Source organism: Manacus candei, unplaced genomic scaffold, assembly GCF_025592945.1.
Source record: "Manacus candei isolate 608988 ecotype Guabito, Panama unplaced genomic scaffold, ASM2559294v1 h1tg000028l, whole genome shotgun sequence".
Lineage (NCBI taxonomy): Eukaryota > Metazoa > Chordata > Aves > Passeriformes > Pipridae > Manacus > Manacus candei.
The window spans coordinates 27,303,296-27,413,176 of record NW_026138076.1 but is presented as its reverse complement, the minus strand read 5'-3'; the positions used below and the strand labels follow the sequence as shown (position 1 = coordinate 27,413,176).

Sequence of the window (109,881 nt, the reverse complement as noted above, 5' to 3'; positions counted from 1 at the left end):
GTCTCTAGCAAATGAGATGAACTGCTAGCTCTCTTAGCAGCCTGTAACTGGTATTCTGGACTGGTTTGTACCAAGGAACAGGACAAAGCAGAAAACCATATTTTTTTGTTAGGAGCAGGTGGCTTGGCTGGAAAGTGCTTAGACACTGGTGTGACAATGGCTATAGATGACAGGAGAGACAGAAGGTCTCAGGCCCCAGAAGGGTGCACTGCCTGGCATGGGGGTCCACAGTCACAGTAGATGGAGTGGTGAGAGGCAGGTAATCCTGCCTCCCTTCCTTATTCATCTTGATTTTCACTCCCCCTGGCAGTCTCTGTCTGGGTGTGCAGACCATGGGGCACACCTGATGCCCCCCAACAATGCCCTGTCCTCTGTCCCCACAACCCCACCACTGTCCACACACTCAGAAACACATGAGGGCTGACCAGGGGCTTCCACATATTGCCTGTCACTAGGTAGGAGCAATGGACAAGCTCAACACTAAACCCAACATTTTCAACCTTCTTGATATATGGGGTGGGCCTATCCAGGGCCAGGAACTGGACTTGGATCTAAACCATACTTGTCTTCAAGCAGGGAGGGTGGTTGGACCACAGGTTTGGTTTGCTCCACTGTACAAATAAGTTCTAGGTCTAAAACTCATCCTTCTGAGTCCAGTAGAGTCTGAGCTCCAGAGTTTACTGCATCACAGGTATGAGCCATTTTAAATACTTGCATAAAATTTCCCAGTAATAAACTAAGGAAGAAGGCATAAATGGTGCCTGTGCAGGAGCTTCATGGTACTTCCCCTAGACATCACTCTGTGTCTAAATCTGATTTCTGGTGAATTTGTTGAAGCTGGCATTGGTGAATCTTTCTGTTCAGATTGGTGGGAAGTGACCAATTGCTACTCTGTTTCTCCAGCTAATAATTTTTTTTAACACACTGATGCTTTCATAGGTCATCAGTTATAGTTTTCTTAGCTTGAGTAGCTGAGAAATTGGTCAGTGATTCATTTAATGACCTGTTTGTTGACAGATTTAAAACACTTGAATGAGTTTGTTAACTAACTAGTTGCTTAATATTGGCAATGTACGTTTATGCACTTCATAAAACAGTGTGGGAAAACAGCAAAGTTACAATACTGCAACTACAAGAAGATAAAGAGGAGCTCTGAGTTTTGAAGACACTGACTGACCAATTAAATTTTTCTAGGAGATATTATGTAATATGATGTCAGTCATACCTAATAACACTTACCAGACAGAAGTGTCAGAGGTGAGACTTGCCAACGCTTTTAAGATTTTTCTGTTAAAAAGGGACAGAAACTCCAAGGATTAATAATAATGACTAATTGAGATAGTTTGAATTATGAAAGTCAAGAAATTGAGGCTACCAAGCATCTCCTATGTGCTCATAGGATTTGTCCAGGTGCAATGGATTTGTCTAGCCTGCGATAGGAAAACTGGTAATGGGCCAGTGGCCAGCATGGGCAAAGCCTGTCTGTGTTTTCATGCGCCTAGACTCAGGTTCTAAAGCTGTTACTATTGGTCATCCTCAGCTTTTCTTGAACTTCAGACAATAGGAGACAAAATAATACTTTTTCACAGTATTTTTGCTGCTTTAATGTATAAAGGATGTGCTATACTCCTTTCCATTTTTTCCCCATCTCCTTCCCAGATTTGCCACTTTTGGTCTTTCTAATACCACACGGATTGCAAACATGCTTCCCTGATTTATCCTGCCCTGCATATTTGGCATATTTGCCCCATTCTGTAGACTTAGCCCAGCTCACTCATCCCTTACTAAAACATAAAACCTAGACAGAGAAACTGGAAAAGAGAAAAGGACTTCTGTTTGCTGCATTTTATCTCATATTTCTAGTGCAAAAGACTATATCTTTTCCTCTTTTCCCTTCTAGTCTTTCTACATAGCTTGTAGCATTTTCCGCACAGATTCCCATCAACTATTTTTGACTCACGTTTGGCTAACAACTTCTTGTTGCCCCTTGAGAACAAGATAGACACCCAGTGGTATGTACACCATTATTATTTCTAAGGCAAATATAAGTATGGGAAAGTGACTCTTGGCCACATTACATTTTAATTAAGACTTCAGAGTGATACAGAGGCAGTTTGGCACACATTTGACTATTTTAATTTTAAAAAAATGTAGAGAAAGAGGAATGAGGTATTTTGGATGCTGACAAATCAGACTGTCAAGCAAGGGCAGTTACCATGGTCCATCCCCAGTAGCATCAGAATCATGCTCCCCTGAAGCACTCCCAGCAGGCTCCCTTTTGCCTGCCTGGGAAGTAAGGTTGGCAGCCTTTGCCTTGGTTGCATTCCTCAGACTCATGCATCTCTCTTAATCACAGAAATGCAGAAACCAAAAACTGTAGTGACAGCCTTGCTGCAAAACTAACTATGTATTTGGAAACCTAGGTGGCTTCAGTCAGCTTATTTTGTAAGAGAGGTAGATTGTATCTGCTAATTTTATAGGCCTTAGTGCATTTACTAGGATTCAAAATGCACTTTAGCAAAAAGGAATGTCTTTTCACAGATCAAACAACTAAGTTTCCTGGGTGCTTTCAATGTGTATTACACAGCTGGAAACATTCTGTGCATGTTTGATGTTACTGTTTCATTGGTTTTTATATTATAAAGGGCATTTCTGAACACCTAGCTAGGCTCTTTGCTAATGTTCATCCCTAATCAGAGAAGGATTTGCATCACTGAGATTACAGGATGTCACTAGCTGGACATTTTCAGAAAAACAGAAATGTACTGTAATGCTGCAGCCACTTGACTCATGCTCTTCTCGTTCCTTTTTCCTATGAAAACAACAACAGCTAAACTTTTGCAACTCATGTGGCAAGTTTGGGGTTAGCTATAGGGCTTATATTACAAACCCCTGCTATTGCAGCTTGTCTGCTGTGGACGTTGGCAGCTAATCCACCTGCTCTGAAGTGCAGGCAAGGGCTAGAGCCAGCCAAGTTCTGCTAGTCCCTTAATGACTTATTTCTGCCTCTGACATACGTTGGGAAAGGACAGATAAATTTTTCCCACAAGTCACTGTGAAAGAATGGGAAATAGAACTGTATTGCAATTCACTGCAACATTAAAATAAATAAATAAACAAATAATCATCAAAGCGAAGGAGAATGTGCAAAGCCCACGGGGATCTGCTCAAGCCAGGCAGAGCCCTGGCTGCAGTGGTGCTTCTGTGGGATGCTGAGCTAAGTAAGATTTGCAGAATTGAGGCTAAAATCCACAACATTCTTGTGTAGAAACCTCATGTGGATTTGGAACCTCATCCATGGTTGTACTTGTTTCAGAGCAAGCATTGCCTGCATGAGTTGCAGAAGATAAAGCTCTCTTTCCAGCAAACTCTCTCAATTCTAGATTATTTGAAAAGACAAGTTACATTGTCTTTCAGCCACAGAGGTGCTTAAGAAAAAGGTTTATATCTCTCTGAAACCAATGCCACCAGTATAAATTAGAACAATGCTTAGAACAATAAGATATAGTCCCTAACTGGGTATCATAAAAATATCTAAAATGAGAGTGACAATAAAAGCATAAAAACAAGTACCTTCCAGCTTTAAGAACCTCTTTGCTTAACTGGACTTGTAATTATCTTCTTTTGCCTTTTTTTTTATTTTCCTCCTTCCACACAATACAGGCTGTTAAATCACGGCTGTAATATTTTGGATACTTCAGTAGGAACAGAAATAAAATACAAAACTATACTTGAAAATATCCAGATGTTTGTATCTAAGTTTCCTTTAACAAAATGAAAAATGGATTCCTAAGAGAGACTTCTAAAATCTCATCTGAAATTAAAAAGAATGCAGAGAGGGTGCTGGCAGACTTATATTGAAGTGCAGTTGGACACTTAATTTCTACTCATTTCTTGGAAAGTGGTATATGGATTATAAATTTTGCACATTGCAGAAGCTTCCTAAGTTATTTGTGACTTGCGTAAAATCCTAAAATAGGTGATGCCTTCATTCTACTGCAGTACTGGCAATGTTTTGAAATATGCCTCCTCCTTGGAGCTTAGCTTTCCTTCAGGCAAAATCCACAGCTGAAACGGCATTTCTGAAAGGATGATGTCTGGTCAGCAAAGTCATCATTTGACCACTGGAGAAACACAGCATTACTGGCTGATGTAGGTAGTCCCCTGCAGTGCCTCCCTCTAGCCTAGTGTGGGCTTTGCCCATAAAATCCTTCACCACAATCTTTCGAGACTCCTACCTTTGAAATTTAGGTGGGACTCCATGAGGTCTTTGTCTCAGTGCAGGCTTGCAATGTATCCCAAACTTGTATTAAGTGTACATTTGATAAAAACAGTCCGAGATAAACTAATTAAAGGAACAAGTGGGTCATCGGGGCACTTCAACGCTGTTGACAGGAGAGGGTCCCCTTCCACTCCCCGTTGGGGAAGACATCTGACCAGAACTGGGCTCCAAAAGCAGAGCTGTGTAATAATCTAGGAGGAATGAGATGCCTCCCAGTGGGACACGAGTGGGTTCAAATGCCTGTTCAGAACAGAAACAGACGGCAGTCTCCAGTATCAGGAATAAAGGTGTTTTGTACAGAAATGGCTGTGCAGGCACAGGAGGTAAGCAAATCTTACAATACGGTCAGATACGTGTCAGACAATACAATTGTAATGCTAAAAGGAGTATCTGTGCAATTTAGAAAAACACTTCAGAGAATGGAAATTCTCTGTGACTGCTCCTGGGAGTGAGAGAAGAAACATCACCTGGGCGTCTAGCACAAGGATCAGAGCCTTGATGGCCACAGGCTTTCATGTGCCAGCACACTTGAGAGACGCACAGTCAGCAACTGAAACAGGGAAAAAAGCTGTCAGCCAGTGAGTTATCTTTGCATGAAATGTCAGTGCTCTGTGTCTTATGTGGAGGTGCCTCCTCATTAGTTGTCACTTTCAAGTCAATGTTAGTTTAAGATCTGGCTTGAAAAAATCCACAGCGCTCTATAGAAATTGAAACATTTCTCTTAAAGAGATAACAAAAGTGAGACTGATGAAGTAAAGGACTGAAAACCAAACATGAATCTGGCTCATTTAGTGAAATGAAGAGTAGAGAAACAAGGTACTTGAGAGAAAGTAAGCTAGATTTTTTTAAACCCTTCTTATTTTTATTTCTAGGGTGCTTCAGCTAACTGTCTGAAGATATTTTCTCAGCTGTGAACAATTCATAAGAAGAGAACAAAATCTGAAAAGCACATTCCTTCAGTAATACTAGACCATAAAAAAACCCAGCAGTACATCCAAACTGTAATGTGAGTACTAAGATTTTTCCAGCCACACCTAAAGTATCTAAGATAATATTTGATGTCCTAAAATAATTCTGCTTAAATGTTGCTCGATACTTTTTTAGGCTGTGGCAGCTCTCATTTGATCCTCCCATCTAGATTCCTTTCTCTGTTCTTGAATTAAAATGTTTTCTTCCTTTTCCTTTGCATATTTTCACTGTAATTAGTGAACTTCACAAATAGTTAATATAGAGTCCAGACTCTAAAGAAACATTAAAGATGAGCTTTTTTAAAGCTACTTAGATACCTAAAGATGCAAATGAGCACTAACTACTTTTAAAATTATGGATATCTGATCTGGGCCAAATTTTGTTCCTAGATACTTTGAAAAAGTGTATTCTCTTAGTTTGTTATTTAAATATCTTTAAAGGACCTAACCCAAGTGGCCAGTTCTAGTCTAGCCTTATGAACCGATGTTTAAAATCATGGAAGCAGCCTCCAGTCCTATCTTAGTCCAGCTCTCCAGAAGAACCTGAGCACATACTTAAGCATGTAAATAGTCCCAGTAGAATCAAAGAAACAGCATCCAACTGAAAACCAGACAGATATTAAAGGAAAAAAGTGTGATAGTCTGTAGAGAGTCTGCATGTATAATGTGTATGCAAGCAAGAGGCTAAATTAAGGCTGTTGAGAGGCTTTCAGTCTGCATTTCGAGCATATGCCCTTTTAACTTCAGGCCCCCATATAGAAATGTGTTGGTGCTCTAGAAGGCACTTTGCCTGCTCCTCTATGCCAGTGGAAACTAGGACTGGAGCAATGAATGAAGCAATGGTGATTATCTGAAAATGGAACTACATAAAATTTTGAAACACATCTGTTTTAAAGAAATATTCAATTAAAGCATTTTTTATATGGCACTACATTATTACTACTGGTTTGACCATCACAGATGCTAATATGTGTTACATCCCTTTGTCAGTGTGATTGTATTAAACCCACATACTGCTTACTCAAAAAGTTTTCAACAGTCTTTGCAATGCCAAGGATGCTATTTCAGGAATTCATACACTTTTGTCTAGGATCTGAAATCATTCAGACACCATGTTGAAACCTGGAAAATCACATACCTGCACCTTCATTTTCATATAGCAATGTGAGTATGTCTTACCTACAGTTCTTATTTTTCTGAAAACAGTACCCTGCCCCAACATGTGGTGTATTTAATCACTGACTAGATCTTCATGCAAGTGATAATATTTTTTATGATACTCATCCAAAATGCCATTGGTCACAACCCAGAGAGGCATATGCTGAAAGAACTTGTGACAGAAAGCATGCCTTTTCAACACTCTGTGTTTAAATCTAACTTTCAGTTCGGTAAAGCTCACAGTAGTGCTCCAAGACTGCCTGAAAAAAAAAATCATAAATTTTGCCTTATGTCTTTTCTGCTACGTTGTTTTTGTTTCTCTTCCTCTGAGATATACTTTTCTCATTCCCTGTGAGAAACTATGCCAGTTTATTATATGGCTAAAGTAAGTTTATGTGTTCATTCACCTCATCTTGTCTGAATATATAGAATGGCTTCCTAGTTAAGTTACAATATAGCTGTCACTCAGTGAAACCTTAAGAATTTGATTAAGTTGTGCAAGTTGTGCTGACCTTACCAAAAGGTCACTGAGTAAAACCTCATAAATTTGTGTAAATTGTAGAAACATTGAGTTTGACAAAATACAAGCAGCCGTGTATGTCCTCTTCCTCCTGCTTGAGCCTGGTATGGGGAGAAATCCTTTCCAAAGAGCTGGGTTAGATATGCTGTAGCTCATTTTCAGGTGGATCCATATTTTGACCAATCTCTGTGATGGCAGTGCAAGATGGCATACCTTCACTATTTTTTTGGTTGCTGTAGAGATCTGTGACACATATTTCAGTATGGGCTAGCAGCCCCATTACATAACCTAATAGCAGTACACAGACTGATACCCCTTAACTCTTATGGCTCCTTTTCTATTTATCTATCCATGCCACAGTCACATCCCTGTGCCAAAGTGTGGGTGCACCATGTGGTCTGAAATGAGAAGATCATGGGCCTGACAGGCTGGTACATTGCCTATATCCTGCTATCTGAAACTTAATCTTCTGTCAGAAGGTAGTTTTTATACTTAGGTGTAGCCTAAGTACAGGGCAAGGAATACTAAAATTCTGTGAGAACTGGCATTTGTCCGGTTGCAGGCAGATGCATCAAGAGTAAAAGAGGTCAATGCTAACTAATGGTTAAAGAAACTCCTGATGGAAAGAATTGTAGATATGATCCCATAGGAAACAGAAGCCTCCTGGAAGTGAATGTATAATTCCACTTTTAATCCATTTTGATTTCGAGTACTTAATTGTGAAGTTTTATGTCTTCTACCATGTCTGCAAAGGTCAATTCACATAGCCTGAGTTTACAACCCCCTTGAATGTCAATAAGGGCAGATCTCCACATGCTTTAAATTCTTATCATTGTATCTCCACACAGAGATAAATGTGGTGTTCATTTGAGGTTCACAACTCATTCTTTTCCCAGTAGAAGTGGAAATGCTTTTAGAGAATGCAAGTATCTGATACTCAAAAAAAAAAAAAAAAAAGCCTGCCAAATATAGGAGCTATATTTAAAGCCTGTAAGTCAGACGGGTGGATGGCACAGAGCTATCCCAGGTTTCTGAACTGGGGGACCAATCAGATCAGGCAGGAGGCTGACAAAGAATTTTTAATCTCTGAGGAGATGGAATGGCAGACAGGAAGAAGAGTGCAGGATGAATGATTAAAAGCAAACCAGTACCTGCATTACTGCTTTTGGAAGATGTAATCTCACAAATATGTGCCTTGCCTGAGGAGTCAGCATCCTAGTAAGACACTGGCTCAGCCCACTTGGGAGGCAGAGCAGCAGTTAAACCTCCTGCTGGCTGGAGAGTGAGGGCTGTTTTCCACACACTGCAAGATTTCTTCCTAATTGTTGCAGACCAATATGCTGGTGAACACTAGCGGAGCTCCCTGCAAAGAACACTGTTCAAAATTATCACTTTTGTGAGGCTACACTAGTGCAAGCAACTGGGTTCTCCCCACTGTGAGATGAAGTGAGAGGATGAAGAAATCCAAAGGAAGTTTTAAGTTCATAAGGCTCCCTAATCCCGATTCTAAATAATCCCTTAGGAAGCTTACATTAATGTAAATTTCATATAATCTCATTGTCCAGGATGCTATCTGCCATCCCAGTATTAGTCCTCAACAGATCATCGCTGAGAATGCAGGCATTTCACAAGGAATTCATGTTGGAGTTGCACATGTGCATTATGGCTGGGTACAGATAATGGTGTGGATATCATTAGGGAATTATTGAGTTATTTTTAAAGGTATTTAACTATGAAATTGCAAAATGATTACTAACCATCCAAGCGTTAAGTTTGCCAAATGCTTTCTTGTTAGCTGTAGTGAGCAAGTTGCTGGCAACAAATTAGATTTTGACAAATCTTTTAAGATCTTGTATGATTTAGGGCACCTAACTCTACATGGGATGAGTGAAGACCAGGTGAGAATGGGACACAAAAAACTACTAGTTTTATTACACATTTACTTCAGCTTTGCCTTTTGTAGTATGGGTTTCTGCTGCCAACGTGTACATGCTACAAGAGTATGAAGCACAATATTGCCAACTCAGCAGGAAATTATCAAATCTTAAGTCTCTTTTGGTTCATAAGAGAATTTCTGTTGCTTTTTGAAAAAATTATGTTAGTAATGGGACATATAGGGAAAGCCCTTCTGATGAGGCATTGGATGGTTCTTCGTAGCCATTCAACAAACAGAGCCAAGAGCCTGTAGCTCTGTCTGCCTGTACTTGCATTTCTATCTTGCTGTTGCATGTCTACGGTATATGCCACATCTGCTCCTACTTCTCTGCAAACGCTCAACATATAATGCACTGAAGTCTGGTCACCCTCAGCTCTCACAGGGAACTGTCTCTACTAGAATTTGAATTGTTATGTTTGTTTGTGCCATATGTTGAATGTATGTGTAATGCTGATAGTAATTTTTTTCTCAGAGCAGTAAAATTTATATCCGTCCAGCTGGCTTTTCAAAAATAGTTCAAAAGTTGTTGGGAACAGCACACAAAAAGTATTTCTAATTCATATCCCAAATCTGTACTACAAAGTGTCTCTCAATTAATTTCTGAAAAGCCATGCCAATTTTTAAGCTCATCTGACTCCTACTGCAACTTCTAGACTCAACATTTCTTACATAGAAATGCTGTTTCAGCCTTGCCTTGTCTCTAGGCAAATGTCTGTTTGCTTACTGAACATTGGTGAGCCCTGAGCAGTGCAGTGACAGTTTACATAGATCATGTCTCATTTTGCTCTAGGAGAAAAAAAAACCAAAAAACTTGTGTCAATTAATGTTGAAGTGGAGCTGAATTATGGGTGGCCATTTCTTGCCATCTGAAATTCAGAGAACCTGTGGTGTTACCTCTTGTAACAATTTCTGAGGCTAATATGTGTATGAATATGGATTTACAAAGGACTCTGGATATTGATTTTGAATAATAAGTTCTGCTTAACCTGACTTACAAGTTCTCCCAGAGTTCCTGCAGGGGAATTTCAATAGACTTTGCTTTTTAACTTCTCCCTTTTTGTGATCTACCTGCCTTTCTCCATGATCTCAGGCCATATGGGCAGCCTACAAAGCTAAACAGGGCACAAACATCTCGAGTCTCACAAACAACTATTAAAATAGAAAAGCGTTGAAATAAACAACAGAAAATGTAAGTTCAAATAAAAGACCTTGATAGAAATTAGCTAATATCTGAGCTGGCTTTCAGTCTGACTTATTTTATGCAACACTGTAACACAGCTATGTAAACAAACAGCCCCAAACTCCATCTTTGTGCAGGTTTTGTTTGTGGGTTTGTTTTTTTACAAGCTTAAAAAAATGAATAAAATTCATGCTGGTGATCAGGAGTGTAAAAGTAAGGTTCAAACAAAGTAAAGACTTGAAATGACCAAGAATAAAGAATAAGAGAAAAAGTAAAATGCAAAGAGGTAAAATTAGGGGAAAACCCCATACTTTTAATCATTACATAATCTTTGATGTAAGGGTAACATGAAGACATGCTAAATCAAATGGAAAGTAAAAAACTGGGGTGTCTCCAGAAAGAGTTAAATATTTGTTTTTGGAGAAGAGAAGTGGACACCAAATCATGGAAAGGAGGAAAAGGGATTTTGAAATGTAGTTTAAATATTAGTTGGGGCCAGTAAAAGAGAAAGGAAGAAAGATCTAAAGAGCTAAGGGTAAGGGTATGATATTTAGAAATGTAAATGTAAAAGTGAACTGTGGCAAGGATGTTGTATGGGCTGATAGGGGTAAGAGATGAAAGAGAAAAAGGAAAGTTTTAAACAAAGATACTAAATGTCAAATTGAGAATCTCAAACAAACAAACAGGTCAGAAGTGACCACTGACAGAAAGAAAAAATGGAGACATCTGAAAGGAGAGAAAGATGCGTGTTTTGTTACTAGTTCTCTCAGACATCCTGGGAGACTGCAAGAAAAAGCACTGCTCATCCTCCTCTACAAAAGGAAGAGACAAAAAAAAGTAAGGACATACTCAATGTTCTTAGCTAAATGAAGCAAGGATTCGGGAAGGCCACTAAATACAGCAATGGAGAAATTAGGGCCTGAGATCACGAGGATGTGTACCAAGAGGGTGATACTGGCTGTCACATGAGATGATTCAAAAATACCACCTGCAAAGATAATATTAGAAATAGGGAGAGTAAGGAGGAAAGCAGCTTGCCAGAAGGTTGGGCCAACAATCCTAACATTAACACTAGAATTAGCAGGATATAAATGAATATCAAATGATAGAAGGCAATGGATAAAAAAGGGCGGAAGGGGAAAAAAATAGAATTCTGAATAGCAAAATATCATCTTGCATCATTTATACAGGTTAGAAGTTTGAGGCACCAATGTTGCCAGAAGCAGTGCTTTCAGTAGGTTGTCTCCTTCTATGGACGATACAGTGGCAGCCCCACACTACATCTCTCAAGAGAAGTGGATGACTTCAGATGAGAAATCCAGCACCTAGTTAACACACGTTGAAGTGATTCTTGATTAGCGAGTGTTTTGTAAGAACAGCTCCAGAGAGTAGAGCTCTTTGAGCTTCACTACTGAGCAGAGGCCAGGAGAGCTGAGACCACTTGCTGCCCTCCTCAGCAATCCCAGGTCTCACCGTTTTCAAAGAACAGATTATGGGTTATTTCATTTGGCATTTGGGGTGAGGTTGCACCATCCCATCAGACCACAACTTTCTCAGACAGGTGAGTCACTGCCCCAGTGATTATAACTAAGCCTTACACAGGCACACAAAGCAGCACAAGTGCAGAAGCAGAGGATGCAAACCAGCTCTGGAGCTCACCCCCACAATGATACAGCCAATGGATGACCAGTGTGCAGGCTGACAATTCACATGGATTGTAGCTACGTGTCTGCTAAAGTGTAAAAACTTGTTAAATAATTTCCTTTTACCATTAGAGGTGGGCAACCTTCCTTTCAGTAACAGTTTAAAAAGAAGATGTAGTTTTATAGATCTGAAAGGTATTCAGAACAGCAAACACAAAAAAATCACAGTGTAATATTTATTAAAATTTGCAAATAAAGATGTATTTTTGAAGAATATACTTAATTTTACATATTATTTGTCTCAAGAATGAATCTGAGGATGCTTTTGATTACATCAAACATACCTTCCAAATATTTTTTCTATTTTGGCCTTGTCTAGAAGTCAGTTATGTTTTTAAAACTTCCTATGTTCAGTTCATACTTCTAGAATTCACTTTGGGTTACTGAAAGCAACCTCACTGACTTGACGCTGAAGAGCATAATCACAGTCTAACCATGGCATAAGCAAAAAAGCTACAGAAAAAAGCATGCAGTTGTCCACACTAATACCTGAATTATTATAGCAAATGACAGCCTTAGTAACCTGCCTTTTGTAGAAAAGGTTCTTCTTTTAAAATATGGTGTAGTCTAGAGCAATATTCTTCCTCTAACTCCAAACGAAACCACTACAGACACAAAAAGCCAGTGTCCTGGTGGTTTACCCAGACAACGCAAAGAAATCTCTAGCTCAAACTGTGTACACTAAATTGATTAACATTTACATAGCTAAATTGATTAACATTTACATAGCACACCGCTTCCTTTTTTGCCGTTAGCATTTCAGATCTGAGTCCGCATTTCCCTGTGACAGACACCCAAAACAGCAACAAGCTTCAGAATGGTTTTCACGTTCTCTATCAGTGTGACCAAAATCCAAGTGAAGAAAAATATTTGGGCTCCTAAATAATTTTGAAAGCTATATAAAGTGTGTGACCTACAAAATCAGTTTCAGTGAGTGCATTTTAACTTAGTTTCTCAGAATGAACTAGGAGGCTAGGAAAAAGTCGTATATTCTCTAAAGATACAGGATTTTGATGGGTTGTATGTTTTTTAAAGCAAGTTCCACAACTCACTTTCAAAGTCCAGGTCAAACAGTAAATCCTTCCTGTTGTTTACGTGTCATGAGTATGACAGCACTCAGTAATTTACTTCCTTCATTACCAGCTAACAACATTATTTCCCATCTCCTGATTTCCTAAGCTGCTTCTTGTGAAGATTACACTTCCTGTAGGTTGAACTCTTGGTTAACCAAGATTTGCTGCTTATATACACAAGTCTTTCTCATTCAGATCCAACATTTTCACAGTCTTCACTCTCTCAGAAGGAAACAGAGGGTCTCTTTATCTGGGACTTGGGCCAATAAGGGCCACAGGGAGTCACATCGTAATAAATATACATACTTACTGTATGGATAATAGAAACTTTTTCCTAAACTTGCTTTTAGCTGGAGAAGCTGTTGCAAAGAAACATATTTTAAATCAAAGGATTACTATAGGAAAATTATCTGCAGGTCTCAAATAAGCTTAGACAAAATAGAAAGTACATTCACAAGTTTGTTCTGAAGTATTTAAGTAAGCAAAATGTCACACAGCTTTCTAATTTAAAAGACTTTGCATTTGTATTTGAAAAGAATAAAATAATAAATAGTTAAAAGAGCTAATTCAGAGGGATCTTTCACAGAATCTATAAATCTCCATGGAGGACTTTACTTATTGGGATTTCAACAGAAATTTCCTATTTAATCAGAATATCCTTTGGAAGGAATTCACATCAGATATTTCACAAAAAAACCCCAGAAGTTTGCGTGGGTTTTTTTGGTAGGGGTTCTAGTAAAACATTCATACAGTTTAGCCATATGCATTTTCTCACCAAACCACCCTGGTATTTTCACAGTCTTCCAACAATTTTCTCAAATGCTTTCACAAACTGATAAAATGTCCTACACCAGAAAAAAGGGTAAACAAAGCTTTAGCCAAACTATTTATTGAAAAGTGAAGAATCAAATAAGCATGAGATTTTTTTCCATGGTTTAATTATAGGCACCATAATATGATCGTTATTGCACAGCCTTCCTAAAGGGCTTCCATAAAATATTTTATTCTTCCTCTAAATTAGAACAATTATATCTAAGTTCTGAAAAAAAATTTAACTGATAGATACAGAAAAGATTTAAAACAGGTTTTGAAAAAAGCCACAAGCAGGGCATTTCATATAGACTCTGTTTTTTGGCTCTGCTATGATTACATTGCCTGAAACACATACTCAAAGACATGTAAATGTACAATAATTTACTCAACTTCATACTGCACTTGTGCAAACAGCACTCTTGTTAATGGGACTTAAAATGACAAACCACATTAGTGCATTGAATCCTACAGCAAAGTCTTCAAGTATTGTAAATAAAACGAGTTCAGTGAGGGTTTTAGTGCAGATGCTGCAAAAACTGATTCTTTTTTTCTGTATTTACTGTAGAAATACATGGAGTTGCAGAGGAAGACTTACATCAAATCCATGTACCGAAAAGGCTGAAAGGGAGAGAATGACCTTCCTTTTTGACCTCTTCACAGCCCAAGTAAAGCTTTGTTTGTCTTTTGACTCTTGGATAAATGATTATGCCATTCGTGTGTATCCACATGTGAACAGTTTTAAGAAAACAAAACAAAACAATACATCCAAAGCTGTGGTAACTTTCCACTCTTCATCACTTGCTGCAAGAATAAATGATGACCAGAATTCTTGACTAAGGACAAAAATGTTTTTTAAAAAATCCTTACTTCTCAGAATTTAGGCATGTATTTTCCGTGTTATCCAATTTCTTGTTTATGTATCAAAAGCACCGAGCTGATAAATATTTACTACTGCACCGTCAAAAAACCAAAGACACCAGTGGAATTATTAATGCATAGAAGTGCTAATCTCTTCCTGAAGAAAGAATTCCAAGCGGTCATGAGTTTATCCTGAGTGCACCAAACTTCTTTTTCCTCCACTATACTTACTACAGTTATCAGTTTCAGGATTTGGCTCACTCCAAATTTGTGTCATCTGTTCCTAATTTTGTGTAAAATTTCGGTTTCAGCCCTTTTCCATCATTTCAAATTTCTTTTGTTATGTACATCTAGTCACCTGAGCAAAACACACCAGAGAACATTTCAGCACTCCTTGTTATTAAACTGCCTTTGTTTACTTACATAATCTCATTTTTTTCTAATTACATGCTTTCCCACTTTGCTAAAATATTTATTTACTTGCTACATGTTGAATAAAATTCTCCAAGTCAACTAGGGAATCATAAAGACAATCATCCGTGTCTTGACTTCTGAGAAACTTCCGAAGGGTATCTAAAGCACTCAAAGCCTCATTTTTTGATGGTAAAACCTGTTCAGCTCCCTGAAATGGATCACCTTCATTCTCATCCTCATCTTCATCTTCATCACCGAAAAATGTCCCAGCTTTATCTGACACACTTTCTTTGGCACACATCATTCCATTATTTATGTGCACTTCATAAGTTAGCAAGTCATCATCTAGAGCTGCATATTCCTCCCAAGATAAGCCTTCTGGAAATTCCACTCCAGCTGCTTGTGCGTGAGCAATCAAATCAAGATCACTTTCAATCTCTTTGTTGTTACCACTTGTCTCAGTTTCTAATTTGAATTCCTCTCCATTATAACTTTTTACAATAGTCTGTGGTGTTACTTCCCTCCAGCACAGGTACAACATCTCAATTGCATCAAGAAGGGTCAGCATAAACTCTTTATTACCTTCTACACAATCAACAAATCTCTTGATAAGACAGTGCCTGTATTTAACCTTCAGACTTCTGATAACCCCTTGTTTCACAGCTATACATGAAGAGGAGTCTGAAGGAAAGAAAACTAATTTGACAGACTTCAGGTTCTTTACCTCTGTGTGAGCTGGGAGAGAATCAGCAAGAATAACCACTCGGCGCTGCTGTGCTTGAAATCTGCCGTCGAGTTTATGCATCCACTGTTCAAACACTTCTGGAGTCATCCATGCCCTGTCATTTGCTTCATAATCCACAGGAAGCGACTTCACATCTTTGAAAGACCGTGGACTTTTGTTTTTTCCTATAACAAGCAGTGGAAGTTTCTCGGAGCCATCCATATTTGTCCCCACCACTACAGTTATTCTCTCTTTGCTTAGTTTACCTACAGAACAAGTTTCCCCTTTAAATGCAAATGTGTTATGTGGTAACATCTGATACAACAATCCAGTCTCCTGTATATGAAACACATTTTTTGGCTGATAATCATTTAAATAATAAGGAAGCACGTTCTGGTACCAAAGGGTTGGAGCATCTGCTGTTGTAGTTGCAGCTGCTTCTACAGGCTGAGCTCTGAAAACTAAACCATATCTCGACTTGAAACGATCGAGCCAGCCATTGCTGCACCTAAAATCACTGTGTCCGAGCTTCTGGGCAAAATCATTCGCCTTGAGGCGCAGCATGGGACCGTTCACCGGCACCTTCAGGCACTGCGCGATCCTGTACCACTTCATCAGTGCCTCCTCCAGGTCGGCATAAAAAGCCGTCCTCAGCCTTTTCCTTTTGGGATCAAACCGCAAAGTTTCAAAGGCTTCCAAAACTTTTTCCTTATTCTTCATAATCGAAGACAGGGAGTTCTTCTTTATGCCATACTTGGCTGCAATGTCCGCCTTTTTCTTGCCACTCTCCACGGCGCTTATGATGTCGATTTTCTCCTCGATAGATATGCTTCTTTTCCTCCTCACTATGTGTTCGGGCAGCGCCTCTGCCATGGCACCGAGGTCCGCTCATCCACATCCACACGCGGGCACGCGCCCTCCTGCTCTGCCGGCTGGCTTTCCCGGACGGCGCTCGGATCCCAGGGGCACGGCACTTGGCGAGCCTGGAGCCGCCTCCCCGGCTGCGCTGCCCCCGGTTGCCATGGCCGCGACCATAGACACGGCAGCCCAGAGCGGCCGCCGCCCTCCTCCCCTTTCCGGCACGGCGCTTCCGGCTCCTGCTGCCACCGGAGAAGGAAGAAAATAAAGCCGGAGAGGGGCCGCCGGCGCCGTCCTGCCCGGCTGCTTCTTGCCCCCTCTCCCTGTCTCCGTCCCGCCCTGCCGTCCCCCGCAGCACGACGCCCCCGGGGCCGCCGCGGCGCCGCCGCAGGTGAGGGCCGGGCCGGGGCAGCCGCTGGGCCCCGCGTTCGGGGCGGGCGGGGAGGGCCGGGCCGCGCCTCCCGCTCCGGCCCGTCCGACGTGTCATCCCGCGGGGCTCCCCGGGAGGGGGGGGACGGGCGGGCAGGGGTCTGCCCATCTCGTACGGCCCTGCTCCGGGGGGCGCTGGGCGCCCGGACAGGGAGGGCAGAGCCTGAGCTTGGTTCGCGAGAGAGAGAGGGAAGCTGTGTGAATTTCGTGCCCCCGAGTCTTACTCCACACCCTGGCAATTACTGTTTTAAGTGTGCCAATTTGTCTTTTGCTTGCTGCTCTTCAAGCATGGGAACGCTGTGGTGTTGTGTGACAAGCAGGTGTTGTGTGTGGTGTTTGTTTACAAACTAGACGCAGTTTTTCCAGTGTTTCTTATAGTAAATCTCTAATATGCCATTTTTAACTGGCACCACCTCGTAGCCTTTCATCTCGTATGAAGAGCTCTAAGGGGGATCATCCTGAACGTCCAGTTCAGAATGTAGTTTCAGTGTCTAATGTGTGCTTTCTTATGCTTGGGGGCACCAGTAGCAAGGAGTTATCGCTTTGCAGTCGGTGGCTGTAAGTGTTGACTCTCTAGAAAAGATAACAGAAGGGTTCTTTTGCAGGGCTGGAAAAGGACATTACTTGATCAGTGCAGCACCAAAAATGTCTGAATCATGTATATGTTTATGTGTATATGTGTGTACACACACACAGTTAAAATGTAAAGATTAAGTAACACAGAAGAACAGATTAGAAGCATTAGGAAGCTGAGGCAGTATCTTGATTCACTGTTTCTTTCTGTTTTGGTAGAAGTTGAAATCATAATGGGAGCCCGTGGCTTACCTAATCTGGAGACGAGCAGAGCATTAAGGCATTCAGGGGCAGGTTGACCCATCATGGGGTTGTGGAAGTTAGTAGCAGCCTTGTTGTCCTGTCTTTATCTCCATCATGTCTTCTAACTCTCAGTCATAATTAGATCTTGTAAGTGGAGCAGCCAGGGAATTCAAGAGCATTAAGAAGAAACTATGGTGTGATTGCAGCAGAAACTGTTTAATGCAGTTCTTTACAGTCTTTTTAAAAAAGCAGTTGATCTTTATCTTGACAAGAATTAGTGAAAGTATTCTTAGTTAGAAATCAAAATTAAGAAAATATGTGTAAAATCATTATTTTTCCACTAGTGGATTTTCTACAGTGTTACAAAAACTTGTATTGCTTATCTATGCCTTGGAGTAGTAAGACAGCAATAAAAGTGTGTAGTAACTTAATTTGGACAGAAGCTATCTTGCTTTTGCCTTATTGGCAATTAATTAAAAAAAACAAGCAAAGGAGCCAGTGCATCCTGCTTAGAAAAGGAGATTTGGTTCTTGAGAATCCCATGGTTCTCATTTCTGAAACCAGAAGTCATTTACCTAAGTGATGTAACTATGTGAAGAATAAACTCCTTATTCAAAACTAATTTATTGTTGATGACATTTAATTCATATTTACATGAATAAGCAAATATGAATTTGCCTTTTTTATTAAAGGTTCATAAGTGTACTCTTCTAACCACTAATTGTAATTGGTTAAATGTCTCTGAAGTCTTTATCCTAGAGTAAGCTTATTATGTTGTTTATAAGTTTTTGCTTTGCTATGCTTTTTACTTTGCCAGATGAAGAAGTGATATATAAATCCCTAGGAATTAGAAATTGTATGGTTTTATTTACGGTGAGCAAAACTTAAAATGACTGAACCTGTAATCTAATATGCATTAAGGTAGCTTCACCATGGGGGGCTTGATTTTAGTCTATGTCCTCTCTTCTACTCTGGTGCAGTATTTGTGTGGATTTGCAGAACTGGTCTAGTGGGGGGAAAATGAAGATCCAGAAGGGCGGGAGTGATGCAGACAGGGTTTCAGGCTTAAATTCATGTCAGGATATGGATCAAGCATATTTTTCCCAAGTAGAACATCTCTGAGTTGTTGTAATTGCAACTAATAGTAGTAAATGTTCTAGTACACCAGTCAGTCACCTAACATGTTCCAAAGTTGGGGCTGCTTTAGTGGGAAAAAAACCCCAACAACTAGATAATGCAGAATTCATGCTGTCCAGAGGGTCAGCAACCTCTGATAAAGAACAGCACTTTGGCACCTGCAAGAACTATGGAGATGCAAAAGTCTGTAGGCATTTCTGTAATGGAACCTTAAATATAAATGATAAATGTATGTAGATGCCATCATTGCTGCAATTTCACATAAATGTCTTCACTTCTGAATCTTGGTGAAGATGTAGAAAGTTTTCATCCTTGCATACAGCATTCAGTGTTTATTTCCCTATTTTTTTGCTGTGCAAGCAGTCATCAGGAAATTCTGTAGTTAAATTAGAATGTGCAATTAAACTTTTTATGAAAGCCACCTTTAATCTACATTTTTTCCTCTTCTCATGTTTTAAAGGTGGTCAGTGTGGTCGTGCAGAGCTGGATCATAGAGCTGGCAAGTGTTGGCACTACTTGCAGGAAAAGAATATTGTACAACAAAATTGGTGAATTAACACAAATAGTGAATTAATTTGGATTTTAAAAAATGAATTGTCTTTATGCAGTATCTTCTCCATGGGTTTGTGAGATGGTTCATGCCTCTAGATTAGGTTATTAAAAGTTCTTAAGTCTATCAAAATTATTTTTACTGCTTATAGCACTTAATAGTTTTAAACAGCGTTACTGTGGTATGTAAGTTTGTATATGATATAAAAATATAACTCTAGGAACACAAACGTGGTAAAACTGAGGAACAGATTGCCTTAAGAAAGACTGCACTACAACATGGATTTAGCTTCTTGTTTAACCAGCAGAGTGTGGAAATCTCACGTATTCTTCTAATCCATAATGGACTTTTTTTAGCTACTCAGAAATAAGCTGTTAAGCACAGAGGTTGTTTTCAACCACAAGCATAGTTTGGACAGGACTGTGGGAAAACAGGACCTCTGCCATATGGTCTTTCATATACAAAAGAAATTTGAAAAATTAAGAAAAATATGTGAAGGAATTTTGTATTGATAGTAGAAAAATCCAACTTCATTCAGTGATATCTCTGAATGAATTGTTTTTCTGGAGAAAGTGTCTTATTTTACGTTTGATTTTTCAAAGTAAAGGTTATTCAATGTAATATGATCTGGATGATTTAGGTGATTCAGTTTCTCAGGCTTTGGTCATGTGAGCTGCTTACCTTATTAATTATTTGCTTTAATTAGAATTTTTTATAGCTTAGGCATTTGAAATACAATATAAATACAAATAGTGATCTCTTTATAATTTTTCTTAATCTGGTATTTGTCTGAACATGTATAAAATGGTGCAGTACTTAATGAACTGAAGTCATGCGTGATTATACTCAATACTGACAGACTGTTTAATTTTTAATGATGGGTTGTCTGCTCCTCTCAAACAGCTAGGTGAGTTGTGGTGTCACCTGTAAGTACCAGCTATTTGAAATTGAATTTAGATACTTTTCTTATTTAAGCTATATTAGGTGTGTAATTCATCTTCCATGATCACTACACTCACTGAGCTGATTTCTTGTGCATGTGCTCAGTGTCATTGCCTTTCTTTGCCTTTGTAGCTGAGATCTTTTTGAGACTAAAATGAAAGGGATTCTGTTTCTAGTAGGCTTAACAGACTGAGCAGCTTAGGTTTCAGTGGCTTAGCATCAATATAAACTTGCAATATTTGGATAAGTTTTGTGTAAACAAAGTAGTGATCTTTGCAATGGTAGTCAGTGTATTGTTGCAGGTGACAGTATACATCAGCTGAAGAACCTTGTTTGACTTCCTAGGTTTTATGTTGCAAGCTTAGTTGTCTGTGGGGGAAGGTTGCTTTGGCAGTGGAAACTTATAGAAGATTGTATTCCTAGTCTCTGTTAGATTTGTGGAGAGCTGAAGGCATCAAAGGGAGGAGGTTTCACTTTGGTTTAGCAGAACCTGTAAAAGAAGTGTTTTCTGAAAGCCTGCCTCAGTTTCTGTGAGGTTCAGCGCCCAGCTCCTTTCACATCAATTAATGCATGCCAAACCTATTTGGTTTTCAGGTATGTCAGAACACAGCAGCGAATCCACAACACTTGATGAGTCTCACCCTGCTGCAGAAGAGGTCCAGTCTGGCTCTGAGGTGATTGGGTGATAGTTATATTAGTGTAAAATCAACCAATCCTAACAACAGTTTCAGACTACCAAAAATTCTACGTAGCACAGCAGTATTAGTATGGGGCTACAAGCTCACACACAGCACCTTGAGTGGGTGGGTTGGTTTTGAGACACTATTAAGAACATTCTGATTAATTCATAGTGAAGGATTGCTTCAGCCAGTAGTCTGTTGCTGTGCTGTAGTATTTGTTTTGTAAGTTGAATAGATTTAGGCATGGATTCTGAAATGTGTAAGTACTGCAGGGAAAAGGATTGGTATCTGAAAGGCAACAATCTGTGTAATCTCACTACAACAAGGTATTCTATCTACTGCTGAAGTAGTGAATCTTTTTTTTTCTTGGGAGCAGAGACAGCTTGCTCCTTCTTTATGAAGAAGTCTGTGACATTTTGAAATTATGAACAAATTCCTAAGGTTCCTAGTATTATTTAGCTGATCAGAATGTGTTTGGGAGGCTGTTTCAGAAAAATAAACATTTTTGTGACTGTTCTAGAGTAAAAATGAAAAAGCTAATGCTGATTTTATCACTATTAGAGTTTCAATGCCAGTTAATTGTTTTTAAACTTTTAGAAAAACAGTATAGTGATTCCACAGCTATTTAGCATATCTCCAAATCTGATATTTGTAAACAGATATGTGCAAAGAAAATACTGATTGTTACTGAAGGATGATTCTATTTTTTTCTAAATAAAAAGTCCATCTGAAGCGTCATGTTTTTCTGTAATGCTTGTGTCATTCATGCTTAATACATCAATACAAATTTAGGAACTTATTAAGATTTACTTCAGGCTGTTTCTACATATGATAATTTTTCTTCTGAGGATTCAGTTTCTTTGTATGCTTAGTTTAAGCCAGCTGTGGGTTACACTTGCCAAAGGGGCACTTGATTCAGCAATCATACTCACTGTTTCAACAGAAGTACTGTTGTGGTTTGATGCTTTAGTTTTCTCTCAGATCAATAAGCTCACCATGATTGTGTGAGGTTACAGGAACACACATGCAGAGGTAAAGAGAAATGACTGCTTGTTTTTGGTAGTAGCCTACAGTTGAGTAAGTATTTTGAGGTATTGCACTGCTAAGGTAAGCTGATGCTGTGGCCAAGAGCAGTCCTTCATTCTCAATATATTCTTATTGCATTATTACCCCCTCAGTTTCATAGGTGCAAGTGTAGGACCCATGTGATGAACTGTTTTGGGGAACTGATATGAGTGGAAAAATTATCCATCCTCTTTTTGAGCACAGGTCACCTTCTTTTAACCTGCAGTGTTTCTGGAATCTTGTTTGCTGCACAAATACATAGCTCTGGCTCAGGGAAGAGGTGAAGGAATGGTGAAAGCTGATAGGAAGAAGAGTTGGGGAAAAGGGCAAGGACTTTTTTTGACAACAGTGTTAGCTTAAACTGTTGACTAAAATGCAGGCAATGGTTTCTTGTTATGTCTGAGTCAAATTAGCAGCTTATCCCACTTCCCCTTTTCAGCTGCTCATTTCATGTCTTTGGTACTTGTCTTACCTCACTGCAAACCGATTCAACTCGCTGACACTGGAAAATTAACCTGGTGAAAAGGTCCATTGCCAGGTTAGTGAGTTGTGTGTGGTGACTGCAGTCAGGTGAGTGGTTCAGAGGTGGGACACTGTGTGGCTCACAGTAGGGACTGGAAAAGTAGAGTGGTGAAATGTCCTCCTTTCAGCAAAGGAAAATTATATTACAGTTCAAACATAGTGTGAAACTGAAGTTAGCAAGTAATTTTTTGCTTTTTCTGAACTACATACATAGTTTGACTCAAGTAGGAATGCCCAAAAAAATAGGTGAATTGCTTCTAGGTTGTAGTGATTTCAAAAGTTGTCCAGAGAAGCTGATGAATTTGATTTTTTAATATATGTATTTGCTAGAGACGTGCGTATGCCTGAGTGTGTATATCTTTGAATAAATGTATAAAAATATATCAATGTCAATATTTGCAAGGTGATTTGAGACTCTTGATGAAAAGCACCGAAGCCAAGTATTTGTTTTGCCTTTAGTTAAATTTAGAGGTGCATTTTTGTTTGTGATCCCTGCCAAACAAAACGTATTCCCTGACAGTACAGGAGTTCCCCTTTGCACTGTGTTCTCTGATAATTTGCAGAAAGAAGACCAAAAGTATCTGTGTTAGCCTATGCCAATGTTTCCGTATTGTGCAGGTGGCTGTGACAGGCCAAGCATTTGAACAATACCACACTTGACCGTGTCAAGTAGAAGTGTGGTTCCTAGCAGTCTTACAGCTTAAACAGATGTGAGATTCAGAGCAAGCTTAAGAAGCTTGATCTGTTGGGCAGATTTCCTAAATCAAAATCTAATATGATACATAACTAGAACATTTGATCTGATGGTGTTGTGTGGCAATTCCCTGTGAAGAGTAGGGAGTTGGACTTGATGATCCTTACAGGTCCTTTCCAACTTGAGATATTCTGTATTTTATGAAATTAAACAAATTAGTGTTTTAGAAGTACTTATAAAGTAAGCATAGACCTTTTGGTGTGCTCCAGTATCTTCATTTACTTAAAGGCTACAAGGTTTGAGTTTATTCAGTTGTATTAAGAATGACCTAAAAAAAAAGTTCTGTGCTCCAGTTGTGGGTGAAGACTGGGCTGTGTGGAGAATTTGGTGTGCTAGGCCAATGTGAATATATGGCATAGGAGGTATTCCTTGCCAGTGCTGAAAGAAGATACTTCCTGGATCTTAAATGAGAGAGATTGATGGGATAAGTTAGTGTGTTATGAAGTCACCATTTCCTTGAATTTATAGCACACTTTTTCTTAAATGATTTGAAAATTCTTTTCTCTGTATTTAGAATTTTTTTTAACAAGCTGTGCCTAAATGTTTAGCTGCTTATTTTAGGGAAAGGTTTCATAAAGCACTATTTTTGAAAGGGTAGCATTCAATTCAGTTCTGCTAAGTTAGTTATAGAGAGTATTTATCCTCAAAGGGGGAAATGTATCACCTCAGGTGGTATTTTTTGGGTGTACTTAGACAACTTGTAATTGATATGCAGGGTTCTTAGAGTGGCTTGTCACAGAACCACAGAATCAACCAGGTTGGAAAAGACCTCTGAGATCATCTAGTCCAACCCATGACCCAACACGACCCTGTCAATTAGACCATGGCACTCAGTGCCACATCCAGTCTCTTCTTAAATACCTCCAGGGATGGTGACTCCACCAAGTCCCTGGGCAGCCCATTTCAATATCTGATCACTCTCTCTGTGCCCTCTTGACCTTCTTCTGGTTGCCTGGGAGAAGAGACCACTGCCCACCCTGCTCCAACCTTCATTCAGGTAGTTGTAGAGAATGATAAAGTCTTCCCTGAGCCTCCTCTTCTCCAGGCTGAGCAACCCCAGCTCCGTCAGCCTCTCATAGGACTTGTGCTCGAGTCCCGTCCACCCTCGTTGCCCTTCTTTGGACACTCTCCAGCCCCTCAGTGTCCTTCCTAAACTGAAGGACCCAGAACAAACACAGTACTCCAGGTGCGGCCTAACCAGTGCTGTGTACAGGGGCGGAATCACTGCCCTGGTCCTGCTGGCCACACTGTTCCTGATACAGGCCAGGATGCCATTGGCCTTCTTGGCCACCTGGGCACACTGCTGGCTCATGTTCAGCTTTCTGTTCATTAGAACCCCCAGGTCCCTCTCTGCCTGGTCGCTCTCCAGCCACTCTGTGCCAGCCTGTAGCACTGCAGAGGGTTGTTGCGGCCAAAGTGCAGGACCCGGCACTTGGTCTTGTTAAACATCGTACCACTGGATTTAGCCCATTTATCCAGCCTGTTCAGGTCCCTCTGCAGAGCCCTCCTACCCTCCAGCAGATTGACACTCTCCCCCAACTTGGTGTCATCTGCAGACTTGTTGATGGTGGACTCAATCCCCTTGTCCAGATCATCAGTAAAGATATTAAACAGGACTGGTCCAACACTGATCCCTGGGGGACACCACTAGTGACCGGCCACCAACTGGATGCAGCACCGTTCGCCACCACTCTCTGGGCCTGGCCCTCCAGCCAATTCTTAACTCAGCACAGAGTACACCTGGACTGCCAGCTTTTCCAGGAGTATGCTGTGGGAGACTGTGTCAAAAGCTTTGCTGAAGTCCAGGTAGACTATATCCCCAGCCTTCCCTTCATCCACCAGGTGGGTCACCTGATCATAAAAGGAGATCAGGTTGGTCAGACAGGACCTGCACTTCCTAAACCTGTGCTGGCTGGGTCTGATCCCCTGTCTGTCCTGTAGGTGCTGTGTGATCGCACTTACGATGATCTGTTCCATAACCTTGCCAGGCACCAAGGCCAGGCTGACAGGCCCAGGTCTTCCTTCTGGCCCTTCTTGTGGATGGGTGTCACATTAGCCACCTTCCAATCATCTGGGATCTCCCTGGTGAGCCAGGACTGATGATAAATGATAGAGAGCAGCTTGGTGAGCTCTTCCGCCAGTTCTTCATCACCCTAGGATGGATCCCATCTGATCCCATAGGCTTGTGAGAATCCAGGTGGCTCAGCAGGTCACTAACTTCTTCCTCCTGGATTACAGGGGGGCTATTCAGCTCCCAGTTGCTGTCTACCAGCCCAGGAAGCCAGTTGTCCTGAGGACAACCTGTCGTCTTGTTGAAAACTGAGGCAAAGAACGTGTTCAGTACCTCAGCCTTATCCTCATCTTTGCAACTATGTTCCCCTCCATGTCCAACAAAGAATGGAGGTTTTCCTTACCCCTCCTTTTCCTACCGATGTATTTAAAAAAACACTTTTTGTTGTCCTTAACCGAAGTGGCCAGATTAAGTTCAAATTGTGCTTTTACCTCTCAAATTTTCTTTCTACATGACCTAACTACATTCTTAAACACTACATGAGTTGCCTGCCCTTTTTTCCAAAGGCAATAGACTCTCTTTTTTTCCCTAATTTCCTGTAAAATCTCCCTGTTCAGGCAGGCCGATCTTCTCCACTGGCTCACCTTTCAGCACATAGGGCTGGCCTACTCCTGCGCCTTCAAGATTTCTTTTTTGAGGTGTGTCCATCCTTCCTGGTCCCCTTTGTTTTTAGGGCTGTTTCCCAAGGTACTCTCCTTGTTCTTTCTCTTCTCTGCATGGGTAAAAGGCAGTGTTCATTCAGAACTTGGTGGATGTTTTTATGCTGCCAATTGAAGAAGCTTATTACATGTTCAGATTTTGTCATAGATACCAAAGGAAGTTCGAGTTGTGACCTCTGCTTCAAAAGACCAGCTGAGGTGAAGTCTCAGTAATTTACATTTTTTGGAAGAAGTTATGGTAGCAAAGCTTTGAAAGCTATCTGGAGTTGGAGAAGCACGTTTATTGGAGCCCACAGACAGTGCCTAGTTAGAAAAAAGCTGAGAGGCCTCAAAACTTACTGAGGAAATCAATCTCACTAATGTAAATGAAGTGTTGATACATGAAAATGGAGGAAATATTAGCAATGGGATATGACCGAAGACGTTGCCAAATTAGAATGATGCAGGTGATGCTCAGTAAGTACCAGTAAAATCTTTGTGTTACATTGTTATCCTGTAAAGCTTCATGTGTGGTTGGAGAAGCTGCTGGTACTTCAGCCTTGTCTCAGGCTGGTTCTCTTCCTGACCCTTAGACTGAAAAGAACTAGTTTGGTTTGATGATTTAGGAGCTTTAAGGGAAGAAAGGTACCTATTCTCAAGTACCTGTTGACGGTATACCTTGTCTTGCCAGTCTTGCACAAGCGCATGGGCTGGTTTGAAGACTTCAGACAACTTTTATGTAAGTAATTGAACAAACACTGCTTTGGTTGTGTGTTGATTTTTCTACTGTTTACACTTTAGATGACTAATGAAGCTGCCTTGCAGAGGTAGGAGTAGCTTTTTGAAAGGGATGAAATTTTCAGTTTCTCTTCTTTTCGGAGAGTGTTAGGGTGCCATTCTCTCTTCAGGTGCTTGTAAATGATGTGTGGTTCTCCTGGGAATGTCTCTTCTAGGTTATACCTTAGGTCATTTTTGAAATCAGTAGTTTCACAGCTGCTGCTACTGTTCATGATGCAACTGCATTTGAAAGTAACTTTGATTCTTGAATTCTGTTGGTGCTTTTGAGTTCTTTCAGTGCTTCTGCATTTCACTTCCAAGTGTGCTGCTGTTGACTGCATAAGAGTTGCATACCAACACTTTAGTCAGAAGGTGGCACTATGTTATGGCTAAATAAGAAGCAACTTAAACTATTTTAAGGTTTGGAATCATAGCTTTTCTTGTAACACATGAACTCATTGCACTTTTCTAGTATTTATTGCTGTTTACAACTAGTACCATTTTTTTAGCTAAGCTCACCTTTTTTATAGTTTGAGACACAGAAACTAAGGCTCAAGTGTGCATAGAAAACATTTGTCTGGCCCCACGCCTCATTTGTGTCTTGCTCCCCCAATATCAATGGGCTAAATTTTAGTGTCTCTTTTCTCTTAGATCTTTAAGTTACTTCTGACTGAGCTGTACTAATGTGTAACTGTGATTTGGGGATGTGATTAAACAAATGTATGCAGACTGAGTATATCAGAATATTTCCAATAGGAGTTTGAAATAAAGTCAACTGTTTTCATAGGGATTACTCATTGGAAATTTAAGACAAATCACCTGTTTCTTCTTATACTGTAGGAAAGTGCAATGGCTCAGGAGTCTCCCAAAAATTCAGCAGCAGAAATTCCTGTGACTAGCAATGGACAGCTGGAAGATTCTCATGAGCACAGCTTTAACAGGGTAAGAATTTTCTTCGCTGTCTGCCGAAGTATCATTATCAGAAATGCTGAAGTTACAGTGCAGGGCATAGCAGACTTCACTTGAGGTTTTCTGGAGGTTTAATGGAAAAACTCCTTTGAAGCTCATAGATCATTGTTAAAGTTGACATAGCATAGTGTCATCACACATTGTAATAATCTTTTTTGTATAAAAGATATGTTAACCATGGCAAATTTTGATTCCTTCCCCTAACCTTGATTCATATGGCTCAGTTTCCCTTGCGTTCAGACATCCAGCAGAGAGCGCCATGGTACAGCTTATGGAATTTGGGGTTGGGTTTCTTTTCTTTTTATTTGATTTTCATTTGGAAATACGAAGACTAGTTAATTGTCCACGTTTATTTGACATCTGCTGAGACTTAGATTTTAAGGAAATCTCTGAGTTTTAACAGTCCCATGCTGACTTGCACTGCAGGATTATTTTTAAAATGAATGCTTAGAAGAACTTCAACATTTTATTCTGTCCTACTAAAATGCTGATTAGAGGGGAGAACCTTTATAAGTTCAAAAACAAATTACATATACATGCCGAATATTGATACAATAAGAATTTGCCTAATTTTGTCTTCTATTTTTACTTTAATGTAAAAAGTCCTTCAGAGATGATAAATTATTGTTAAAGTTGACTAAAAAAAAAACAAAGCACATACTGCACATTGCAGTGCAAGGTATATTAGTAATGATTTTTTTTTTCCTGAATGCTAAATGGTGTAAAGTACTGGGTACTCTGTAATATGCAATCAAGTGTAAGCATTTCTAATTATTGATTCTGAACCTTGAGAGTACTGATTTTTAATCCAGGAATTTTATTCATAAGACAGGAAAATGGCATTTAAATATATTTACTAAAATTATTGTTTAAAACATGTATAATTTTAATTATAAATATGCTATTTAAATGTGTATAAATGTGTATTTTAAGAAATAAAAAAAATAAAATATATCGTGAAAACAAGATCTGAGACCATTTGACTATGATTGTAGGGTAGCTGTATAGTGAGCATGGCTGTAAAAAAAAAGTGTAAAACTTCATGAGATGGAAATGCATTCATATTAAAAATACTGCACTTGTTACTGGGCATTTTTTCTGCTTCTGATGTATGGGGATTTTTTTTATGAATAGCACTGCAATGAGGGAAGGGTTAGGTTTCTTAAGATTTGTCATTCAACTAAGCTCTATCAGTAACACAATGTAAAAATTAGGACAGTATCTAATGAAATAAAGTTAAAACTACATTTCTATAAAGATGTACATATGCCTAAGTGGACAACATTAGGAAATGTATCTTGAGGTAGTAATGAATTTGGGTTCACCTCGAAGTAGAGAAACAGATTTACTATTTTTAAACTGCTGCTGCTGTGACTTGACTGCTGTAAAAGTTACCTTTTCCTTACATTATGGTTGCTTCTTCAGTGTAGTGCATGCAGTACTTATGTACAGCAAGTGGAACCTGCACTCCTGTTCAGTCGAAATGTAAAGGGGAAATTTTAAGGTAGTTTCTGTCTACGACCATATATATACATATATATATAAAACTTGGAATAGGTTTTTGCTCGCATGCTAATGATTTTGTTGGCTTGAAGTCAACTATATTTTGAAACTTCTACTTCCACAAAAGTGGGTCAAATATTTGGTCAAATTGCAGAAAACTTACACCATGCAAGCACAGTTGAACTTGTTGCTGTAATTATTTCTCAGTGCTTATTCTGAGATCAATGAAGAAGTGCACTTCAATTATTTTTTTGAACTGTCTTATACAAGTTAACACCCGCATGTGTGACCTAAACTCAGAATATGTGATAAACAGGGCTTCTTATAAACAAAACAAAGAAAACAAACTTCTTGGAATTAACATCTAGGTCTGTTTACTAATCTGGTAGTCTTGAATTCTGGTATTTAGTCTTCTATTCATCTTGATTCATGTTTGTTATTTCTAATGCTTAATGCCGTGCTTTCTCTTTTTTTCCTTGCCAGATAATTTTTTTTTTAACTTAAAGCAATATATGCATTGCACCACAAAATTTCTCTGCTGAGTTTTCAGGGGTCATTTTTCCTATCAACTTACAGAAATGACAAGCCAAGTACTGATTTTTATGAGATTGCTGAAGAAAGGGGCAGGAAACCACGACTATTTTAATTTGAATTGTTATCACAGTGCTTGGTAAGAGTATGTGACCACAGTAGAGTTTAGAGCACTCAAATTCCAATATACTGATTTTGATTGCACCTTCTTTAGGAGCTGGAGAACAAGGTTATTTTGGCTTCCTGCTTTTTTATTTTTATAATCAGGTACATGTTCATCTAGGTGTTTTACAATTCAGATGTAAACAATAAAATACTATTTATTCTGTATTTTTTTGTCTTCTACAGCTATTTTGCGATGAAGACTTGAGCAGCTTAGGTTGTATGTTTTTGATAGACTGAGTAAAGAGGTAGTTGTACAATGTTTTTCTTAGATTTCTTTAATGACAACACTACACTTTCCTCTAGACTCGTGTTCTGTTTAGCACTTCCAGCTGACCTCAGGCTGCTCAGGCTTGAAAATGCACATTTATTTTTCAGCAAATGCAGTATTAGTATGCACTCAAGCGTGAGAAGTATTTAATTTTGCAAGGCAGTGCAGTGTTGCTCCTCCTTTGAAGAAAAAACTCCTCCTTTAGTTTTGCAGAACATCAGACAGCATAGATTGTCATAATGTCATTTCAGAAGGAAGCATGTTAGTTCCAATCTTGTGGGAATGCGATATAGCACAAATTGATGCATCTTCTTGGTATAAAGCATACATACAAGGTAACTTAAATAGATGTTTTCCTACCTGTAAAATCTCATTCAGAAATATGCTGCTACATTCTAATTCTATAATAAAACATGCCCGTGGAATTCCAACAAGTTTTGTCCTGCCTGTATGATGGATGGAAACTCTTTAACTAAAAAAAGCTGTAGCTTCAATCATCATTGGATCAAATATCTAATGTTCTTTCATTAAGAAAAAGCTTGACCCAGTGCTTTCCAGCTCTCAGAGCTCTGTTGGAACTCACTTAAGCTTTAAGAACTTGGTGTATAGAACGGTTTGCGAATATTTGAGTATTGCTGGTTCATATAATTCACGTTTTTGTTTCACTTATCCCTGACTTCTAGTTTTCCTGCCATGCTATTATAATTATGTGATTAGCACAGTGGTGTTTTAATGTCACTGCGGGGATTGAGAGCTGAGATCTGTAGGAAGGAGTGAGGAAGTATATTATTTCTATTTTCTATTTCTATATTCAATAACATGCCATACAGTGTGAAAGCTGCATAGGATTAAATTTAATTTTTCAGAAAACTGTTTGGTCTGCCTGTAAAGATACTCAAGCAGCTTTAAGTGATTTGTTACCTTTAAACTATTGTACAAAATCTATATAACATTCATATCAGTTTGAGTCTCTGAATTGGTTGTTTCAATTGTTTCCTTTTAACTTCAGTATAGACTCTTTTTCATGGATCTTACTGTACTCTTATGGGAACAAAATCATTGTTAAACATGTATATAATACCAGTAATAAACTTCAGGCTGCAAAAGATAAATCAACTGTATTGTGTCTTCAATTTATCTTATTAGAATTATGAAATAAGCTCTGGAATCTGATGAATCTGAATGCCTGTGTTCAGTATCTTGTTCTGTAATTTTATTGCCAGACTGCACAAATAGACAAGGTCAATTCTTTTTTGTCTTTTCCCTTCTGAAAAAAAGACACCAGCCTTGTCACTCACATTCTGCCTGCAACATCTGAGTTCATCTCTTAGGTTTTACTATGTTCACTGACATGGTCGGATTTTGGTAATTATAGTTTAATTAATGTAGGCTGATTTAAAATTCATTTCTGTGTGTCAGTTCTAGAAAACTGTTTTCAGGAAATAAAACAAAAAAGTCAAGTGGTCTTCGTACAGTCTGAAAAACCAAAAATATGCAGGTTAATGATGAGAGTAGAAGGGAAACTAATTTAAAACTGGATTGCAGTGTTATGTTAGGTGAATCAAAAAGGATATGGTAGAAGGGGTCTTTTGAGTGAAGAGCAATGTATTGGAGAATACATGTATTTATGCTTGAATTTAAACTGATTGGAGGATCTAGTGACTTAATGGAAAATAGGAACTGAGTGATGTAATAGGGCAAAGAGAAGAAGAAAATGCTGAATATGTACAAGGAGCTGTACTTGTACATGACTTTGGATAAGAAGTTAAAGTTCAGAGCCCATCTATCTTACTGGATAGATGTTATGTGTATCTACACAACTTTCTGTATCATTGGACTTTAAACTGTGAACTTTACAATAAGATGGGTTGCAAAGTTTTCCTGAAGGCAACTGGAGTCATCCATCATTAAAAAATTTCCAAATCAAATTACATATAGTGGCCTGAGTTTAAAAAATAAACAAGGATATGATTGGTCCTGGTTTAGTTGCTCCACATATATTTATTGAATGAGCTAGTGATGTGGGGTTTTAAAAACAAGGTAGTAAAGGCAAGTAAAACCATATCTGTTAAACCTACTGCTGGTACTAAGGAGAAGATAATGCTTAGTCATGCATTAATAATGGACTGGCATAACTAAGAAATTAATGCAGTGATACCTCCTTAGTTGCTCCTTAGTTAAGTAAGTTTCTTCAAAATAAGCAAGTTTTGGCTAGGTTGGTTTCTACTGTTGGGGAAAATACAGTTCTGGTCTTTCCCTTCTTCGTTTTAGATTAATATGGATAGCATGGATGGGAAGTATTGTTTTGAAAATAGTCTTGTAATTCTGCCAACATTCCTTCATGAACATGCGTTCTGAGTGATTTCTTTGCTGTGTCTACTGTCTCAACAGGATTGCTATGTCAAAAATGCATACTGGTACCTCTAGATGATCTGTATAACACCTGTTAGAGTTGTGTAAATAAGGCTAACCTGACTAAAACATGTTTAGTTTAATGTGGTGATTTGAAGTAATTAAAATGGGATTTTAACAAATGGTTGAAGTGGCTTAAATGTTCTGTGTCGTGTAAGTTTGGACTGTCTTGAGCAGACCTAATTAAGTTAGTGCAGCTGTTCTGTGTCCTTGTATTTCATGCTTTTCTTCTTTGAGCCTTAAGCATGCTAAATGGCTGAGAGTGGGACAGGTAGTCCAGCATTTAACTCCTTGGGAAACTTCTGAGCTATGTTTTTTTATATCTCTAGCTCTGTGTCTCAGTGAAGTTACAATACTGAAATACTTTTTCTAGAAGATAATTGCATAAACAATGTCATAGAATTGAAAATTACGAAAGAAGCGTCTTTCTCTTTAGTTTTTGGTAATGGTGATCCATTAACAGATTTGTGGTTTTGCAATGTATCAACAAATTTTGATCAATTCTAGAGACTTGGACTTACCTTTTACAAAGAAAGGGAGAAATCTTACACTTAGCTAAAAGAGCAGTATGTTGTCAAAATATAATCACCTTACTGTAGGAGGGGAATCTGTCCTCCCTAAGTTATCCTTCTTTGTAATTTTTTGAAGGGATAAATTGCTGGATCAGTATGATTACAGGGTTTTTTGCTAGCTTTTTTGTTTATCTACACTTCTGTAAAAAAAAAAAAGGCAAGCACAATCAGTTGTAAGAATGACATGTCAAAAATTGAAGTTTACATGCAGCACTGTTTATCCACTGAACAGTAACTTGCATGTTTATAAGTAACAAAAAGGTATTGTTTTGATAGTCACTGACTTTGATGGCAGTTCTGGTCATGTATGCTATGATAGGTCTTTCTTTTAAATTCTTATGCAAGGATGGTGTTCTTCATCAGGATATATTTGAACTCGTTAATAAGTGTTTAAAAAGAGGTTTGAATGCAGTTCTTTAGACTGAACTTTGCCTTTTTGGCAGTGAAAAAAATTAGATCTCTTGGAACAAATACATGTGTGTGTACATACACATATGCATATATTTATGTAAAACACCCTGGTGTGCATATATATACACAGTTGGAGATCTTAATAATTTTCATAATCCAAATACCAAGTTTTTATTGAAGAGAAAGATATGTTGTCATATTCTGATTTATTTAGCATTACAGTTGGTCCAGCCTCTGTTTAGCTTCAAATTAGAACTACATTGAATGTACAGAGTAGTACAATTGCTTAAGTTTATGTCTAAACTTTTATCTTTACAAAGCAGATGTTCTGCATTTTAACATTAAATACAGATGATTGCTTAGATTCCTACTGCAAACATGCTTAAGCAGGTTAGCTGTCTACATTTGTTTGGCTACAGGTTTAGATATTTCTGAAAACTACAAGGAGCCAAGGTGCCTTGAGGAAAAAAATAATTCATGCCATGTCCTTTTTGTTAAATCAGTGCATCTTCTCTGCAATCTAGTTATCCTTTTTCAAGTCTCTCCAATTTTTCAGCCTCTGGTGACTTGCTACATTTTGAGTTAAATGGACTCTGTGCATTAGCTAAACTAAGTTGAAGCAAAGGCTTTCCATGGTGCCACCAACTGCGAGTACTTAAATGGAAGCATCAGTGTTAAGTCAGTTGAGAAGACTGAAAACAGTATGTATCCAATGTTGCAATATGCTTAATTTGTGAGATCAGGTTCTGCATGTGACTGCTATTTGTTGTTCATGCTGGATGATTTCTTTGGTTTGTGCTTGGGGTTTTTTTGTTTTGTTTTTGTATAATGCCTTAGATACACAAATATGGCATACTTTATTATTAGCCAGTTCATGTAAGTAAAAATATGACTGTAGGAATTGGTTACCCTGTTTGCAGTAACATCCTGGGTTTTTAACATTAGCAAGATTTCTCTGTCCATTCATATGTTTGTAGCTCTTCCTTTTTTTTCCTCTTCCCAGGAGTTTATCCTAAACTAAAGACACCTAACTAAATCTGTGGGGATGTGATCCTGTGATCCAAAGCCACTTATTGACAATCTGAGCCTCTAGGCAGTACCATTCTTATGCACTATCCCGCTTCTGGTTTGTGGATCAAGCAACTACAGTAATAGGTCAAACATGAATTGGATTTTAAAGGTTGTGTTTTCTTTGTAATTAGAAGCATTGCATATATCATAAACAGTTACTACACCTTAAAGCTATGTGTAGCTTTTCTGTGCAAATTTCACTAGTGCTCCTCTATACTTTTTCCACTTTTTTGCCTCTGTATGGAAGCAGAGGGGATGCAAAAAAGTACCTGACTCCAGACACTGACAGTTTTCCAATTTCTTCATGTTTTATTTTTGTAACTGTATTTTACTGTTTTCCTTTCACTTCCACAGTAGTTTTTCAGACACTTCTTACTTTTATGAATTAATGGTTTTAAATTGCTTTAGAACCTGAACTTATTTTAAAGCACTAAATATAATTCCATAACACCAGAGGCTTAAACCTCAGTCAGAAGGCTGGAAATATAGTCCAGGAAACCTTAGCGGGAGCTATTTGTAGAGCTGGGCAAGACAGCAAAAATGGGCAACGGGGATGACGTGGGAATTGTGGTGTATGGATTCATAGTTCATGGTGTATGGATTTATAGGCCTGCTTTGGGTTTCAGCGAAGACTTCAGTTGCTTGAAAGTTGGTTGTAGTAGTTAATCTAGTTCTCCAAAGTTAAACAAGGCGATCTTAAGCAATTTCCAATCAATGTTTCAAAAGCAAACAGAAGTAAATGGCAGCTTTGTGCTGTGAGCAGTTGTGATGTAGGCTCAAAAGGAAGCTGTTGAAGTGATGCCTTTCCAGATGTTTCTCCCGTGTCAAATATTAAAAAGATTTCATGTGCTATTTATAAAAAATAAGGATGCTATGATTTTTACAGCTATTTCTTGCTTAGAGTGATTTTTTTTTTTATCTTTAACATTATGATAATTGCTTCCACATTTTTGGTTTTTAAGATGTTGTCTGCTTGATAGTCCAGTTTTTAACTGGAAGCTTTATTAAACTGATATGCTTGCTTGGACCAGCTTCAGACCATATAACATGATGTTTCAGGCCACGGTTTTGGTAACTGCTGCTCTAAGAGATGGCATTCTAGTTGTTCATCAATATAACAAAAAAGTCTAGAATAAATACTCAGGCTATACTTACAGTGTTTCTCTTTCATTTATGTTTTATTTGTGTAGTAGTAGAATGCTGTGACAGCAACAAGGACATTCCAGGCTAAAGACTGAATTGCTTGTCTGAGAGCTGCTGAAATTGCATTTTAATACTTTTCAGTCACTTTAATTTTTTTTTTTAACATTAACTTTCTTTTTTTATTCAAATATTTTCAAGGACTTGAAATATTCGTTACCAGTTGGACTTGGACTTTCTGAAACCAAAATAACATCTCGTGGCTTTGACAGTGCCAAAGAGGGAGTTGTTGAGGCAGGACCATTTCCAAGTAAAGGTAAATGCTTTTTGGTATTTCTCAGTTTAAAATCTTTAGGCATATTTTTGCATGGTCAGGAACACAATGTTCTGTAGCTGCTTTGAGCAGTTTGGTGTAAATGTACACATTGAGATTTGCATTAGTGACAACCAGTTTATCACCTCTGGTAGCTGGGTTGTTAAAATACAGAATATATGCTACACTTGCAGTATCAGTCAAGGGACTAGAGGAAACTACTTAGTGTTAAATTGGTCTGCATTTACAAGAAGGGAGGTCCTTGAGCACCTTGAACTGGTATCAGGCTGAAGAATTTTACTATTAATTGTGTAGAAGTTTTCTTTAAATTTTGCAGGGTAGTATTCTGATTTGAAACATAACTGGAGAGCTATTTTTTCTTCACTTACCTAGAGCAAATTATTAGGTGGAATTCTTCTTTGTTGTATTAATGTATGCCTTAGAGAGTCTAAGCTAGTATCAAACAATGAGAAATACAAAGTGATAAGCCAATAATGTCAGTGCTTCCTATCTGTCAAAAAGCAATAGAATACCATAATACAGTATGTGCAAATGATATTTGATAAATTATGTAGCTTTGACAGTTTCTGAATTTGAAAGGTTGGAAATTATCTCAAATGCATAGCTGTGAAAATACGTCTCTTTGTAGTCATAGATTTAATTTACATTTTCCTTCATTTCCTGTTTGGTAAAATTCTTTGCTTAGGAAAACAGTGATTTATATGCTGTACATTACATATATTACAAAGTGAATATTATGTTTCTTTAGCTTTGAAATTAGCAAAATATCTAGCTAAAAACTGGGCAGATGGCAAACTGCTCACCATTTTTGCCTTTTTATATTGTATTAGCAGGATTACTGTTGCAGCTGTTAAGTGCATTAGCCTATAAGGGAAATGTGTATAAGATGTGTATAAGAAGCTACTCTAATACGTTTGAAATGCAAATGTTCTGTGAAAATTTTTGTATACAAATTATGAGCTTTGGACACTTTGGATGTCACAGTTTCCCTCCAAGGATATTTTCTTCAGATTTTTCCTGATGTTCTAATAAAATCAGACAGAGAGAAGTGATAAAACCTAGGACTTCCTATGAAAGTATGGACAAAACCTGAATGATTGCCCTATTTCTAAAAATTCTGTTTTATTGCCTCTACTAGGGCTTCATTTTTGAATGCAGAGTAGACAATACTGGAGGGGAAGGGCTTTTAGGATTTGGGGGATGTTGAATGATGAAGCATGCATAAGGCTGCATTAATACTCTGTCAAATGATAAGGATTTTTTAACTGCTTGTCTTGGCTCGCTTGCTGGAATGATTCAGTCTTGAGGCCTTTAGCAGGATCTTGCAGTCAAACTTCTACGCCTGGATGAATCCAATTGCAGCTCTTATGCAATGTATTGCTACAGGAGAACACAGCAAGTGAGCTGTCTTTGTCTCATTTTTCTGTGCACTTGGATCCAAATCATTGGATTTACTTAACCCCATGTTAGTAGTGCTCTGTAGTATGTTTAAAAGACAAAAGCTAATTGTTGGTCCAGTTACTTTAAGTGGTGTTTTGGTGTTCCTGATAATTAAATTTTGTTGAAACCACTAGTGTTCAGGTTTGATTTCGTTTCCCCTCGTTATTACACTGTTAGCCCTGAAGTATATTGGAATTTTTCAGCAAAAGCAATAAAAGTTCCCCCCCAATATGGGGGTCGCTCATCACTACAGAGAAAAAGCTAATTTGTTTGGTTGGTTTTTAAATCCTGAAAATTTCATAAGGATGCTACTTCAAATTTATCCGTTATGATAAAGTGGCAAAGCTCTGAAAAGCATAATCCTAGAGAACACACAGAGTGCTTGTCATTTAAAGTTAGTTGGGTTTTGTTTGGTTGAGTTTTTTTAAGAGAAAAAGCAAGTGATGTAAAATCTTTCTTTTGGGAATGAGCTTACATACTTCCACAGCTAATGACTCCTATGATCTTCAGGATAACTTATTGCTGCGTGTTTACACTGACTAAAGAGTCGATGTCACTGAAGTGTATCTGAAGCTGGCTGAGATTTCAGAGCTTACTTCACCTCTTAATGCTTTGAGTACCATTCAGTGACAGCGCAGAGTCAAATCTACCTGGACCTAAAAAAGGATGTTTCAGCTGTAGAAACTGTATATAACAATCGTACACAGAATTTTCTGTTTATGGTATGTACTTTACTGATGAAGCTGTCAGTTGTGCTTTGATTACTCTTACAGAAAAAAAAATCGTCATCATGATGTAGAGAAAAAGATTAAATCATGAAAACTTGGCGTAGTTCACATGGACAGCTGCACCTCTTAAAAAACATTTCCATCAGAAATTACAGCACCTTTTCTATGGGTACTTCTGTTGTTGCTGAAGCAAATGTTTCTTTGTTTTGAAAAAAACCCCCATGTCTGTGTAAAAGTGTGCGTTGATTTCTATGGGAAGATGATGGATTTTCATGGTTTAATGTCCCCTTTTCAGGTTCCTCAGCATCACCCAAATCATCTGTTATATCTCCTAGCAGTGCAGCAGCTAGCAGACTGGCTGGACAAGGTTGTGATTTAATTATTCCCACAGGTATCAAAGCACTGAGTGGATAACGCCCTCGTCTCTGCTGACAATGTACTAACCCCTCCACATCTCTAATGATTTGATTTACTATTAGTTGGAAATTCAACTTCTGGGGGTTTTTGATGGCTCTCATTTCTGACTTTTAACAGTTCACAAAGTAACCTCTGCTTTCCTCTCTGTCAGCTGCTTTTACTCTGTAAAATTAGAAATATAACTACCAAATATTAATAATAACAAACAGTTAAAACCCAACTAAAATAGGAGAGACCAAAATCTTTTATTTAGGTTAAAGCTGAAACTTTTGGATTTTTTTGCCAAAATGATCACATATTCCAATCAACTAGACTATGGAGGCAGCCATTAGGAATTCACAACACCCAAACTAGGCTTTGCCACTTGACTCATTTTGTGCCTCTGGGCAAATTACTTAACATCTTAGTCTGTTTCCTCCTGTATAAAAGGAGAAAACTTGCTCAGTTGCCTCATAAGGGTGTTGAGAGGGTTAGTTACTTTATGTTTGCACAGCATTTTGAAGATGTAAAGAACACAGCAGGATGCTAAAGGAGTATCTTGAGGCATCTGTATAGACTTTTTTCCAAAATCTTACTTACATAAATAACTTGGCAAGACTAAGGTGACTGTAAGTAGCAGTAGGGATTAGAGTTGGGAGTAGTCAGAATTGTACATGAAAATATAAAATGTTGCTTAAAAGTTACTATTTTTAGCAGTTTCTAGTATTTAGGACACTAGGAATTACTTTTGCAAAACTAAAACATAGAATTCACATGATATCTCATACTAGCTTGAAAATGCTGAGTAAGGGCAATTTATGTGTAGTGATTGGCCCTGGATATTTTAATATGTTACTTTAAATCTGCTCTTTGTTGATATTTCCATACTGGTGGTTTGTAGAATTAATTGTTCCTCATACAATGAGCTAATAAAATTGAAATAAGTAAGATATTGACTGAACGCAACTTCTGGAAAGGATGATGCTCACTGGAAAAGATTAAAAAAACCTGTACTTTGGGACAACAGTTTTTATATGCCAATAAATGTCATTTAATGGCCTGCAGGTTGTAAACAGACTTTTAGAATGGCTAAATCCAACAGGATGTTCAGCTGTTGGATTTTTAAAACATAGCTTAAGTAATAAATGTCTCAAAAACTGTTTTAAGGTTGGTTAGTAAAACATGCATTCAGTAAGCTTTGTGCAACCTATTACTACAAGAAATACTGGGATATAAAATATGTTTTATATCAGTTTTAAAATAAGTCTTTCTTTCTGGAAGTGATTTTGAGATCTGCTTATTCATCTTAAGTTCATACTGCTGCTCTGCTCTGCTTTTGCACAAATCTTACATACCTCCTATTAATCCTTTATAAAAAAAAAAACAAACAAAAACCCCAAATCCAAGGCCTTTGCTTTATCTGACACAGGGAGCAGGGCCCAGCAGAAGAGTGGGCCTGTTGTGTTAGCAGATGAAGTAAAGAATCCAGCAATGGAGAAACTGGAATTGGTGAGAAAGTGGAGCCTAAACACTTACAAGGTATGCAAGCTATGTATTTGTGTGTGTGTGTGTGTATGTATGTATTCTAGAAATGAGTTTGCTACTAGGTAGGACCAGAGCTGTATCAAAGTCATCTGTTGTTGTAGTGAGCATAAGCAAGAATGTGTAGGGAGGGTTTAGTTTTCTTCCAAGGGTAGAGTTCTTTGTTAGCCTTTTTAAATCCCTAGTTTTAAGTGGAAAATCTTTCATAGGTATTACTGATTTAGCAAGATAAAGGATGTGCTGTTTCTAATGTCCCCTTCATCATTCAGAATGTACAGATTTCGGCACTAAAGCTTGCAATTAAATCTTTTTGCCATTTTGGAGTTGATTGCTGATACAATAAAATTTTAGCTGAGATGAAAACTTGGTCAGGCCCATTTACAAGTTCTGTATATCTTAACTGATGTTCTGATGTTCTGTCTTGGCTGTTTGTTTTTTCTTAGTGTTGTAATTGTTGTTTAAATTCATATGTATTTTATATGCTGCTGCTTTGTGATCATTTGGGATTTGATGAAATTAAAACAATAACATAAGAATAATGAAAAGGTTCTTAAAGCACACCAGTTTACCAGAAGTGACTCTCATTAAAAAGCCATAAGATAAGGAGCAATTGTCAGGGAATATATTCCTGTCAAGAGTTTTAAACAAAGACAAATTTTGAAAGACAGCTTTTTGTTATGCCTGCAACTTAAATGACAGAGTTGTGGAGAGGTGGTTTGTGCATCAGTCAGATCTATATCAAACCATGAAGAAATGAAGAATCTGTGGAAAAGAAAGTCTGAATCCCTCCAGTGATCTTAAAGTCCGGATAAGGACTTTTTCCCCAGTGAGAATGGGAAGCAGAGATGGAGACATTCTACCCACTAATAAAGGTTTATGCCGTCTTTCTGTTAGAATCAGAAGTTTCCTTTTTTAATGTCTAATTAAGTGGCTTCTAGGTTTTCTGCTTTTCTTGTCATCTAAATTTCGTAGCAACTGCAGAAGTTGCAGGCCAGTGGTATCCTGGGGTACATTAGGAAGAGCACTGCCAACAGGTCAGGGGAGCTGATCCTGCCCCACTGGAGTACTGTGTCCAGTTCTGGGCTTCTCAGTACAAGGGAGATACGGAGCTCCTGGAGTGTGTCCCATGGAGAGCAACAAAGATGATTAAGGGAGTGGTGCATCCCTCTTACAAAGGAAAGGGAGCTGGGTCTGTTCAGCCTCAAGAAGAGACAACTGAGAGAGTGTCATCAGTGTCTATAAGTATCTGAAGAGAGGGTGTCAAGAGGATGGAGCCAGGCTCTTCTTGGTGGTGCCAAGCAATAGGACAAGAGGCAGTGGGCAAAAACTGATGTGCAGGAAGTTCCACCTGAACATGAGGAAGAACTTCTTTACTGTGCAGGTGACCGAACACTGGAACAGGTTGCCCAGAGAGGTTGTGGAGTCTCCCTCGCTGGGAATATTCAAGAGCTGTCTGGATGCAGTTCTGTGCCCTGTGCTCTACGGTGACCATGCTTGAGCAGGGAGGTTGGACCAGATGACTCGCTGTGGTTGGTCCCTTCCAACCTGACCCATTTTGTAATTCAGCTGCTCTGGAGTGTACTGTGGTCCAATTGGAATACGTGCTATTCAGCAGAAACCTTTCTTTAAAATTCTCTTGTCTGTTCAAGAATGTTGACTCTTGGGATTGAAGCTCTTATACTACAACTAAATGGGACAGGACTTGACCTTATTCTCTCTTTTTGGTACCTTGATTTAGAAAAAAAAAAACAAAACAAAAAATCTCCCAGTGTCTCTCTCAACTGCAAAATGATTCTAAACTCACTGACATGAACCAACAACCAGAGGAGTAGTGAAAAATGTTGGGAAAAGTGGTCTTGGATCCTTGTTCAGAGCAGTTTTTCTTCGGCTGTAGTCTTTGCAAAGTCTGGATTTTTAGATTTCTTTTGTGGCTTAAGCCTCCCTCTCCCTGAACTTCAGAATCCCACCATTTATGGCATAGCAAACAAAGACTAGCACTTTCAGAAAAGTAAATGAATGTTTTCTTGAAATCTATTCCCAAACATGCCCAAGGAGATATGTCAGTTGTGGTCTGTCTAGAATCTCATATTGACTTCTTGTGCGCTCTTTTTTGGAGGAATAGTATTGTTCAGAGACCTTATGAATTCATTTTGAGTTGAGGGAGTATTACGGAAATGGACCTGGAGATGCCATACACTTGAAAGCATAGTCTTCATAAGTAGACTATGTACAAAATGCATATTTAATATGGTTAAGGACAGTATTTAAGTTTATGGACATAGTGCTTTCCATCAGGAAGATCATGGGAAGAAGTCTCCTCCTTATCTCATAATAGCTAATTGTTCATAGGTTAGAAGATGAAGAAATAAAGGGCAGGAGTAAATGGTTAGGAGGAAGTCAGCACTGAGATTAATATCCCTGCTATTCAATGTACCAGACATTAATCTACAAGTGGAGTTAGTGGTGAAACTTGATGTTAGGAAGTTCTTTAGGAATTTTGTATGAGTAGTTCCTATGCCATGGTGTCTGTATCAGGAGCTGTGAAATCTAAATTATTGGATATGCTCAGAAGCCATTCCCATCTGTGAATGCCTTTGTCCCCGTCACTCTTCCCAGTTGTATGCTCCCTAGTAATCATGAGTTAGTGTCAAAAGAAATTGCCCTTCTTTCCGTAGTCTACTGACAAGATCTTTTTCTGTTCTTTTTTCTGCCCCACCCTTCCCCTTTGGATGATAAAGAGGTTTTCAGTTTAGCAACAAGATTTAGGCACAGGAAAGTCATGAGTCTTCTTGACTTTCAGCAATTCTAACAAAAAGCATATCTTTTTCTTTTTCATACAACTTCCTAAACTTTGAGGGGGGAAAAAAAAGCAAGCCTGTTTTACAAACCTCTCTTGTAGTGGGCTGTTAGTGGAACCTTTATTTCTGAGACATGCCCAGTAGTGTCTCTGTTCATTTTCAACATATGCAATTTAAAATATATTTCTCTTAAATGTATTTTGGTGGGGTTTTTTTTCTTTGAGTTGTTTTTCTTAAGCTTTGCATTGGGTGACTTCATTTTGAGTAGCATGGTCTTATTCATAACAGTTTTCTTTATAGATACTTTTAGAACAAAGCACAATGGAATTAATGTATGGAATTTTCTTTGTTTGCTAGTGAGACTATACAGCAACTTGTGTGTTCATACTAGTCTGCTTAGAGCTGGAGTAATTCAAAACAGATAGGGGCATCTTCTTTATCTTTCACTACATCTGAGTTTAACAAAGTATGCAGTGTATGTCTTTCCAATTACTGATTTTTCCTAATTTTTCACTGCTGGTGAAACACATTTTTAGGTGTTTTGCTGTAACTTCTGAAGCAAATACCCCTTGGTTGAAAATAATGTCTTCATTTGTAATTTATTCTTTCTTCCAGAAATGTTGCCTTCCATGATTCAGATTTTTCTCCTGCATTTCCATGGAGGTGTGCATGTGTGTGCCTCAGCTTTTTTGCAAAATAGCCAAAATTTGGCCATTGCTTCCATAGTTCCTAGTGAAAGGTTTATTTATGCTTTGAGCACACGTATTGCTAAAGCTGTATTTTGCAATTTCTGTTGGAGACTTTGGTGGTAAACGTGTATTCTATGTTACAATTTGTTATGCTCTCCCAAATTTCTGATGCTTGACAGACAAATATCACCTAGATTAGCTGTGCTTTTTCTTGTGAATTAGTTGAATCTAATTAAATAGCCCAAATAGTCTGTACCTTCTGACCTAAAGCTTATGAATCATGACTAGCTTGTTCTGCTTGATCATTCTGGTGTCTTTCCTGTGTTCATCTATTACATTTAGAAAGAACATAAAAGTTCTAGCAGGTTAAATGTGTGTTTCCTCTGGACATGAGACTGGAATAAACAAAAGTCCTTGAACTGGGAAACCTGGGAAATCCAGTGCTGGTAGTGTATTTGGGGAGTATAATAAAAGGTAGGCTTGGGCATTATTTCACAAAAAAAAAATAGCAACTTTGCACTTAGTTTAAGTCCTTTCAGAGTAGTTGTGGCCTTGTCTACTAAGTTTATTTCCTTGTAATTTTTGTTTCTGCCATAATTTTTAGTTTGTTTATATTGATTATCTCTTCACCTCTTGGGACCACAGATTAACTTTGAGTAACTTACTATAGCAGTAAATAATTCCTGCTTTTCATAGAGAAATTGTATGGCTTTGCTACACATCTGCTTTGCAAAAGGCTTCTCTGTGTCTCAGTCAAGGGAAACCCCAGTGTGCATCTTGGGAGGCTCGCTGCCAAGCTGGGCTTCAATCTCTGGCAGAGGTCACAGATAAGTGGAATGTGGTAGCAGCCTGATCTGTCACAGCCATACACAGGGTGAAAGTGTCTATGGCCTTATAAGAGCACATTTTCTGCTCACTGTGTTAATGAACTGCGAATTTCTAAGAATTTGACTTATGACGGAAAAGGAAGTCTTTCTGAGACAATCATCTCCATTTTATAGACTTGTAAATAAGAAGTGCATTTTAATACTTTTGTGTATTTCTTAGTAGGAGCTCCCAGTTTTCTAGTCAGCTTTCAAAAACGTGCTGAAAACCACCACCTTGTGACTTCCCCCCTAAAAAATACTCAAAAATAACATTTTTGGAAAGCACAGCATGGATGTTCTGGAATTGGATAATTGGTAGACAAAGCCCAAAAGATTACTAACTAGATATTTTTATGCAGAATAGTAATGCTCCTATTAACTGACTTCAATGCAGTAGGCTAAAATGCTTCTTTTAACTTAATGAGATTCACCAAACCTATAAAGAGATAAGTGTTTTTTTACTTGAGAAACAATTAGTTATGCTCTTGATTTGCTAACTTGAATATTCATCTTAGTAGGAGTTGAGACTTGTCCAACTGTTCTTGCTGAGTCCTGATAAACTTCTAAAGAGTGTGTTGTTTTTTCAGTTTGTTGTGCAAACTTATATTGGGAGGGGTGATTGTGAAAGAATTTGTGTGTAATTATACGTCCCTTGAAGCTGAAAATGGGTGTATGCTGTGTTGTCTTGAATATACTTGATTCTTTATAATTTAATATTTTCTCTGCAGTGTACACGTCAGATCATCTCTGAAAAACTGGGCCGTGGCTCAAGAACAGTAGATCTGGAACTAGAAGCTCAAATTGATATATTGAGAGATAACAAAAAAAAATATGAACATATCTTGAGACTGGCACAGACGCTGTCCACGCAGCTCTTCCAGATGGTACATACCCAAAGGCAACTTGGAGATGCATTTGCTGACCTGAGTTTGAAATCATTGGAACTTCATGTAAGACTTTTATAGTGTTAAAAAAATACAGTGGCAGAGATGAAGATAAGCCTAAATGACTTGTGCGGGGCATATAGTAGTTAGCAGCAACTTTTATAAACATTGTAGTTAATAACATATTACGTGCTCTGTGTGTCAAAAGCCTATGTAATTCACTTAAAACTATAGGAAATTATTGAAATTATTGTAGTTCTTTGTTTCTTAAACGTTTGCCTCTAGTTGATGGTTGGACTCAAGAACTGACAACCTTGCTTTGTAGAGAAGATGCATTTTACTATTAATTTTGCTTCTAATGAAATGTCATCAAAGTGTTCCACAGTATTACATAATTTCAATTACAGGATGTCTTTGGGGAATGTGCCTGGGAGTAAGTAGATTAGGGCACATTACTTCACTTGTGCACATTGAATGTGAGTAAATTATTTTTCTGTAGCATATTTAAGCATTTTGATTTCATCTCAAAGTCCTTTTTTAATCAGAATTTTCCTACTAATAGGACTAATCTGTATTCTTATGTTGTCTGGAGTTGCTGAGCAAGAGAGGCAATCTTTAGATATCTGGGCTGTTACGATTCCGTGGTTTAGAAGTTAATGTAACACTGGCACTTTCTGTTGCCAATAATAAAACTGTCTGCTGTAAAGAGAGAAAAGGTAGATGTTGCTTACAAAGTAGAGTAGCTGGCCTGCTTTTATATTGCTTATTCTGTACTTGGAAAGTTAAAGCAATTTGATCCTTTGGAAAACCAGTATTAAGTGGCTTATGATTCTCTAAAACATAGCTGCTGGAACAGCTCAAATTATCTTTGTGATTTTAAAAACATCTTTCTTTTCTTAATTGTCTTTTACCATTGAGTTTTAAGGGAGGAGGTGGAGTTCTTGATTGCACAGAGGAACCTTAAGTGATAGCTAGCTGAAAAACATTGAGACTCCTACATGGACATACAGGAATTTTTAATATTAATCTGACAGATGAAAATCTGTGAATGTAGAGCACTTCTAGCAGCTAAGAAATTAAATTATCTGCTAAAAGAAGCTTTTAATAATCAGTTTACTCTTGACACAAATACAGGCATGTGGTTTGTGGCAAAACTTCCTGATTGTTATGAAATATGTGCTGAAGCTGGATGTTTCTTCCAGAACTTGGATGAAATCTGGCGTCAAACTCGCTAAATGAATGTTGGGTTTTTTCCCATGATTAGCTTATAACTTCTAATGGGAATACTGATCTTCCAGGTTCTTTCAGCATCTTGTACTGGTCTTGGAATTTGTTTCCGTCATTCATCTCTTGTGTAGATTATTGAATGGCGCTGTTGATGAAAATCAAATAAAGGTTTCTGCTGCTGTAATAAAAGTTATCTAACCTGTGCCTCTTGGAGACTTGCCTGATGTTTGTCTCTTTCCTCTTTGTGTTTCCCTGTTTAATCTGTACTGTATTACCATCTGTAGCCTGGCCTACACTTCTTGGATATTTGGATAACGTTGTTGCCTCTAAAACTTGTACAAGGCTAAAAGTAAAATTTCCAAACAGTTAGTCTTTAATGTTTAACATGATAACAATACATAAATTTAAATAAAATAAAAAAAAAATTCTCAAGGTAATATTTCTTATTTTATTCATGATAACAAAATACGATTTTAATGTGGTATCTGCAGAGGTATTATTTAATGTGAATGTGTTGCTGTTTCTCTTTTGGATACAAAAATAACTCCTGGTTCCAGGCTCATGTGCCTCTACTTATATAGACATATGAGTTCCAATTTAATTGACCTGTGCATAGATTATGAAGTGAGTGTACACTCTTGATACAGAAAGGATTTGCTGTCTGTTTCATAAGAGGTATCTGCAGAGGTCATGGACAAAACTCAAAAGTCTGTGTGAAACTGTATGAGCCATTAGAAGGACAGTTTTGTTGGTTATGTTCCTTAGTACTGCAGGCCACTGCAGTCCCATGCTTCTTACCTCCCTCCTGTGAAGTGCTGGTGTTGCTCATTTGGGTCTGCAATGATCTGAGTGAGAGGACGAGCTGGAAAACCGATTGCAGTCTTGCCTGCAGGAGGGAAAAGAGATGGGACTAAGATGCTGAGAGGGGCAGTCATACAGCTGTTATTTCTGTCGGCATGCTCCTCTTTCTTCCCTGAGCTAGGGCTTGTGTTAGCTGCATAGCTGGCAATGTTAGAGCAAAACCAGCTGGAAAATATTTTGGGGGGTTTGTTTTGGTTTTGAGGTTTTGGTTTGGTTTTTTTTCAGCAAAATCTGTAGCTATTTAGCTGGCTGCTTTTGCTATCCAAGCAGCTGTGCAAAGCAAAGGTTATAGATCTTTAGTGGTGTTTACAGGGCTTATCTTACAAAAACTTGCTGTAAGTTCTCTACATTTTTCTTCTTCTTCAGTTGCTCAGTTCCACTGCACCTCCTTTTCTAGAGGATTCTTCCCTTACCATTGCCCATTACCCATACTGTCATGAACTTGTTAACATGAAATATCATTTGGCTTTGGTGTTCATTTTCTAGACAGATGAAAGGAAACTGGGAGAATACAGCACTTCTGAGTCAGTTGTTGGCACTGTGGAAGCTTAAAAAGACCCAAGTTCCAAATATGAACCTAGTGTGTTTTACAGTCATTACAACCAGAGATTGTACTCTTTTGTGAGAACTCCCATCTGTAGAATATGAAGATGCCATATGGATGACATAAATATAATAATTGGATTCATTTGGCATCCATGCATTAGGAAAATCTTTGCAGCCTTGGTCAGCTTACACTGCTGTTAACAAAGAGACATGAACAAACATGTATCTAGATGTGACTTAAGTGCCTTGGAAATAATTTTGCCCTTGTCCCTTTGAAATTTATGGCTGAGCTACATTAAAATTTTTATTTGCTATTCATTAGAATGCTCTACTCTTCAATTATTTACAGCCTATTAAACTGTGATAGATGTTGAGGTTTTTTGCAGTGCTCTTTTCCAGAATGTAAGAATAAAACTTAATAGCTAATTAATGCTGCGTGCCCTTGTGAAGTTAGTTACATTACTGCATTTAATGTAGGGGTGTCTCTGTTCGTATTAAAGCATTACCTAGACAACCACATGAGATGCCAGATTAAAACCCTGCTGAATGAGAATGTGAAGATTGCATTAGCACTTACTTTTAAGTAACATTCAAGACTTTAGAGTGCAGACAAGTCACATTATAGAACAGGATTTAACATCACACATAGTCACAAAATTGTAAATCATGTTTTACTGATGTTAGAGCAATTTCATAAAAACTGTGAACTGAATGTTGTATTGTAATCATATTGGTTTAATCATAATCATATCCAAACAGAAGTGAAAGAACTGCCACATCTGTGTTTGCATTTTTTTATATAGTTGCTGATGAATGTTATGATTTCAATTGATCTACAGCTTTGTTTTCTCTGCTCTTTGTTTATAGGAGGAGTTTGGCTACAATGCAGATACGCAGAAACTTCTAGCTAAAAATGGAGAAACACTTCTCGGGGCTATTAACTTTTTTATTGCCAGTGTGAATACATTGGTGAATAAAACAATTGAGGATACGTTATTGACTGTGAAACAGTATGAAAGTGCCAGGTAGCTATCTCCTGTGTCTAGCTCTTTTCAATACCAATTAATCTTCAGAAAGCAGGCTTTGTATCAGCTTAGTCCTTGTATTGGAGTAACTAACCTGTCAGATAAAAGCCTTATAATGCAGCTCTCATATAATTAGGATTTATGGTTAACTGTAACTGATTGCACGTATCTTCAAATGTTTTGTGAATGTCCTGTTGTAGACTTAATTTTACTTGTTAGCTGTAGAAGTAATTATAGCTATTTTTTCCCACGTGCTAGATTAAGGTGGCTTTTTAAGTAGCGTGACAGTGCAAGATTAACCCTTTTATCCAGCTACATTGCAACAGGTAAAATAATCTCTTTGACTGAAGAACATTTAGTCTTGTGCTTCTGTTGATGCACAATGCATACAATTAACACTTCACTTGTTATGCAGAAGTTTCAGGCTTGGTCAGGAAGGGGAAAATGAAACAGAAATTTCTTAGTGAATAACATTTAGCAGTAGATAATGGGTTTCCTGCCCTGGAGAAGGTTACTTTTGGATGTGGCATAATACTCTAAAGCCAGGTTCCTTTTTCCTGCCAGGGACTTGTGGTCCTTTCTGATGAGTGGTTCCATTCTGATTTTCTTTCACTTAATAGGATAAAGTGTGTTTCTTTTAATTCGACAAAGGATGGAGTTTATGCATATAATTTTTTGTGATTTTTTTTTTTTTAGGTCAGAACTTGCAAATCGTTTGATTTTTGAAGTTCTTTTCCCCCTTTTCTATTTGTTCTGTTCTAATGCTTATTTATAAGCAGAATTTTAAGTTATTGTTTTGATAATCAGATAAACTTTCAGGCAGAATTATTACGTGTATATAAGATATTGCTTTATTTTTGACACCAACATATTTAAAAAAAATTATTTCACACATTCTCCAGGTATCCCCTTGAAAATTTATACAAAATACATCTGCTACAATTGTTTTGGTCAGTCATTTTCAATATATAATTCTTAACTTCTGAAATACCTTCGCTACTTTCTGTTCATTAATCAAGTATTTTGTCATTTTAATAAGGCAAATAAATTACAAAGATTCTTCACTTACCTGGTTCATTTTGCAGTGTGAAAACAAGTCACATTTATTTCTGCACCTCTTCTGTCCTGTCCCCAGTTGCACTTTAGCATTCATCTGCTCCCCTCTTCTATCACCTCTCTGTTAGTTTGTTTCCTTTTTTGGAATTCAGCCATAAACTCTTTAAAAAAAGCCTGAATCAGACTGGCAATGAGAATCAGGAAAAGCCCTGTGAATATTACTCCTTTTGCCTCTGCAAATGTTGTATTTTATTTTGGAGCAGTTACACCAACTGAAAAATTGTTTTATAACCAGTTTTTAATCCTGATTTGTTTCCAAGAAAGCGTATTTAAAAAGCCAAAAATAGGGCAGTTTGTCCCATTAAAATTGGCTGATATGCTGGGTTCCATTATGTGAAAGCTACAAAGAAGTATGGAAGGAAGAGCGAAGCTTCAGGCAGGGCTGCACCGTCTTTTTGCAGCCTGTTTTTCCATAGGACAGACAAATCCTCACAGACCTATTTGTGGAAGAACTATAAAACTGTTCCAGTTAATACACATAGAGAAGCCTGGAGCATGCTGAAAATCCTTTAGGTCAGAATTTGCTATAAGTGAGCTGTTCCTCAAACATCTGCTTAAAGGGGATATTGTGCTCTTGGTGTGTCTTTTGCACTCAACACAAACTCTCCACTGAACTGATTCAACAGAGAAGAATGACCTGAAAAATATTTGCTCTCTTTATCTGGGCTAGTTGTTTGAGATGTCCCAGGAAAGGCTCTTACCACTGAAGCCCATACAAAATTTTGGGCTGAGAACATGTGGCTGAGACAGGAGCAGAAGAGGGAGGGTGGTTGTTGAGGCAGTCTTGTACAGTATACTTCAGGGTGGATTTGCTTGATAAATAGGAGGAGGAAGAAAAAACTTGCCTGGGTTTTTTATTTTTTCTGCCCTTAACTGTTTTGTTCATCTTCTGTTGTACTTGGCCCTGTACATGAGGTCAGTTTTGAGACACTGCCTTTAGATTTCTTTTTTCCCCCCTCCTCCTCTTTCTTCTCAGGATTGAATATGATGCTTATCGAACAGACCTGGAAGAGCTGAATCTTGGCCCTCGTGATGCAAACACTCTGCCAAAGATTGAACAATCACAACAACTGTTTCAAGTGCATAAGGAGAAATATGACAAAATGCGTAATGATGTATCTATCAAATTGAAATTTTTGGAAGAAAATAAGGTAAGCTACTACTTCTGATACTATGTTTAGGAGTTTTGTGCTGTAAGTTGCTGCTTTCTAGAAATATTTAAGCTGTTAGATCTTAAAATGTATATTAATTTAAAAGTAGAACAAGCAAAGAAAAGGTGAATTTTCTGAGTTCCTGCTGTATCACTGGAGGATACACTTTTAGAGCAGGCAGCCTTAGAAGACCCTAATCAAGCTGCTCCAGCTACAAATGACAAATATTATGGCAACAAGTGTCTTGTTGATACAGAGTCTCAAGTTTGGAAAAGCATTTCTTTTCCAATTTACCACATGTAATGGTTAAATGAGTCATAGAACTACTGATTTAACATTCAGAGTAATACTTACATTTGACAACACTATCATGGAAGTTATGCACAAAGAAAGTGAGAGAACTATGAAGAGGCTTCTTCAAAATTAGGCTTTCTTTAAGGTTTTGAACTGAGCAATACAAAATTTTGTAATTAATGTCCTTATAGTTTCTTAATTTTAAACAGGACTCTTGTTGATTTAAAGGAGATTTTTTTTTTTCCATAAGTGTTTATTTCAACCATACCATTTCACCTCTTCTCTCTTAATGATGGGATTCCTACCCTTCTTATTCTTCTATCAGGCAAAAATAGAACTGCCATGCAAAACACAATTTTAAACTGCTTTCTTTGATAAACAAGTCCTTTTAAATTAGTCTTTCAAGATCTGATTTTTGTTCATAGTCATGGTAAATGAAATGGTTATCATGTGACAATAATTCCTGTGTCTTCATAGGGAGGAAAATATGATTAAAACTTACATAGGAGATAGTAGGTTGTCAGTTTGTCCATGTCTCTCAGTGGATTAATGTTTTCAGTATGGATGGATTCATTTAATTTAAAAATTTGAACATAGGTAACAACTGCCTGTCAGAGAATACAGGACTGACCCCCGATGATAACACTAGCAAACCATGCTCCTTGCATGGAAGGAGGCAACTTCAAGGGAAAAATCATGGAATGAGCTAAACCAATTAAAGTGGATTATAATTCTTTTGAATATTTTATCACATATGCAGTTGCATCAGCTACTTAGAATAAAGATGGAAGTCAGGGAAGGAAGAGATAAGAGGAAAAAAGTGGAGAAAATCTACAAACTTTTTGGTTTCCAAAACAATATATGCTTAAAACATAGCTCCTGAGCACTGTTGCTTCATATAGGCATTTGCATTAGGACCCCCTGATCTGGAATCCCATAGGCATTAAGAGTTGGTAGACCAGATCATCAGGTGATTAAAATCTGTTGTTCTTGCTGAACTAGTAGCCCATTAACTTTAAAACTGAAAAAAATCCATATGGAAATTAATTTTCTTGAACAAGCTGAAGTCTAATCTAAGTGCTGATACTGTTGCTTAAATTAGAAATGCTCCTAAGAACTGAGTTTTAAAACTATGCTAGCTTGAAAACAGGTATGCTGAAGTTGTCTCTTCCCCATCTTTATTTTCATCTTTTAGTAAGTTGTTTGCTACTGTACTTCTGTTGAAATTGTTTGATCCTTTCAACTCACATCTGTAGAGGAATTCTGATGCTTAAGCTCAAATTGATTGAAAATAACACTTAGCTTGCTTCCTCATATTTTCCATCACCTATATAACAAACAGATCAATTTATGTTTATACAGATAGGAAAGCTTCAGAGTGAAATAATTTTATTTCCATCTTGTACAAAAAAACTCTTTATAATTTTTTTAAAACTGAATTAAATAGTTTAGGGAACACTAAAGAAGTTGTCTTCCTAGTGAGTCTTGAATTAGTACAAGCATCCTGTTAGCAGTCAGAGCCTACAAATTTTGTTTCTGAAAGAGATTGTTTTTTCCTTCCTGTCTTTTACACTAATACAGAGGGGACTCTCACATGCTTAAACCTTTCTATCAGTGGTTGACATTTGTCAGCTTTGACACTAGAGATGTAAAAATATTTACTAAAGACTGTATGCAGTTTTGTTCCCAAATAAAAAGTTACTTTCTTTATGATTAAAAATTGGCTTAAATATAATTATCTATTGAGAGCTTTACTGAGGTAACCATTACTTTGGTCTTTTCTATTTAATGTGTAGGATGACATTTTGTCATCATGGCAATAGTTTGAAATGAATAAAGGAAGTCCCTTACCCTGTAGTGTAGGAGTAGCAATAGGATGGCTTGTGCCTGCCTTGGAGAAGGGCATAAACTGGAGAAGCAGTGGAAATGATGTGTTGCTGTTTCGTTGGAGCCTCTGTACTGAGACGCAGAGCAATGGCCTTGGACATAAAAGCTCAGTCTGTGGTTTGCAAATCCTTTGCTTCCTACAGCTGAGAGCGCTGGCACAAAAGCACTGCCTTTTACACTTCAGCTGCCTTTCTGAAAAAAAAAAAAAAAAAGGTTTTAAGAAGGGAGCAGGAGCAGCAACAATTCTGTGCTGTCCACTGTTGGGGTGTGTTTCTGTTAAGTGCTTACACTCAATAAAGTATGTGTTCAACTTTTCAGAATGGCTGTAGGTGAACAGAACTTTGTGTTCTGAGCAGATACACTCAGTCTCCTCTCTTTATGAGAACCTGTTTTAAAGAGAATAGCTATGGGGAAAATGGGAGTATTTGATACTCCAGGAGGAGCAGAAAGAGAGCTCAGGAGTATCTTTGCAGAGTTGCCTTGCAACATGGGTTGGTAGAGCTGAGCTGGGTACCAGTGTGGCTGTATGATAACACTTCTTAATTAAGTGCAGAGATCAGATATAGAACAAATAAACCTGAAACAAATTTTTAGTTCAGGTTTGCCCTGTTATTGCTGTTTATGGCAGCATAAATCCATTGGTTCAGTCAGGAACAGTTCAGCTATCAGCAGTGTGTTCCTACTAAATGGTGCTGCAGAGAACCTATAAAGCCAGTTTAACTGGCTGGTGGGCTCCACTTCGTCTGTGTTGCTGCAAATGTCACCAAAGAACCCACAATCTCACTGGCCCTATCTAGCTTTTCCCTATATCAGGAAAAGGCATCACATGGTTGCAGTCTCTTTGTGACTGCTCTCCTGGGTTCGTATGTTAATATTTCAATTAAAAGCCCCCAAAGGTTCTGAGAACTGGATTACATTAAAGCTGGAATTGCAAGTTTCTGTGTGTAAAACCAAGATACACGAGATTTCTTTCACTTTTATTACAGCATTTGATCTTGAAGTTAGAACTCTTTTTTTTTTTAATGTTGCTACAAAGTTGTGTCGGTTTTATCCCCAGATGGCAAAGTTCTGTAGAAGCTTGTAGCATTCAAAATTGGGAGTTTACAAATATTTTTGTTTGGTTTTCTTTTAGTAAGGATGATGGCCTGTTCTTAGATTAGATTTTTATCACTGAAAAATTTCTGAAAAGGCATTGTCCTTTAGAGAAAGGGAAAACTGTTACTCTTGTATGCACTTGAGAAGTGTCAAATACTGTTTTGCATAGAGAAAGAAATTGAATGTGCTTCTCTGAATTGTACTTCAGGAGTTTGAGTCTTAACTGCTTTCTTCTACAAATGAAAGCAGTATGCAATCCATGGGAAACCCAGATAATGTAACTGTTTAGACCAAGTTAGGGGAAAGGATTATCATAGTTGTGAGGAGGTACAAACTGGTGGTTTTGGTCTTTGAGATGACTGAAACAGTCTGAATGAGGAGGATGTAAAGAAACATAAGAAACATGGATGTACTGTGCCATGGAAAATATGACATTTGATGGCAGGGGGGGAAGGGGACAATATTTAAAAAGAACTGAAGTGTTAATAGCATCCAGAAGAAATGTGAAAAGTCAAATCCAAGTCTCCTAAGGTCTCCTGTGGAGGACATGCCTGGTTTTTATGCTTATCCACAAAGTTCAGTTCTGATTTGAGACATAAGTTTGCCAAGTCTATTATGGAGTGCTTACTCTGCTTATAATTAGGAACGAGTAGGTATATGTAGTTAATTAACAAGGAACAATGATTTTAGAAGTTGTTCAACTGTAAAGCACAATAGCTTTTTGATAGGCATGCTAGTCATATATTGGAACCTGTATTTTAGCAGCACACTATTAACATTCTTTGATTGAAAGGCAAATCTTCAAACAGGCCTTTCCTGGAATAGGTGCTACAGCTTGGTGATCAAGAGTTGGCCTTGAGTGCTGTAATCTAACAGTTGCTTTAAGGCTTTTCTGCAAAAAAAGAGGTCCCTTCATCCTCTCTCCCCTTCCCCCCATTGCCTCCTTTGTTGTTTGTAAAAGTGTTTTTGCAGCTGTGTAGAGAATCACACTGGGGAACTGATCCAGGTAAAAGCAAATATGTTGTTGTCTGGTTAATTTTAATCTAGATCTGTTCCCTGATCCAACTGACTACATAACTGCATGAATGTTTTGCCAACAGAGAGCTAAGGTGAAATACAGTGTGAAAGTAGGAATCAGTGACTGGATATGGGAGTGGGTTGGATACTTTCCTAATCCCCAAGCTGGCATGAGACTCTTTCATGGGGAAAGTGGGTAAATTTGAACTTGGCTTTAAGTGAATACTTGCTGTCAAGTTCTTTGCTGTGATTGCAGGTGTTTTTGCAGTGAACATCAAGTGTTTTGAGGTGTTACAGCTTTTTTCTCTTTGCTGGCTGCTGCTTCATATCAGAGCTTCTTTGTACAGTGTCAGACAGTTAAAGTGGTCTTTTTCTAGAAACTTTATCTCAAAGTTACTTGAATGAAACTGTGGATAAGGAGATCTCACTATCACTTTTGCTATTCACTTAGCAATCGGCTTCTGAAAGAGGAGAGCAGAAGCTGTAGTACCTTGAACCTCTGCAACCAGTTTGATAACGATCACAAAACTTATACCACAATTATCTGGCTTGGGGATAGAACCTCGTACAGTGAGGTAGCTCTGGTAGTTCAAAAAATACCACCAAAACAAAACATATTTTTTCAGTTCAAATCATCTGCCTCTACACTGTCAGTTCCTGCCTCTGTGTATGTTTGTGTGTGTGCACACACATACTTGAGCCTAGGCCTGACTGAATTTATAAAATTATAGAAGACTTCAGGGCAGTTCACAGAAGCTTCATGTTAAAAGCTACCCTAACAAAGTACCAAACTAGGTCTCAGATTGAAGAACTTTGGCTGGGAGAGTAGGTTCATTACTCCTGTTTTATTTGAATTCCTATAAACAGTATGAGTAAAACTCTTGTAGCATTTTAATAATGTGCTATAACAGTGAATGTACTTCTGTGTAGAATTCCTAGCTTGGATTGCATGAAGTCTTGTATGTCAGTGATGAAAGAATCTGCTCAAGAAAAGCACTGTACTCTCTATCTAAACTTTTAAAAGCAACCCCTTTATGTTGTTGTGACACTTTCCACTTGTATTTTGTCTCAGGTTATGATGGGCACGGGGATTTCCTTTCTAACCATACACATCTCTCCTGTATTTCCTTGGAGAACCTCTTGATGGAATAAGCTGTCATTTTACACTGCCTGTTCTTTGACATGTATTTAGTTAAATTAGCCTGAATTATTACGAGAAACATAGGGAGAAAACGTAGGGATACCAGTTTTCAAATTGTCAGAGCAACTTAGACTAAAGTTTGGGCCAGCAAAGAGAAGTTATCACTTAAGCAGGATATCAAGGTCTGTACAGTTGTCAGTTTACAGTCAAAACTTAATTTGTGAAATGAATCTATTATTCAGTTTAAAAAAAATGATAGAAGTTTCAGCTTTGTGCTGAAATTTTTATATATCCTTGCATGGCTGCACACACAGACAGCCCTTTTTTCTCAAAGTATTTTTTAAAATATATTTATTACATTTCTGAGTAAATGTTACAGTCTTCTAGTGTCATAGCATGTCAAATATAATAGTGGGGGGTTTTTTAATTTGAGATCTTCTGTTAAATGAAGACTATACGGTATTTCTGTATCAGGTTGCATACACTTCAGAAAAGCATATTAGCCAAATAACCTGTTAAAACAGGCATGGCCTGTGGTTGGCCTGCCGACTGGTTGGCACAGGCCAAACCTGACCCAAGGACAGTTTTGATTCCCAGCATGACAGGAGTAGACTGTCCCTTGTGGATTGTGCTGAGACATGAGGCAGTGATCCAAAATTTGAGTAGAGAAAGCTTAATTTGCTACCTGCCACATCCTCCCATGGGGCTCAGTCAGCCACCTTGTTCCTCTGTTCTCTTCTATGTTGGCTAAATGCTGTTGGGCTCAACACCTTGTAGGCTGAAAACAGGCACAGGGCCACCACCGTGGGGATTTGGGCTCTGACACGAGAGTAAGGTTGTGCTGGGCTGAGAGTAAACTCGGGAACAAAAAGGACAGGGTTTGGCTACAGGAGAAACTGCACATGCCTTTTCAGCATACTACTGTGCATTCAGATTTCAGGTTTCCTGGTGTGCTAGGATGGAAATGTAACATTTGTTTAACTTTGACTTCATCAGTCAAGGCCTTATAGCTTGTCATCGTAGACGAGGCTGGAAGAGAAAAACAGTGGTACCCTCCAGCTGCCCTTGTGCTCTTTCTCCCCAGGTTTTGGTTGCTGCTTTGACCTGTGTATTTTGTTACTAATTTGCACAAATGTTATAGTCAAGCTGTTGATGAAGTGGTGTAAATAATCCTGTGTTACAGGAGGTGGAAAAGAAATATTGCTGGGAAAAAACATCAGTTTAATTTTATTTAGGTATACATGAGCTGGAAAACAGCAACTCTGCAAAAAGGGCAAACACATGAACTGTGTACTTAGATAAGGCCTTTTTCATGTACTGTTTCATGGAGGTCCATTTGGCCTGCAGGCAGGTATCTTAGAGGTTTGGCATCTAATTTCAAGGAATCAAGTACTTGATTTTTTATATTTGATAACATTATGCTGTTTAAGTGAATTGTGTTTGGTCTGTGCATGCTGAGTTGATATTGACTCTTAAGCATACTTTATGAAAACTGTAAATCGCTGTAATGCTAAAGAATTCTGTATTTGCATTTGGTATTTGTATTTTTAAACTTCTATTAAATAAACCTATATGAAGTCTGAGCATCTCAAGTACACCTGCTTTTTTATAACCAACCTGTGATGATGTTAACATCAGCTTCCTCCTCTTAATCTCTCTCTCTCTCTCTCCTTGCCTGCAGGTTAAGGTATTGCACAATCAGCTTGTTCTGTTCCACAATGCCATTGCGGCGTACTTTGCTGGGAATCAAAAGCAGCTTGAACAGACACTTAAACAGTTCCACATCAAATTGAAAACTCCTGGAGCAGATGCCCCATCCTGGCTTGAAGAACAGTAATCAGATCATAGAAGAGGACCCAATGTTAACCTAAAAATCTTCAAATCTGAGTATAATTAAGGGTTGGGGTTGAAGGACTGTTGTAGTGATTCTTGCATGGACAGCTTTAATTTTTTTCCCCTTTTATAATCTGCTAAAACTGAATTTGATAGGAAATGGGTGACTTTAAGGTAACCAAAAGTAATTTCTGTCATTTCAAATATAGAGCACTCCTTTTGTACGTAAAGGTTGGTGGTTATTTCTGTAACTGGGATGGGGGAGGGAAAAAGGGAGGGGAAAAAAACCTATTATAGATTTGCACTGACAAATGATACTTGTGATTTCTGGTCATTTTGATGGCTAGTCAAAGTATTTCCAAGTGGAGGTTTACATGATTTGTACCAACATCTGGTATTTTATAGATGACTATAGAAAACATCTTTAGTAATTTTCATATGACTTTTTAAAAAAGGAGGAAGTTAAAAGAATATTTTGCAAATGAATAATATAAGGCCTATATGCAATATCTGCGTATAAGGCAACAGTAGCAGATGGCTCATTGACTAGTGGAATTGCAGCAAATGCCTTTTTAAAAGACATATCTTTCCATCAAAGGGTTAAAAACACTAAAGCAAGAATCACTGTCAGTCTGAGGCTTCTGAGCACAAATTTTTGCTTTGCACCAAGTGGTTTGCTGAGTGAGGCCAACCATGCAATGTACTAATTTCATTTAAAATGTTTCTTTCTCTATGAAACAAATACCGTACTAGCCTTAAATCACAGGTATGTGCCTTTTTATAAGATAATATTTTCCACCAGTGTATATAATCCAAGAACCCTTTCAACGTAATAGTTTGTCAGTTCCCAAGAAGGGGAAGGAGACTGTGTAAATGCTGTGTCATTGTACACATAGAGCAAGTTAAAGCTTTAGTTAAACTTCCTGGACAGGTATGATTTTGAGAGGAAATCGGGCCAGTATGTTTTTTTCTGTTTAATTGAAAAGCATACTTCAGCAATGGGAGTAACATGGAGGTTATTTTTTAATTTCTCCATAATTTGTGTAGTCCTTAAATGTAAAATTATATGTCAATTTTATCATAGACATTTTAAATTCAATATATTGAATCCTCATTTGCACATGTTATGTTGCTTTCTGTTATGTTAAGTAAAATTAAATACTTCAAATATGTTATTTACAATGGTGTGGATTGTATGATTTATGTACTGTATGTTCAAACGCCTTTCAGCTGACATTCTTAAAGTTTTCAGTGCTTAACACAATTGTAATGTAACTGTAAATCAAACTTTTTAATCATTCCTCATTAAATTCTTGGCCTGACAGAGCCTTCTTTATGTTTTTGTTCTGTCAGAATCTCTTGTAATAGCTCTGTTATGTTCCCCAGAATGTATATCCTATGTAAATTTTGTACTCATATTAAAGGTGTTTGCAGTCAAACTTCCTGGACTTGTGATGGTTAAGAGTAGAACAGAGCTTCTGCAATGAAAGCTTAGTCCTGTTTAGGTGAGTTGCCATCCCTCCCCAAGAATTTCTCGTAAAGCAGTAGTAGGTGGTAACGCTGATGCTGTTTTATTTCCAGGTGATTTAATAGTGTGCAAGTTCAACTGGAAAGTAGACTTGTAGTGAAACAAATCTTTCAGTATATGTGGTTCTTGAAATTTTAAAGGAAATTTAATTTCATTTACAATTTTTATGAAGCCATTGACTTCCACTGTCTCTGAATCTGGGCACAGGTATGGTGGGTTGGTGTGAGAAAAGTCAGCTGTTGAGACTCTAGGAAATGCAATTGTAGCAGGGATGAAGAATGCAAGCCTACTGGCTACAGCTGAAGTATGAGCTTTCAGAACACTGTAGGAAAAGGATCCATGAGGAACACGTATCACTTTTTCTGTCTCAGATTCATGTGGCTCCTGCTGTGTCTCCTGGATAGTTGTTGCTCGGAAGGAACTGATCTTTCAGAAATGGTAAGAGTGAACTTGAATCTGCAACTGCCTTATGAAGGAACGACCCATGTGGCTCTGTGTAACTCTCAAACTTTTGCAATGGCTTAAAACTGCTAGAGTCTCTTCACCTGGACGAAAAGGTTGGACTAAAGAGATTACCTGTCTGTGTATTGTTTAAGACCGGGGGAAGGAAGAATTGCTTCCATTTTGCTCACCAAAGCAATTATTCCAATTGGTAGCCTGGGTGAGGAGGGTTCTCTGTTCGGCTGATTAATAGGTATTAACTGATAGTAGTCTGTTGTAGTACTTTTAACTTACTTTCTTTGTCCCCACTGAAATATATATGCTTATGAAATAATTCAAGCTCATATCTTATATTCAAAATTAGCTCTTTAGATCTAACCAAATTTAGAAACTTGTATCAAGAGATTGTAAAAGACACTTCCAGATTTTCTAATGGAAAGTAATTAGGGTTGTCAGGTTTTCTGATGCTTGCAAAAAAGCTTCACAAATATCTTAAGGTTATAATGCAGCTTTTATCTAGGTAGACATTTGTCAGGATGGGGGGGGGGTGTTGTTTGTAGAGGAGGCAGTATCCACCTAGTAGAGTCTTGTCCATGAAAGGTTTCCTCTCTGTTGATGCTTATAGTGTTGCATGAGGTTTCTCAGGATGAAGAATTCAGAGCAATTAGTAGCATTTTCAAATATGCTGTTGTAGCTGCTGTACCAGAGACCCAGGGAGCTGTTTTGATTCTCGGTGACCACACTGTAAGTTATATGTACTTCCAGCTTGTTTGAAACTTGTTGCTCCTGTTATTTTGTTTGTCTGAATTCTACCAGCAGCTTTTCTGCTCTAAAAATACTCTTTGGCTTAGTCCATGCTTTGCCAAGCTCCTTACAAAGAACCTTTCTGGTTTGAAGAGAGGTCTATACAAGCAGAGTACAGTAACACACCAGCATCATTAAAATAACAGCTTTTTTTCAATCTTCAGTCAACTGGTTTTCCCAGGAACCTTATCTCTTGACTGTCTGTCCTTCAAAAAATGATCAAAGCAATGTAAAAGGAAAGCTAAATGTTCCCCTCAACTCCGTTTGAACTGAATGGGGGGTATATGCACTTTTTATGCTCTGCTTATCTGCTCTTGTTCCTTGTTGTGGTGTTACAAGAAGTATAAGATATTGTAATTATTTAGCATTCCCCATCTGCAATTATCTTTAGGCTTGTTTCTTTTTAGTCTGGTTATCTTTTCCATGCTGCATGCTTGGTGTGAGGGTTGTACTAGTCACAGATTTTTTTGTATTAGTCATTAATCTCTTCATATTTTGTGATAGCCCCCTGCTTAACTTACCCTACTACTGACGACTAAGTTGTGTCAAATTGAAAGGGGTTTTTGTATGAGAAGATCCAGAGAGGAATTGACTGTTGCTTGGTTTATATTTCTCTCAGTTCTCCTTGTTACTTGGCCTTCCTAATAGCTCTTTGACATCTTTATGTTCTTTCAGGTTGGTCTGGTGTTAAAGCTAGGGATACATAGAAAGCACAGTTGTGTGTCTGACAGCAGTCTTGTTCACCTTTCTGCACCTATTTTCACCAAGGTCCTGTCTCTTCATTTCTAGGAGTCTTATGTAGAAACTAAATGGCCAGATAGACAGGGTTACAGGTTTACAAGTTTTTGTCATCATGGCAGTAGTTTGAAATGAATAAAGGAAGTACCTTACCCTGTAGTGTAGGAGTAGCAATAGGATGGCTTGTGCCTGCCTTGGAGAAGGGCATAAATTGGTGGAGAAGCAGTGGAAATGCTGTGTTGCTGTTTCGTTCTGAGACGCAGAGCAGCAGCGGATGAACCTTGCAGAGCAATGGCCTTGGACATAAAAGCTCAGTCTGTGGTTTGCAAATCCTTTGTTTCCTACAGCTGAGAGCGCTGGCACAAAAGCACTGCCTTTTACACTTCAGCTGCCTTTCTGAAAAAAAAAAAAAAAAGATTTTAAGAAGGGAGCAGGAGCAGCAACAATTCTGTGCTGTCCACTGTTGGGGGTGTGTTTCTGTTAAGTGCTTACACTCAATAAAGTATGTGTTCAACTTTTCAGAATGGCTGTAGGTGAACAGAACTTTGTGTTCTGAGCAGATACACTCAGTCTCCTCTCTTTATGAGAACCTGTTTTAAAGAGAATAGCTATGGGGAAAATGGGAGTATTTGATACTCCAGGAGGAGCAGAAAGAGAGCTCAGGAGTATCTTTGCAGAGTTGCCTTGCAACATGGGTTGGTAGAGCTGAGCTGGGTACCAGTGTGGCTGTATGATAACACTTCTTAATTAAGTGCAGAGATCAGATATAGAACAAATAAACCTGAAACAAATTTTTAGTTCAGGTTTGCCCTGTTATTGCTGTTTATGGCAGCATAAATCCATTGGTTCAGTCAGGAACAGTTCAGCTATCAGCAGTGTGTTCCTACTAAATGGTACGTAACAAATGGTGTCCTACTGTGCTAGTTAAATAATTATACATCTTGCTGCTTTTTAAATAATACTAAAGGCTTTAAATTCAAGCACTTGAGAGTTAGATAATGCTAAAAACTAGTGTTGCCTTTTTAGTGTTGATTTGCCTTTCCTACATGTGTGTATGCATCATGCTAGTTTTATGTGGTAATTAATTGCAGGGTTTTGTTTTGAGAGGTTAACTACAACAGTGCTTAATTTTGAAATGAAATAGAACTTGATTTTAACGTGACTGGAATGTCACTAGTAACTTCTTCTCCTGGCTTGGTCCTAACACTGTAGAATTGTGGGCTTGTAATGAAGATGATGACATCTTTTGTTCAGATGGTATAAACTGCTTTTTTTCCATTATATCTCTTCAGTCATTAAATTCATGTTCAGACTAAAGAATTAGAAGCTATTTGTGCTCTAAAGAAAAGTGGAGTTTACTAAAGAGAAGGGCTATTTTTCCTCTCAAAGAAAAAAAAGTAATCTTGAAAACTGTCTTGAGCATTTTGTTAACTAGAAATCTTAAAAATTTAACAATATGATTTTGGTTTTGTAGTATACCAACTCATCTAAATGCTATCTGTTCTAGGGAGGTGCATTTGTTGTTTATTATAGGTGGGGCTGCTTGATCTACCTATTATTAAAGTTGCCTAATACTTCCTACTCTAAAGACCTGTTTTCAGTTGTTTGTAACTCAGATTAATTTTAGCCATGTAGGCAAAATAATTGCCTGTTGAGTGTTAACATGTTTAGGGAAAAAATCAGCTAAAACCTTAATTTGCTAACACAGTGTTTTGGAAAAGTTCAGGGAGAACAAACCCACAGGGTGGGGAAAAGTGAAGAGTTTAACTTCACATCCGGACTGGCTACCAGGTCCTCTGCTGTCCTGTTCAGTTTTTGACTTTTTCAATACAATGCCATTATGCAAGTCTCTTGTTTGGCTTGCTCTTTCCGTCTTTTTGAGTGAACATTTGTACTCATGACTGGCAGCAATGAAAACAAGTCTCTTTGGCTCCAACACAGGCAGCTGCAGTCCAAGCGGCAAAGCCCTTCCTCGCCGATGACCTCAGGGGTGACCTGACACTCTCGAGGAATGTCCATGCTGGCTCAAAGCGAAGCGTGTCCTCTCCAGCTGCTGCTAAGCCTGCCAAGTGGAGATGTGTGGTGTGATGGGAATTGCCTTTTACTGCAGTTGAACTCTTTTCGCACAGTGAATTTTGAGCTTAAATGATCAGGTTCTGACATTGCGTTCCTTAAATTTTCCTTTTGTTCTAATATTATTTTTTTTTTAATTGAGTGACTCAGACAGGCTGTCTTGCCAGACCAGTAGGTCAGATCTGTGGCCACAGAACTGTAAGTCGGGATGGTGTAACCTTAGCAGCCATGGGCCTGGGCTCCAGGCCTGGGGCCACAGGAGGCTGTCTGGTCTCCCACTCTTCCTCTGGTTCCTGCCTCCCAAACCCTGAGAAGAGGCAGTAGTCCAGGTTAAGCACTACACACTGAAGCAAGACATGATTTTGTCCTCCTGCTCCTGCTTTCCCACCCCTGCTATGCCAAGGTGTTATTTTCTCTCTCATATGCTGAGCTCGGAAGCTCTGGTGGCTGACTGAGCAAGGCTGGAGGTGAGGGGTTTTTTTCTTTCTTTCTCTGTTCTTTGTCAGAACAGGAAAAGTTTCTGTTTCCACCTTGGAATTTGCCTCCTGTAAAAAGTAGTGATGGCGTGTGTTTTTATTGACTTGAGTGAAGTTCTTCACCTTTCCTCCTTTTGGGAAGACGGTTTTATTTTTGAAATAGGATTCAACCTCTTGATAAAATATTTTAGAACAATGTATTTGTTTGCTGTCTCATCAGTGGATGGTATTTTGGCTTCCAGGTATCCACAACTCATGTGCGCTGTTGCCTGAAGCGCCGTAACTCCGGGCTATGATCCCATCTTAAATTCATCTGAAGTTCTCTCACACCGCCCGCTTTGGAGACTTCAGGGGCCGAGCCGGCGCGCCCGTCTTGTCTGCCTGTTTCCCCGGGGCTGGCTGGGCTGAGCGGGCGGGGAGCGCCCAGGTGAGGGATGCGGGATGGGACCGGGGATGCGCTTCCTTGGGAGCGAGGGCAGAAGGCGAAAGGCTTCAGCCGGAGAGGGCAGCCCGTTCCCCCAGCCGAGCGCGCTGCCGGTAGCACCGCTGTCCTGTTTCTATAGCGATAGTTGCTGTGATTGCGGTGACAGCGTGCGGGAAATGATGGATGGATGTGTGAATGGATCAGCTCAGCAGGAGCTGGCTTAGACCGAGTCCCGCCGCAGACGCCGCTGCGCATCTCCGAACGCGGTCGCGGCGGCGCCGGCTCTGGGGAGCGGGTCGCTCTCCTCCCGCACGGGCGTTTCGGTGGCACCGGCCGGGCACAGAGGGACACGGTGCCTCCCCGTCCCGCCACCGGGGCGCTCCCGCAGCCCTCACCGTCACCTGCCGCGGCCCCGCCCGGCCGCGCCTGCGCTGCCCCGCCCCGCGCGCCCGCGGCGCGGCGGGCCAGGCGCGATGGGAGGAGGCGGCGGCGGCACCGGAGCGGCTGCGCCGCGGGTGAGCGCGGAGGTGAGCGAGGGGGTGAGCGCGGAGGTGAGCGAGGGGGTGAGCGCGGAGGTGAGCGAGGGGGTGAGCGAGGGGGTGAGCGCGGAGCGGGCTCGGTGCAGGGCTCCCCGGGCCGGGGGGGGGCTCCGCGCTGCTGGGGGGGGCGCGGCCGGGGAGGACAGAGGGGTCGCCGCCCGCGTACGTGGGTCCTTCTCCGTCTTCCCGAGGCGGCGGAGGGGTGAGCGTTCTCTGGGGAACGGGCTCCTCTTCCCGCAGGGTCCGACCTCCCGCTGTCCAGGGCTGAGAGCCGCCGCCGCCGCTCCTTCCGCACGGCGTGGCGGGGGCTGCCGCGGGGACCCCCGGCTCTGTGTGGCGGGGCGAGCGCGTCCCTCAGGGGCGGGTGTCGGGAGCTCCGGCCGGGCCGGGCGGGGAGCGCTCCCTGCGGGCGGGGCGCCTCAGGACGCCGGGTCCGACGGGAGCCCGAGGGGAGCGGGGCGCGGTGCTGCCCCGCATCCAGCCGAGCTGCCCGCGCCCTCCGCGCTGCCCCGTGGCCTGTGGCGTCGGTGGAAGGGAATTGCGGAGTAAGGATCTCTCTCGGGGCGCCTCGGGTGGTCCCGGAGGCAGGGACCTCACAGCGGGGCCAGGCACCTGCTCCAGGACGGAAAACAAGACGCTGAGGCTGAGGGCTGCTCCACTGGAAGTCCCTTCCCTGCAGCTGGGACCCCAAGCCAAAACCAGCTGGAATCGAGCCCCCCGGCCCGCTGCCCGTGCCCGTCCTGCTGGCGCGGGGACCCGCTCGGGGGTTCTTTGCCCATCCCGGCCGGCTGGCCGGGTCGTGGTTCCCTACCAGGGGTTTTGTTGGATGCATGAAGGGATGTAGTTTGAAGTTGCTGTGATAGCACAGGCTGTGTCTTCTTTGTAACCTGCGGGTTTTGGCAGGATCAGGGGCTGGTTATCGGTGTCTGCAGTTCCTCTCTTTGCAGTCAGCAACTAGTTGCTCCCTTTGCCCCTTTGTACAGCAGTTGTTGAGACACAGACATCCAAATACTGTGGTTGGGCTTTGGTGTCAAAACCAGCATTCTCGTGAGAACTTGGAGGGCGCCTGACACAGAAACGTGGGCAGGAGAGAACTTAAGGTGTGAGTTAAAGGGAGTAATATCTTGCAGTATGAATTATGAAATGCCCTTCAGTGCATCGGGCATTTCACCTGTTGATTTGTGTATGCAAACACAGTGTGCGTCCGTCTGGGTGGCAACTGCCTTTTTTGCAAGAAACAAATTACTGTAGAGTGTTTCTCTTCCTACCTGGGGAGAAAGTTGTCCCCACCCTCTAAATTTTAAATTACATTTCCAAGTTAGATTAGGTTGGCTAAAACAATGAATGAGACAAAGAAATAAAATTTTTCTTTTATGCCAAATATGGACGCAATTAAAATGTGCAGTAAAGGCGTTACTTTAGAGCTCTTGTACTTCTTGGACTGTTTTGGGTAACAAACATGCAATAATGAAGTGTAATTGAGACATCTTAAACGTTTGTTCTTTACTCCCTTTTTTTTTCCCCTTTAATCCTTTGAAAAGTGCAGAGAGGCTCCTTAGGAGTTAAAATTTTACTTGGCTTCTATTACGCATCCCAGTCCCAGCGTGTCTTAGTAGTTCACAGTTGGAAAGGCTGCGTTGTTCCCCACCTCCTCTTGCTGTACTTCCTGCTCAGAGGCACCTGCTGATACCAACAAGCAGCCCAGTGCCTGTCCTGGCTGCCAGCTTCTCTCCTCTCCCACCCACAGTAATGGTGGGAGCAGTGGGAACATCTTTGAGCCACTCCTCCAAGAGGCAGCACGAGAAGGGAATTCTGACCAGTCTCCTGGTACCTGGTAACTCGAGACTGCCATCCTCTTACAAGCAGGTGACCTCTGTCACCTGAATCGTGCTTATCTGTCAGAAAACAAAGCTGAATGCCAGCCTTTATGCTGTGCCTCTCCTTTCATGCCTTCCTTCCAAATGCTGATTCTTCCCCTTTCCTGGTTCTGGCTGACTGTTACCTCATCTAAAGCAGTACAGGGCTTGAAAACAGTTGGCTTGAAAACAGTTTTTCCTGTTCTATATATCTGTCTTTTCATCTAGGTTGAGATGTTTTCTTCCCTGTGCCTTCTCCACTCCTTTCACTAGGAGTGTCCCTTGTCTAACTCAGAAGCACTCAGGTCTGAGATCAGTCATTTTCCACTCCTGTGTGTTAGTGCTGGGACTCTGATGATTCATTGCCTACAACTTTGTTCCATTAGGATTTGATCCTGTTTTTCCTAAAGCATCCAGATTTATTGAAAGTTTCAAAATGAGGTTCATGCACATTGCCAGGGGCATGGTTGGTCAGTCTGTCTCTCCCTCTCTTTTTTCTTTTTTTTTTTTTTTTTTAATCTGTGGGAACCCAAGTTAGAAAATAATAATAATGTTGAATACTGCTTTGTGATGGTGGAAAACTAGCTAATACATTTTTAATTTTTAAATAAGTAGTAGGGAGGAAAAGTTTTTTTCCTAGTGGAGTATTTCTTTAAATTAATGCAACACTTAATTGCTTTGAGTGGTTAATCTCTTTCCACCACCTTGCACCTGCTTTTTTATGCCTCTCTGCTTCTATGATCATGAACTTGGGAGGAGAGGCATGAACATACAGAGCCCTGTAATAGCAGCTGGGTATTAATGCTGACTTAAATTTGAAACACTCTATCCTGATCCACTTTCTTTGTAGCTTTTTTCCTTTTTACCATGCCATTAAAATATTTTCCATCATTTCTGTGATTTAAACATCATACAGGTTTTGATATACGTTTTCTCTTCTTGTGAATACCTGTATAATGTAAGGTATAAGATTAGAAAGTCTGAAGCAGGAGAGAGGAGTTCATTGCTACCTGTGCAAGCTTTTGAGAAGAAAAGGTACAGTGGATCATTTTGTGCTTGTTTCCATTGGCTTCAGTGAAGCTGTGAGTGGCTGAGCCCTTGCAGACCAAGAGAGAATTTGCCCTAAGGCTTATTCCTGTGACTTGGGTCTGTTTGTTCCTCTACGGTGATGGATCTCTGGCAAAAATAGCAAAGTTTTTTCATCACTATTATACAATGTCAAATTGATCTGGGTTGCTATTAGCTCCATGTGAACCCTGCTGAAGAGGCATACCACTAAATAGGTGCCAAATTTCTGATTTGATGTTGTTCTTGTGCCAGTGCATTACTTCAGCTTTTTCTGTTGAGTTTTCCTGTGACTGATTTTTGCTCAGGGGCTCTATGTCTTCTGTCTAAATTTGTATTGTGTGGCACTTTGATTTTTTTTTTCTTTTTTTTTTCTTCTGGTCAATTCCCATTTTTTTTTGAGATAGCTTCCAAATTTCCGTAAAATCATGGGATTCCTCTTTGGTCTGTACTTGAAAACACTTGTTTTCTCTGAGACTTATGAATTAAATCTGTTTCAATAGATTTGGCTTATCAAAATTGTAGGTTTTGTGGACATCATACTCTTACTTGAGGGTTTGCTGTCAATAACAGCATCTTCATTTAGAAGGTGACAATGTAGGAGAAAATACTAAAAGCTATTGTGATTCCTGTTAAGTTGTTTCATGAGATAAGCTAGACGTAAAAATTTTCCTAAATATTTAAATCTTTGCATATGTACAATGCTCAGGATGTGTAGGATCCTATTCCTGTCAGCTCCTCTGTCCTTTCTGTTACTGAACTAGCTCTTTTAACTTAGATACTGAAGTAAATTATAAGGGGCAGCTTAATCAAACCGTGGTCTTTCTTCTCTGAGTGTGTTTTGGGAGGTAGTATAACCAGACCAGCAATACTATAAATTCATCTCAGTGAACATACAGAGTTTAGGGACTGCACACTATTTTTCCCTTATTGGCAATTGTGTGAAAAAGGCAAAAAAAGTAGTACATTAAGTTACATTGTTAAATCTTTGACATAGTTTGTTATTTTAATGCAATTTGGATTTGAGCCGTGAATTCAAAGGATTCAAACAGGGTCTCTTTGATCCAGTTAATCCAGTACCATAGTTAATATTTATATCTTCTGTGTGTGGTCACCTTTAAAAATGTATCTGAAATCAGGAGTAGAATAATATTGGTTTGTTTTAGTAATTTGCCATAAATATATTTTCTTACAAAATTGCACTGAACTGAGATTAATAGGTAGTTTCAATATATACTGTGCGTGATTTAAGAGATGTTCTTATTTTTATATATGTTCTTGAAATCTAGGCACCTAAAGCTATTTAAAATCTTAGTGTGGATAAATATTATACAACTCCCCTGTGAAAGACTTTTGAGTCCCTAAATTTCCCTTCTGGATTAAAAGCTTGATAGCTGTTGTACCTTAATTTTGGTGTCTTTTCAGTGCAAGGGACAATATCCAGTCTCTCTGATCTGAGTCTCCCTATTGTCCTTTGTTGTAGGTTGCGAAGATGATACAGTCCCCTCTTGTGTTGCTGCTACTGGCAGACTAGGGTTTAAGAGGGAGTGTTACCAGTGGCTGCTGCACTCACTGTTCAATGTTTCAAACCCATCCAAGGAAGTAACACTCTCCTCTTTGGAGAGGCCATAAAATGCATGTTATGAATTGTCTCTCCTTGGTCAATGATAAAGAAAATGGGGCTATTCCAGTTGCAACAGGATTAATGAGCGAGGGTACGACGACAGCATCTCAACTTTCTCAGCCTGCAGCATCACCGCCCCCTCCACCATGTCCCCTCACAGGGGCTCCCCCAGCCCCTCCACTTCCCCCGGCAATGCTGCCTCCACCACCACCCCCTCCTCCACTGCCTGGGCCCAACTTACCCCTGCCTCCACAGCTGATAAATGGGCATGACAACCATGGCAAAAAAAAACGAATGCGGAGCTTTTTCTGGAAAACTATCCCTGAAGAACAAGTCCGTGGTAAAAACAACATCTGGACAATTGCTGCAAGACCACAGTATCAGATTGATACAAAGACAATTGAGGAACTTTTTGGGCAGCAGGAAGAAACCAAGCCCCAGGACTCCCGAAGTCGATCTTCAAAGTCTTCATTTAAAGAGACTAAAGAGGAGGTAAGAATTGAAGTATAACCTCTTTTTTACATAATGCTGTGGGAGTTATGTGAATTCTGCCTCGCCTTTGTCTCTTTCTCTGTCAAGTTTCATCCTTACGGCAAATTTGTCTTGATTTGAAGGAAAGGGGAGCGATGGGAAGGATAAACTCTTTGTTCTTAGTGGCACATATTTGTTTTTCAAAGAGCTAACAGTGTTTTATTATTTTAACTTGGTAAGTGCTGTGATTTGATCACCTGTTAAAATAAATATGAATAAGTGGAGGGAGCTGAAGGCATCTGTATTTACTCTTGTTGGATAGCCCTTGAGTTTCCAGTGTGGAACATAGGTGTGTTGTTGCCTTTCTCTTCAGGTCTTTCCCTATGTCTGTGGTACAGATGAGATGTTGTACATGCAAACATGCACCATGCAGGAGAGAAGAGGGTCCTGTTGCAAGGGTTAATGCTGTATATGCCCTTGGTGTCCTAGAGACATCAGGAAGGGAAGCACCAGAATGACAGCAAGGATATAAAACATAATATAGTGATTAAGGGTATTTGTTATTTAATTGAGGTAAAGTTTCACCTTTCTTAAACATGGCTTTCCTGCTCATGAAAACCTTATTTCATCTACCATGCTTTTTCTGGGCATTAAAATAACCTTCTAACAAGATCTGAAGATTGTCACTGGTTTCTCTTCTGGTGGTGAGGTGCTACATACCAAGTACTCTCAGGTTCAGCCACTCTCTGTGAACTGATAAGTAGCTTTTCTAGTTCTTAAATCCTCATTTATAGACAGCCTCTTTGTGAAGCCTGAATTGAATTGTCTCAACTGATCTTTCTGTGAAGTAATTGGAGGGCTGAAATGCAGACTTAATCACTGGTGTGTGTCTACATACATGTTAGCTTGTAAAAAAAATACAGAGGGCATGGGGTTGAGACATGTAACAATGCATCAATTTTTAGTGAGAAAATAGGGACTAAAAGTTGCTGGTATCTTGCAAGATTCGTGAGATGTCAAAATAAGATCAGCAGGGACAAGATGAGAAACCAGTATACTGATAGCTTGCATGTTGTACATAGACTAAAATGAAAGGTTTTGAAAGGCATGTGTATTGCAGGCTCTGAAGCCCTGACATCGGGAAGTAGTAATTGGAGCCATCATCAGAGGTAGTCATTACCTCTGTGCTGTGTTCAGGCTATGTTCATCTTCGAATCAGGAGTGTAGTGAGTGGACTTCCTGTGCTGTTTACAGATGCTGTGTTTTCCTTAGAAGCTTCCCCTTTCAGAACTGCTGTGTAGTGAAGATCTAGTTCTGGTAAAAATTACAGTAAGTTTCATAAAACAGAATGTGGCTCATAGTGGTACAGTAGCTGGCACAGAGAAAAACCCCAGTGTGCTCCAGAACTCATGCAGCATTAGAGATGAAAATTAGAGGCCTGCAAAATAAGGGATTCACCAAGATACAGTGCCTTGGAAACAAAAACCTGCCTTGCTGCAAGTTAATTGTTTTTGTGCATCTGTCTGGAGCTGATATGGTGGTCCAGTGCATCTGCACTGCTTGATGCCTGTGCACACTGGTTTGGGGCTCCCTGAGTGACTTTTTGCGTGGCAGGTGGTGAGGCAACAGCACTTGCCTCTGAGTGATGCCACTTAAGTGACAAAATGTTCAACACCGTTGCTAAGCTTTGTCAAGCATGCTGCAGCAGTGTGTCAGACAGTGATGAGCAATTTCTTATGTGTTAATGGACTTTGCAGTCCTATCTGCTTAGCAAAGAGGGAAGGAGATAATCCCGAGGAGCTATGTGTTATTGGAAGTGCGGAAGTACAGATGCGCAACAGCTCACCTGCTTAACGTGACTACAGACAGGCATTGTTCAGCAGGAGTCTGGAGGTCTGAGGCATGGGAAATGTTTGTGATGCCCATCATCCGTGCTGTCAGGTGCTGCTCACTTACTTTAGTGCAGAATGATTATCCTCAGCTCACTGTAGTAAAACCTACACAGGCTGAAAGGAGTTGGAGGCAGGCTGAGGTACACGGTGTCTGTGTGACCTTGTGGAGAGCGTGTTAGCGTGGGGCTGAGGGAGCTGTAGTTCTCTTTGTGGCTGTGTTACTGGCTGACAGGGAAAGATGGACAAAATGTTTTTTTGTTTTGTTACCTCTGTTCTTAGTTGATTTTAGAAAGTGCTTTATGGTATAGCAGTGAAAATATTCTTTGGGGTTTAAATAGTGGAATTAGCCCAGTTGGCATAGTATGTCAGCAATGAATTTTCAAGATTACTTCAATTGCTTGAACTCTACTATCACTTAGATCCCAATCTGAAAAAAGCAGCACATGTCCAAAGTGCTCTACAGAAGTGCGTGGCTGGAGAGTGCTCTGTTGTTGCAGTGGGGTTCCCCTCCGTGCAGTGGTGTTGCTTCAGTGAAAGTGGTAAAAGGTGACTCTTCAGCCAGTGTTGAGGAGAGACTGTGGAGGAGACTGGGGGGTTCATACCTTTTCCAGAGATAGCTGTTGGTTATAAAGTTATGAGCAGTTTTGGGAGAAGTCCTACACGGGTGGGAGCTTACAACACTACGTGTCCTTTTAATTCCTCACTCGCTGGTGATTTATACAGGGAATTTAGCTGTAACATTGTCATTATAACAGAAGTCCCTTTTGAGGTTTGAGTCAAAACTCCTACAGCAAATGCTTTCCTTTTTGTAAACAATCCCTCACCAAACCCTTAGGAGATTAATTAACATGTTTCCTTGACTAAAGGCTTAATTTGCCCTATGGTTCCATGTAATTTGAGCCTCTGAAAAATAGGGGGGTGTAGAGGTAAAGTTTACACGCCAATTTACTTTCACCGTCCTTCTGTGGTGTCACAGTATGGCACAAACTACACTCACCCAGGCTTACAGCAAGCCTGGCAGCAGAGTGGGCAGAACAGCTTGTCAACCAGAGGAGCTGGTCTTGCTTTGTCCTTCGAACTGTCCCTCTGCTCCTGTCCCTTACCTCACCCCATATGTCTGCTGGCTCTGGATAGATACTGGAAAATATAATACAGATACTGGATCCTCTGTAAACATATTTAAGTAAGTAGCTCAGCAGAATGCCGTGAGGTTCTTCGTTTGTTTTCTGCTCTTTTAGTGAGTTTTGATGACTTGTGAAAGGATGCAGTGAATACCAGCACCTGTACAATGGAGAGAGGAAGAAAGAGAAGGAAGATGGAAGGAGTGAACAGGATGTCTCTTGTCCCCTCTCCTAAACATGCCTTCTCTCTGTTTTCTCTGTGCTGGCTCTGATGCACATTCCACCTTCTTGAAAGCTGATTCAACCAGTTAATCCAGCAAAGAACTAACAACAAGAACCAAATGAGATGAGTACCAGTGCCTGCCTGAGGGAAAGAGCAGGTTAGGAACGTGACAAGGGAGAATGACATGGAGTGGGACAGCCCTTTAGTAAGCTGCCAGGTTCACTCTGCTGCACTGTGGAAGTAGACCTTTCCTCAACTATTCCAGGCAGTGCAGAGAATAGAGGCCAAAATATTAAACTCGACAGTGATTTAGTGCATTGTAAAGTGAAGTGGAAGTTGAAACAGGAAGTTGTTTATATTCTTTCTAACCTTCAGCACCAAGCCTGAGCCACCAGGATATTCCATACTTGTTCTGATTTGTAAACTGTATCCCACCATGTGAAAACCCATTGTTCTTATGCAAAGAATACATACAATGTTTTGCTTTCACTAATCTGTCATAAATCCTCTTTGTCATGTTCATGTTCCTGTTCCTCATTGATGATTTCATGGCAAGAAACTCCTGTTGCATTTCTGCAGTCACTACAAAGCCAGTTTTGATGAGAGGCTTTTTGTGTCTCCCAGAACACTCCTCTGAATCTGTCGTGTTGATTGCAAATTTGTGTCAGGGTTCAGGAGCTGATATCATCTTACCATCATCACAGCTCCACCATGGTACTCAAGCTAATTTTCCCCTTCTGTTAATACATCGAAACAGTGAACATTTCAGTGGTGGATTAACATTTGTTGAACTGAGGCTCTGTTACCTGTGCCTGCTGCAGATTTTGGAAACATGCTGGGTTGAATACTATGGCGATGAAAAGCAGATTCATGAGTGAATTGGTGTCCATGAATTGGTGTCCTTGCTTTAAAGATTGCACTGTTTATGAAGCAGAAGTGGCAAGTGTGGGAGCCTGTGATGCTTTGCATTGAATGGCAAAGTGCAGGTGTTGACATGATGGAAAGTGTCTGAGGGAATTGTAGTATTTCCAGTTTCAGAGAGTTGAATAAGATGAGAATGGAGAAAGCTCTCCTGAATTTATCTAAAGTAAATCATAAAATCCATATGAGAGTTTTCTTTGATATGAAGAATCCCAGTGAGAATAGGAATGTCTGTTCTCAATTTTCAGTTCCAGTCCAGTGTAACTCTTTGAGTCAGTAAGTCCAAGGGTATTACTGGTAGATGGCACTTTAAAATCTCTTTAGATGGCAAGCAGAGATCTGGAGCATGCTGTGCCAGCTCTAGTGTTGAAGGCCTTTATGAACAGAAGATAGGAGCAGACTGAGCAGAATTTAGAAAAAGCTGCAGTAATGTTTGAAGGGTGAAAAGCAACAGCAGACGGCTTTCTGCAAGGGTGAAATCAAATGAAATCTCAGGGGAGAAGAGTAGACATTGCAAACAGATGTTGAGACTAAGATTATGAATCTAATATGCAACTGAATGTGAGATGGATGATACCGTATTTGTGTGCAAGGAGTAGAGTATTTATGGAATATTTGCCAGGTTCCCCTATTCTCCTCCTCACACTCCCATCTGGAGACTCCTTGAAGGAGTTATGACAGCTTTTTCAAACACTTTTGATAAGCTCAAAGTAGACACCAAGCCAAGAATGACCAAAACCTGGGATGTGTTTTGATTGTGTGCTTAAACAAGAAATCAGGGGAAAAAATTGTGTACATGCATATACAAAGCAAGACCTGTGTATAAAATCCTGGTACATAAGAACAGCTATGACATTTTTATGTTGTACTGATAATAGAAGTGCAGCTGTATATGTTCCTGTCTGTTGTTTTTCTTCACAGAAAGATGTTTAAAATTTCTCTAATTTGTTTGAGGTTGTACTGTAAATCTGAGTTGTGCCATAAAAACCAAAGGTTTACCCAACTGATGGTCAGTCATCTTGTTAGCAGTTAGTGACTGACTGAAAATAATATATACAGAAGGTTAATTGTGAACATGTTTAAAAATCTCCAACAAACCAAAAGCCAAATCGTGATGGCAAAGCTCATAGGCTTAGTACAGAGAAATCAGAGAATTAGGAGTGACCAGAGCAATTGGAGAGTGGAGTTACAGTTTGAGAGGTCAGTGAGAGGTCCCTGCAGTAAAACATTTGAAAAAGATTAGATACTGCAGGCAGAGAGATAGTTGAACAGGTCCTGTGTTAAGGGGCTTTTCCTTAATGATCTGTTAGGGGCCACTCAACTCCCAAGATAACAGGAGAATAAACCTCGATGTGTCCTCTTATCTTTGCGTATGCTAAAACTGAAGGGCTTCAGGCTAGCAATCTAATTTAATCTAATTGAAACTAATATGCTGATATTTCCTGAGTTTTCTAGTCTTTGTTGTTTTCAGAAGTTAGGAAATTCCAGAATTTCAGAAAACTTTTCAATATGATTCACTCTTTTCAGCAGATGAGGAGGCTGTCTCCTGGGTGTATGTTGAGGATAGTCCATACCTATATTTTCGCCGTCACCAGCTGACTGCAGGCTATTCAATTTCATGACAATGCCAATGTTGCATTTATATATGTATTTCTAATTTGAGCACCGTCACAGAGGTCAAAACACCTTTCCAGTTGTCAAAACCTCAAACATGAGTCCCATAGTAGTCCTGAACATGTATGTGTACTGAGCTGTTTTATTGTAGCAGTCAGGTGGCACTGTTAAGGTGAAACAATTCTCTTGTCCTTGTAAATCTCATGACTTTTGTAACTGTTATCACCAAAATAGCTGTGGTAAAATTTTAACCTTAAGGATACAATTTCTAAAATAAGTCAAACTTCTCAGGTTTAAGCTTGTATACTGTTACAGGAAGAAAAAGAGATAACATTTTTATTTATTTTTTTTTTAATTAGTGGAAAATGTCATGGGGTTTTTTTCTCTGCTTAGTCTCCAGAGCTTATACACATAAGATGATGCAGCAAATCAACTTTAAAATACAAAGTAGGGGGAGACTGTTATTTTATTATGGATTTCCTTTTGCTTCCTTTTGAGCATTATCTGTCTCAGGTTTTGATTCAAGATCAACTTGCTTATCTTTCTGTGGATCAGCGTAGCTGTTAGTTTGCATGAATGAAATCATTAGTGCGTACTGACCTCTGCTTAGAAATCCCATCCTCACATTTGTTATAAAACCTCTGAAATAACGTGGGTTTTGAAGTGTGGTGCTCCCTAACCTCGAGGCCTTCAAATGCAATACAACCTATTACCTGATAAGCAACATTTCACAGATGCAGCGGTATGAAATAAGCAAGAAGAATGTTTTTACTTTGTAATGAAATAAAAATATTGATTCCTTCCATACATGTTGCTGTGGATTTTTTTTTTTTTTTTTGCTGCACTTGGAAAAAGGTGTTTGAGTGTGCTGTGCATTTCCCTGGTAAAAACTAGTTTTGTAATATATGATCTTTGTTGATGAGAAGTGACTGTGTGTTCATTTGGCCTGTGATTTGGTGGCAACTGCACACAATTATCTGTAGCAATTGAAGAAACAATATCTGCAATATGTGCTATTTTCCTAGGTATTCTTAGCTTAATCTCTCTTGCTTTCTCTCCCAGGTTTCCATTTTGGATGCAAAGAGAAGTATGAATATTGGGATATTTCTCAAACAATTCAAAAAGTAAGATTTGATTTTTCTGTGCAGCTAGTGCAAGTTACAGATGTGTGAAATTCTTTATAGCGCTCATCAAATGTCTATTGTGCTCTGTTCCTTGTGGAGTTTACAGTTCTGTTCAGGTTTGTCAAATGTAATTTGACATAATTTGTTTTCTAATATGTTTAGTTTTGAGTTCTTTTATGACTTAGCACCAAACGTTTAGAGTTTACTAATGTTAACCAGTGGAAGTCAGTTTTCAGGGAGTTAGTTAAGAGTTAAGGGAAGCTCTTGTATCTCATGCAATACTGCATGCAAACTGCCTTTCACTGGCTTCCTTTCTTTATAAACAATTAGTAGAAAGGGGAAACGTGAGGAACTTTTAAGAGCAAGCTGTTTCATTGCTATATGTATTTGCTGAAAATGTTGCCCTTCAGTAAAGGCATCCCTGAAAGTGGTGTCAGAACAGTGCTGCTGTGGACATTGATGCATCCATAGCCTCACTGTAATTCCATTGAGCAGCCCAGGCACGTTTTTTATAATCTGTGTAACTCTTCGCCCTGCAAGTGTTAGAAATATGTATGCTCAATTGTTTTTTCAAGGTCTGCTGAATCCATCATTGAAGATATTTATCATGGAAGAAGTCAGCCCTATGGTTCTGAACTGCTACATGAATTTCTTAAATTATTACCAGAAGCAGAGGAGGTAAATAATGGTTTTACATGGAACTTATTTTTTTGTAGAGTTCTACTGCCTGGCATTCCAACATGAAAGTCTCTAAAAGAGGAATCCCAATGCCTTCCTGAGGCCAGGGGATAGGAAAACACTGAATGCAAATATTTAATCTTCATTTGACATGTAGCGTTGAGGTTGCAGTGTAGTCATTCCCCTCACATCAAGTAATTTCACCTGCTTTTAAGGAGTTGTTAAGATCCTTTAGCTTTTGTGATGGTCTCTTTTGTCCCACTGACATCCTAGCAAGACCTAGAACCCTCCTGTGTGCAGATGACTCTGCTCTGGGGATGTCAGAAAACTCAGAATCAAAGTATATTCTAATGCAAACAAATTTCACTTATTTGGCACCTGCCTCCCGCTTTCCCATTACAGTGCCTGTGAGCTGAATGTTGGTAACCCTATGCTACTGTCTTTTTGCCTTCTGGTTCCCTGCCTTCCTGGTGCATCTGGGATTTGCCTGCTCCTGGGCCTGGGTCATTTGGTTTCAACAGTGTAGAAAGGCAACTCCAGTGTGCAGCACCCATTGAATTTGCTAACGTGGCTTCATGCTCAAAGGAGACATGTTAGAAGGCACAGAATTACCACAGCACCTTCTCAATGTTCTCGTGCTCTCCGTATGACCAACATGCAAGTGCAGCTTTCTCCCCTCCTAATCTCAAACTTCAAGTCTATTCATAGGATTAAAGAGGTGAAGCTTCATTGACTGACCTGGGAGCCCTGCTTAATGATGTACAGTTCCTTGTCTGCTCACATATTTGCACTGACCCATTTGTATGCACTTGAGAGTAATGTAAACCACAAACTCGACAAAATTAGCATTAGAATTGCTTGAGTGCTTCACATCATAGTGACGGCTGAAACTTGGGAAATTGCTAAGTTAAAGTCCACATACAGATCAACCTCAACTCACATGCTTTACCACTTCAAGGTCATAGGAAGCACTCTGTTTCCTCTGTGCAGCAGCAAATCTCAGATCCAGTCAACAGCAGAACGTTATTCTGTTTTGCTGTCAAATTTATAACCCTAAATTGAGTGCCTTTGCAGAGAATCTTTTAAAAATTTTGTTATTATACTTGATTAAGATATCGTTTGGCATTGGGGGGATATCAACAAGTTGAAATGTAATTATTAATAAAAAAAAAAGGAAAGGCAACAGTAGTGCTGGGACCTCAAACCTATTCCCCCTTCCCTCTTTGTTTGAATTGTAGTACATATTCCTGTATATAAACAGAATTTATCTCCTTCCTCTGAAGGAGTCAGGCAGAGGTGAACAGTGGAGTGCTAACTTAAAAGAAAGTGTCTCCTAGTTAACCTTGTGTATATACAGCAAATTAGATGGAAAGAAAAGTATTTTTCCTTTTTTTTTCTGGTTTAGATCTTGGTTGTTATTTTATGACAAGTAGAAAATCTTTCAAGTAACGTATTCTGTGTGATACAAATGTTGTTGTCCAGCTAGAACTGTTATGCAAGTCATTGAATTTTATCAATTTTGTCTGCAATACTCAAGTAGATGCTTTAGCTATCCAGGAGGTGCTGCTAAGAGTGAAAAGGTGTGTTTATGTCCTAGTATATGGTTTGACAACAGACCTGCCCCTCAAGATAGTGGGACCAGAGAACTTAAAAAGTGCTTTTAAGGAGTTACTTGAGAAATTAATAAAAGATACTTTATGGTGCAGTAGAGTATGAGAAATTAAGGGACATCAGACATTAGATTTGTTGCTGTTCCCAAGGGAAGGCTGGAAAGAGGCTGGTTTCCACTGTGTAGGTATTTGTGTGTATTTAATTAATTCCATGCATCAGAAAAAGGAAAGACTTCTGTTCTCTTTGTTATTCTCCCCATAGTTGTTTAACTTTTGGGGAGTTTTCTCTATGTAAACTGGGTGGATGGTGGCAGGCAAGACAGGGAGAAAATCCTGAGTGTAAGGGACTGATGCTTCTGTTGGTATGGAAAAATGTTTCCATTCCTTCATGTTTTCATGCTGAAAGTGGTCAAAGAATAAATGGGTCCAATAATTCATTTACTATTGTGGCTCCTAAAATTTTAGTGTAGGCAGTTAAAAAATTCATTCTTTTTATGAACCTCAGGGCTTTTCAGATTTGTTTTTTTCAGTGTTTTTTTCCTAAATGTATGTTCATTGTCTGCCTCTGAGTCTGAATACCTGTCCCCTGGAATAGTGATTCACCATTTGCCAAGGGAAAAGCATCAGAAATATACAACCCCACATATAAATAATCCAGAATCACTAGAGATACCAGGTAAATTGGTGTTATTTGTTCTCTGTTCCCTCTTTTGTTTAACACTCCCTAATTTCTTTTTGTCATATCATGTGAGACAGCTTTGGCAAGGTGTCGTCACATTTGCCTGTCCTTACACAATGTTGCTCCTGTCCTCAGCAAGGATTCCCTGGGATTGCCCTTTAGATACTTCCCCTTCTCCTGAAGACCTCCTTTGTTGTTGTAGGGATTGAGAATTACTGTGAGCAGAGACTTAAGCGTCCTAAAAGGTTAGTTGCTATTTAGTTACCAGTGCAAACTGTCTTGGTGTAACCATAGGTGGGCTTCTGGAGTTCCTCTTTGTATGCTCTTTTCAGCAGCTCAGGTATTTTTACAGTCACATTTCCCAGCAGCACAGGTTTCTTGCAGGTTGGAATGAGAGCCAACTACCTGCTGCTGTGCTTGTGATCCACACCAGTAACTGTGTTTGGAAATGTCTTCCGTTTTTTCTTTTATATAGTACCATAAATCCTTAGTCTGTAAAAGTGAAAGAAGGGAGAGGAATACCTTTCCTGGTCATAGCTGTAGAAAGGGCAACTCTGGACCATTTAGTTTCTTCTTTTTCACCATGACCTTTACAGTTTGTCTAATGTGAATAAATGCCAGTAGTCTAATCTTATCTTATCTAGAAGTGTTGTGATACACAGTCACATTACCTGAATGTGCCCCTGGTCAGTAGTTTGACATCTGTGACACATTTTGCATAATTTCAATTGATAGTATCTCTGGTATCTGATGGATGTTCCAGCTTTTTTTACAATATAGGCTAAGTACTTGCATTAACAAATACATTTATCATCTGCTGTCCTTAAAATTCTTCTTTTTATTTGTGGTATTGTATTGTGGCAACTCTATTTATATGCATAAATAGATGTCGGTACTGGTAATTTTCTAACTGTTTTCTAAGAAAAATCTAACAGCTATCAAATCTGTTGGGATTTTTGCGTATAAATGGCAAATACTGGCTTTACTGAATGGTTTTCTCAGACTGAATAAGACTGCTGTTGAAATATTGGCACTGCTGTGAAGTCTTTCATAAAACTGAAAAAATTTGGGTATTTTTAAATGTTGAATTTGAAAAAGTTGACAAATACTTGAAACTGGCAAACCTGGAGCTTGCTGCAAGGTTCCGCTCAATGTTTTGTTCAGGGCTGTGGGTATGTCTCCAGTCTGGCCACTATACAGTGGCTAAATAAAAAGACCAAGCAGATGTATAAAAATTCTCAATACAATAACAAGTAAGATAAGATCACTGATTTTGTATAAGCCTTCTTAGAAGTCCCGCTGTTTGTACCATACTGTGCTAAGCAGTTTTGTAAGAGAAAGAAGTGCCTATTTGGAATCTCCTCTGCTTCATCCTTTTTTTCAGTTCATTTTTTTCCCAGGGAACCTTAACTAAGGAACGGCCTTCTCTGCTGTATCACTTCTAAAAAGATTCCTAACTGTTTCTTAACGATATCCTGTTGAAATGGCTGACAGCTTTTATTTACTGGCATCCTGACCAAAGCAGAGAAGGAGCTTTTAGCTGCTTTTATGTGCATATCATCGCACTCCTCAGCAGGCCCAGACTGGTAAAAGCTGAGAGTCCAGTGTTTAACGAGCTAGAATAGCCTGAATTTGTACTTTAAATATATACAAAAGAGAGCGTATCATACTGGTAATCAGCTCACCCACACACATGCACGCCCAGGTTATCAACACAATGTCTTAACTTCCTTTGTAATGTCTCAAGCCTGTCCTTTGCTTGTATACTCTGTTTTCAAACCCTAGTCATCTGTCACCTGCTGTACTGGAACTGTTTCTGTCAGACAGCTCTACTCTTTTCAAACCATGTCTGTGTAGTTAACTGCCCCCTCCTTTTCTCAACCACTGCTGTATAGGGCTGACCATCCTTCAAAGCTTTCATCTCCTGCTTCCTTTTTTGCCCTTTATGATAACCTGCAGGTTTTTCTCCATTTCTTTTTATCATTTGCTCATGGTGGTTTGCCACTGCCCAGGCTTGTGCCCCATGATGCCTCACTGCCTAATACATTAGGTTCCCACACGCCCTTGTAGATGGATTCCACTGCGGTGCCTTTGGGGGGTTTGGTGTTTTTTAACTGTCTTTTTTGTGAGTGCTCTGAATATTTGCAGTGGTATGGAACTATTAAATAAAAAAACTCAGAGAAAACATTTATTCCTGCGTAGAAGTACAACATACCTGTTTTATGCCATAAAGTAAAATCCCACTGTGAGTGTTACTGGTAGCTCAAAAATGACCAAAAACTTGAATACATTAGCGTTCCTGTCTGCGAGGTATAATGACATACTTGCAATAGGCATATCTACTGCAATTGTTCACAAATCAAATCAAAGATCAGGCTTTCTATGTTTCATAACTGTTTTTAAAATTAAGCAAATTACATATGTGAGAACCTTCTGTATCTAAAATCTGATTTAGTGTGCATGGGCATGCATGGACAGTGCAAATGTATATTCCATATACAAATATAATGAAAAATTAAATTAGTAGCTCTGCACCCAATTTGAGTAATACAGAACTGAGCATACATGTAATTACACTCTCTTGCATATATACATTGCACTGCCATACCTCTGTAAGTGACTGTCTACTGTTGTGGAAAAGATTTTGTTGTGCTTGAAAAGAGGAGGGCAAGGCCTGAACTGAGAGAGTTACTCATGGCAATTTTACAAGAACCCACTTTTTTACATCTCTTGTGTTCTCAGACTAATACACCTATCTACTGTATCTGTTAATATGATTAACAGTGAACATTGTTGTCGATCCCCGTAGTTTCTTCGCAGTTCCTGGCTGCATTTGGTATTTGAATTTGACCCCCACTTCTAAGAGCCATCAGAGAATCTCAGTTCTCTTTGGGAAGACTGAGACAATATGGCTGCAGAGAGAAGAGGCCAGTCCCATGGGATTTTTAGTAGTCTCCCTTGGAATGTATAAGGACAAACATAAAAAATGTGTTTCAGTAATTTTTAGCTTTGGGGCTCAGCAGCTGTTTTTTTAGTTTATAGGTAGTGTCAGTAAAGTCAAATAACTTTCTTTTTTGTTTCATGGTCATATAACTGGTCTTTTTCAATCATGAAATTTGTAATAAAGAGGGATCAGAAAATAAATTGTCCTATCTTTACCTTAAGCTATTTCCCTGATTATTTACTTCTTTAAGGCCAAGTTAACAGAAGATTTAGTCTTCTACGTGAAAAACTTACACATATGGAGAATCAGGCTATGCTATGCTGAATTCCAGGGTGAAAATGACCTTATAACTCTATCCTGTTCCTGTTTTGTCTGCTTGTGGAATGGGTCACTTTCCTCCACCATGTTTTGATTTTGGACTTGTTAGGTGAGCTGCTTTGCTGCTTGTTATAAAGTTAATTTTGAATGCCTAAGGAAAAACTGGGGGTTAAGATGGTTGATGTAGGCTGGGAAAAGTGTAACCAGGTGTTGAGCACATCTTTCATTTAAGTCTGGTTATATAGGCCGTCTTCTGGGTTGACCCAAAGCTTTTTGCATTTTGACATTCACACCCCATGCTACCTATCAAAAGGCAGCCTCATCAATGTCTTCTGTTGTACATGTTTAGAAACATTCCTCCTCTGAATGAATTCTGGGATTTAGTACTTCCTTACAGCACTCCAGGCATTTTTCTGAGTAGGTAGAAGAAAGGGGATTTCATCCAGTGTCTGTAAAACTAAAATTCTACACAGAAGACATTGATTGCTACTTACTGGCAAAAGTATATTTAAGTATAGTACAGGTAGCATGAATAAGTTAATATTCCTTTGAATATCTCAGGATCTCTTGTTCACTTTTTGTGCAGTTAAGTCTTCAAATTGCATCTTCCTATAATTACCTGTGGCTGATATGATCTTGATTTTGGTGACTTGGGGTGGGTTTTTTGGTGGGCTACTTTTCTTTCTTTCCTCCCCCTCTCCCATATCTGAATACCTGTATCCTTTTCAGGCAAACTCTGATGTTTGCAACATAGTAAAATGAGGTTTGAGAATTTGCAGGGTTTTTTGTTTAGGTTGCAGACCACTATTTTTTGAAAGCTAGGTTAAAGAACCTGTAAAGACTAACTGAGATAGTAGACATATTCCCACTTCATGATGTAGAAAAAGTGTTTATTTTGGGTTTGTTTCTTGCTCATTTAATACTTTAGAATTATCAGCATTTTCAAGTCTCGTCTTTCCTGTTTTTTGTTGGCAGACTTCTTGAATTACTCAGTAAATTAGTAGTTTTCTCAGGCCTCAAAAAACGGGTATACTGTTTATCTTTAGAGGAGCTTTTGTCTGAGTGTCTTGAGTTAAATGGGGAGGTGTTAGGAAATAGAGCTAGATAGCCTGAATAAAAATTGCTCTCTGATTAGAATTCTCTTTTTTGGTCATAAGTTTTTGTTAGTTGTTTTTGTTTGTTTGTTTGTGTATGTGTTTTTTAATTTGAAAAGGAATTCTTTTCTACTCTGGATTTAATCTGTATTTTTTGTTTTTTCTTTCTTAACGTGTTGTCAACATCTATTTTTTTATGATGTGGAAAAAAATGTGAATAAAGCAGAACAAAGTGGTTACAAGAATCCTTTTCTTCTACTAGTTCAAAATTTATTTTAAATCCCTGATTTTGTATTGCATATGTTGTTTTCCATTACAAATCAGTTACTTTTTTACAGTCCAAGCAGGAAAATAATTTAAGTGATTAATTTGGAAGCTGATTCTGTAAAAAAAACTCTTGATATCTTGGTAAATCATGGCAACGTGATAACTGTTGATGTCCTGATGTAGTGTGCCTCTCTCCAGGATAACTTAATATGCTTTCTAAAACTGAAGACCATCTGTGTAAATGTGGTTGTTAATGGGCTTTAAGTGTAATGCTATAAAAAGGAAGGATGATGGGCTGATGTGTAAATCAGTGGAAACATACAGCTGCTGCTGGGTTTGAACGTGTTGGTTGAATGAAGAAACAGGGTACCTGAGAGTGAGCTCTGCTTTTGGACCCAGTTGCTGTGTTGGAAGATGTGGAAGAAATTCTAGTTACACTTAAACATGTGTGCATGTATTTTTCAATTCTTCTATATAAACAAATAGTGAGTATGTGGGCAGATCAGCAGCTTCCAGATCATGCAAATATATGGATTTGGTGGAGCTGGGAATGATGATTGCCAAAATTAATGCCGTGATACTTCCTTTGCATGTAAATGGTGTTTTCAGAGTACTGATAACAAATTACTTAAAATGCAAGATTGGCTTTATCTTTAAAATATTTCATGTGAATGAAAAAATACAAACTCAAGAGGATAAAGTTTATCCCTTAAGAGTGTTTTAGGGGAAATGGTTGAATCTTGAAAAAAACCCCGTAACTTAAATCTTAACTGCATTGTGCCAAAGAGATCCAGACAGTCCTCTGCTGGAAGTTCTGAACACAGCTTAACTATGCCCAAGTGTATATCACAGTTATTGAAGAGTTGAGGATTGTTTTTCGGATCATCATCAGTGTCCTAAACATAGTGATGAGAGCAAACATTGCTCAGAAATCAGAATCACCAATGAGAATGAAGGCATTGTATTTTCTTCTACTGGACTGTGTTTTTTGGGAGAAGAGTGATGTTATTTTTAAAATTTTTTTTTGTGGTTGGGGTGTGTGCAAATTACAGGAGCCTGGGACAGTGAAACCATTCAGTCACTGGGTGGACTTTCCAATGCCTTTTGTTAAATTTACTGCTTTTCAAGTTGTTTGCTTCCAAAGTCAAGTTAATCTTGATCTTTGGTAAAATTCTTTGCTAGTGTTTTTTTTCTCTTTTCTAGGTAAAGAAATTAAGAGCTTTTGATGGAGATGTATCAAAACTGTCTCAAGCTGATTCCTTCATGTATTTACTAATCCAGGTGCCAAAGTAAGGAGATAGCAGGTTTATTCTGTTCATGATAAATGTTGTCATTTGGCTGTCAGTTCTAAACCTGTTTGTGTACTCCAGCTATGCTCTTAGGATTGAAGCCATGGTGTTGGAGAGGGAGTTCTCACCCTCCTGTGCTTCTCTACAGGATGACATGAAAATTATAAGACGGGCAACAAAAGGTAATTAAATATGTTGGGACATGCCTAATACTCTTGTTTTTGTTAGCATGTTAATTAGTCTGCATTACGAAGACTAGAGCTTGAATTTCAGGTACCTTAGCTATTAAAAGGAAGCTAACTCCCCTCTGACAAATGCCATCAGGGTGTGCCTGGTGAATCTTTGCTTCCAAAATCAAAAATCTGGAGACTTTGGACACAAGTTCATGACCAAAGCCCGCAAGTACTGTATCTTAAACCCAGAGAAGCAAAGGTGTCCATGACCAAATGAGGATAAGTCATCTTTTGCATACAGTTTGCTCATTCCTGCACCATTCTCCTTCTGATGGAATATGCTTGTTACACTTCTCTGCTCATTCTTTCAGAGATTCATAGAGAAAGTGACTGTACTTTCTAAATTTCTCTATATGCCATTTCCTTTTGAGGTGGCAGTATTGATAGGCTAAAATCTTTATGGTAGAGAATACTATTGCTATTCGTATGTTTTCTGTTTCTGTTCTCTATGTTTCTCTATTTATCTATTTTGTTCTTTACCTTTCACAAGTCTTGAAATGCTGCAGGTGATTATTTGTGTGTCTTCTACTCTGCAGGAAAATACTTAATTTCCTGTTTTCAGTTAAACGTTAATGCTGACTCTTTCCAGTGTCTTGAGTGACTATTTGCCCTGTTCCTCAATAAGAAATTCCGATTTCATGCTGGAAATGTTTTTGACAGGCTAGTAGAGCACTGCTTAGACTGCTTCTAGTGGTATAAAAAGGCACAGTACTAAAATATTCAACTATTAGCGCTGGTGATTAGGATAGTCCTTTTAAGTGAAAGCAAATGAAAAAAAGCCTGCTGTGTTTTTCCCACCAGTGGGGATTGAACTAGTCCTTGAGTCAGGAAAATGTGCCTTAGCTTAAGATGAGGTTTGAGTTTGGCCTTTTATTATGATTTCTTTCAAATCATTGTTCTTTGTGTTTTGAGCAGACATATGTGAGGGCATATGTTATATGTAAAAGCAACTGCACCTTAATGTCCTTCACGTCCTTCACCCAGGACATCTGTAAACTTATGAATTAATTCCCTCCAGAGGAGACACTTTGGTCTCCAACTCCTGCATCAGGCCAGTCACGCAAATCAGACTGACTGAGCCTTCCTTGTTTTCAGTCCACTTGTGTCATGTGCTCTCCATTTGGACTTTTCACTTCAGGGTTTGTTGATAGCCCGAAGTTGCTTAGGAATTATGTCTACTTTTCTATTGCTATCTCCTAGGTTTCTTTCCTTGTAATTAAGCTGAGAGAACACTCACTTAAATTTTAATACTGACAATCACTAAGGGTTAGGATGGTCTAAATAGCCTGATGGATTCTCATCTAGCCTGCAAATGGATGTATGTCATAGTGACACGGAGCAGGCTCTTACTATGCAAAATCTTTGGAAATTGCCTTCTCTTCTTGGCCTTGTGAAATTTACTATTCTTTTCTGTATTCTCTTGTCTTTCTTCCTCCTTGCTTTCTCACCTATAGCTTGTTAGATCAAAGGTTATTTAATTAGTTCTATGTTCTTAGGCTCCTAATACTGAAATACAAATTTACAAGGGCTACCTGCTTCCAAAATGATAGATTACTGCATTGTGTTGAGCAGTTGAATGCAGGGTAAAAATTACAGAATGTGAACTTGGAAACAAAATAGATTTTTAAAGTATTTACGCTGCAGTTAAAAGGATTCCACCTTTTATTATGTTCATCACTCTAAAGTATAGTATATTACATTAAAACCGGCTCATGGTGATTTTCTTGCTGTATGGACACTTGCAAATTCGGAGTTATTTGGTTTGCCGTGCCACTTGTGTAATGCCAATTTATTAACTCTTTACTGTTCTGAATTTTTGCATCTCATTTCTAGGGCAATCTCTCTGGTTCCTTTTAAGCACATGTATTGTTCTTTGCTCATATGTGTAAATGAGCAAAATGTGTAAATGATTTGTACTAAATCATCTTTGATATGACTAAAGTAAAATAAATGCTGTTCTGAGTTGGTGATCATACAGAAATAAAATGATGATTCATAGCGGGAGTGGGATAAGAAGGAAAATTTAAAAACTGCCTGTTATCTTTTCAGGCCTCATGGCCAAGTCTGCTAAAAAAAGAATAATTGTTCAAAAGCCCAATCCTGGCAGATGGCAAATAGATCCTGCAGGGTGCAGAACATTTGCCTCACACTGGAATTAGTAGGTGGTGAGGTTACTTAACCACTTGCATGAGACACTTCACACATTGCAGGATTAGGCCCCAAATGTTTCGTTAGCTGATGGAAGTTGCCTTGGAAATACTACACTTGCTGAGTTCAAGTCTGAACATACACTCGGGGTTTGTCAACTGTGCTCGTGAATTGGAGTTATATAGTACCATTATTTTTCCCACGACCTCTTCAGTTTATTGTAGTTTCATGTTAAAATTAAAAAAAAAAAAAAAAAGCTTGAGATGAAGAGGAGTTTGGTAACTGACTGTGTATATTTCTAAACAAACACTTGTTAGACAGCAATTTTCTTGCTCCTTACAGAGCTAATGACTTGTGAGGAACTGCATTCCATATTGCACTTGGTCCTTCAGGCTGGGAATATTATGAATGCGGTAAGTGACATCCAAAAGGGAGATGGCTGATGGACCATACTTCCTTGTTAGTATTGCAGTGCACTGATGTCATGCCTCAGCTGTTTGCTCATTTCTTTTTAGGGAGGTTATGCTGGCAATGCTGTTGGATTTAAACTGTCGTCACTGCTCAAGCTGGCGGACACAAAAGCAAACAAACCTGGGATGAGTCTGCTGCATTTTGTTGCTCTGGTATAGAAAATCTATTTTGCTGGTATAAGCAACTGCTACAAATGTAGGTCCATAAGTGATAGACAATAGAAGGGGCCATGTGCCTCAGAAAAAGCAACTTTTTTACAGCTTTGATCTAGTATTCACCTTTCTTCTCCTGCCACAAAATTCACCAGTTTACCTCTACCTGGTCATCCTATCCAGAAACTCATAGAAAACTTAAGTTTTTATATCATGTAAAAACTTGCCTTCATCAAACTTCATCATTGTAGATTTTCTCTTATTGTCCTGAATTCTTACACTGTGGAAGTGGCTTATTTTGGTAAATATTCTTTCAATCTTCCTACTGAATCATTTGAGCAACCTTTTTGATAGTTTTTCTCCCTTGATGACTGACACGAGTTTGTAAAGCTGCTGCAGACTTTTTTCAAGCTATTTGTCTTTCCTTTCAAACTTCTTGATTTTAGAACGAAGAGGATTTAAATGCTTCTATATGTGACTTTGGTTATCTGTGTACAAACTGGCTTAACAGATTTCCAGCCAGCAAACAATAGGGTATTAATTGATGTTTGCACAGGAAACATTGTATCTGCTCAAACAATGGCATCAGTAAATTGTTCTTTCCTTGACATTCCTTATTAATACATGTGACTTATGTTCACTGGCAGAAGCAGCTATTATTGCACACTGGAAAATGGAAGCTGGAGTTTAAAGTTTCCAGTTCTAATCCCTGCCTTTCTTTAAGGGATGTCCTCCACTCAGTTGTGTTAGGATGAATGGGAAGAAAAACAATGCAAGAGAGAAACCTTTAAGTGCTCTCCCAGAAGCTTTAGAACTGTCAGACTTAGGGGCTTTGGCATGGTGGTGGAATGTTAATGGATTGTGTATGTTTTGGTTTTGTTGTGTTTGTTTCAGGAAGCCCAAAAGAAAGATGCTGCTCTTCTCAACTTTTCAGAAAAAATCGGGAGTGTTCATGATGCCGCCAGGTGAGTTAAAAGAAAACTGAGAACTTATGGTTAGACTGTGACTTGGAATTTTCTTATTTGTGAAGCAATGAAGCTTGTTCAAGAAAGTCTTGGCACAAAAACAGATCTTTACAAATGTTTACTGTAGCTTTGAGGGCTTAATTTCCATTTACTAGCAGAAGTATGCCTGCAATGTGCCTTCAGGTATGAGGTTTTTTATTACATGATCTCCATAGGGGTTTGGTAGTTCTGTCTCTGTCAAGTACATGTGCGTGTTCATTACTTTTAAAGGATGGAACTAAAAGCGTGTTACTGTTTTTTCTTAAATCAATTTTCATCTGTCTCTGAACAGGCTACTATACTTTTCCAAATCTGGTATCAGGTACAGGTGCTGGCCCTGGCTTTGCTTAGATGCTTTTTGAGGTTCCATTTGCTTCTCTCTATTTGCTATCTTGGATAGAAAATCTGAATGGCTTGTTGGCTCTGCATTTTTTATCATCCTAAAGTCTCAAGCTGCATAATTTCAAACTGAACCTGATTTGTACCTCAATAACTGTACTTGCTTATGTGAGACAGCATGATCTAAATCCCAAATCTGGAAGCCAGCAACGCTGAAGTTCTGTTCCCAGTTTTGCTACTTCCTTACTCTTGAGCTTTGGGCAATCTATTTACGTTCTTTTCCCAGCTTTAAAATGGATCCAGTCTCTTAGATCTGATGGAGAGTTAAGTAATGTCTGCAAAAGACTGAAATCTTCTGAGGAAAGGAGTGGCCATGGAGTTAATAAAAAAAATGTTTGAGGGACCACCTGTGTGGCTCTCTGCCATCCAACCCACACACCTTTTTGGCAGTCTGCCATGTGGCCTACTGGGGAATGTAACTTTCCTTGCCATCCAAGCCCCCTGGCAAACAGCAGGGGAACAGGCAGAATACCAAATTTGGTGATTTTTTTTTCCTAACCACTTTGTCCTTTGATCACATTTGTTAGTGCTGAAAATCTTCTGTTGTAATTCAAGCTGAAGTCTATTCGGGGAATGCACTCTGTACAGGAAAATGAAACAAAATTAAATAGTGCCTCACCATTGGGCATGAGGAAGATCTTTAGAGAGAACTGTCATGTACAAGTTGCTTATAAATCGTCCCAATTAGAGCATGTTAAAACAACTACCTTTATGTTCTTTATGTTTTATTGTCTTGCCTTCTTTACTTGTAGGCCATCCTCTTCCTCCTTCAAAGGCAGAAAAAAGTAGCCTGTATTTTCTACTGCTTTCCTTAGTTGCAAAAACACCTATGATCTGCCCAGAACAGGGAACTAATCTTTGCAGATGAAGTAAGCAGAGAAAAACCAGCACACATTATATTCATTTGTGTGCACTGACAAACTTATGCATGCTGTCACCATCTTGCTGCCACGTGCACTTCAATCCGTCTGCCACAAATTCTTCAGCTTTACTATTCGAAAGTCATGCTGCTGGTGAAATGACCTTAGTTAGGAGTATGCGTACAGTTGTTAATCTTTAGCATTTGGGAAACCATAGTACTTCAATTCCTAGACAAAGCCTAGCTCTCTTGTGAAGGAAATGCCATAGATTTAGAAGCATTTACTCTCTAAGTGGCTGAGAGATTTAGGTGGGAACTCCCATTGTATGGAACGTGGGTCTCCCAGGAGAACGCTCAGATTACATCAGATCAGAACTCCTTCCTGTGATCTTCAATTTCTGAGTTACCTCTCCATAGGAGCAGCTCTGGTAGGTAGTAGAAGGATGAAATATTATGACTGTTGGGTTTATACTGTGTAGGCTGTGTTGCTGTGAGTGCTTAGAAGAATGTAGCATGCAATTTCATGATGCCAGATGCTACTGCCAAAATGGGTAGTCCTGGCTGACAGTCCCTTGTGGCCCCCTTTTTGTGGCAGCTCCTGCACTCAAACAATGATGTAATCAATTGGACCAAGCAGAGGAAGCAAATTGGCTCTTCCGTTTTCCTAGGTTAATTTTCGGTACACAAGATGTGGCTTGGCCATCTAGAAAATGAGTGCTAGCACAGGCACCAGGGAGAGAAAAGGAACATCTGGTCAGATGCAGGGTGGCATTACCCTTTCTCGTGGTAAGGGTGGGTAGGACTGGCTGGAGTTAATTGTGAAACCACACCCCATGGGAATCTTTTGAGGTTGCAAATAAGAAGAAATGTGCTTATCTCTCTCCTAACCCTCAGTGTCTGCTCTGGAGAGATTTCCTGAACAGGCAGGTCTTATTTGATGACCAAGTTGCACCTCATGTAAAACATCCATTTTTGCAGCATGTTGTGGCTAACCTGTGGGCCACTTCTTCTCCTTTGATAAACATTCTCCTTATATGCTATTTTTAGGTTATCCATCGATAATGTAGAAGCAGAGCTCCACTCGCTGTCCCTCAAGGCAAGATCTGTTAAAGACAGCATCCAACGAGACCCAAAACTCTTTCACCAGATGGAAAGCTTTCTCCAGGTTTGTAAGATATTGGTGTTAGTGTCACCTGAATGCAGGAGCATTCTTCAGATGAATTCAATTTGTATGGACATGTTAATAAACAGAAGTGTTATTTTAATACACCTCCCCCTATCAGTTGTACAAAGGTGTTCCAACCTCATGCTATTTGTCAAGTAAGAGTGTTGGACTGTGTTTTTACAGGGAGGGATAGTGAGTGTACATTGCCCCAGGCTTGTTAGGCAAGCGTGTTTAATGAATGTGTAATGACTGATGAAGATCAGTAGTTAAAATATAAGACAATTTGGAGTGGTCAATGGTTTTGTACTTTGCAGCTGCCCAAAATGTAGTATCTCTGTGTTACGTTATACTGGAGCACGTCAGTTTTAGCTGAGGCTGTGCAGTAAATATAAATCTTTGTTGCTGGGTGTTTGAAGAGATACTAGCAGCTGGAAGGTTAAGGAACTGTTTTCTTTACTAATTTACCCTTAGCACAGTGTCTTATTGTGAGCCATTCCATTATTTCCAGGTGGGTTCACCTTTTTTTTTTTTTTTCTTTTAGTACTGCAATGACTTTACAGGCCTGAATGTGTATAGCACTTAACTTTAAAGCAGAGTTCTTGGTATTTTCTGAGTATGTGGTGATGCTTGGAGAAATACATATTATACTTCAATTAAATTATTTTTCTGTTTCATGCTATAGATAGTTATTAAAAGTAAGAAGGCAGGTGTTGATCCGGAACTTAACCGCCCTGATTTTCCACTTGCAAATATAGTTAATAGTCCCTGCAGTTTTGTAGGAGATGAAAAGCTGATGAAGAAAGGGGTGGGTTAAGACTGAAATACTTGTCCTCATTCACTCTGAATTGTTGGCTTTTATCCATTGCACCCAGACTCTTTAATGTTATGTTTTAACATGTTTGGGATTTTTAAAAATTTAATAGCTGGTTTTATGTAACACTACAACCTTGTTTAGGCCACATTCCAAAAGAAATGTTGGGGAAAAAATCGTTTTACAAATGCATACCTTACATAAACACTTCCGTTTTTTGTTTCTAAATTAAGGTGATAGCCAAGCTGATATAAAAGTCAGCTTTGATTATCTCACCCTCATGAATAAAGTACCGAATATGTGGGAGGGACTAATTTTCAATGTATGCTTTTATCAGTTGTCCAGTTTATCTTCAGTCCAGGTTTTATTGTGAGCCTTTTTTTTTCTTTTTTTTCTTAAGACTAGCAAGTCATATTTGTTCCTACCCTACTGGTATAATCTTCCAGGTAACTTCCTGAAAGCAGAATTGGCTCAAATGGTCATCAGTGCCTCCAGCTGCCTTTTCCCACCCCAGCATTACATTATCAAAAGTATTTAGGTGTCCGTGAGTTAGATTCTGAGAACATACTTGTCTGAAAATTGTCTTTTCTCATCAGGTTACTTTAAATCACATGTGGTCTCAGATCTGGCAATGGGCGAGAATAGAAGCGAGTGGCTGGTGATGCAGATAAAGGAGACAGGAGCACCTGAGCCAAGTGTTTTAAGCAGTTCTACTGCTCAGAGTCTAATCACAGCCTTATTCTCTTCCTCCTCAATCTCTTTGCACTGATTTACTCCCATCCTGTCTGTATAGCTCTACATTTATGATTCAAAGTGCTAGTTTATGGGAACGTTTTCTGGATGTCTTAAAATATACATATTTCCAGCAGTTCCTTGCCTTTCTGGCATGAAAACCTTTTTTTATCATGGTCTAGGGTCACCTTAGGAAGGAATTGATTTTGTGATGTATATCCATGAATCTATTAATGTACTTTCCTGGAAGAGTGGGGAGCAGAAATTAATCCTTTATGCTTAGTCGAAAGTTGAAGGGGAAATGGGAAACTAAGGAATGAAGAACTTTTAAGGGGCTCCCTGGTGATCTGTCAGTGTCCTAGTACAGTCTTTGATTTTACTCATCTAAAAATTAAAGTTCTAAGTTTGTTCAAGGGCTTTTGGACTTTTTCCTGGTGTTTATCCATTTCTCCTGACCTTCTTTACTCTGTTGGCTGAGATGACATGTTTCCTCATTAGTAGGAGTTCTCCTTCAAAATGTTAATTTCCCAGGCTTGGGAATAAGTTCTAGGTTGGAACATGAACTTTATAAGTTCCTAATATATACATGACCTGTAGTGACTTTAATTTTTGTGTGGTTCATGCTGTATATGGTTTTTGCTGCAGTTTGCTGTAAGACATCTAAAGGAGCTTGAACACCAGAAACGAGAATTGCAAAAGGAGGGAAATGCTCTCATTGACTTTTTCTGTGAAGACAAAGAAACTATGAAGTTGGATGAATGTTTCCAGATATTTAGGGACTTCTGCATAAGATTCAACACAGCTGTCAAGGTAAGAATGCTGAAGTATACCAAGATGAAGGAGGCATTGGTTACAGCTTTGGTTCAGCAAAGTCTACCTGTTGTTACCAGTATTTTTAGACTTTTATAAATAGTATGAATTAGTTGGATCCACACATTTCTTTATTTCTGTGCCTTATGCAATCTGCATTTGACAGCACTTTGTGTAACAGCTTTAGTTCAGAAAAAAAGAGAACAATCTGGATTCGTAGCAAGCTGACAGGATGTTCAGCTAACATGCCTGTACCATTAGCTTACCTAAGCTTTGCCACCCAAGACAGCACGTAGTTACACGTGTGTGTGGACATTATACAAATGTACAAAACCACATGGTGATCACTATTGCAGTCAGTTTAGCAAGAGATGACTTCATGCATATACGTTCAAATATTTGGGGGATTTAATTCATGGTCACACATTACGAGTGGTTGTTGGATAGCTATTAATTTGAGGTCCAGTGGGGATTTTCTTTCTCTCCGTAGTAAGCAGCTACACTCTAAAAAATTACAAATCAGACTCTTACTTGGAAATATTGAGAAGATTTGCTTACTGAGCATGGACTAACCACTGTTCTTGCAAAATTAAGAGAACAATTCAGAATAAAGATGGCAGTTCTGACAAATGAATGTGATGTGTGGACCACGAAACCAGCAGTTTAAAGAGATCGCTTGTACCACAATGACCATATGCATATATTTCAAATGTTTAAACATTTTTTACCATTTTTTTAACATGTCTTTATGTGCTTAAAATAGATTTTTCATTTGAGTAAAATCTCCTAAAACATGTTCTGGGTGGGGTTAAAATTTTCTGCGTCTAATATGGAATATGATGGTAATAATATCTACACCTCTTTTTAACCATTTGCCTTTGCAATGGAGTATTTAAAATTGAGCTTTAGCATTTGGCAAGAATTCATTCTGTTGTTCCATACGTGTGAAAGCAAGCTATCTGCCACAGACATTTTTCCTTTCTTAGCTGCTCAGGTTTCTTAAGTCTCTAATGCATCTTATCTTTCAGAGCCCAGTGTAGTCTCAAATCTACCTTAAGAGGTGTAGATTAATCCATTCATCAAAAAGCATTAGGCTTTTGTTTACTGAAAGCTTTCAGGTGACTTCTTCTAGTTATGCAGCTCTTCTGTTGTCACAACAGTGGGAAGATCAAACTAGACAGTGCTTCAGACAAATAGAGGTGTCTTTTTTTTAAACAGTGTGCCAATGATCAGAGCAGATTTAACAACATGCTGGAAAACTATGTAATTTTCAAACCCTCTGTCAAGACCAGCCTCCCACTTCTTTGTTTTACTACCGCTGTACTGGCTGCAGCAAACCAGGTTCTTCATTTCAGAAAGTGACCCAGAAAGCTCAACCAAAGGTACAGCTGGATTAAATCTGAAGCCTAGAGGTGACAGTTAAAATTTGATATTCGCAGGAAATCACCGGTAATTATTTTAGTAAAAAGGTGTTACTGTGTTGTCTTTCAAACACAAACTACCTCTTCTATGGCTTCCTGAATCAAAATCCCTCAGCCTAGCTGCCAAAATCTCTATCCTATCCTGGGCAACCTCTCTACAGTAGTTGCCAGTTTTTGAAGCCAACAGTGAATATGAGATCCAGAATTGGAGTGAGACATTGATAAATGGTCCTTGAGTGGTGTCAGTTGATGTCTAAGTATTGTGAGGCATTGTGTTAACTTCTCTATTTGCTTCCATATGCAATTAAGCAATGACTTTTTGCAAAATATCCAATCTGTAATGATAGAGGGAAGTAGCACTGTGTAGAAATTGCACTTGCTGAGGAACAATTGCAATTGTAGTAAGGGTGGATGGAAGGACCGTGGTGTTAACTGCGTGCTTGTCAGACAAGTTTGTCTTAAAATACAAATGGAATGATTAGATAGATGTTTACTCACCTGATAAAACTGCCAACTTTAAACTTAGTGAGGACTTGAAGCTCTCCATCTTATAGCAGGAACTTTTTAGCTGGACCAAAAGTGGAAGCTGGTTGGGCACTGGAACAGGCTCCCCAGGTCACAGCACCAAGTCTGCCAGAGTTCAAGAAGCATTTGGACAATGTTCTCAGGCACATGGAGTGATTTTTGAGCCTGTCCTGGGCAGGACCAAGAGTTGGACTTCAATGATCCTTGTGGGTCCCTTCCAACTCAGGATATTTTATGACCTGACATCTACTTGGGTGTGATAGATCACGTTGATGGTCTTTGCAGGGACTTGTGCATTTTTTGCCTACGCTGACCAGACTGATGTGTTGTCAGCATTAGTTATGTGGGGAACTGCTCTCCACAGGGTTAATAGTTGCAGGCTGTGGTTGCCATGGTGATTTCATGTGTGCATATTTATTGGAGATTGGGAGAGGGTGATAGCAGTAGGAGCTAACTTCGATGGGAAGAAATAAAGGGAGCAGTAAAGCAGCGTGTCTTGTTCTCATGCATAGGACACTGTCCTCTGGAGTCATGTATTTATGGTTTTCCCGTTTAGGAAAACAGGGAGCGAGAGATGCAGGAACTTCATAGTCTGCAAAGGCGAAAGGAGCTGGAGGAGAAGCGTCGATCCTGGGCAGCTGGAGAGCTTGGGAGCTTTGGGCGGAGCAGCAGTGAAAATGATGTGGAGATGTTGGCCAAAAAAGGACTTGGAGAGTTTCTTCCCTTCTTGCAGCAGAGACCTCAAAGCCCTTTGTACAGAAACACAAATTCTAGACGCTCTCGACTTTCTTTGGGGATTACTGCAGACAGGGAGTTGCAGAGTTTCCTGGAAATCTCAAAAGACGAGGATCCAAACAAGTTTAACAGCCTTCCCCGTGCAAACACCCGACAAGCAAGACCAAACGTAGCCTGGACTGAATCCAAAGAAACAAGAGATCTCAACTTAAATACCTTGAACTTACACCAACAGTCTGAAATGGAAGTGAAAGGTGGTGGCCTAGTGCAGGTGCCTCCAGCTCAGCCCAGTCACTTCAGCAGCTCAGCTGGTCCTGGTGCCCATTATTCACAGAGGAGCACTGACTACAACATGCACACTTCCAACATTTCCTGTGAGGAGTCTACAGATTTAAATGCTCTGGCCCTGGCAATCGAGGAGCGTGAACTTGTTAAAGGATTGCATAAGTTTGATATTCAAGGAACAAAGCCTGCAGAGGATGCACCTTTAATATATTTAGAGGATGGTGGTGGAACAGACTTGGAGACTCTAGATGATCTAAGCTTTCATTCCCAGAGCACTGCCGATGACGACCTGCCTCCAGCTTGCAGAAGTTCCAGAGAGGCCCATGACCATCAAGCCAAGGCAGTGGGTTGCAAGAGTGAAGCTTCAGAGCCCAGCAGCAGCAGCCCCATGTCTGTGGATACAAGTGTTTTGGGAAGTAGGGAGGATGGGCCAATGTGCTACGTGTCAGATACAACAACTGATTGTTCTTTGACATTGGACTCTGAAGAGGGAAATGATTTTAAATCAACAGGTAATGAAATAAGAAGTGAGGCTGTCAAAGCATGCTCTTCTGGGAATGATGCTCAACACAGGGCTAGAACTCTCTTCTCAAATCTGAATTCTGCTTCTGGCAAGGACCTGTCTCTTCACACCTCTCCAAATGATAAGGACGATGCCAATAGCAAGCATATGATTCCTAAAGAAAAGCCCATAAAAAATAAAGATCTAGCAGGACCAAAGAGAAACTCTCTAAAAGATAGGTCTCCAAGCTCCTCAAAACCCAGTGGCGCTCGCCCTAGCCACACAGCTCCTTCCAGACCTGTCAGAACTTTGAATGCCTCTGAGAATGAAAGTATGAGGAAAGTGGTGCCTATTTCTCGGTCAAACAGGGCACCGAGCAGCGTGAAAAAGCCAGAAGCCAAGCCAGTCCCTCGTGAAACTAGTACAGTGGAAAGTCGGCTGTCTCATCGCAGCTCTGTCCGAGGCACAACAGACACACTGCCAAGAAGTCCTTACAGGCACAGCATGTCAGTAGAGGAGCCAAAGTTACGAAGGGGCACTGTCACCTCAAGCAGTGCTCATTTTGAGAGGGACAGAGTCTCTCTCAAGAAGCCAAGCTCTAAACCTGTTAGGAGTAATGTCAAATCAAAGACAGATGAAACAAAGATGTGTCGCTCCAGTGTAAAACCCCAGACTCCTACAGATGACACCAAGGTTGCCACAGTCAGTATTCCCAAAACACCATCTGCTGTCCCAAACTTTGCAAGGAATACAGTGGCCTCTTCTTCAAAGCGTGCAAAAGTGGATCTATCCAGCTCATCCAGACCTCCAACCATCACAAGGTCTGTGTCCCAGAGGCTGCCTAAAGTGAAGCCAGCAGCAACCTCTGATGATCCAAATCCAAAGGAGAACAGTATGAGTACCTTAAAGAGAGCGAGTAGTGCCAGAGTGGTTGGGAGAAGCATCCTGCAGGGAGAAGCCGTCAGCACTACAGCAGAGCCGGCACCAAAGGAGCAGGGAACAGTGGAAAAGGCCTCTCTTAAACTGAAAGATGCAAACCGGACCACAATTGGTAAAATACTGAAGCCATTACTGAAATAAGGGAGAGGTGTTTTTTAACCTTGCAATGTGAACACTTGTTCAAGCACTGGATGTCTGTGTAGTGAAATTCCTTAAAACAGTAATATTGCCGATAAATGGCATCATGTGCTCATTAAAGTACAGCACACTTTGGAAAAGGTCAAGTAGTTGTGTTCTGGTCTAAATCCTTTTTTATGAATTTGAATGTATTTGAACCTACTGTGATGGAATGCAAGCAGAACAGCAAATCTTTGTGTTTATGATACAGAAGGTCACCAAAAGCCAAAAAGTTTTAAGAAGTTTTAACTACAAGATGAAACACTTTGTGACAGAAAACATGGATATAGGCCAGTTTTTTTGTGTACATAAGATTCTTCCTAAGACTCAAGCCTTTGTGCTGGTTGGTTTTCTTACTTGATGTCAAAATGAATCCTGTGGAACAGTACTGAAAACAAACTTAGGTGATTGTGCTTTCCATTGCTTTCAATTCCTTGGATTCGGGAGCTCTTTTTGCCTGTTGCGAAGTCCATTGCTGGCAATTGGACAGACTGGGAACTGCTGGCCAAAAAAATGTAGAACAAGACATTTGCTGTTTTGTGGCGGCTATCTTTAACCTCTCTGAAGAATTTATAGCATGTTTTATGAATGTGTATGTGTGTCTGGAAAAGGCTTTCTGCTGGGCAGGAGGCTTGTTCTCCAAGAATGTGGCAGCATTGTCTTGCATGCACACGTAGATATGGCTGGTGCTGCATCGAATAGCACAGCTGGAGGCTGTGCCTGTTGGAAGGGCCATCTGTAACCATTGGGATGATGACTACTCCTGACTTGTTTTAATCACAAGCAAACTTGCCAGCTTTTGGTCATACAGAAGTGCCATATATTTATGATACATATCAGGATGTTTGCAGTTCAACTCTTGAAGGCTGCAATGTAGTGCCGAGCACTTTCTTACCATTCCATGTTTCCACTGGTTTATATACTACCAAATTACTTGAATGTTGCAATGGCTCTGGTGAGCCATTAGTTTCCCTGCCTCCTCCTCCTTCTCCACTCCCTCTCCTTGTCAACAAGAATATTTAGCATGAAACACAGAGCTTATGCATGACAGTGTTTTTGTAGAGCTCCTTGGTTGCTTCAAATGTGGCTTTTAATGTTTAAAGACTTTAAAGGAATTAAACTAGTATTTGATAAGCTTTTTGCAAAATAAAAACACTTTTTTTTTTCTGCAGATACAAATTTTAACTCCTGTCATACTAAGATAAAGAGAATGAGGGAAAACTCATTCAGCATGCTGTGCATCTTCCCAAGAGAAATGTAGGTAGGTAGGGAAACTGCTGTTCTCCTAAGCATCTTATTTAAAGAGTTGCCTTTTATTCATTTACGAAGAAAGCCTCATTTAAGAATAAAATAAAAAATAAAAGGAAAATCTCTTTGGACAAGTGGCATTGACTTATTAGTGGTAGATCTGTTTGTCTGCTTTATCCCTCAGTGCTGGGAGAGCATAATTCAGTGAGATTGAGCCATTTAATTGCTCACATTCTTCTCACGGGCTAGTATCAGGGACAGCTAGCTTTGAGGTTTGAATTTGGCAAGGCACCTTTAGCTCCTCCCAGCAAATCTTGATGCAGACATCATACCCAACCACCATGAAGTATTGCATAGGGCCTCTTGTTTGAGTCTGTCCCACAGGGAGAATTTATATAGCCCACTTATTGGCAAGAGCAAATATTTTGCTTGAAATGCCATAAGCTTTTTGGATACTGCCTCCCTTGTGGGTTAGATAAAAAAGCATCTCCCTTCTTATTTGTATCTGTGTGGATGTATGCACATCTGCAAGAGCAGATTATTCTCTTTTTTCCTTTTTTAAAAAAGAAAAAACCAACAAATTTTATTGGTAGTAAGCTTGAAAAATAATTTAAATGTGTTTGGAACATGTAAATAAATTTCTATAAATCGGTGTAAAAGAAAACTGACTGTATTTAATGGAACATTTATACATTTCGGAGTAACTCGGTAGTTTAATAAAGTTCCCATTTACTGGGTATGAGGTTTGTACATTCTCTTTCCTGTTATACTCTTGGCTTTGGTCCTGGAGATCTCAAGCAACTGAGTCTGGGTGTAGGTGACTGAGGAAAGACTTTACAGCAGAAATCGTGATTTGTTTTTGTACTGAGACATGCAATTGAACGTCAGTTTCTGAATGTTTCTGAAGTGGGACTTTCTGCACATCTTGGGGTATAACATGGAAGGCATTAGATGGTAGATGCAGCACTTTGTGTACACATTGTATGTTGTGGCCAAGGCAAATGTTCATGGCACTGACAAGTCTGGATCTGTCGCTATCTTCATGCCTTTGAGCTTAGCACACTTTATTGAGAAATTCTGGTTTACAGCTCCCAGGACTGTGGAAATAAAGAATGACCTGTTTTGCAGGAGCAGGTGGTGACTTTTACACTGCAATTCTGAATTTTTCAATTTTGTCCCATTCTCCCATTATTTTTTGTTCTTTACTGCACACAAAAGAACATCTTTCAGCAGAAAAAAAGTGAAATCCAGCCAGCCTCCTTGTCCTTAGGGAGGCACTTCCTCCTCTCTGCTATGGAAATGATTTCTGGACTGGAATTGCTGCTATTTGCAAACTTGTTTAGCCCCTGACTTTTCTAGTTTGGTGAGTGTGTCTTTCCCCATTTGGAGTGGCAAGCACCTGCTGTCTGCCAGTGCTGAGTGATGGCTGCTGGTGGAATCTACGTGGGAAAGCCCTTCACCAGCAAAAGGTGTGTCTCAAAAGTTTATGTTTCTTTAAACTTCATTTTTATGTCAAAAGGTTTTATAATTACCAATTCATTATTTAAACTACCAGCTGTCAGAGACAGTGATTCCCTGTAGCTTTATTTTCCCATGTCATACAATTTTCCCAAACACTAACAGGCCAGGGCGCCTGGTTGCAGTTGGTTTTCAGGAAAGAACTGAAACCTTTTCTCCAGCTTTTTTCTGCTGAATGGCTGATGCTTCCAACTGTGACCAGGGGTACATCAATCTCCTTTGGTGGCTGCTGAGGTGGCAGTGAATTGGGGGAGCCCGGGGGACCATGAGGGAATCTGGTGGAGCTGGTGGAGATTCAGAAGTAGAGGAAAGCCGTGGGAGTAAGAGGTGCTGATTCATACTTAGAGGAATTTAATATTCACATCTCATGTGGGAGCTGCATACAAATGAGGGGCTCAGTGCATCCCTCATTACAACAGCTCATTAAATTATCAAGAAAGACAGAAAGGGTTCCCATCACACCTCCCACAGTGTACAAGTCCGGACGGTGTCATTCCAAATAGCACACCGGTATCTTTCTAATCCTAGGGTACATCTGTGCGGACGGATGCAGACAGCCACACGCTGTCTCCCTCCTAAGCAGAGCCGAGGTGGCCCCAGGCTGGAGGCGCTGACCCCGAGCTCGCACACCGCGGCTGTAATTGCACACCCTCGGCCGGGCTCGCTGCTTCGGCAGCGCTGCCGCAGAGCCCCGGCTGTCCGACCCCAGGAAGACCTGCCCGCCGCTGCATGTGAGAACGTAATCCCTGTGAGAGAGGCCCAGCTAAACACAGTTCCTTTCAGATTTGGCTGCTCAGTGTTTTCCATTAACTTGATACATGCTGTTTACATCCCACTGCCGCCAGTGCCAGAGATAACTGCCTAGGGAACAGCTCCCTGCAGGTATTGTTAACAGCTGCTGGAAACAAAGGAGTTTGTTTTAGCCACGTCACTATCTAAATAGCCAGAAATACGTTACTTTTTTATTACTCGTGAGCTGATATTAAAAACTGTGACATGTTTTCCTGGTTGAAAGATGCATTCGGGAAATCTTGTACGCCATTAAAAGTGGCAGCTGAGCAAATATCCTTGCAACTTCAAAAGAAAGTGACACTGAGACAAGGGACATGTGAAGGTTCTTGCTGTAAGGGACATGTGAAGGTTCTTGCTGTAAGGGATGTGATCACCACCACCAGTACCAGCCACTTGCGCTCAGAGAAAACTGATTCCAGCCAGCGTTTTTTCCTTGCCATATAGTTGGTTTCTGTGTCTTTTCAGGCTGAAGGCTGAGGTTGCAGGGTAGACACTGCCTCAGCTGGCAACTTGCTCTGATTTAAAAAAAAAAAAAAGAGAAGAGAAAAATCCTCATTAATCTCTAGCTGCTTATGTCCTTACTTGTAGCACTGAAGCACTGGGGATATGAGCATATTGACTTCAGTGGTGCTGTTCAGGGTGAGTTAGGCAGTGGCTGAGCAAATGCTCAGCAAGGGTGGCCTTGTCTGCATGGAGGGGAGAGAGTTACATGGGTTTCTGAGACCATTCACACCATCTGAAGCAGACAGACTCCCTTTGAACAGAGATGTGCCTCTTCTGCTTTTCATCGGGTCTGAACAATAGGTCCTTTTTTTTATCCTATTCCAAAAAAAAAGGCAAAAAGCTTTGATGCCTCCTTGTGGGTCAAGTGGAGCAAAGATATGAACTCTACCTACTCTGGTTTTTGTCTTTTTTTAAACAATAGGACTTTGACTCATAAATAGAGCTGTTAGCTTCAAATAACTCTCTGCTGCACAGAGGCAGCAGATATTTTCAATGGCTGCAGTGATCTAGCAGCAAAATAGGCATAAAAGCAAGAACTGTTTAGCTCCCCAGTGCATCCCAGCAACTGCTTTCTCTTTGCTCTGAAATACAAACCTCTAGCAAGTGAACCCAGACAATGTTAATTTGGGCACCCAAGAGGAGCTGGCTAAAATATGTTTGATTCCTCTTCTAAATAATTACTCACAATAAATTTTAATTTCAATAGTCTCCCATTTTTTTGTCATTAGAAGTAAAAAAGTGACCTTCAACAGAGAGCAGTAAAGGGGGCTGAGGGATGCAAACCTTCTCTCAACATCATTTCCCTGGTGCTTGCTCTCACAGTCCTTTTGTGTAGGGTTAAGTAAACAGATTAATTGATTCTCTATGTGCACTTCCAATAGTTTCTTCAAAAGAGTAAGATTTTACATCTTTCAGGTCAGGTAGCACAAGTTGTGGGAAGGAACTGGATGTAATTCCAGGATGGATACCTGCACAATAGGTGTTACGCATTACTGAAGCCCAGTAACTGATGTGCTGCCTAGGGAAAAGTGCATGAGGGAAAATGTGGCAAAAACAAATGTATAGGCACAACTGAAGACAAGTATTCAGAACCCATATGGGTCACTTTCTGCTGTTTCTGGCAGCTCTAGGTTTAAATCATGGTCTCCAGGAGAAACTAGGACTCCCCTGTGCCTGACTCCACCGAATCACTGCAGAAAGCAATTCTCTGAGAACTGCTGGAGTTGCTTGAGTTCTGGGGCTGAAACTAGGACACGTTGCTAGCTTCGTGTTTTGGTTTCTGGTGTTTCTCACGCAGCATTTTAAACTGATTCAGATATATTCCCTATGCAAATCTTTAATCCCCTGTTTTCGGATGAAAAATTGGTGTAAATGTGGTTTTGATTTTTTCCCCACCCTTTTACAGCTGTATTTGCCCCTTTACATCCCATGACCGCTTCCTCCCACTCCTGTTTCCTCTGTTATAATTTTCCATCCTCTGCTAATAACTCATTCCTCTCTTTATCTTATTTCCACGTGGCAGGCATTCTATACTCTTCCATTTGCTTCATCCTGCTTTCTTTGTTTCTTGACTCCAGTGGCTGCTTTGCTCCATCTCTTGCTTTCTTCTTTCTGCCAAAGTGAGTCCTTCCCCAAACGTCTGTCTGCAAAATCTGCAAGCTGAGACTTTTTGCTGCCAGCTTCCAGTAAGGTGTGGGAATAGATCAACAAAATGAACTCAGTTTTTAATGCTTGCATGTCTGTATTTTGCAGCTTTGCCTTGTCACTGCAAGTGAGTAGCTGGAGGAGGCTGTTACCCAGAAGTGCATCTTTGCTTCTTTTCTATATGAATGTCGCTCGTCCCGCACGCCAAGCAGCTTACGGGGGAGCAGGGGGAGCTGAGGAGCTGAGCACATGGGATGATTTTGCAGAGGTGGGTGAGGAAAGTCTGTTCAAATAAAGGTGTGACTAATTTAGCTTTGCGGTGTCTAAAAAGCCCTAATGAAAGACTGTCGAGGACAGCTTAAAAAGCCATTTGCGAAGTGATTTCTAACCCCACCCATAGTCATGGTACCACAAGCAAATAGATTTGTGCAGTCAGTTTGGTGCTGCTTCCCTGTGCACCAGAGCATAATAATTGTATTACTCTTTCTTAAATGTGCACATAGGTTTTCATGATATGGGTTAATGCTCCAGGAGATTTTGCATTTCTCTGACAGGACAACGGACCTTTTCATAAGAGATAGTGCATGGAAGCCCAAAGATGGGTCTTGAAGCATATATACTCAATTTTAGTTCTGCTGGAAGTGACTAATCACTGCATGAAAGGGAGAGCACTTGTAATGCATGCACAGTGTATTTTTATGGGGTATGCACTGCTTATTGCTGCAAGTACTTGGTGTCGCATGTGTTCTTTCTAAAAACAGTTGAATCCTGTTTAAGAACGTCTTTCCTCCCAGGAGGTTATAGCCTAAGCAATTGAATAGTTGAGCTGAGAAGGCATCTCTAGAGGTCACCCAGCCCAGCCTCCTGCTCCAAGAAAAGCTAACTTCACACGTAGGTCACTTTGCTGAGGGCCAAAGGGTGTTGTTCTTAGCACAAAGTGGTTATAAAAGGGAGGTGTAAGATTCTGCTACTGAAATAAGGGTGCTGAGGATGGGAAAATGCTAAGGAAAATGCCTGTATTCTGCAGGCTATGGCTTGAAAAGTGTTTGCCACCTAGTTCATGCAATATATTGTAATTTTTAATGCTAGCCTATCTTAGGTGGCTGATGGTGACCTGAAGTCAGTAAAGCAAGTAAAGGCAGGAGCTGGGCAAGAAATTCGAGGGAACACTCAAAAGCAGAAGGACCCTACTTAATGCAAGAAAGAAAGAAGTTTGGGGCTTAAGAGAAACCAGAGGGGGAAAAGGAACACTGAAAGTTGCAAAGGCTTCTGGGAAAGAGTGGATATTTGCAATTTGGATGAAGAAAGAGGAGGAGAGGTGGGAGATGTTCAGTAGCCAGGCTGAGAATCGGCCCAGCACTGTTAACCTGAGCGCAGGTGAATGTGGGCAGGTGCTGGTAGTGGCATAATTGATCCATGGGAAACTGAGAAATGACCCTTGTGAGCTCAACAGCTCCGCCCTTCCTGGCAGATGTTTTCTTACCCTCTTCTTAAAGGAATAACCCAGCCAAATACAATAAGTAAGTTACAGTAAGTATTCCCAGTGATGAACTTGTGTCCTGCAGGATGGGATGCCTCTTTCTGCATGTACAATTTAAGCAGAAAGTCTCCTGACAAATGTGATACTTCTGATGCTTGTCTTCCCTTGCAACGTGGCTTTATGAATGAAACCAGGACCCTCACACTTACAGAAGAACCGCTGTGGTCATCCCAAGTAATACAAATACTTGTATGGAGTGTGTAAAGCAGCAGCTAACCAGGAAGCCTAGAAATCTAGAAGATATTTTATATTGCTGCAAAATACTGCCTGGGTTGCTGTGATGGATTTGATGCAATCTGTTGTGAGAGACTTGTAACTTGACTGGATGGAGCGTGGGCTGGATCATGTAGCAGCTCCTGATGGTGCTTTTAGTGGTCTCTGCAAAATATGAAACTGGTTCATACTCCAGTGGAGATGGTCCCAGACCAGAGCTCATGCCCTGAAGGACCTCATAATGAGTAAAGCAGCAAAGGAGACAGCTGTAGGGAAAATACAAATACACAGCCAAATCTTAACCCCTGCCCTCCCTGTGTGTACCTTGCAGTAGGAGTGTAACCAATTTTCACTGACCACTTGGACCCACTAAACAATACCAGCCAAACCAGACCCCTGCAAGACAATTTACAGATGAGTTGCCAGCTGGAGATACAGCACAGAGGCACAGACAAGTGGCCATGAGTGGAGTGTTAGCAAGGGGAGCTCTTTATTGTGAGGAATATCCCTGAAATCTTGGGCTGCTCCTCATCTGCACAACAAGCCAGAGGAGCAAGGCCACTGGGCACAGCCCTGTGCCCATGGAATCCCAGAGGCTGTGGCGTCCCCAGCCTGCACAAAGAGAGTATCTGAAATAATGTGAAATGTGGCATAAGCAACCCGTGGGAGAAGGGCATGTGGAAATACAGCAGGAGACGTTTTGTAATTGCAGAAGCCCAGCAATATTACAAAAGACCATAAAACAGAGATTTGCAAGAATGTGTAGCTTGAAAATGCAGCATGAATTGGCAAAGTGGGTCCACGACTAATCACAGAGGTCCATTGTATGATCAAGTTTAACCTCGTGTTTAATGAAAGTACTTCTCTGAATAAGTTTCATTTAAAGTACAGTAAATAGCTCTGAATAAAATGTCCAGCCTTAATATACAACATTTTAAATGACAGAGAAGTCACCCCAACCTTTGGTAAATAGTTCCAACACATACTCAAGCTCTCTGTTTAAAACTGTCATAGGATTTCTAACACAAATTAATCGGGGTGGAGTCTCTAATTGCTGGTAACTGGATCTGTTACAGTGCTGTGTGCCAAACTGGCAAGCTCTTTTTATCATATTTCTACTTCACAGATTAAGCCTTTGCAAGAACAGAGTTGTGATTTCCCCCTGTTGTCTTCTGCAGCTGGTCCAGTCCTCCTGTCCCTTAAGCTAGGAATCTGCATTTTTCAGTAAATCTCTCTCCTTTCCCCCTTGGGGCTGTGTTGAGCATTCTGTAATTAAGGAGACAGTGATAACATCTAATGATTCATTTATTGACATTCTTTAAAAAGGAATCTCTTACTCTGTCCCCTCTTTTCCTGGGTTTCCCTCCCTCCTTCCCTTCCGCTAAAGTTGATGACAAGCCTGGAGCTATTCTGCAGATTAAATGGTGGCTATGCCACCTGCTTCCCAGTTGACCATTTTCTGACTGTCTTGACCATTTTCTCTACTTTAAGGCTGGTTTTTAGAAAAAGAGACTCCTTTTTATCTTTCTTTTTTACTTTTTGGTGCCTGCATGAGCCATGCTGCTCCACAATCGCTCCTGTTCAACTGGGCTAAATGTCCCTCAGCTGAGCACAACACCTTTGCTGCAGTGCCTTGAGGTGAATATAAAACAGATGGCCTCATCCTGGGTCATTTTGCTTTATTGATGTTATTGTGGAGTCCCGTGCTATGGCAACCAAAGGAGTTGCACTCTTTGGATCTGGAGTGGGGCGGAGGGAGGAGGGACTCTGCAGTTGCTGTTTGCTCCAGCAGCCGCGGCTTGGCCGGTGCCAGCGCCCTGCCAGCTCGCTGCGGTGCGGGTGTTTATCCAGCACAGCGGTGAGTCACATGTGCCATGCTCCACCAAAGCCACCTCCAGCAGCTTCCCCATGAATCACTGCAGCCTGAGAAGACTTGCAACAATTCCTGGGCCACCAGAAGGATGATCTCATCGCCTGCTGAGGGCAATAAGGATAAAGTCACGTGGAGCTCTGCTCTCAGAGCCAGCGAAAACGGCATCCCAGCAAAGAGCTTGCAGGTGACCTAACTGGGTATGTGATTCAGTGTTACGGGACCAAACAAGGCAAAGATCCTTCAGGCAGGGAAGGAAGGAAGGAAGGAAGGAAGGAAGGAAGGAAGGAAGGAAGATACCACAAGATACATAGAAATAATTTGAAGTGGCTTTCATAGCAAAACATGTAAGGCAAGGAGGGATGATGTGGCACAGGGTCTACAAAAGACTTAGTTTTAAGTAATTCTCTTAGTATTGACTGTTTTCATCTCCTTTTATGATTCTCCAAGTGGTATTGCCTATTCTGGATGATTACAACGTGAGGTTTGATGATGTAATCTTTGCATACTGTGTCCTGCCCATGGAGCTGAGTTACTGTGATACTGGTTCAAATGCACTCGACAAACCCAGCTCAAGTTTAACTCCAGCTG

The 109,881-nt window shown here is 39.6% G+C and overlaps 3 protein-coding genes across 7 annotated transcripts; 2 read left to right on the top strand and 1 right to left on the bottom strand.

The window, feature by feature from the left end:
* Positions 1–11,788: 11,788 nt before the first annotated feature.
* On the bottom strand, positions 11,789–16,651 carry TIGD4 (tigger transposable element derived 4). Its single transcript, XM_051790559.1, has one exon. It carries the CDS (start codon positions 16,500–16,502, stop codon positions 14,964–14,966), a length of 1,539 nt encoding a protein of 512 aa, XP_051646519.1. The 5' UTR covers positions 16,503–16,651; the 3' UTR covers positions 11,789–14,963.
* An 85-nt stretch (positions 16,652–16,736) lies between these two features.
* On the top strand, positions 16,737–60,219 carry ARFIP1 (ADP ribosylation factor interacting protein 1). 4 transcript variants are annotated; one of them, XM_051790562.1, is made up of 10 exons: positions 16,737–16,878; positions 20,956–21,035; positions 27,709–27,810; positions 36,112–36,226; positions 38,708–38,803; positions 40,238–40,347; positions 45,432–45,653; positions 49,089–49,246; positions 51,339–51,513; positions 58,629–60,219. In XM_051790562.1, exons 2-10 carry the CDS (start codon positions 20,958–20,960, stop codon positions 58,782–58,784), a joined length of 1,212 nt encoding a protein of 403 aa, XP_051646522.1. In that variant the 5' UTR covers positions 16,737–16,878; positions 20,956–20,957; the 3' UTR covers positions 58,785–60,219. The 4 variants fall into 4 exon arrangements, with proteins under 4 accessions (XP_051646522.1, XP_051646524.1, XP_051646521.1 ...); XM_051790564.1 differs by lacking the exon at positions 20,956–21,035 and having other exon boundaries at positions 16,741–16,878; XM_051790561.1 differs by lacking the exons at positions 16,737–16,878; positions 20,956–21,035 and having other exon boundaries at positions 38,708–38,779.
* A 4,936-nt stretch (positions 60,220–65,155) lies between these two features.
* Positions 65,156–102,339, top strand: FHDC1 (FH2 domain containing 1). 2 transcript variants are annotated; one of them, XM_051790522.1, is made up of 12 exons: positions 65,156–65,267; positions 70,208–70,840; positions 77,653–77,714; positions 78,290–78,392; positions 86,508–86,593; positions 86,675–86,775; positions 89,317–89,387; positions 89,490–89,597; positions 90,492–90,562; positions 92,907–93,024; positions 95,213–95,377; positions 97,880–102,339. In XM_051790522.1, the coding sequence occupies exons 2-12, from the start codon at positions 70,358–70,360 to the stop codon at positions 99,923–99,925; spliced, it is 3,414 nt and encodes a 1,137-aa protein (XP_051646482.1). In that variant the 5' UTR covers positions 65,156–65,267; positions 70,208–70,357; the 3' UTR covers positions 99,926–102,339. The 2 variants fall into 2 exon arrangements, with proteins under 2 accessions (XP_051646482.1, XP_051646483.1); XM_051790523.1 differs by lacking the exon at positions 65,156–65,267 and adding an exon at positions 65,728–65,791.
* Positions 102,340–109,881: the final 7,542 nt, after the last annotated feature.

What these genes read in the sequence shown, in the direction of transcription:
- TIGD4 (XM_051790559.1), bottom strand. Translation starts at nt 16,502, where the DNA reads ATGGCAGAGGCGCTGCCCGAACACATAGTGAGGAGGAAAAGAAGCATA.
- ARFIP1 (XM_051790562.1), top strand. Translation starts at nt 20,958, where the DNA reads ATGTCAGAACACAGCAGCGAATCCACAACACTTGATGAGTCTCACCCT. An exon ending in AGGTCCAGTCTGGCTCTGAG is followed by an intron (nt 21,036 to 27,708) that starts GTGATTGGGTGA and finishes CTTATACTGTAG; the next exon opens with GAAAGTGCAATGGCTCAGGA. An exon ending in GGAGCCTAAACACTTACAAG is followed by an intron (nt 40,348 to 45,431) that starts GTATGCAAGCTA and finishes TTTTCTCTGCAG; the next exon opens with TGTACACGTCAGATCATCTC.
- FHDC1 (XM_051790522.1), top strand. Translation starts at nt 70,358, where the DNA reads ATGCATGTTATGAATTGTCTCTCCTTGGTCAATGATAAAGAAAATGGG. An exon ending in TTTCTCAAACAATTCAAAAA is followed by an intron (nt 77,715 to 78,289) that starts GTAAGATTTGAT and finishes TGTTTTTTCAAG; the next exon opens with GTCTGCTGAATCCATCATTG. An exon ending in AGTGTTCATGATGCCGCCAG is followed by an intron (nt 90,563 to 92,906) that starts GTGAGTTAAAAG and finishes TGCTATTTTTAG; the next exon opens with GTTATCCATCGATAATGTAG.